The 144,179-nt window shown below is 32.6% G+C and overlaps 9 protein-coding genes and 1 long non-coding RNA gene across 31 annotated transcripts; 7 read left to right on the top strand and 3 right to left on the bottom strand.

Moving 5' to 3' along the window:
• The first annotated feature begins 30,785 nt into the window (after positions 1 to 30,785).
• LOC121219823 (uncharacterized) lies at positions 30,786 to 32,136 on the top strand. Its single transcript, XM_041098281.1, has one exon. The coding sequence runs from the start codon at positions 31,449 to 31,451 to the stop codon at positions 31,995 to 31,997; it is 549 nt and encodes a 182-aa protein (XP_040954215.1). The 5' UTR covers positions 30,786 to 31,448; the 3' UTR covers positions 31,998 to 32,136.
• An 833-nt stretch (positions 32,137 to 32,969) lies between these two features.
• LOC107900908 (flap endonuclease GEN-like 1) lies at positions 32,970 to 36,232 on the bottom strand. Its single transcript, XM_016826685.2, has 8 exons — positions 35,963 to 36,232; positions 35,707 to 35,883; positions 35,468 to 35,638; positions 35,176 to 35,357; positions 34,826 to 35,072; positions 34,496 to 34,631; positions 33,818 to 34,281; positions 32,970 to 33,401 (listed from the first exon to the last, which is right to left on the bottom strand). The coding sequence occupies exons 1-8, from the start codon at positions 36,155 to 36,157 to the stop codon at positions 33,138 to 33,140; spliced, it is 1,836 nt and encodes a 611-aa protein (XP_016682174.2). The 5' UTR covers positions 36,158 to 36,232; the 3' UTR covers positions 32,970 to 33,137.
• Positions 36,233 to 39,490: 3,258 nt separating this feature from the next.
• Positions 39,491 to 41,665, top strand: LOC107900909 (uncharacterized). Its single transcript, XM_016826686.2, has 2 exons — positions 39,491 to 40,275; positions 40,763 to 41,665. The coding sequence occupies exons 1-2, from the start codon at positions 39,616 to 39,618 to the stop codon at positions 41,231 to 41,233; spliced, it is 1,131 nt and encodes a 376-aa protein (XP_016682175.1). The 5' UTR covers positions 39,491 to 39,615; the 3' UTR covers positions 41,234 to 41,665.
• A 4,261-nt stretch (positions 41,666 to 45,926) lies between these two features.
• On the top strand, positions 45,927 to 49,529 carry LOC107900910 (uncharacterized). The gene is made up of 3 exons (XR_001685069.2): positions 45,927 to 46,177; positions 47,058 to 48,587; positions 49,135 to 49,529. It is a non-coding gene; the product is annotated as an uncharacterized lncRNA (long non-coding RNA).
• Positions 49,530 to 66,813: 17,284 nt separating this feature from the next.
• LOC107899914 (tobamovirus multiplication protein 3) lies at positions 66,814 to 71,375 on the top strand. 18 transcript variants are annotated; one of them, XR_005916789.1, is made up of 9 exons: positions 66,814 to 67,267; positions 67,400 to 67,480; positions 67,576 to 67,628; positions 67,911 to 67,982; positions 68,177 to 68,522; positions 68,668 to 68,740; positions 68,920 to 68,965; positions 70,932 to 70,994; positions 71,149 to 71,375. XR_005916789.1 is itself a non-coding variant. In XM_041098278.1 (9 exons), the coding sequence occupies exons 2-8, from the start codon at positions 67,421 to 67,423 to the stop codon at positions 70,936 to 70,938; spliced, it is 414 nt and encodes a 137-aa protein (XP_040954212.1). In that variant the 5' UTR covers positions 66,814 to 67,267; positions 67,400 to 67,420; the 3' UTR covers positions 70,939 to 70,994; positions 71,152 to 71,375. The 18 variants fall into 18 exon arrangements, 4 of the variants coding, with proteins under 4 accessions (XP_040954212.1, XP_040954210.1, XP_040954211.1 ...); XR_005916790.1 differs by having other exon boundaries at positions 66,814 to 67,480; positions 68,177 to 68,246; positions 68,411 to 68,522; XR_005916787.1 differs by adding an exon at positions 67,727 to 67,819 and having other exon boundaries at positions 66,814 to 67,480; positions 68,411 to 68,522.
• A 1,427-nt stretch (positions 71,376 to 72,802) lies between these two features.
• Positions 72,803 to 75,142, top strand: LOC107900911 (UDP-galactose/UDP-glucose transporter 2). Of its 3 annotated transcripts, none has more exons than XM_016826688.2 (7): positions 72,803 to 73,249; positions 73,342 to 73,370; positions 73,437 to 73,638; positions 73,733 to 73,975; positions 74,055 to 74,156; positions 74,581 to 74,688; positions 74,808 to 75,142. In XM_016826688.2, the coding sequence occupies exons 1-7, from the start codon at positions 73,124 to 73,126 to the stop codon at positions 75,030 to 75,032; spliced, it is 1,035 nt and encodes a 344-aa protein (XP_016682177.1). In that variant the 5' UTR covers positions 72,803 to 73,123; the 3' UTR covers positions 75,033 to 75,142. The 3 variants fall into 3 exon arrangements, with proteins under 3 accessions (XP_016682177.1, XP_016682178.1, XP_016682179.1); XM_016826689.2 differs by having other exon boundaries at positions 72,909 to 73,249; positions 73,506 to 73,638; XM_016826690.2 differs by having other exon boundaries at positions 72,911 to 73,249; positions 73,466 to 73,638.
• Positions 75,143 to 77,908: 2,766 nt separating this feature from the next.
• Positions 77,909 to 79,697, top strand: LOC107900261 (uncharacterized). Its single transcript, XM_016825935.2, has 3 exons — positions 77,909 to 78,151; positions 78,251 to 78,462; positions 79,007 to 79,697. The coding sequence occupies exons 1-3, from the start codon at positions 77,965 to 77,967 to the stop codon at positions 79,370 to 79,372; spliced, it is 765 nt and encodes a 254-aa protein (XP_016681424.2). The 5' UTR covers positions 77,909 to 77,964; the 3' UTR covers positions 79,373 to 79,697.
• Positions 79,698 to 96,084: 16,387 nt separating this feature from the next.
• Positions 96,085 to 99,792, top strand: LOC107900913 (ATPase GET3A). Its single transcript, XM_016826692.2, has 7 exons — positions 96,085 to 96,540; positions 96,845 to 96,969; positions 97,532 to 97,682; positions 97,957 to 98,067; positions 98,933 to 99,071; positions 99,179 to 99,294; positions 99,374 to 99,792. The coding sequence occupies exons 1-7, from the start codon at positions 96,280 to 96,282 to the stop codon at positions 99,533 to 99,535; spliced, it is 1,065 nt and encodes a 354-aa protein (XP_016682181.2). The 5' UTR covers positions 96,085 to 96,279; the 3' UTR covers positions 99,536 to 99,792.
• Positions 99,793 to 104,187: 4,395 nt separating this feature from the next.
• On the bottom strand, positions 104,188 to 113,114 carry LOC107900262 (subtilisin-like protease SBT4.14). Its single transcript, XM_041100041.1, has 9 exons — positions 113,025 to 113,114; positions 112,836 to 112,927; positions 112,661 to 112,758; positions 112,325 to 112,574; positions 111,716 to 112,229; positions 105,375 to 105,697; positions 105,188 to 105,296; positions 104,889 to 105,102; positions 104,188 to 104,804 (listed from the first exon to the last, which is right to left on the bottom strand). Exons 1-9 carry the CDS (start codon positions 113,112 to 113,114, stop codon positions 104,260 to 104,262), a joined length of 2,235 nt encoding a protein of 744 aa, XP_040955975.1. The 3' UTR covers positions 104,188 to 104,259.
• A 1,750-nt stretch (positions 113,115 to 114,864) lies between these two features.
• Positions 114,865 to 122,706, bottom strand: LOC107900914 (agamous-like MADS-box protein MADS3). 3 transcript variants are annotated; one of them, XM_016826693.2, is made up of 8 exons: positions 122,341 to 122,706; positions 121,287 to 121,368; positions 121,060 to 121,121; positions 116,368 to 116,467; positions 116,128 to 116,169; positions 115,602 to 115,643; positions 115,348 to 115,487; positions 114,865 to 115,162 (listed from the first exon to the last, which is right to left on the bottom strand). In XM_016826693.2, exons 1-8 carry the CDS (start codon positions 122,532 to 122,534, stop codon positions 115,072 to 115,074), a joined length of 753 nt encoding a protein of 250 aa, XP_016682182.1. In that variant the 5' UTR covers positions 122,535 to 122,706; the 3' UTR covers positions 114,865 to 115,071. The 3 variants fall into 3 exon arrangements, with proteins under 3 accessions (XP_016682182.1, XP_016682183.1, XP_016682184.1); XM_016826694.2 differs by having other exon boundaries at positions 122,353 to 122,703; XM_016826695.2 differs by lacking the exon at positions 122,341 to 122,706 and adding an exon at positions 121,746 to 121,979.
• Positions 122,707 to 144,179: the final 21,473 nt, after the last annotated feature.

Raw genomic sequence — 144,179 nt, 5'->3', positions numbered from 1 at the left:
TTTTATTATTTAATATTTACAAGTCAAATATGGTTTAAAAAAACTTTGAATTAGTAATTTATGTCTTATAATGAATTATTAGATTCGAGTGATAAAACCCTAATTCAAGTGGTTTTAGAAAATGAGGTATCGGGACCTCGTTTCTATAAACCGAGCCACAAATATTTTTATAAATATTTACAGAGTGTGATTAAGGTAGTATTAAAGTCTCGTTAAAATATTTTAACATTTTGATAGTTAATTAATTAAAAAGGACTAAACTGAAAAAGGTGAAAAACTTGCTAATTATAATAATAAAGTGACTAAATGCCTTGATTAATAAATAAAAAGGACCTAAATAGCAATTATTCCTAAATGAAAAGATGAGGCCGCATAACATGGAAGAAAGTAATAAAATAAAGCCATTAATGGCAAAATTATAATTAAATTGAAATTAAAATAAAATAAAAGTGAAATTAGAAAGTTTCTAAGCAATTCTTTATTCTTCTCCCAATTTTCAGTTAAAAAATAGACATGGGAGATCTCCTTGAGTTGGTTCTTAAATTTTGCTTCACGTGAGATCAATTCTTATCTGTTTCTTGTAATTTTTATATTTTTGAGATTGTTACAATTAGATCCAATTAAATCTTACTTTAGTTTTTGATTTTTTTAAAGATTGTGAATGCTTCCATTAATGAATCTATATTATTTTAGTTATTAAATGATGAATTTGAGATGTTGTTTGATATTTAAAAGTATTTTATTAAGTAATTTTGATGAATTTTTTGATTAGGTACTAATTTGTTGAAATAGTAAAAATACAAGGGTTTGTTGTGAAATAATTGAAAAATTGGGCTGTATTGAATGCCATGAATATTTTTCTAGCATTTTTTTTTGCATTAAAAATGGTTAATTTGCATGATTTGGGCTCGGGGACTAAATTGAATAAAAGTAAAATTTTAGGGGTAATTTTGTAAAAATGTCAAAAATGACCAAATTGCATGAAATGAATTGTTTTATTATTTAAGTTAATAAATTGAATGAAATTATTAATTTAGATCAAGATCGGGTGGAAAATCGAGGGAAATGGAAAATTACCAAAATGCCCCTAAATCTTGGTATTTATGCAATTTAGCCTAGAAAGTTCGTATGAACTATATTTTGTATAATTTTGATTAAAGTGAATATTATTTTGTGATGGAAATTATATATGTGTGTGTATGTTCTATTGTTGGAATTGAATTATTATTGGAAATATATTATCGAATTTAATACTCAGTTTGGATTGAATGCGAGATTTGAGTACTTTCGTAAATTGGTGTATGGTGGTATTGGAGGGAGACATCGAAATATTACCCAAGTAAATTGGGGTTCTGCATCTGTTACAAACTCTCGTGTTTTATTTTCTATTTGGAGTGATTTGGGTGGATCAACTCTCACGAGCTTCTATTGGTGTGTTCTGGTGGACTAGCTCTATGAGCTTCTGTTGATGATGTACTCTTATCCGTAAGTCGTTCTTCGTATGGAAAATCTCGATAAGGTAAATTGTTAAATGAATTTGAAAGATTTGTTAATTATTGAATATTGACCCGAACATAAATGAAAATGAGATATGTTTTGACTAAATGAGATACATGAGTTATGTACTCATGAATTGAGTATTGAATGGCTAATGCCAATGTATAAAAAATTGTGGTTTGATATGTGAATAGCTATTTATATAGCAATTGTGTGAATTGGGACATTGTTAATCAAATAAAAGATGTTAGCATGTGCAATTTGACTATTTGACACTTTGTTATTGAATTGAATTCAAGTTGATTGAATGGTTTGAAATTGATATATATATTGAATGTATTGATTATTTTAATTGAAATAAATATTATTTGTATTTGAAAAATGAATTGGAACCCTATTAACTGTATCGGGCTGAGTAGGATATAGATGGCATGCCATAGGATTGGAAGAGTTCAGGGATTTCTTCGACTTCGAGTCGATGAGACACCGGGTTTCAATTTATTACTTCGGATTTATTCGATGAGGCACTGGGTGCCAACTTACTTCAGTTTAATCGATGAGACACTGGGTGCCAATTTACTACTTCGAATTATCCGATGAGGCACTGGGTGTCAAACTGATGTGTTTGGTTAGATCCGTGTATCTGTCCGAGTCTGAGTCGTGTTAATAGGGGTAATCAAATAAAACGGTACTATGATTGATATTGGATTATATTGTATGAGAATTGAAAATGGGATAGTGATTTGAAACATGAAAATGAGTTATATACATAAATGTACTAACTTGTGTATTAATGATGGTGATTAGGCTTAGGTCAAGCTTGAGATTATAATTGATGTATATACTTATGTCTAGTATTATACAAATGAAACGGTAAGTTCATAATTGAAATGTGATATGATGAAAAAGGGATTGATGAGTTGATTAATGTACTTATATATATGAGAGATTACGTATGTTATGGTTGAACTTACCTATGCTATGAATAAATATATTAATTAGTTAATTGATGTTGTTATTTAAGTTTATGTTTAATAAATAGAATGGTAAAGAAGTAAAGGAAGTTATTCATAGTTTTATGAAAAGGTTAATGATGGTGTATAATGTTTATAAAATCCTATTAAATTAAAAGTGAATATATATATGATGTTGATAGACTTACTCATTTATGAGCTGGTGGTTATGTAGTTGATAAATCTTGAGGCATTGGTATAGCTTTATATTTAATATATAAAATTTATTATTGAATTGGAATATTATGTTTAAAGTTAGTACAAGCTTACTAAGAATTCATTGCTTACGTACTTGTTTATCCTTTATTTCACAGATTATCGGAAGCTCGATTGGGTTGGATGCTTGTCAAAGTTATATCACACTATCCATCGGTTCTATTGATACTTTTGAATGTTTTGATTTTAGTTATAATGGCATGTATAGGTTATTCTGGTTAAATGTTGGTCTATATGTGTTTTGTTGAGATTAGTCATATATTTGGTTTGTGTTTTGGTATTTTAGTATGTGCTTAATTTGCCTTATAATGTTGTTGTGTGGAATAATGAAAGACAAAATAGTAGTTGAAAATGCATATGAGGTATGTTTTATAACTTGGTGCGATTTGGTACTATGTTATAATAAGTGTATATGTATTTTATGCTATTGAATAAGTGGTACAACTGGTACCAAATGGTAAGTTTTAGTAAATGATTTACATGTTATGTATTAATGCGATTAGACATAAAAGTTAGTTGATTACTTGGTTACATGGTATATATGGTTAAACATAATTGTATTGGTCATTTAAGATGCCTAAGGGCATATTGATTTTATGTGAATATATTACATGTTTAGGGATTGATTTTAAATGCTATAATATGACTTGTTTATATATACAATATTGATTGTAGGTTGACATCAAATTGGGTGAGAAAAATAGCTTATAAAATAACGTATTTTTATCCACACGGTCAGAGACATGGGCGTGTGTCTCAGTCATGTGTGACACACGGTCAGGTGACACGGCCATGTGTCCCTTGTGGCTTGTAAAGGTTTGCAAGTTATTATGTTCACACAGCCTAGCACACGGGCGTGTGGTTTGGCCATGTGACCCCTGCAGCTTTGAAAGTTTTTAATGTATTCCGAAAAATTTTCTAAGTTTCAGAATTAGTCCCGACTTATTTCTAACACGTATTTTGGGCCTCGAGGGCTCAAATAAGGGACAGTATGTATGAGTTTGATTGGTTTCTGACATGAATTTATGTTATATGAAATGATAAAATTTCTTTCTGTTTGATCTGTATACTCCGGTAATGCTTCGTAACCCGATTTCGGCGAGGGATACGGGTTAGGGGTGTTACACACGTAAATTGACATAATCTCATGTTGAAATAGGAAGTTTAGTTGTAACACCCCTTACCCGTATTCAACACCGAAATAGGGTACGAGGCATTACCGGAGTTTACTAATTAACTTTCAGACATTTCATTTTTATCTAACATTCATATTTATAACCAATCAAAATCAAAACATTAATGAGCTAACGTTAACCAATTTAACTTATACACGCCATTATAACCAGAATCAATTCATCCAAAATTACAGATAGAACCAATAGATAATGTGATATATCTCCAACAAGCTTCCGATAATCATTTCACTGCATCTAATAATTGTACATATTACCAATAATAATTCAATTTCAATAATAAAACACATATCTATATAATATTCATCATCAAATAACATTCACTTTAATTAAAATTATACAGAATATAGTTCATACGAACTTACCAGGCTAAATTACAGAAATATCAAAATTCAGGGACATTTTCAAAATTTTCTATTTTTCTCGAATTTCCATCCAATCTTGATCTAAATTAATATTTCCTTCAATTTACTAATTTAAATAATAAAACAATTCATTTCATGCAATTTGATCACTTTTTGACATTTTTACAAATTTACCCTTAAATTTTCACATTTGTTCAATTTAGCCCCTGAAACATATATATTGGTCATTTTTAATAAAAACTCATGCTAGTTGAATAATCATATATTTTCGTCCTCCTCCTCTCCATTCCACATCCTTAATATATATAACATGCTTATATGTAACATTATCTATAATTTCACATTTATTTATATCCATTCAAAACTATCCACTTGAGTCATAGTCACCAAATTATTTATATCTTGAGCTACAGAACTCCAAATTGAGATCTGTTAATTTAATATGACAATAGAATCAATATCTTCTTACCATAAAATTTTCAGAATTTTTGGCTTAGCCAATAAGTACAGTTTATTCTTTAAAGTCATCCCTATTCTGCTGTCTGACAGTTCCGACCCTTCTTCACTAAAACTTAATTATCTCCTCATACAGAATTCAAATGATGTTACCATTTGTTTTCATTGAAAATATACTCATTAAGGATTTAAATATATAAATTTAAGCCTTTAATTATTTTTCTCCAATTTTTTATGATTTTCCAAAGTCAGAACAGGGGAACCCAAAATCATTCTGACCTTATCTCACATAACCTATTATATCTCATAATTTACAATTCCATTGCTTACACTGTTTCTTCTATGTGAAGCTACACTCAATAAGCTTTAATTTCATATTTTTTTCATCCTCTAATTTTGTTTCCACAATTTATGGTGATTTTTTAAATTTAACCTACTGCTGCTGCCCAAAACTGTTTTAGTGCAACATGTTAATTACTAAGTTTATAACTTCCTTATTCCCTTTCTCTATAATATTTCTCATCACTTTCACTTATTTCTCTTCACTAATATATCAAGAACATAAGACTTTATATAAGAAGACTCTACTATAACATCTTTTGCATGCTATTTCCAATAATATCAAACTCAAAAGTACATAAAAATCTTGATGTTCTTACCTTGTGCTATTGATTTCAATCTTTAACTTGATTTTCTCTCTCCTCTAGCTTCTATTTCTTGAATCTAACTTGATATTCTAGCTCCCCATAGTCTCCTTGTTATCTTTCTCTCTTGATGGATATGAAAATTCTTTTGATTTCTAAGTGAAAATGGTGAATTTTTGGTAAAAGGACCAAATTGTAAAGAAAGTAAAACTTTCTTTCCTCTCTTCTCTTCAACGTAAGATGCATGAAAAAGATGATGATTTCTCATCATCTTTCTTCCCTTTTATATTAATCATTTAATAATAAAATATTACTAAAAATCTTAATAAAATATTAATTAAATAACATTTATCTAATTAATTAATTAAAAATATCACAAACATCATCATTACCTTCTAGAATTCTCTCTTTCTAATTAACCATTTTGCCCTTTATTTTATTTTAAAATTCCATCATTGAGTCATCAATTAATTTGGTAAAATTACAATTTAGTCCCTCATAATTCCTTCATCTATTCAATTTGGTCCCAATTCATCCCTCTTCCTTTGTTTCTAGATTATTCCATCCTTAAAATATTTACACTATTGGTCCTTCAAATTTTTCATATTTACACTTTAACCCCTCAAATTTTGAGTATTTACTCTAGGGTAACAAAACTTTTTTTTCATTTTTGCAATTTAATCATTTCTTGAATAATATGTCATAATATACTTTCCAATATTGACAATTACTCTTTTTATCACTTTATTTCCTTATTTTACCATATCAGTATTTTCATGCAACCTTCCTATCATAATGCAACCCATGTCATAATTTTAAAATAAATTTTTCCTTGTCGGATTTGTAGTCCCTAAACCACTGTTCCATTTAGACCCAAAATCGGGCTGTTACATTAGTTCTCATAAGTCATGGTTTAGACATTAACTAGATGTGTTCAATCAATAATTTCTTTAAACCATTATGCGTATAAATAACAAACTTTTACAAAAGTTTTTCAAACTCAATCAATAAAAGACTGAGATATAAACTCATCAGAATTAGCAAAATGAATTGTCTTAATTGTATTATCTAAAATTCATTATTTAAATAAGCAATCTTACAAACGACAAGTTGCAAGTTAGTAACACATATTTGATTATTTTGTAGATGCATATACCAAAATCATATAATATCAAAACCATCCACATGGTGTATGAATGAACCCATATTCATTTTAGAATGTAAGACATTAAATCTCAACTTTAGCTATTGAGTTTCTAACAATCAATTTTCATTGAGAACAAGCAACAAATGAGAATTCTTTAAATTAAAGAATCTTCTGGTTCTTTAATGAATGTCCATATGAATTCTCAATTAATTTTTGCATCATATATGATCTAGGATGGCTGAACTGGTTACGCCAAGTAGTAAATGTATTTGTATCAGTAAACTTCCGGTTTACTTTAATATGTGTTTCAATTGTACTAAATTGTAACAAATTGATACGTTTACTATCATTCCTTTTACCATGTATCCACATATAAGTACTATTGGGACATTTGCTATTGGAAATGTCTAAATCAATGTGAAGTCTATAATGTCACTAAGTTAATAAATTTAATTTCTAAATAATTATATGCAATATTCGCTTCAAGGAATATGCCAAAATCTTCAAATGCAGGCATTTGGTCTAGTGGTATGATTCTCGCTTTGAGTGTGAGAGGTCCCGAGTTCGATTTAAAATACTTTTAAAACCTTTTTAACAAGAGTTTTGCATAATCAGTTAACTATCAAGAATAACTGTCTACGTCATGTATAGAAACAAGCATATATTAAATATATCAATAAAAGTCACATCTCAAACAAAAAAATATGACATAATGAAAAATTAGCAATATTTTTTTCATAATCATCATCATAAACATGCATGAAATTTAATTCAAAATCCAACCATTCATGCTCATAGAACTTTTCATTTACAATTGCTCATGTTATTTCTCTAAATAATTAACAAATATAAAACGTATGTGTTGACACCATTTTTATTTTGAAAAACGGGGTTGACTTGGATTTTGAAAAAAAATAAAAATGGGAGTCGCCACCGATCCTTTTTATTTAGGTGTGATCGAGTCACCTCAAAAAGTGGTTATTTTTAATAAGCAATTTGACTTTATTAAAACAACGATTTTGGTCCACGAAATTCAGAAAAATGGGTTCGGGAGTCGGTTACGTACGAGGTAGGATTAGCACCCTCGTAACGCCCAAAAATTGGTACCTAGTTAATTAATTAATGTCTTAATGTCGAAAATTGAAAACTTTGAAGAGATTTAAAATACGATCTTTTGTTTTTTTTTAAACTTATATAAAACAAGTTACTCGATAAGACCCTTTCATTTCAAAAAGAGAAAATGTCACAACCAATGAGTTAGGACATGATATTTCACTTCCTCAAAAACGAGCTTGTCCAAAAAAACTCGTTCAATAAAATTTAAAAGGATATTCAATTGTTTAAGTCAGATGAAGAAATCGCAGCCCAATACGTTAGGGGACAATTTCTCAAAATTCTAAACATTGAATATTACCTTTATTATTTTTAGAAAAAATCCTCATCTCGAGAAAAGAACGTGTCATATCCAATGCGTTAGGACACAACGTATTGAATTCTCGATAATGAGCTTTTTATTTATGTTTTGATTAAAGAGCATTCTCGATTATTCAGATTCAACGAAAGAGTTGGAACCCAATACGTTAGGGCTCAATCCTCTTGAAGATTCCAAATACCGAGTATTGCCTTTATTTTTCAAAATTTTCTCTTTATACGAATTTGGGTAACAATTATATAATAGAGTAACAATTGTGATAATGTAAATATAAATAGCATGATCAAGAACAAAAATAATAATAATAATAATGAAAAGATAAATAAAAAAACAAATCAATCATGTATACACAATATCAAGTAAATAAACAAATAAAACCGAAGCATTTAAAGAATATAATAATAATAATAATAATAATAATAATGGTCATGTGAATAAATAAATAAATAAACATCAAGTAAAGCAATAATAATAACAAAGAAAATAGATAAAAATTATAAAATATAAAAATATATATATGTACATATAAGAAAAATATATATGTGTGTGAATTATAAAAAAATAAAATATATATATATAAATATACATATTTTAATATGTAAAATATATATATAAGTATGTATATAAAATTATGAAACATAGAAAATATATAAAAGTAAAAAATTAAAAAATGTGTACGTATATGTATATATTATAAAACGTATGTATGTATACATGCATATATATAACAAAATTTGAAATTTAAAGGCATAAAAAAGTAAATAATAATGATACAAGATTAATGATGCCACATAATAGTGTTAATAATATTAAAATAATTAATTTAATAATAAAAAACTAAAATAACAAATAGAGGATTAAATAGCATCAATAATCAAAGACCAATGAATTTAAAATAAAAAAATATAAGGCAAAATAAAATGTGAACAAATTTGAAAATAATGAACTTGAAAATGAATAAAAAGGGAAAAAGAGATTTGAAATCAACAATATACAAATCAATAAATAAATTATACACAAATCAACAAAATAAGAATAAGCCACAGAAAATAAGAACGCAAAAGTGAGAGAAATTTGATTGAATACTCTTAATAATTATTATTACTCCCCACTCAAGTGTTTTACAATGAAGGGAGAGGCATCTATTTATAGTTGAGCCTCCTCAAATCCAACGGTACCGATTAATTACATCAACGACTAAGATTAAAGGATATTTACAAATTAAATCTCTAAGATTACAAAATCATATCTTCTAAGATTGCATATCATATCTTCTAAGATTGCATATCATATCAAAGATTGCATATCATATTTAAGATTGCATATCCTTGAAGATTATGTTTCCATATGTGTCAAACTTGCATATGGACCTTCAACCTTTTTAAGTAATAGGCCATTCCGATCGGGCCAAATGATATAATTTTGGACTGGACCTGGATTCTGTTTTATTATTTTAGGTTTTTTTTTTGTGAGCCCGGGATAAATTGGCCTATTACAGTATGAACTACTACTTTTAACAATTCTTTGAACTAAATCAAATCCGAATAACCATAAAATTCATTGGTTTATTAACACAAATTTGTATACTAGATATATTTTAATCAAATATATTATTTAATTATAAAACCTGCTATAGCGACATAAATAAATCAGTTAATATTCATTTTCATGAACAAATGAGATGCTTAAAACAATATGTAACCCATGTAATCAAAATTTAAAAAGAAGACAATCTCAAATATTTAAACTATATATTAAGTTGATTTAATATTTAAAGATGCACCTTTTTTTTTTGCGTTGAGTCTTGACGATTTTATCAAAAAGTAAGAAAATTAAACTCCAGTAGTATACTTTGAATCCAATCAAAATCTATTAATAACAAACTTTGAGAGTGAATCTTATTTTCTAGGTGTACAACAGGTACATAACCAATGACTTTTCATACATAAGTTTTCTCTCTTACAAATTCTCATCAATAATATTTTTCCACGTAATTTTAATTGAGAACTTATTATGAATACTGTAGAGTTATACCAACAGTTTTTTTTTTTTAAAAAAACTTGCAACTTTAGGTGCATCCAACCATTACGAGTTTAGATAGAATTACCATTCTATAGCTCATAAGTAGATCTTTCATAGTCAAATATTTTGCTTTTAACCCCTTAATGGGGATGACGACAAAAGATCACAAAGATAGTTGCAATTAATTCAATTTAATAACAAGAGTAACCAATAACTCAATCCTCCCTTTTTTCTCCCTTTCAAAATACATATTTATAGCAATAGTGATTCATATGAAATATATTTTTTTCTTCATTCATAATCTCAATATGATATCCATTATAATGAATATCTGTTAAAACTAATGCATTAACCCTTACAAATTTTGTGCGTTTTAGATGTTGATATATTAGCTCTTATAGAGTTTTCAACTAATTTTGTACTATCAAATATTGGAATAATATTAATTTGTTTCAATACCAAATAAGATAAATATTTTCTATCGGTAATGATAGAATTCATTACTACATTCTCATATCCTTCCTCAAAAAATATCAACAAAAACAAAATATTTGGGCATATACCACATATGTGGCCAATAATCTTTCATATCACATTGATAACATAAGTTATCTTTACCCTTTGAAGAGTTATCTTGAGAACTCTCATTGTTTTCTTATTTATTACTATGTTCCCACTTTTAGTGGTCCATAATTATATCTTTTATTTTCTTTATGTTTGCATTCACTTCAAGGGATGCAACAAATCTAGTAGGACAGACTTCTAAATACCTCCATTGATTTTTTATTTCATAATCACCATCACAAGCATACGTGAGTTTCAAATCAAAATTTATCTATTCATGTGTCATGATTAGTCTCCAATTATAATAAACATGATATAATAAATAAATCATAGTAAAATATACCTGAAGATCTTTAACATCATCGTCATCACCCTGACTATTATCACGAGCACTATTGCAAGTAGTAAAAAAACTTTGTTTTTGTAATAACATTTATAATCTAATAGTAAAAAGATCATTTAATAAACAAAATTAAAATTTTCGTGTACAATGCTTGAAAGTTATTTGATAAACATTGTACCAAATTTCAATTTCACATATATGTTATAAAATCTTATGAAGCTTCTAATCAAATATTTATAAATTCAATTTAAAAGATATAATAGAATCATTCAACATTTGCAAGTTAATAAGACTCAATAGATCCTATCAACTTTCCCTTTAATCAACTATGGTAGGTTAATAACACTTTCCACCATAATTTTAATCAAATTACAATAATATTTAACAACAAGAATTTAATAATCAAATCTTTAAACATCTAAATATTATGCATACTATAATTTAATAAAACAATCTTAGTTTAAAAGAAACATTAAAGTAATAATATTTTTTCCATAAAATAATTTTACTAAAAATCAATCAATAAAGGAGAAAAACATACATAAAGATTATATAAATTTCTTTGCATAAAAGGGCATAAAAATTTAAATATTTATGTGTACATGAGTGGTTAAAGGCTCTAATGATTACTCATAGTGCGCAGGCCTCAATTGAAATAGTAGCAGCTCTAAGAGGCAATCAACAACAATAAATTTTGAGATATTTTTGTGACTTATGGAGAAAAATAATTAAAAGAGAATCGTATTGATAACGTGTTATAAAATAAATAGACAGAGAGTAAAGAGAGAGCGTATTTTATTGATCAATCGGAATATTTACAAAGCTTTTCTAAAGTCTCTATTTATAAGCATAAGAAGTATAAATGAAGTAGAGATATATTACTAATGACTATTAGAATTTAAAGTATATCAAAACTTATCTTGATCTTGATGGACATCCACTTAATTAGATATTCATAACAATTATGTATTTAACATACTAAGAAAAAAATAATTCTATTAAATTTTATTAATATAGGTTTTTAATATGCTAAATTCATATTATCCATACAATAAATAACATGTATTTATAATTTGATTTGTTGGGAATCGGCCCGCATAAACAACGAGATAATAAATGTGGAAAGAATGAATACAAATATTTTACGTGGAAAATCCTCAAATAGAGAAAAATCACAGGCAAATGAGGCTACGACTTTTCACTAAATGAGTAAACAAACGGGAGTACAATATGGAAAAAAAACTAACTTAAATGTACTAAACGTACACTATCCAAAGCCTCGAATACAAAGCTCAAAATCTCAAAGAGTAAATCGGTAAATAAAACCCTAAATCTCATAAAACACTTATAAAAAGGAGTATAAAATACTCTCCATAATTACCATTAAACTCTCACCAAAACTCATATGTAACTACATCTTGTCGATTCTAAGGAAAAACCTTTTTTCTTATTGGCCTCACGAAACAAGGATACAATGCCCCTTTAAATAAACTAATATTAGAGTTATAATCATACTAAAATATCTTTAAAATAATCAAAATTTAACTTGAAGAAGAATACGAGACATACTCCACACTATTTATATGGAAATTAATTATTTGAAGATTAATCATTAGATAAATTTTAAATGTAGATTTAAGTTTATTTATTTATTTATTTCAACAAATCATTCATCCAAATAAGGAGTGGAGATGAGAATTTAAAATGAAACGAAAACCTTTGTGTGGGATAAAATAATAAGAAGAAGAAAATGGAATAACATAATGGAGAAGCGAGGGTATCTAGGTGGCGCATGGGGATATTAGCGTTGGCGTGGCCGGGACGTTAAGCTGTCCTTCTGCCGGCTAATATGATACTAATTTTTTTTTTATTCTTAATATTCATTTTCAAATTTGTGAATTAATATTTGATGAATCAATGAAGATCTTTCTAAACTCCAAATTTTGGTTTAATTCATTATTTCACACTTAAATTATAAATTCCTTTTTATTTTACTTCAAAAATTACAAATATAAATTCTATTACAATAGATGTAGACCCTAATTCAAATAATATAAGAGCCACACACAAGCTTGTTAAGAAATAGGCAAAGGGAACACTGTTTTAAATTGAAAGCATACCAACCAGATCTTGATCCGACTATCAGTCTACAAGGCTCCCATCTGCTAATTTTAATTTAAAATTAAAATATAATTTATTTTGAGCCTTTCTATTGGTCTAATGGTTTGGATATTTATTGCCCCAAATGCGACCTAGGTTCAAGTCGTGTTGTTGTTAGGGTATTACCCTCCTCTTGTAATTCACCATAAAATATATATAATTCATTTCTATGATTCATAAAAATTAAAATTTTTCAGATTTGTTGTTGAATATATATTAATAATAAATTTATTGCTATAACTAAAATTTTTTAAAATATAAATAATTAAAGGCATAATGATCTTTACAAAATAAAAATCATTTTAGTTGTTCATTTATTTTTTCACTTTTTTTAGTCTTTGAATTTACATTTTTTTTAATCAAATCATGGAAAAATTAATGTTTATTAACTTTTGCTGACATGACAAATATGTGGATTGCCATTTGGATGACATGTTAGCATTTACTTAATTTTTAAAAAATAATTTTTATAATTTTTTTGAATTTTTAATTTTTTTATAAATTAATTAAATATTTATATGTCATCCACGTGGCAATCCACATGTATGCCACGTCAGCAAACTTAAAAAATGTTAACTTTTCCCTCCATTTTGGAGTGATTTGACAAAAAACACAAATTTAAAGGTTAAAGAAGGCGACAAAATAAATGGAGAGTTAAAATGATTTTTTTGTAAAGTTAGAGGGTCAAATAAGTCAATATGCCATAATTAAATTTATTGCTAAATTGTTGGTTGAAGAAGAGGCTCTCGGTCTTTTGAGTATCCAAGTTCGAGTCCATTATACGCAATTGCGATGTATAGATCTTAAATCTCATTATATGCATATGTTATACATGACTTTTGTTCTATTCTTTCAAATTCTTCATCCAATATACTTTATATTAATTTGATTATATATTGTAACTGTTCAAACATATATTTATACTTGTATACATACTCTACTTGTAATAAACAAATGTTTAAACATCACATAATTTATCGATAGTGTATAAAATTATATACTATTAATGTATTAAACTTTAAAAACAAAACCCAACCCTAATATCCTCAAAATATGGAAATGACAATAGATTTTTGTTTAGACATATATATATATATATATATTCAAGTGACTAACAAAAGATAACTAGTATGAATTTAATATGCAAGCAATGGTGAAGGCAACCTAGGCAGCCACATTCAAATGTTTAATTTCTGTTGGCTTTGAACAAGAAGTATTGAGCTAAGAAAAAATCCACACCAAAAACAAGAGGCTGCATGCACGCTCCACAAATCTATAAAGGCTGTTTTCTTTCTAATAAAAGTTTATGAAACAATAATTATATAAAAATAACAACAATACAAGGTAAAAGAAAAATTATATTCCACTTTGATAAAATTAGGCATTTTTAATATGAAAAAAAATTAAGTATTTTTAATTTAGTTATTTATTAATCTAAAGATAAATTTCTTTAATTAGTTATAATATTTTAATTAAAAAAAGTTAATGGTCTTGGCTAAATTGTAAGGTTAAGGAATTAATAATTTTAAAATCATACAAAGGTTTTACGTTTATATTTATTATGGTTTATGTCTTGATGTTCTGATCATCAATCAAATTGTGATTTATAATGATTAATTCCGATTTTATGCATTCTTTGAAATTACAATTGAGATTATACTTGTAACTTAAAATAAACTTTTATATATTATGTTTAAGATATATTATAATATAATTTTGACTATAACCAATTAGATTTTTATTATTTTTAATTGAAAATTATTGAATATAAAAAATAAATAGAATAATGTAAATTTATTTGTTTCTTTAAAATTCATTTATTTTTTGTCTTTCAAAAAAGAAAACAATATGAGAATAAAAAGTGTTATTTATTTTATTTTATCAAACTTTAGGGTAGGAATATTTTCCCATAATAATATAATCATAGGGGTCCGAACTTCGAGCATTGGTTTGAGGGTTTAGATCTTTTAAACAACAATGATAATTAAGCCAATTTGATTAATTTTGGTTAATTTTATAGTATAAATTAAAAATTCGATTCCATCTCATAGTTACAATTTTTTAAATTTATAAACTTAAAATAAGATTGAATAAGATAATGATTTCTTTCCTAAAAACAAATTAAAGCTGAGAAAAGCTGGTAAGGTCAAACCCCCGAGGATGCATGCGACGCGAGAGGTATAAACAAAAGCTAACCTACATTTTCTTTTTCAAAATCTGTACTCATTAACTAAAGACTTCCATTATTTTATATCAAACTTGTAATGCTCTTTATTTGAGTCTAATTTCTAACACGGGTAAGAGATGTCATATTCAGTTACTTATAATATATATATATATATATATATTTTAATTTTTACACTTGTTTTGGGTTTTATTAAGATTTTTTTACGGTACTTAAAACCATTTTCGAGAGTCCTATTACGAAGCGGGGGCATTTCAAAGTCGTTCGAAGGCCCTTCGGAGCTTAAAAACAACATTTTCTCGGAGCAAAGTTTACCAGTACTGAAGTTTCGAAGACTTGGGTTTGTTAATGTAGATTTTTAGGTTTGAAGTTTACCAGTACCGATACCTAAACCCCAAGTATCGAGACTTGGATGCAGGGAAGCCAAAATCAAGCTTAAAAACACTACAAAACATACCTTAAACACACCTTAAACATTCTCAACCATTCTTAGTCCTTAAAATATCATTCAAAACACAATATATTCATCCATGTTCGGTCACCAACAAAAAAACTCAACATCTTCACTTAAGCACATATTGTCTTCATGTTATCTGCACTATCCATTTAACACTTTCATTATTATGTACATGCCGCACTAATGTTCATAATTTGAATTTTGTTCTTCATAATTCTTAATTTTTTTATGAGATGTGATTTTGGTAGGCTACACTTGAACACTTTCCAAATTAATTCTCTTTCTACATTAATCTAAGCGTTTGAAAACAAGGCATTAAGCTTTATGAAAGCTTTGTAAGTACTTGCATGAATTTTATACTCATCTAATTATTTAATATATATTAATTTCATTTAAATTACACTAGTTCATTTCATATATACTTGTTCGTTTATCTCTTGCTTCATTCACTTCACTAAAGATATATCAAGTGTTTAATTTATGGAACATGTTTTAGGGATAAAATCATTACTTACCACTTATTCACTTAATCTTTACTTCATGTATCCTTTTCTTCATATAGCCCTTAGTAAACATTGGAGAACCAAGAAAGATACACAAAATAACACGAGCACGTAAATGCTAAAGAACACGAACACAAGAGTGCTAATAGTCACAAGCATCGTAGTGCTAATCATGAGCGTGCTAGAGGGAATTCATATGGCATGTTAATTATATCACACTAGTTCTACCTTGTTTACTAGGGCCTTTACATTTCACCTATACACGTTTCTTTCTTGTCACATTTTCACATCTGTTCAAGTATGCACTTTCACACATCACATAAGAATATATCACATGTTTTCTCGTGAATAATTCACGTTATTTATTATATAATTCATTCATGAAATATTCTTTCACTAGCTTTATATATATCACACTTATTATCTTCACTTTCATGGTCACTTGTGATAACACACTTGTTTATACTTTTATATAAAGTATTATCTTTCATTTATCTGGTTTCTATTAGAAAAATTGGTTTAGAAATAGTGTTTTGGACACAACAAAAGTTTAAAATTTTTCTTAAAACTGAGCATTTTGGTATTTATAGAAATAAATCTTAAATTGAATAATTACCTATGCTTTGTTACGAGGCGGTCTAAGTCGTTTCCCGACTTTCTACCAAATGATCTTCTATACTATCCTCGACCCTTGAATTTCTTTGAGTGTAGGCTCAAACAAAATGAACCGAATTCATAGAATGAAAATTTTTATTAACTTTCAATGGGAAACATAATTTCCTCTTTATGGAAACCGAAAACTTTGAGCTTTCCAGAAAATAAGATTTATTATTGTAAACAAATTATCACTATTTTTTTTTACAAAGTAACGTAGCTCAATTATGTATCAGGTGTATTATTAGGTCATCCCATTGTTCTTATTTTTAGGAAAAAAAGCTACAAGAGTTTTACTTGAACAAGGGGTAAATAAATAATAATATTTTAATAAAAAAATATAGTATTCCTCTATATATGGAACACTAAGGGGAGGCGGCAACCCTTACTGGTATCAAGGTTTGTCGTCCCTCTCATAAGGGATGGGCTCTCGAGCCAGTCTCATGTATTGTATACAATTATATGCGTTATCTAAACTTTTAACCAAGACTTATAATTATCCAACCCAATAACTTTTTTTCTATTTTCCAAAATATTAGTTAATTAATTAAATTATTTTCTCATCACAGTTCTAATTTCGTTAAAGTCATGACAACTTTACCATATTAAAATATACAAGGAAATATATTTAATTGTCTCATTCAATAAAACTATAATGACTAATTAATTTAATTCTCATTTTGAACTTCAATTATTTAATTGAAATTAATTAAATAATATTTTGAAGAAATTAACTTAATTTTTAAGTCTTCTTTTGTACTTATCAAGAATATGCATTCACTGCGGACGGTGATAAATCGTCGTTCTCATTCATTCCAAAGTATGAATTCTACATGCAATTCATTTTGGGTTATGTCATGCTAGTAGATAAATAGATTGGGCATATATAATTAGAGTTATGAGGACTAAACTGAATAACAGGCAAAAGTGCACAAATATCAATTCAATGAGATAAGCGGTTGGTTGATATTCATGTTGCTAGCTAATTCTCAGATTAGACATCTAAATTACTTAAACTCCTAATTAGTCCAATTTTACCTTTCGGTCACCATTTTATCCAATTAGACGATTTAGTCCAATTTATCTCTCAAAGTCGCTAAACTAAATTGAGATAATCAAATTGGTCCACAATAGGTTCTCCTTTCGGTCTCACCTATCTAAATGTTCACCTAAAGGCGTCAATTTTAGATTTTGAAGTTTATTTGATTTAGTCCGATTTTACGATTTAGTCTTTCGCCTAAAAACTAACATGCAACATTCCAATCAGCCAACCACTATAAGGTTTAGTGCCTATTCATGATCAATATACAAGTATCAGCCAATTTTATGCTTAGATGATTCATAAAAGAAACATAAAAAAAGCCAAAGTTGAAAGATTTTTTGTGACTCTTGATGGAGTTTTTGTTGAAGATGATAACAACAAGAAAGGTGATGAAAACATAGCCAAAGATGTTATTTTTACACTTTCGAAAGTTCACAAAGATGAAATCTATTGGATACTTTAAAGAAAACTTAAAACAACAAGAGAAAGTTTTGTATCTAAGTGCAAGAAAACTAAAGCTACAATAACAATGAAGAAACTAATAGCTACTAACAAACTAAGATGAGAAAGGAAAACCTAGAAAACTAAAAATGGTGAAAGGAATAAAAGATAATACCAAAAATCTGATAAAAGAGGCTCTTCTTTTGTTTGGCACAAGGATTCCTTTAATACAACCAATTTTTCAAGCCTAACATTTGACACAAAATTTTCCTTGCAGTATTTTTCAACTCATCAGACTTCAGTGTCACAACACCAAAGCTTGGGTGTCGCGACACCTTGGACAATGGTACTAGGCTCATTCACTTCAACCATCAACTTGGAGTCGCGACCTCGAAAGCTTGTAATCGAGACATTAGGGCTCTGTGTTGCAATGCAACACATCTAATGTTACGACATTCGTGGTAGACTGCTCCAAGTTAGTTTTTCGTTAAAGTTTTACTTCCTTAAGATGATGAAAGGTTACTGTCGCAACACACATGCATCAATGTCGCAACACCTACAAGATTTGATACATATTGTATCTAACAATCTTTTTTATATACAATATTAAGAGTAGGGGATGGGATAGCACAGTTCAAAACCTAATAAAAAAACAAATAAAATATTAAAAAAAATTAAACCAAAAAAAAAACCTAGAAAGTGTTGATTTTAATTGAAATAAAAAAAAACTAAAAATCAATATTAAGATTTTGAATCAATAAATATCCAGCTGAGATCACCCACCACTAAAAATCAATATTAAGATTTTCAAGAATGATCCACCCACCACCTAATGTGTAGCTCTTTCCCGTAAAAGCTTGAAACTTGTCACTAAGTATTGCAAGCCGTAAAAGCTTCAAACTTGTCGGTTTTTTATTCTCACTCATAACCTCCGATACCTCCTAATTTCTTCCGATATTATGCATATAAATACTGAAAGAAAAGGTTTGAACTTGGGTTTCTGAGTTTTGTTCCTCCTTTTTTACTTTCTTTAAACCGGAATTAATTGAAGTAGGATTTACAAGCTCTTTGTAATCCAAAGCAAGAGCGAAATCAAAGTTACAATCTATATCAAGGATGCTAATAGAATCAATCGACTTAGTTTCCACTACGTCAATATAGAACCTTTTGTTCCCATAGCTAGTGATTATAGTATTACTCTTTATTTTCCATGTAAATGAAATCACATGCTTTTAATTGCATGTTTTCCATTATCCAATCCGTTAAGAACACTACACTGTCTTCATGGCCAATGAATTCGAGAACCCCACAATGAAAAATTTCCTTTTCCATAATTTATGAATCTTGTAAAGGTAAAATGATCTAATTTTCCATGATAAGTTCAACAGCCACGGCGGGCATCAAAATTCCAAGTGTCTATTTGAGATTGATGATCATCTCTGTTGTGAATAGGCCACTAAGTGCCAAGGTCAACATACAAGAGGATCAGGGAAATGGGCCAACAGTAAACACAAAACCCACTCGCAACCGCAAGACATCTCAAAAATTCACTGATTTTGTTATAGGAACCTTGTCAGCAGAGGAATAACGGCCTTAGAGTACAAAAAGACAATGGAATGATGAATTGAACATGTTATTCTATTGAAACCTGAAAAATTCTATTTCTCTCATCACCTTCTTATTTGAATATTGGCTTTTTGTTATTTTACATTTACCAATAATCTGCTACAAATGGAATGAACCATTCTTCTTAGCTTGTTTTTTCTCTCTAGGACTATATTTTATTATGGTTGCAGAAATCAGTACACTCCATTTGGTGCTTTCATTGACCATCCTCTTAGATGGCTGATGGTACTCGCCTGAAAGTCCTCGACGAGGCAGTTAAATCAGTTCAAGAATCTCAATCCACAATCCGCAAAGAACTTGACTCATTGACCTCTTCTTTTGCATCTTATCAACAAATGCTTCAAGAAATTTTGATTTATCTTCCTACCTTTCCACTGGCTTCTACCTCTAAATCTGTTTACTGTCTTTAGTCGACTCAGAGTTCAACTCCCTTGGGCACTCATATATCAACTCCGATTCAATTTGCCTGCTTCTCCGGAGAGAACCTCGATAGATGAGTCTTGCAAGCCGACCGCTATTTCTCTTTCTACTACATCCATGAACACGACCCACTAACTATTGCTTCTTTTTATTTGGATGACGCAGCTACTGAATGGTATGACTGGATGTACCGTAATAAGCAGCTAGCTGGCTAGTCTCATTTCACTTCAGCTATCATTAAAAGATTTTAACCCCGTGATTTGAAATCCCCGAAAGGCCAACTTGCCAAACTACAACAAACCACCACAGTCAGTGACTATCGTGCTCGCTTTGAAGCCATCACGAATCGAACCATGTTTTTGCTGCCTCTCTTGCTAGTGCATTGTTTTATTTCGGGACACCGACTGAATTTTAAAACTACTGTGCTCATCCACAAACCAACCGAGCTTGAGGATGCCATTGGGCTTGCCCAATTGCATGAACAACGTTTTGCTTTGGAAAAAGGCTTTATCAAACCCACATTGGGCCATGGTAGGCCTATTTTGGCTACTCCCAAAATAGTTCCATCGTCTGCTACTTCTGTTCCCAATACTTCTGTGCTAACTAATATCGCCACACTCTCTGGTAGTGCCTAGGTTCCCTTCCATCGTCTTTCTCCGATTGAAGTCACTCACCATTGATCTTAGGGTCTTTGCTATCACTGTGATGAAAAGTATTCTTGGGATCATAAATGCAAGTCTTAACCACAACTCTTTCTCTTCAATGATGAATGTGGTACTCAACCTTCTACCCCTGACGAACTACAAGAGATCGACGCCTCACATGATTCCTCCGTTGACCACCAGTAACTTCAGGAAGTTCTCACAACCTTTTCAATTTCTTATAATGCACTCGCCGGTAGTTGTTCCACCACCACTCTTCGTTTTACCGGATATGTCAATGGTAAATCGATACAAATACTTTTGGACGGGGGTAGCACCCTCAATTTCATCCAGACTCGAGTGGCCACTTTCTTGCACTTATCGATTGAAGTGACTCCTCAATTTTACGTATTCGTAAAAAATGGTGATAGATTGTAATGTACGGGTGTTTACTGACAGATTCCATGATCTAAGGCCAAGAAATTTATGCCAATTTTTATGTTTTACCCCTCAAGGGTTGAGATATGGTCATTGGCATTGAATGGCTGGCAACCCTCGATCCAGTTATGACAAACTATGCCACTGCTCAATATCAATTGACATACAACAACAAAACGATCTGTTAGCAAGGAGACAAGTCATCAACTATCCATTAGGTTTAATACAACTGCCTTTGATGCATGGTCTAAACACAAGCCATTGCTAACTATTTTCGACTAGAATTACTTTTCCCTACAATCGTTTCACCCTTTCCATATCTGAATGATCTTGAAACCATCTTGACAACCTTCTTAGATGTATTCACAAAACCTATGGGTCTTCCACCTATTCGTTCTCATGACCACGCTATTAATTTACTCCCACACACAGGCTCAGTCCAAATCCGCCCTTACAGATATCCTTATTTCCAGAAGAGAGAAATAGAAAAGTTAGTACAGGAGATGTTACAGAATGGTATCATTCGACCCAGTACAAGTCCATTTTCCTCTCTCATTTTGTTGGTGTGCAAAAAAGATGGTACCTAGCATTTTTGCGTTGACTATCGTGCATTAAACGCTTTCACCATTAAAAGTCAATTCCCTATTCCATCAGTAGATGAGCTATTTGATGAACTCCATAGGGCATTGTTGGAGCTAAGTGCAACAAATAGCAAGGTTCAACAAAAAGCTTGCCGAGCAAGAATCGAGACTTGCGGCAGAAACAAAGAAGAAAAATGAAATAAATTTTAAGCAAAGCTAAAATAGAGAGTATATGGATGAAATCTTGATTGAATTCATACATATTTTTTAAAATGGCATAAAGCCTATTTATACAAGCTTACAACTTGACAACTTAGTTGGAATACAACTAAGTTTCATCATTACATCCACTTAAAATAAATCACCACCTACTACACTAACAAACTTAGTTGGAATACAACTAAGTTACATCATTACATCCACTTAAAATAAATCACCACCTACTACACTAACAAACTTAGTTGGAATACAACTAAGTTACATCATTACATCCACTTAAAATAAATCACCACCTACTACACTAACAAACTTAGTTGGAATACAACTAAGTTACATCATTACATCCAAATAATAATAATAATAATAATAATAATAATAATAATAATAATAAAACATGTGATTGCTACATGCTAACCATTGCTTCAATACTCCTCCTTGGTTTGCATGGAGCAAACACCTAGCTTCCTTCTTAGACATTCGAACCTTGTGACATTAAGGGCTTTAGTCAAAATGTCTGCAAGTTGATCCTCAGAATTACAATGGATCAGCTTCACTTCCTGAGCTTGCTCCATTTCTCGAACAACATGCAACTTGATGCTGAAATGCTTTGTTCTTCCATGGAACACTGGATTTTAGCAATTGCAACTGAAGATTGGTTGTCACAGAAGATCTCAGTAGCTTCCTTTTGATGCACTTTCAAATCAGCTAAGATTTTCCTTAGCCAAATGGCTTGGTTGACAGCACTTGCAGCTGCCACATATTCTGCTTCAGCAGTAGATTGAGCCACCAGACTTTGCTTCTTCGAGCTCCAGCAAAACATGGCTGAACCAAGGTTGAAAGCATACCCTGAGGTGCTTTTCATGTCATCTATCGAGCCAGCCCAGTCACTATCAGTGTAGCCAACCAGCTTCAGATTTCCTTCCTTGCTGTACTTTAAACCATAGCTCAAAGTGCCTTTGACATATCTAAGCACTCTCTTAGCAGCTTGTAAATGCTTTTTATTACAACAATGCAAGAACCTTGAGAGCAATCCTACAGCATACATTATGTCTGGTCTAGTGGCAGTTAAATATAACAGACAACCAACTAGACTTCTATAGGTTGTTTCACAAACCTTCTCAAAATCACCTTGGCTCGATAGTTTTTCTCCAACAGCAACAGGTGTTTTAGTTGCTTTACTGTTTTGCATGGAGAACTTGGTCAGAATCTTTGTGGCAAAGTTTCTCTGACTTAGAAATATCCCATTTTGTGCTTGAGTCACCTCCATTCCAAGGAAATAAGACATTTCCCCTAGATCAGACATTTCAAATACTTCTTGCATCTTGGTCTTGAAATCGACCAGCACTGCTCGATCTCCTCCTGTCACCAGCAGGTCATCAACATATAGGGATACAATGAGCTGTGTTTGTGTCCCTTGCTTCTTGACATACAGTGTTGGCTCACTCTTGCTTCGATCGAATCCCAAATTAGTCAAGTAGCCATCGATTCTGCTGTACCAGGCCCTTGGAGCCTGTTTTAAGCCATATAGGGCCTTCTTCAGTTTGTAGACCATATGCTCTCTGCCAGCTATCTCAAACCCTTGTGGTTGTTCAACATAGATCTCTTCATCTAAGAAACCATTCAGAAAGGCTGATTTCACATCGAGTTGATGGATCTTCCACTCGAGCTGTGCTGCTAAGGCAATCAGTAATCTGATGGTGTCTAGCCTGGCCACTGGTGCAAAGGTCTCCAGGTAGTCCAGGCCATACCTCTGACTGAACCCCTTGACAACTAGCCTTGCTTTCAGTTTGTTCAAGGTACCATCAGCATTTTGCTTGGCTTTGTACACCCATTTCACCCCAATTATCTTCCTTTTGACTGGCCTTTCAACTAATTCCCAGGTCTGGTTCTTCTCAATCATGCTAATCTCCTCAGCCATTGCCTGCTTCCACTCTTGCTGAGCTTCAGCCTCTTCAAAATTGCTTGGTTCAGCTATGGCTACATGAGCTCTTTCATAAATCTCAGTCAATGGTCTTGTTCCTCTAACTGGTTCATCATCAATGTCCATTTCAGGAACATTTTGATCTGGCTCAGCTTGATCTGCTGTAAGTCCTTCTGAAACTTTCTCAGGTTCATGTTTTTCCCAGTTTCAACATGACTTTTCATCAAATACCACATCCCTACTGACTGACACTTTCTTTGTTGAAGGATCCAAGATCCTATAGCCCTTCTTAACAGTGCTGTAGCCCACCAAATACCAGGTCGAGCCCTTTCAGACAATTTGTCCCTTTTGACAGCAGGTACATGAGCATAACAGATGCATCCAAAGACCTTCAGATGAGCCAGTGATGGCTTGAATCCAAACCAGGCTTCGAATGGAGTCTTTTGATCCAAGGCCTTGGTTGGAAGCCTATTTTGAATGTAGTTTGCAGTGTTAACTGCCTCTGCCCATAGTGCTTTAGGCAGATTCTTCTGAATCATCAAGCACCTGGCCATATCCATCAAACTCCTATTCTTCCTTTCACTTACACCATTTTGCTGAGGTGTATATGTGTTGGTAAGTTGATGTTTGATGCCTGCTTTATCACAGAAGGCTTGGAACTGAGCTGAGGTGTACTCAGTCCCATTATCAGACCTTATGGACTTCAGCTTGCAACCTGTTTCAGTCTCAGCAGCAGTCTTGAACTTCCAAAACACTGAGGCCGCCTCTGATTTCTGTTTTAGGAAGTAAAGCCAGCAATATCTTGAAAAATCATCAATGAACAGTATGAAGTACCTGTTTCCACTTAATGACTCAGTCCTCATAGGGCCACACACATCAGTGTGCACCAGTTGGAGTTTTTCAGAGGCTCTCCAGGCTTGATTCGAGGGAAATGGGAGTCTGGCCTGCTTTCCTAGCTGACACACTTCACACACATCATCATGATCCACTGAGTTGATGAAGTTTTCAGCCAAGTCCTCTCTGACCATTCGAGCCATCGATCTGAAGTTGGCATGTCCCAGTCTTTGATGCCAAAGCTTGGATTCATCTGATGTAACTGTGTAGGCAATGTTTGACTCCCTGGTCCAGTCAACTACAAAGCTCTTATTAGCCATAGGAACTGCCATCAGCTTGGATCCACTTGGATCATTGATTTGGCATTGGTTGTCTTTGAACACAACAGAATAACCTTTCTCCAGCAACTGAGCTATGCTGAGCAGGTTTCTGTCAATTTCAGGCACCAAAAGCACATTTGAAATCACTTTGGCACCTGTGGGGTGCATATCAGCACATCACCCTTGCCTTCAGCTTGAATAAAATGTCCATTTCCTATCTTGACTTTAGTTCTGCAGCTTCTGTCTAAAGACTTGAAGATTGCAGCATCAGGTGTCATGTGGTTGGTGCATCCACTGTCTAGAAGCCAACCAGATGAGAACTTTTCTTGAGCAGCTGAGCATAATACAGCAAAGACTTGCTCCTCTTGGTCACTGTCCTCCTTAGCTACTCGAGCCTCAGCTTTCATCTGTTGAAACTGACTCTGCCTTGATTTGGCCTTGCTCTTGCAGACTCTCTCAACATGACCCTTCTTTTTACAATGCTGACATACAGCATCTGGATTGAACCAGCATTTTTCTTTTGGATGACCAGCCCTTCTGCAGTGCTTGCAAGTCTGACCCTCTTTTCTTGCAACATCAGTCCTTGGCTTGTCTCTCCAGGCCTTCTTGCCTTTGTAGGCAGTGTTTGTTCTTGCCTGAAAGGCACATTCTTGATGCTCCTCCAGTCTGCTTGCTCTTCTTTGCTCTTGAGCATATAAAGCATTGATCAACTCTGTCAGGGAGATGGTGTACAGGTCCCTTGAGTCCTCGAGAGATGAGATTTTTGCCTCATACCTCTCGGGCAGAGTTGCAATAACCTTCTCCACTATCCTAGCTTCCTTGAGCTGCTCTCCAAGGAGCCTAATGCTGTTAACCACAGCCATAATCCTGTCAGAGTACTGCTTGATAGTTTCTTCTTCCTTCATCTTCAAATTCTCGAAATCTCTCCTTAAGTTCAGCAACTGTTGCTGCCTTGTCCTCTCTGTCCCTTGAAACTCCTCTTGCAACTTGTCCCAGGCTTGTTTTGGTGATTCACAGGCCATAATCCTTGTGAAAATCACATCTGACACTGAGTTCTGGATGCAAGACATGGCTTTGTGCCTCTTGGTCCTCTCATCAGCATGCTGCCTGATTTGAGCTACTGTTGGATTGCCTCTAAGTGGCTCTGGTTCAACATCTGAGTTGACAACCTCCCACAGATCGAAAGCTTGTAGGTAGGTCTTCATTTTAACCACCCATATGTGGTAGCCTTCTCCATTGAAGACTTGAGGTGCAGCTGGTGAAAAGCTTGATGAAGCCATGAATTTGTATAACAGATCCCTTAAGAAATAGGCTCTTGATACCAATTGTTGGAGCTAAGTGCAACAAATAGCAAGGTTCAACAAAAAGCTTGCCGAGCAAGAATCGAGACTTGCGGCAGAAACAAAGAAGAAAAATGAAATAAATTTTAAGCAAAGCTAAAATAGAGAGTATATGGATGAAATCTTGATTGAATTCATACATATTTTTTTAAAATGGCATAAAGCCTATTTATACAAGCTTACAACTTGACAACTTAGTTGGAATACAACTAAGTTTCATCATTACATCCACTTAAAATAAATCACCACCTACTACACTAACAAACTTAGTTGGAATACAACTAAGTTACATCATTACATCCACTTAAAATAAATCACCACCTACTACACTAACAAACTTAGTTGGAATACAACTAAGTTACATCATTACATCCAAATAATAATAATAATAATAATAATAATAATAATAATAATAATAAAACATGTGATTGCTACATGCTAACCATTGCTTCAATAGGCTCGTTATTTCTCCAAATTAGATTTATTAGCAAGTTATCATCAAATACGAATCAAAACAGGTGATGAATACAAAACAACATTCTGTACTCACAACTGCCACTATAAATTTCTGGTAATGCCATTCGGTCTCACCAACGCACCGTCCACATTCCAGGAATTAATAAATGATTTTTTTAACCTTTTTTTGTGTTTTGTGTTAGTTTTTTTCGATGATATATTAGTCTACAGTTCTACTTGGACTGCTCATGTAAACCATATTGAACATGTCCTTCAATGCCTTCGGAACCATCACCTCGTGGCTAAGAAATCCAAATGTCTATTTGAGCAAGAATCTATCAGTTATTTAAGGCACATCATTTCTACCCAAAGAGTAGTTGTCGATCATGATAAAATTCAGGTCATCTCCAAGTGGCCACAACCAAACACTGTTAAAGAAGTTTGTAGCTTCTTGGGTCTCGTCGGATACTACCGTCGTTTCATTCGCCATTATGCTACCCTTGCTAGACCTCTCTCTAACTTACTCAAAAAATATAATTTTCATTGAAACTCTTAAGCAGAGACTGCCTTTCAGCAATTGTAGAAATTGCTTGCATTCGCACTAGTTTTATAGTTGCCAGACTTCACCAAACCATTTGTTCTTAAGACTAATGCATCTAGCGTGGGTATCAATGTTGTCTTATCTCAGGGCCATCACCCAATCGCTTACTTTAGTCAGAAGCTCAATTCTCAAATGCAATCTGCTTCTACTTATCAACGAGAGATGTTTGCGATTACACAGGCCGTTGTAAAATGGCGTTAATATTTATTAGGACGTGGAAAACATCCGGCTAGCCACTCAATCTCATCCTGAACTGTAGGAATTGTGTCACCGCCTCCAAACTGACTCACTTTCCCTCGCTAGCTACGAGTACAAAGATGGTCTTCTTCTCTACTGTAGTCGTTTGGTCGTTCCATCTGACTCACCATTACGACACCAATTACTATTAGAATTTTATTCACCATCAATCAGTAGCCATGCTAGCGTTACAAGAACATTCCATCGACTGTCTTCTAACTTTTATTGGTGCAGTATGCGTAAAGATGTTCGTCACTTTGTTTCTGAGTGTCAGATCTGCCAACAAATGAAGGATTCGTTTCTCCGTCCAGCCGGCTTATTACAACCATTACCAATTCCCAACTTGGTCTTTGAGGGTATTTCTATGGATTTTATCACTGGCCTGTCTCCGTTGAAAGGAAAATCTGTCATCATGGTTGTTGTTGATCGTCTCTCCAAGTACGACCATTTCACCGTTCTTCTTGGCAATTTTACTAGCGAAACTGTCACATTAGCATTTGTCTCGAATATCATTCGTCTTCCTGGCATACTTGCAACTATTGTCACAAACAAATATCCTCGTTTTATGCATACCTTCTGGTAAGAACTCCACCGACTGCAGGAAACTGAACTCGTTATTAGCACCCTTTACCATTCCCAAATCGATGGTCAAATAGAGGCCCTTAACAAATGCTTGGATATGTACCTCTGGTGTTTTACAACCGATGCTCATCACACTTGGGTCACTATGCTACCTTGGGCAGAATATTGGTACAACACTGCCTACCAAACCGTTGCGCAGATAACTCTTTTTGAGGCCCTTTATGGACAGACACCACCTACCATTACCTGTTATATCAAGGTATTGCAGGTTCCCCTTTAGTCGATGAGTATATGCGCGATTGCGACGCCACACTCAATCTACTCAAGTAAAATTTGCAACGCGCTCAGGCTAAGATGAAGGCTTACGCTGATAAACATTGTCGAGATCTTGTGCTTGCAGAAGGCGACTGGGTCTATGTCCATCTTCAACCTTTCCGTCAAAATTCAATTCGATTACAACACCATAAACTGGGACGATGTTTCTTTGGTCCATTTCAAGTCATCTAACGAATCAACACAGTGGCTTACAAACTGGACTTACCAGCCACAGCAAAAGTCCACCCAGTATTCTATGTTTCCCTCCTCTGCAAATGCATTGGCACTCCTGAACAGCAAATTACTCCACTCCATCTTGTCGATTCCACAACTACTTTGATTCTCCAACCAGCAGCCACCCTTGCTACACGAACGGTTCTATAATACAATACCTGATACAATGGGATGGTTTTCCTTTTGAGGCAGCTACTTGGGAGGACAAGGATCACATGCTTCGCAGTTTTCTCGACTGGAACCTTGAGGAAAAGTTTCATTCTGAACCAAAGGGTACTGGTGTGAATGGGTCGCCAAGTGCCAAGGTCAACATACAAGAGGATCAGAGAAATAGGCTAATAGCAAACGCGAGACCCACTCGTAACTGCAAGACACCTCAGAAATTCACTGATTTTGTTATAGGAGCCCTGTCAGCAGAGGAATAACGACCCTAGAGTATAAAAGGACAAGGGAATGATGGATTGAGGATGCTATTCTATTGTAAACCTGAAAAATTCTATTTATTGGCTTTTTGTTGTTTAACATTTACCAATAATCTGCTGCAAATGGAATGAACCATTCTTCTTAGCTTGTTTCTTCTCTCTAGGACTATATTTTATTGTGGTTGCAGGAATCAGTACACTCCAATCTCCTAACTATCATCGTTATTTTCTTTTAAAAAACGCTTTTAATTATCATCGTATTCGATTTCTTTTAAAAAATAATCTACATTGTTTTTTTTTTTAGTTTGTAAGAGTGACATTTTAAAATTTTAAAAAAACTCACTCGAAATCTATATGAAAAAAAGAGTGACGTTGCGCTAAACTTGAATTTAATAAAATAATTTTAATAGTATTAACAATTAAACTTGCATTTTTAACTCCGAAAATTAAAGGGACTAAATTTTTTGATATAAAAGTAGAGGCAATTCGAAATGTATGAATTATACAAGGACTTCGATCATATATTAACCAAAAGAAATATATACCTAGTTCTCTGTTTTAGGGTAAATTATACTCAAGGTCACTAAGCTATTAGTAAGTTTACGTTTTGATTACTAATTCATCGGACTGTTAAAATCGCTACTATATGATCTTCTATGTTTGCATCGCTTGCACCAATAAAAAATTCTTATTCCCTTTCTCTTTTAATAAAATAACTTTGAAAGTCACGAATATGCGAACCAAAATTCAAACAAACTTTATTCTTCAATCTTCGACATTGACCATCAAATTGACTTGGATTTAAGATATGTTTTTCTACCTGTCGATAGGCATTAATCCACTGCATCGACCATCAAATCGTTGGTTGGAACTTGCTAGTTTAACTTCTAAAAAATTTAAGAGTCCAATGACTTAAAAACACACTAAAAATACATAAAACGTTAAGTTATTTTTGAAAGTATAAAAATGTTAATTTTTGTGTGTACCGTGAATATGACAATTTAGTTGTGTCATCTTTTATAATGGAGATCAACAGCGGCAGAACAAGGTATCAAATTTTGTGGGTTAATTAATCTTTTCAAAAATTCAAGAGGATTTAAACAAAATTTTCAATCAATGAAAGTTTCCACGAAATCTAATTAAAATTTTCAAAACTTACTTTGGAAGTGCTTGAAAAAAACATTCAAAAAAATTAGAGGCCAAGTTACTTCAGACTCCTACTATTAGATGAAGAGGAAAGGGGAGCAGTTCTACTCACAAAAATAATAGTTCAATTTATTCTTCTAACTTAATTGAGCTGAAGCTCCAATTTTATTATATTCTTCCTCACATCCCATAGTTAGTGGAAGTATTCCACTCTCATTTTTGGTTGCTTAATTTTACACAATTTACTTCATATGGAATCAGAAAAAGAAAGCCCAACCTTTTCCTTACCCATTCTGATCCCAGGTATCATTATACATATGATTTAAATATATATATATAAAACATAAATTGCTTAACATATTCTTTAACATTTAGATTATACTATATATAGCCATATTATAAACTTGAAATATAAATATTCAAACTCTTGGAGCTAATGTTTTTATTAAAATCTTCTCAAATTGTAAAATGTTAATTATTGCTGAATACTTCAATCATTTTCAAATTAACCAACTAATGAAATTTAAATATCCCATTCGAATTTGGGCTTTATTGCATCCTATTAGGAAATGAATTAAAAAAAAACCATATTACTGAAAAACTCATGGGAAATACTCTCAATGACGCAAACTGCTTAGCGTTTGAGAAAAAAAAAAAGAAGACAAAAAGGCTGTGGTTTCCCTGTTTTGTACTATTATCTGCTATCCTCAAAATCCCCAAACGGCTGTTCTAAACAAAAAGAAGAACAGCTAGAAACACGGTTTCTAAAGAAAAAAGAAGCATGGAGAACAATATGAGCATGGCGGAGGCACAGCTGACGCCACCGGCAGCGGCGGCGGTACAATTAACAGACCTAGTCTATTCATTAGAGCAAGCAACCCAGATGGCAAAACAACTACCCGTCACGTCGGACCCAACCTACCTCTTCCAAATCCATTCATCTCTCCATCGAGCCCATCATTCTCTCTCCTCTTTCCTCTCCGCCGCCCATCCCCAGCATCTTCCGCCGCCGGTTGCGGCGGCGAACTCTCTCTCCTCTGCCACTGGAGCTGCCAACGAGAACGGCAGCGACCCGATGCAGGTGGGCGATGAGAATGAAGCGGAGGCGGAGGAGAATTCCAAGACGTCGATTGATAAGGTGGAGGAGAGGATGAGGGAATGTTTTTTTATCAAGAACAAGAGGGTAAAGAGGCAGCTCTCGCCGTCGTCCGCAGCGTTGGCGGAGGAGAGGAGGGTTTGTGATTACAGATTCGTGGGTGGTATCATGGGTTTTGATCCTACTGGGGAGAAGTTGCGGGCTTTGGATCTTGTCTACCAGTTTCATGGTTGAACCATACACAGACAGGGTTGAAACAGAACAGAGGGTATTTAATGCAAGCTTCCTTCTTCTTCTTCTTCTTATTATTATATTAAGGCAATTGGGTTGTATTGCCTTTAAATTTATTCATTTTCTTCCTCTTTTTAATTCATTTTTCCAATCTTTTCTTTTTACTGTGTGTTGATGGCAAGAAAATTGAAAAAGAGTACGAGGAAATTAGAAAACACCTTGAATAAGCTTTTCTTTTTCACCCGCAGCTTGTTCATGGCTGAGATCCTTTCACCAAATATAATATAAACCTGCAATGAGCAATGCATCTCAGTGATTGTCTTTCAAAAAAAAATATAAAAAACTAGGAAAGATTATGTCCAAGTTCTAACCCTCGAACAAGTATAATGGAAGGGGCTGCGTTTGATCTTCGCAAATCTTTTGTCACTGCATAATTACCATTATCTTAAAACCTATCACAAAATAACATATAAGTTTCCTTTCGAAATTTGTTCCCCTTTGTGAACAATAAAAATTACTTTTTGACTCATTTGACTGCCAGGTAATTGAGGTCATTACTACTGAGAATGTCCCCATATTACCTAAATTATGGTCTCAGAAATAACAGCAATACATAACAACAATGACAACGATAATGATGATAACATGCTGAAATTAAGTATAAAACCTTATTACCTAAAATGGAGGCAGTATTGAAGAGATGGCAAGCATAAAGTCTAAAAATGAGGGTTATATTTGTTCCACTGCAATATTTAGTGTTCTACCTTTACAATGTTGACGAATCAGCACATGGGTCTTAGAATGCTCTAAAGTTTTCCTTAATCAAATAAATACCAAAGGAAGTTGCATGCATATATGCATGGATGCAATTCAAACCCTTACCTTGGTTAGAATCCAACAGGATAAAGGGCGATGTCCTAATGAATTGTCCAAGAAACTAAAAGATAAAGTGGCTTTAAAATTGTAGAGATGAGATTAACCAAAACATTCTTCACTCTAAGCTATAGAATATTCCAACTCAAATATAAATCAAAGCGCTGCCTAAGCTGAGTTTTTGATGATTATAAGACCAGAAGGTAAACATGACTTTACATCTTAAGGTGGGATATCCTGTACATCAAAGGGCAAAAGTTTATCATTTTCTTAACCAAACAAAAGGCGTCGTCTTACAGCCTTGGACAATTTAGAACCTGAAACTTTCCTCTTCTGTTTTGATGACCCAACACCTGGACTACTCGACTGTTTGACTAAATCTTCCCCTAGTTTTGCCTGGGATGGTGTTTTGGTTGTACGGTAAAATTCGGTGATACTTAATTGAACACCTTGTGGCTTTGATGATTCTGACATCTCGAAGGACCCTTCAGATCTTGGTGTTGAAGTCTTTCTTCTCTTCATATCTTTTAGTTCCTGCCAGAATTTAGACCCACATATATTAGGCCACAGACGGCCTTGAAAATAGTTTTTATATCTCAGCTAAAAGTAACAGAATCCCACAATGCAAGAGCCGGCACTCGAACATTCTATAATAGCAAGCTTTGAATAATGCCTTAAAAGGTGATTATACCAACTTCCAACACAAGCATCAGAATCTAATTCCATTGTTCTAACAATGCCATTAATTCATTTATTTAATTGCGCTAGTTTGTTCCTCTTTGTTATGTATCACAAAGGGTCTCATGCCAGTATATAAACAACAAACAGAACCAATTAAACCAAATGATTTTGATCTGAAATCCCTTTGCACACTAAGATCTTTCCAGGATATTCAATATACAATTTTCAAATAATAATTTCAGGGTCTTTCAAGGGGGAACAAGCCATACCTTTTCCTGTCTAAATTTGAGAGCTTCTTCTGGAAAAGCTGAATGAACTAACTCTGGATTTTCATCAGTTAAAATCCAGCATCCATCAACATGAATCTGGGGCTCAATTGACTCATCCAACAGGCCAATGGGCTCATCACCAACTTCTATGAATTCTTCTTCAAGCATGTTGGACTGTTCAACAGGGACTGCACAACTAAGTTCGTTAGATATGGCTTTCTTCCACTTGACCTCGTAATATTGATGCCCATATCTTATCTTCACACGTTGAATAGAACGAAACTCATACTGCCCAACTAACAAAGTTTTATTTGGATTTCTCGCCAACTCTCTCAAATACAGAGTGGACAGCATTGGAAGCATCCGCTGCCGAATATAAGACGGCTTCCATGACTGATGATAAGCTAAGAAATCAACTAGCAAGTCAGTTTTTGGATCTCCCCATTCCAGCAAAGGGCCTTCTTCTGCAACAGGAGGATGTAAATATCTTAACATAACATTAACCCAAAAATATATCTGTTAAAACAGCGAATTAGACCTTGAAATAATATCAAATGAAAAGAATAACAAACTCATGCATACAAGAATAACTAGTCCTTGACACCCCAACTCAACAACTTGGAGGCTGGCAGAAGTCAAGGCCAAGCAAATAGATACAAGAGAGTTTGCAGGACAAACCAGTAAACTCTCCGTGATTGTTGCACATGTACATTTCAATGATCTCATCATTTGGGAATTTTGTTTCCTTGGAAATCAAGTTGCAAACATTAATCCACCAATTCTCATGTTTCTTCTTGTCCTTGTCTTTTCTAACCTGATATTCAGACACCATGAAATATCAGCAATGAAACTAGGAACACAGTCTGAATTAAGAACATCAGAAGTTCCAGCTTTTAAAGTCATATCAGGTGATACGAGATGATGAAAGAGCAAAATAACAGATCAATAGGCAGTGAGGTAGTAACAATAGTAACAAAAGAGAAAATCAAGACAAATAAGAACATGAACCTTATCACAGGATGAGCAGTTGCACTTAAACCCTTGAGACTTTTTCAAGCAACCATCATTGCTATCAGTGATACAATATTCACAACAAGACTTAAAATGAGCCTTTTTGCTGCCAGGGTGCCCGCAGAAAGAGCAATGAGACTGCTTTGCCTTTGGTGAGCTCTCATCTGAACAAGGTATAGCATCACCAGCACATCTAATTTCACCCTGAAATAGTGGTACATGCCCTTTGCCTATTTCATATAATCTGCAACAACATCATGTCTGGACAGTTATGGAATGATATCACTAAATACCCTCTAGAACTACAGGAAGCAAATAATTTGACAAGTTTACATGTAAAAGCATACTTATCAAATATCTCATCTTCACTAAACCCTCGTACCAAACGAAGTGCTTTATCAAGCCCGATCCCTTGCACACCATTTAGGTCATGGTCATTTCCAACCAAAAGAGAGACGGCTATCAAGTGTTTCCTCTTCAGTCCAAGACCAGCTTCAATATCCGACATATTGTAGCATTCAAACGGTTCCTGCATATCAAATAACATCCCCATGTTTGAAAAATTCTCGAAAAGGGAAGTAACTAACAAATTGGGCACATTAAAAGAATGACAAATTGTTGAAGTTGGAACAAACTAACTTTTGAATTAGGCCTAAGACTTTTAATAACACAAGTAGCCCCAAAGAGGAATGCATCACTGTCAGCAGTAATACAAGCATCAACATGACCATCTCTATTTAACTGAGCACACAATGCTTCAGCCTCACCATTAGCTTTCAACACTGGCATTCCCAATAGTTCAAGCAGCTCCTACAACAAAAAGCACCCACCCTCAATGAACATAAATTACTAACAAGGGAGGGAAAAAATGAACTCACCACACAGTCATTAACACATCTTTTAAATGCCGAGTTCCTCTCCTTGGAAACACCCTCTTCGGCCACATTCGAAGTTGAAGTATCAATGCCGGAGAAACGGAAAAACCGAACCATCCTTGCTTGAGATTTCAACGGCGACGGAGTTCCGTCCAAAACAAACACCGGAAAGACTCCAAACTGTTAACAATTTAAACCAAAAAACAAAAATCAACACTCTAAATATCTCGCTCGCGTAACTAACAAAAAGAATATGCACCTTAGAGAAAAGGTTAACGGTACGGAAGAAAGTAAGCCTGAGATGAGGGTTCAAAGCTTGATTTTTTAAGGCAGTCTCCTGCTGAACGATCCAAAAGGAGAGATCAATGGCGACCTTTTTGTCTCTCAAGAAATCGAATCCTTCGAATCGAGCGTAGGGTTTTAGAAGTTCCCAGAATTTGCCTCCCACCCCCATTCCAAACACCAAAAAGTTTCAATTTTAAGCAACCGATATATTCAAAAGAAAAATACAAGAAAATTAAAAGAAAGGGAAGCGAATAGAAATGGAATTCGGCAGTTAGCATTTGGAAGATCTTTGGCGGGGGGCCGTAAAACGAAGCCCAAATTAGATTGTGCCATAAGCAGGGCTTGGCCCAATATGTGGGCGTCGGGTCAGCATTGGATGCTGTATTGAAAAGGGGGGTCCACGTATCGGTGGAACTAAGATATGGCACGTGTAAGTGTGTAAATAACAGATATTTAGATGGCGACATGTCTGATATTATGAATCTGCAAACAATCTTGTTTCTTTTCTTTTTTTAATTTCACTTACATTGTAACTCACTATCATGTTTTGTCTTAATTTAACTTTTATACTAATCGGATAAAATTATGACATGAATTATTAAATCCAAAAAAAAACATGTAAATTTAAATATATTGCCATATAATACCAGCAAAATAAAGCTTACATTTCTAGGGTTTGTATTTGATTTATTGTTGATTTATAAATTTATATGTGAATAATGTTGATAGAAATCTCTAAAAATAGATACATAACCCAATTTAAATTTATATTGATGTATTCACAATATTTTAAATTTTAAATGGAAAAGTTAACATTTTTATCTTGGCTGATTATCACGTGGATGACACATCAATATTTAATTAATTTTTAAAATTTTAAACAAAATTTTTAAAATTAAAAACATTAAAACTATTTAAAAAGTATTAAAATTATAAAAAAATTAACTAAATGCTTACATGTCATCGACGTGGCAATTCACGTGTATGCCATGTCAACAAAATTAATAAACATTAATTTTTTTCATCCATTTTTAAAAAATACAAATTAAAATACTAAAAGAGACAAAAAAATTTAAATAAATGACTAAAATAATTTTTTTATAAAATTAAAGGGCCAAATAAATCATTATACTTTAATTTTTTTCATAATATTCTTAATATGATTTACCATAATGTATAATCTTTTTAAGCCTTTTTAAGCTTTTATGCATCAAATATAAACCTTTAACCTTCTAAGTGTATAAATTTATACACTAACAATCTATTAAATATAAATTCTACTATTGTAAATCCACTATGATAAAAAGTTAAAATGTGCCCAAAGTTATTCTATTCTTCGTACTTTAAAAATAGTTTCTTTTATTTTTCACATTTAAAAATGTAAATTTAATTATTAACGCCGTTAAAATTTTTCTATTAAATTGAAGTTCATTATATCATCATTTTATTTGTTACATGGCTATCAAGTCAATGTTTTTTTATTTTAAAAAATCACACCGGTGAATTTAACAAAATAAATTTAACATTATTAACAATTGGACTTAAATTATGAAATTTGAAAGGACAAAATGCAGTAGTAGTCACCCAACTATTAGTATGAAAAGTTACAAAAATGGTCACACAACTATTAATAAATTTCATTTTTGGTCACCCAACAACGAAAAGCTACAAAATGGTCACTCAATTATTCAATTTTATCTTTTTTGATCATCCAACTATATTGGATTTTTGAGTGTTTCTATTTTACTTTTGATGGTGGGTGATAAAAAAAGACAAAATTAAATAGTTGGGTGACAATTTTGTAACTTTTCATAGCTGGGTGATCAAAAAAGAAATTTACTAATAGTGGGGTGACCATTTTGCAACTTTTATAGTTGAATGGCCAAAAAAAAAATACTAATAATTAGGTGACTACTAATATAGTTTAGTCAATTAAAGAAAGTCCTAAATGTAAAATTAATATAAGTACTTTAAACACATTTTAACTGATAAAATTCTATTATGTTAAGTTCACTATAAATAAAAAAAGCTGGCATTACTTAAATCAAAATATGTAGAGAGAACACACTCATATAATTACGATTAAATAATGTAAGACTTACGCTTAATCTTTTTATTTTTAAGACATCCAAAGTCTTAATTTTAAAATTGAATTCAGTCAGCCACCTTTATTGGACGAAGAGGGTTTTGTCATTGCACTAGGAACACACGAACCGTCACTATTAATTAAGTAGACCATTCATATTGCTAAGACAATCATACTCTTCACCTACGTATCTTATAATTGTACAACACCCACCTATCTAGATCTTGAATGAACTAACCAAGGGATGTCATATGTCTCCATATGCATCTTCTTATAATAACCCATCTCATCCTGTAAGAAGACAGACACAACCAGTACTCCATTTTTTTTTCAAGTCTTTTGACACCATCAACTCCTTTAAGAACTCTCTGTGTACATAGATGAACCGGCCTTGCATCCTCCTCCTCTAAATTCCTTGTACGCAACAATGACTCAAGGAAATAGAATCAATAATATGAAGGATTTGGCACATGATAAGTAATGTAGGGGCCGGGGCAAGCGATCCTCTATGAGATCTCCATAGTGTTTCCATAGTGGAAGAGTATCAATTTCAAAGGCCCCACAGTGTTCCCATATCATTTAAATCAGCAACCATGAATTAGATAGGTCAACAACAGTGGAAGCTTGATACGGTTCACGAGACCATGGGATCGGGATCCCCCCCCCCCATTGCAATGCTTCTGCATGTGGTTTACACTGAAATAAAAGCTCAGCAAAGTGACTTCAACAATAGATAAACTATTATTAATTCTAACCTAGTTTATTATTAGTCTCATCAGTCAAACTTTGTTCTCTTCGAACGACACACCTTCAAATCCGAAATCGACTTTTATTTTAATCAAATCTCTCAATTTTCATATGAATGAAATCAAAGTAATAAAAAAACAATTAACTTACACATGGTAGAACCATCCTCCTCTGTCATTTCTCTCACTTTACCTTTTTTATATTTTAATATTTACTTTTGTTTTTTATGGGTTAATGCCACCAAACATCCCAAAATTCTAAATTGATTTCTCAACTTGAAAATATTTTAATTTAATCCTTAATATTATATTAATACAGTCTTTCTATCAGCTTAGTCATCAATTTAGGTGTTAAATTATGTATGTTTAAAACTCACAGATTAAATTGTAAATAATTTGTATATGATGTTTTAAATAATCAAATCTAAACTGCTAATGCAAGAAGTATACATATTTTAGATGTATTCCAAATTAGATTTAAGTTGGTATTTAATGCACCTTGAGGAATAATTTGATTGATATGATACTCATAATTTAAAGGTTCAATCAGAACCTTTTTAAATTCAGATACCAAATTAAAATCTAAACTATAAAGTGAGGACTTCCGATGCAATAAACCCTTATTATACATATATTCTTAATACAAAACCATGGCTTCTTCACCTGTATAAATAAGCTTCTTCCATGGAGTTCTCTCCCTTGCCTCACACCTAGAAGCTATCTCTCTCTTTCATATTGCTTCAAGTTTTTCTTTTCCTCTGTAATTTTACGTAGAATCTTTTCTTTTTTGCCGCAATGACTTTGGAACGAAGGCCTCGAATGCTAAAAGATTTCATCCACGATGATCCCAACTCGTGTTCCTCAAACGGGTTCAAATCGTTTCCGAGAAAATCCACCCAGAATTCCATAATTTTCCGAGAAAATCCAAACCAAAAACTTCAAAGAAGCCGATCAAAAGCCGCCTCAGCAGCAATCTCAGCCTTCCAAGCAATGATCAACGTCATTAAAAGCATCCATTTCGCTTCTTCATCTCCTTCCATCTTACTACCCAGAACCCTTTCACGTAAACCGTCGAAAAGGAAAATTGCACAAAACAAAGAGGCCGAAATCAAAATGACCGTGACGGTCAAAGATATCATACGCTGGAAATCGTTCCGTGATTTACTGGAGGAAAAATCTCAGCCATTGGATTTCGCTCCTTCTTCTGCTTCCCCTCACCACCATTGCACCACCACCACCACAACGACGGGATCTAATACCCCTTGTAGTTGTACTACTAGCAGCAATGGCTCGAGCTGGTGTGACAGTGATTTCACCTCGGAATATTTACCGTCCGATGAATACGGTGAAAACGAAGTCGACAATATGGTGGGTAAAAAATTCTCACCGTGCGTCGGCAAGGACACCATGGAGACGACAACAAGGACGGCAGCCAACACAGATATGGGACCCAAAGTAAGTGTAAAATTATTTTAGTGCGTAGCGTATCTTAAATAAAATCTTATGTGTCTGCTGATGAGGGTCCTTAGATGCTTGGCTTTACGTAATCCGACAGCGTTTTGTGTTGTCGTTTAGTTAAACTTTGGTTTGACTTTTGTTTCATTTGCTGTTTTGTTTAATACCTTAGATTTGTTTGTTTTTGAAGACAAAGGACCAGCGTTTTAAGTTACATAATACAAAATATAAGCCATAAGAGTCGAGATTAACACTAGGTTGGAACTTGGAAACTTCTCCCCTCATCTTCATTGTTTAATTGTGCTTTCAGTCACTGTACTTTTTCTGTTTTTGAAATTTAGTCCTCTACTTCCAATTAATAACACATTCTCATTGCATCTGCATTATCAATTAGGGAGAGGCAGAATTAAAACTAGGAGAACTAGGGGGAGAATGTGACCCATTTTAATCTGATACTAAATCAATGATCTTTTTATCCTATTAACAGCATGCAAGTGTAGAGGAAGAACCGCAACACAGTCCACTGTCGGTGCTTGATTTCGAATACGGTGGTGATGATGAAGGTGGTGAAGAAGCAAACGAAATCGAAGAAAAGGCATGGGAGCTGCTGAATGGTGTGAACGAAACAAGTCCACTAACAAGGTACAAAAACAACAACATTTGCATTGACAAACTGCTTTTGGATCTATTTAGAGAAGAAATGGAGACAAAGTGGGATCAAACAAGAAACATTGAAGAGCTTGAACGTGAAATGGTAAAGGTAGCAAAAGCATGGATTTGTGAAGAACAAAACGAGAAACGGGGAGTAGGCGATAAAAGAGAGGAATGTGTTGGAGATATGGAAAGGGAAGGAAAGTGGAGGGACAGGTTTCAGGAAGAGCAAGAAGAGTTGGCAATGGGAGTCGAGAGGTGGATGATGAATGTTTTGGTGGACGAGCTATTGGTTGATATTCTATAAACTGCGACGGAAAAAACCCCAAAATGGCGACATAAGGGGATGTGGAATGCCCCCGGAGAAACCAGGGAGGGATCGATGCTCTGGTGGTTTTGTTTTTGTTTGGTTGCCTTGGAGGAAAAGGAACTGGAAATGTGGTGTTGATGATTATAATATATATGTGGGCAAATTACGAAGAGGTAAACAAATTCTGGTCAAACACATTGTACCGGCAAAAGATGGTAAGATCTTTGAGGTTCCCATAAGAAAAAAAAAAAAAAAAAAAAAAAAAGGCAAATCTCGTGCCCTTTGTATTTGGGTCCTAAATCAGAATGTATGCTGAAATTTTGTAGAAATAAAAGAAAATAAAAAAGTGTAATATTATTTTCAGTGAATATATATTTGTATTTATAAAAGAATAAGGGAATTTGCAATGAAAATTAAAATCACTCTCAATGTTATGGGTTTTTGGGTTTGAGTTCTTTTAATTTTTTTTTATTAACACCATCAATTTTACGATTTTTACAGAAATTATCTTAATTTTAACGGGAAACATGAGTTGACCGTCAGTCAAACGACAGGTCAACGAAATAGCCTATGTGGCATGTCACATAAACACGATGTTATAGATGACATCATCTATAAAAAATTATTTAACAAAATTCTTTTTTTTTTGTTTTCATCTTCTTTCATCTTCTCTCTTTCTCTCTTCCCCACTAACTACTATATTACAAAAAAAAAACACACACACACACAGTGACCGACCACCATTTTCATCAAAGCTTACACCTGCATTTCACTCTCTCAATTACCATTTCAATTACAATAAAAATCAAAGCAAACCTATTTCTAAACAAAGCATTTAATCCATAAAAAATACTTAAAATCAAAGAAAAATACAAGTTCATCCCTAAATGAAAATGCTAAAAAAGAAAAAAAAAACCCAAAACAAACATCAAAAACACATGCAGCTGAAGGGATACTGGGTGGAAAAAAATTAAAAAAAACCTAGAAACCCGTTTAATGCTTGCCGATGATGATGATGATGATGACAATGATCCATTTGGATTCTTTTATAGGGAAGATGAAAACAACTGCCCGAACCCGGTTTTGAAGACCGTCGTGTTCATGGCCGATTTTGAATATGAAAACCAGTTGGGGCTTGGCTTATCGAAATCTAGTGATAGCCGTGGGAGATCGTCGTGTTCATGGCTTAAAGATGATGAAAAAAAAGCGATAAATGCGATGAAGACATGGAAACTGATTCGAAATCTGAGCTTTTCAACAATGGGAGATTCAATGAAGAATCTAAGAAAGATTTGGAGCTTCTATGAAGGAATTGCTTGAGAGACTTTGGGTTATTATTTGATAATAATGAGGCTTTGTTGCTTTGAGATTTGGGTTTTGATGGTTGATTATTGGTGCTTAGTGAACATTTTTTTAGACCCAGTAGTTTCTTCCACCTGCTTGAACACCTTGGAGCTTTAGGTGAAAACAAGTAATGATTCAACTCGGAAACCTCCATTGATGAACCTGTTTCCTCCACTTGCATGTGTTTCTCATGTTTGTTTCTGGTTTTTTTTCTGTAACAACAGCTAGAGGTGAGGAGAGAAAGAGAGAAGAAAGAAGATGGAAACAAAATGAAAAAAAAAAAATTGTTAAACAATTTTTTATAGATGACGTCATCTATGACATTGTGCTTATATAGCATGCCACATAGGCTATTTCGCTAACCTGTCATTTGATTGACGGTCAACTCATGTTTCTCATTAAAATTAGGATGATTTCTGAAAAAATCGTAACGTTAAAGGTATCAATTTTAAAAAAAAAAGGTTAAGGGCTCAAACAAAAAAACTCATAAACGTTGAGGGTATTTTTGACAATTATGCCAATTAAAATCCAAGGATAAGAGCATAAATGCTTTAAACCATCATGCGAGTTATGTTTTCTGTTATATGATATCTATCATGTCTTAAAGTTATAGTTTTTTTTTATGTATGTTTTACTGTTCATGTTTGGAGTTCAAAGTTGTTCCACTCAACGACATTGTTTTTAATGTTCGAATCTACGTCTCCCCTTAAAAATGTAATGTATCTTGCGCTCAACATTTGTTGGCTAAGGTTATATAATTTCCTTACACTACACCAAAACAGGCTTTTAGCGGCATTTTTAGCGGCGTTTGGATAAAAAACGCCACTAAATATTGATCATTAACGACGCTTTATGGAAAACGCCGCTGAAAATAAGCATTAGTTGCGTTTTCCAAAAAGCGCCGCAAACAACCTAAGCCCAACGACGCCGTTTTCTTAGCTTTTGGGGATTTAGCGGCATTTTTAATAAAGCGCCGCTAATGGTCAGGGCTTTAGCGGCGTTTTTGAGGAAGCGCCGCAAAAAAACATAAGCCTAACGATGCCGTTTTGTGGGCTTTTGGGGATTTAGCGGCGTTTTTAAGAAAGCGCCGCTAATGGTCAGGGATTTAGCGGCGTTTTTGAGAAAGCGCCGCAAAAAAACATAAGCCCAACGATGCCGTTTTTTGGGCTGTTGGGGATTTAGCAGCGTTTTTAAGAAAGCGCCGCTAATGGTCAGGGATTTAGCGGCGTTTTTGAAAAAGCGCCGCAAAAAAACATAAGCCCAACGACGTCGTTTTGTGGGCTTTTGGTGATTTAGCGGCGTTTTTAAGAAAGCGCCGCTAATGGTCAGGGCTTTAGCGGCGTTTTTGAAAAAGCGCCGCAAAAAAACATAAGCCCAACGACGCCGTTTTGTGGGCTTTTGGGGATTTAGTGACGTTTTTAAGAAAGCGCTGCAAAAAACATAAGCCCAACGACGCTGTTTTGTGGGCTTTCGGGGATTTAGCGGCGTTTTTAAGAAAGCGCAGTAAAAAACATAAGCCAAATGACGCCGTTTTGTGAGTTTTCGGGGATTTAGCGGCCAAAAAAATAATGACACATAGAAATAATTTGAAATAAAACACATGGAAAAATTAAAATACTATTATTTAAAATAATTGTAAAAGAGATAATAATAAATTTGTTTAGGGTTTTTGGTTTAGGGTATATGATTTATCTAAGATTTAAGGCCGGTTTAGGGAGTATGGATTAGGGATTATGGATTAGGGATTATGGATTAGGGGTTGGAATTTAAAGGTTAGGGGTTTAGGGGTTAGACGTGCTAGAGGTTAAAAGTTAGGGATTTAGGGGTCGAGTTAGGGTTTTGGGTTTAGATTAATTATTTTTTTAATTTATATTTTAAATATATTCTTATATAATTGTAAAAGATATAATAATAAATTTGTTTAGGGTTTTTAGTTTAAGGTATATGATTAATTTAGTATTTAAGGCTGGTTTAGGAGTTCATATTTTAAGGTTTAGGGAGTATGGATATATAGGTAATTATTTAATTTAGATAATTCTAACTTAATAATTAATTACAACTATTTTATCATTTGTTTTCTTATTAAAATGTACAATATATATTTATTTTGAGAGTACTTGTTTTTTTTATTTTATAAAAAACCAATTTATAAAAAACAAAATAAAAAAATTTTAGCAGAGCAAAACGGCGTCATTTTGTTCAAAATGAAATAATATTTTGTGGCGTTTTTATGGAAAACGCCGCAAAAAATAAATCAATTTTAAAGAAATAAAAAAAATCTGGCATAGAAAAACGGTGTCATTTTGTTCAAAATGAAATAGCGGCGTTTTTGATAAAAACGCCGCAAAAAATAAATCAATTTAGTAAAAAATAAAAAAAATTTGCATAGCAAAACGGCGTCATTTTGTTCAAAATGAAATCGCGGCGTTTTTATAAAAAAACGCCGCAAAAATAAATCAAATTATAAAAAACAAAATAAAAAATTTTTAGAATAGCAAAACGGCGTAGTTTTGTTCAAAATGAAATTTTTTTGCGGCGTTTTTATGAGAAACGCCGCTAAAGGTAAGCAATAGCGGCGTTTTTGTAAAAAACGCAACAAAATAATTTTACTTTTAAAAAATAGCCCCCTTTTAGCATAGCATAGCAAAACGGCGTAGTTTTATTCAAAATAAAATTTTTTGAAAAACGCCGCTAAAGGTAAGCAATAGCGGCGTTTTTGTAAAAAACGCCACAAAATAATTTTACTTTTAAAAAATAGCCCCCTTTTAGCATAGCATAGCAAAACGGCGTAGTTTTATTCAAAATGAAATTTTTTTGCGGCGTTTTTATGAAAAACGCCGCTAAAGGTAAGCAATAGTGACGTTTTTGTAAAAAACGCCACAAAATAATTTTGCTTTTAAAAAATAGCCCCCTTTTAGCATAGCATAGCAAAACAGCGTAGTTTTATTCAAAATAAAATTTTTTTGCGGCGTTAAAGGTAAGCCATAGCGACGTTTTTGTAAAAAACGCCACAAAATAATTTTACTTTTAAAAAATAGCCCCCTTTTAGCATAGCATAGCAAAACGGCGTAGTTTTATTCAAAATAAAATTTTTTTGCGGCGTTTGCGTAAAAACGCCGCTAAAGGTAAGCAATAGCGGCGTTTTTGTAAAAAACGCCACAAAATAATTTTACTTTTAAAAAATAGCCCCCTTTTAGCATAGCATAGCAAAACGGTATAGTTTTGTTCAAAATAAAAACTTTTGCGGCGTTTTTATAAAAAACGCCGCTAAAGGTAAGCAATAGCGACGTTTTTAAAGAACACGCCACAAAAATAATTTCACTTTAAAAAAATACCGCCATTTTATAAAATCCCGCTTCCGAAATTCCCTTTCCCCCCTAAAATCCCTAATTTCCCACATCCAAGAAAAAAACCCAAAAGCTTATTCTACTGATCTGTGTTTCTTCCCAACTAAAGCCAAGCCAGTTCTTGTTTGTTCTTCTTCTTAAAACTCTCAAATGGATAAAAGTGGTCCAAAATCAAAGAACCCAGAACCAGGAAACCAAGGAAACGATGAGAAAAAGAGCAAAAAGGGATTGCGACTATTAGCTCGAGCAGGTTCTTTTTCTTGTTCCTTACTAATGCAACATATTCTATTTTTAATATCTCACAAAAGTAACATTACAGACACTATTTTACAGTTGTCTAGTGTCTGAAAATATGGATATTTGCAGGGATTGAACTATGTTGGTTCAATGTGCTTTTCAGATTACGCATTTGTTCCTGTTGCTTCTAACGTTTTGCTGTTTAAATGCATGGCTTGTGCCTTTCCTTTCAATTTCCAAAAACCAAAAATTGAACTCCACTCCGACAACACACACAAACGCCTCTTACATTTCTGCTTATTTTTAGGGTTAATTTTTTTCTTTTATTAACCTAAATTTCATTTCTCCATCCCAAAAATCCTTGGATCAGGTAACTTGAAGAGATAAGCATATTCAGTTTTTTCCTTTAAATGTTTTTGCGGGTTAAAAATCAAATTTTTTTACCATCCATTTGTTCATCTAAAACTTTTTTGATCCTGGGTTTTGTCTAATATTAATAAAAAATCTTTATATTTGCTTCAAATTAAAAATCTCTTCTGCATGAAGAAAAGCAGCAAAATTATGATTGTTATTTTTCCGGGAATCTTGTTGTTCATTCTTGTTTGAAGATTAGATTAGATTGAAAATATTAATCTAAAATTCTGATTCTTTCCTTGTTTGGTTGGTTTGATAATGTGGTGCTTAGAATTAATAATAATGATGTTTTTGGAATGAAGTTGTAGCTAATGTTAATAGTTACAAGCCTTTGTGGGGGTAAAATATTCATCAGCCTTGAGGTAATCAATATTCAAGTTACATACATATGATTAGAAATATTCATAAGCTTATATAATTCATCAGCATACAATATTGGCATCTGCTCACTCATTGTTTTGGGTTTGTTGTTGTTGCAGGGAAGTGAGAAGCTCCTTCAGCTAGTCTCAAATTACTCTATGGTTTCAAACTTGAAAAGATAAGCATAGAGAAATGTCGATCACCCACACTAATTTCCTGTCCTGAACAGTTCTATGGTGATGATAAATAATTTGTTTGTGGGATGAACTTGCCTAATGTCTTATAGGTTTAAATTATTATATAGTAAATTAGTATATAGAATCATCGCATGCTTTTTCAAGTAAAGGTAGATGCAAAGGCACTACTTTAAATTGAATAATGCATTTGATTTAGATGTTTATTGTTATTATTTTCTTGATTTTTATTATCGCTCACATTCCATGTGTCTTAGAAAAAGTAGATTGTCCTTAATAGAAAGCTCATCTGTGAAGTTGGTTTGCGTAACCTCCCTTACTTTTACATAATTAAGTAAACTCTATTTTGTCACCCTATCTTTTCCAGCTGTAGTTACAGTCAGAAGTCGCAGCGTATCCAGTTTAATAGTCCTACCGTAAAGGTTTCAATATCTTAATTATCTCTTTCTTTTATCATTTGGCATCTACGTTTTGAATTAAAAAAAAAGCAGTTAAATTTATTTCATATCTGTCATTCTAATTGCATATCTCTTATTTTTTAATTTATCAATGTCATTCTAATTTGTTTATCATTAGTATTATGTAAAAAAGCTTATCTTTCATATTCCTTTCATCTGCCAAAGGTTTATGTTTGTTTAAATTTTTAGCTTAGTTTATACTTTATGCTTTAACTATTAAATACAATTACAGTAAGTAAATTAGGGCCAGTGATATTTTTTTATATATTGTTCTAAAGTATTTATATTTCTTTAAATTTGCATTGTCTATTTTTGTTTTCACCCTTTTTTTCTCTTGATATTTTACATACAAAAATAAAACTAAAAGAGTAGTGTTAGTCGATCCTCTAAAAGAGTTCCATGTCTAACATGCAAAGGAATGGGTCATACAGCTGAATATTGCCTAGTCTATCAGGCATCTGGTGCTGATGAGTCTGCTCCTAGAACTTCTAGAGAATAGGTAAATAAAGGCAATAAGTTGAAAGCTACAATTGAGGTAGCTATGCGTTTGAAGCCTGGAATATGTGAAAGAAAATTGAGGGGTTAATAATGTGATTTTTTTTAATGGCAGAATGATGGTTAGGTTTAGCTTAGTTTATTTTAGTACGAAGGTTAGGTTTAGCTTCTAGATGCTTAGTTTATTTTAGTATCAGTAGCTTAGTTTAGCTTAGTTTATTTATTGTGATTTGAGCTTCTGGCATTTTATATTATTGATTCTGAATAGGTCTGGTGCCAGCTCCTGCTGTAGTGGTGTTATTATTTTGAACAATCTATACTCTATAAATAGGATGCTGTTATTTGCCGTTGTGCATAATTGCAAAGTATGTTCAGATTCCATGGACGTTTTACAATGATACTATGAATGAGTTTTACAATTTTTCTACTTATTTTTTGTGCAGGGTAGTGATGCCTTGTCAATGGCTGAAGGACAAAATGAAATGCAAAAGCTTTTCAAGGAGTAAGCCACTTTTTTCATTAGAACAAGCCTGTATGTCTGTTGAGAGTACTTGTCATAATAAATTGTTTGCACGCCCTTTGGTTCCATGATTGAATCATAAAAATCAGTTAATTGGCTTTTTATGCTATTATCTCTTTAACTTTCTGAATGGCCCTTCCACTTTGATATTTCGTTGATGTAAAAGATGCTGGGAGCTCCACATTGATTTAAATGTGTTTTTAATTTATTTATTTATAGTGCTATTATCCCTTTCAGTAACAGCCAAACTCCAGTTTTCTGTCTTAGTCTGAAGTTATGGTAAGTTCTTAATGTTAGCATCTCCCTTAAAATCTGTCTTGGAGGATACTAAATGGATTTATTCTATATATTGAGGTTAGAAGCACATGTATATTAGACTTGAATTGTTTTAGATAATAATTCATTTGGTAGTATTCTCTAGTTTTTTGGATGATCAGAAATGTGCTTGATATAGTCGTTCACTTAAATGTCTTTCTAACTGTTTCTTTTTTAACCTGACAATTTCATTGTTTGTCTTAAATAATTACAGATATGGCGTGAATACATTTACTCTACTGAAAGGGATTTTTATTCAGGGTCCCATCTTTGTGTCTGAGTCACAAAAAAGACTACCTATAGAAGATAAAAGTGGTGCTGGTATCAGAATTCATGATAACAATGAAGGAGAGGAATCCGCGGCAAGGGGAAGTGTCACTGGGAGATTTAATATGGCTCAAACTCCTTGGGGAAACATGGTGGCCTGCAGTGGTATGCCTATTGCTGTGGTTGTTTGATCTAGCAACTAGTTCTCTTTTTCGGCCTTTTAAAGATTAATTAGCATTTGGAGCAGACTTATGTAGTTCTGTGGATTTTATTTGTCGATATTGTTTCAGGTTGTATTATTAATTGTGTTATTAATTTATTATTTTAAATTCTAAAACTAAATTCATTAATTTTTATATATAGTTTTAAAGTTTAAAATTTTCATAGAAAATTTAATTTAAATAATATTTTTTATTTATCCTAAAAAGTATATTTAAAGTTCAAATATAAAAATAAATATTATTTGATTAAAATGTTTTTTTAAAGGTTATGTTTTTAGTGGCGTTTTTGCTAGAAGCGCCGCTAAAGGTTTGTTTTTTAAGTCATGATCTTTAGTGGCATTTGTGACAAAAGTGTCGCTAAAGCTCATGGTTTTTAGCGGCGTTTGTGACAGACGCGTCGCTAAAGGTCATGGTCTTTAGCGGCGTTTTTCGCATAAACGCCACTAATGTTAGTGGCGTCTTCTGTAGCGGCACTTTTTGCGGCGCTTTCAATACTTTTAGTGGCGTTTAAAAATGCCGCTAAATGCCTAAAAAAACGCCGCTAAAAGCCTGTTTTGGTGTAGTGTTAAACTAACGAGAGGTGTTTTCCATTTTCATTTATGATAAAATGTCATTAAGAGGATATTAAATGGATTTATATTTGATATTTTTGATATCTAGATACATAGGCTCAAACTCTTAATTAATACGCATAAGCTCAAAATTTAAAAAGTATAAAGATAATAAGTTAATTATTAAAAATTCACTAAGGGTTATTGGCTCATAACATAATGGGAATAAGATTGAAAAGCCTTATAAGAGACTTCCCCTGCAAATTTTAAGAGTTCACATAAGGCATATTCCTCGTACCTTCAAAAAGCTTTTGTTGAAAAATATGGAGTGCTTACAAAAGTGCTCACTCCTTGATCAACTGTGATAGACTGGATTGTTTTTATATTTGAGTTATTGATAATTTATTGAACTAGATTTTTGGGTTGTGCTGATGTTGTAAATTGTATCTAGTCCACCAATGAAGATCATATCACTTGAGGAAACATATATGGAGGATAAAATCGGATCATGCTTATCTAATCCTTTGGATCAAGAAAGTTGGATTGGATCATTGAAGTATTAGTTACAACAGTCTTTGTTTACCTTATTTGTTATTATTATATTATATTCAACTTGTTTAGTTGTTGTTTAATAAGGATTGTGATAGATCTTCCTTATGTTAGCAAATCTCGAAATATTCTATATTATTAAGAAACTCGTATAAGTTATTGTATAGAGAGATTGAACACTTAATTTGTTCAAGTGAGAAATTTTATTTTATGAGTGCAATGTGATTGTAAAACATGTTATATTGTGGTTTTACATGCTAAGTTCACAGGGGTGAATTTAGTGGTGAGAGTATCAGTCTTCAAAGTATAAAAGTGAAGAAATTTTCACAAGTGTGTGATAGATTTAGGATCACTTGTTGTAAGTGTTGAAATTAGTGAATATTTCTTTTTGAGTTAAGCTTTGCAGATGTAAAGAAACTAAAGTGCATAAAAAATCATGGAGTCTCTTATTTTATTCTTGTTATCATAGTGCCTGAAGAAGTGCCCACTCTCTTAGCCACTTCTTCCAAATACATAGCTTATTTTTCAGCTACTATTCGAGCCAACAACTTTCATAAGTTTTCTCAAACTCAAACCGTTAAATGAAATAAGACAACAATCTAACAACCTTAAAAATGTGGAAGAATGTTTCTGTTAGGATCTAGTGCCCTTAGTGTAGTGTTTTTGTCAATGTACTTATAATTTTTCAAACATATTGGTTTAATAAATATTCATTATTGTCATTAATATATTCTGTATATTGTCCTTAACAATTTTTTCACGTGAAGAAAAATGAAAACAAATATTAACTCACTGATTACCTAATGTTTAACTAATATTAAGTGGCATTACGTGTCGAATCGTAATGCGAAAAGATAACTTATATTAATAGATAATCTAAATATGTCTTTAGTCTAATCGAAATTGAGCAAATCGATTAAAAGACTAATATGTCATCCAATAAGTCCAATTAAGGAGATACATTGTCTTGGGTATCGAAGCAAATAACTCCTAAAAGATAGAGACATAGATGTGACTAACTAAATTGACAATACATCGGACAATACCCAAGTATAATAGACCATCGATTCGTTTATAGATTTATTTACTTGTGACGTTCATAGTGTGGCACATCTTAATCCAGAATGGATGATAGAAAATTTATGTATCTAGAATGGATGATAGAAAATTTATGTATGACTTGTATACTTTGATGTAAATAAAAGCTTGAGTTCAAATAGATAAAGAACCAAAAATTGGCACGTTGGGTATATGACTTCTGCAGTATGTAGCATCATACTAGGAGATATAGTGGAATTCAGAGCCCAGTAAAGGGTAAATGATATCCTCTCATCGACATTATATGATAGATGAAAAGTATCGTGGTCACAAGTCATTTGTCTTTGTGATAAATTATTTAATTATTATTTGATAGTCATTGACTTTTCATAAAAGAAGATGTAATGGTTACTAGGAGATAAAATAAAATATATTGGGAGAACGAATTTATCCCAAAGAGATTAAGAATATCCTATGAGGGTAACACACTTATGACAAGGTCATTGGACAAGCACACAATCAGTAACTTTCGTAATGGTATATGATATGGGAGAGCTTAGTCACGATACTTTACTGGAATGACTTCATGTCTAAATATTGTTGTAATTAATAAGCGAAAAGCCGAAACTTAATTATAAATTATTTGAGCCCTAATTATATATGTCCAATCGGTCCCTCCACTAGCTCGAGATAACCATAAACGAATTGCATGTAGAACCAAAAAATATGGAATGAATAAAAATGATAAAGTAAGAGAAATAGATCGCATGTATCATTATCTGCAATGAATGCGCTTTCTCGCTAAGTACAAAAATGATTTAGGAATTAATTTAATGTTTTCAAATTATTATTTAATTAAATTTGAAGTTTGAAATGAGAATTAAATTAATAAGTCATTATGAATTTGTTGAATAAGACAATTAAATATATTTTCTTATAGATTCTAATACGGTAAAGTTGTAATGATTTTAACGAAATTAAAAGTTGGTTGAAAAAATAATTTAATTGAAAAATAAATTTAAATAAAATTAATTAAATTAAATAAACAATATTTTGAGTAATATAAAATAACTACTCGGTTGGATATGTTAGCTCAAATAATCAAACCAAAATTGCTAAGATGGGTGAATTGGCTTTTAAAATTTATGTGGATGCTAGAGAGAAAGGATAGAGAAATAAACACAAGAATTTAGAGTAGTTCGGCCCAATTGCCTACTCCACTACCTTAGCTTTTCACTACTAAGGATTTTCCTAAATTCACTAATTTGACAACCTTTGAGGATAAGGTTTAACCTTACAAACTCCTTTAAGGTTTCTACCCAAACCTTAAGATACAAACCCTCTCAAAAAGACACAAATAAACAAACAAAGAAATAATCCTTACAAGATCAATGTGTTTGCAAATTAAGTTCAATTACAACGAAAACACTTGAGCAAATAGAATAGAAATAAAGCTCACAAGTGTATGAAAGAAAAGTACTGAAATATTTGGCACAAAGGTTGTTTTGATTGATTTTTAAGCTTGAATATTCTCTTTTGTTGTTGTAGGATCTTTAGAAGTTGATATTTATACCCTCTAATTCAATTTCAACTGTTGTGATTGTTGAGAAAATAAATAGAGCTATTAAGGATGAAAATATCAGATAATTAAATTCACCTACAACAAAAAGTACTGATACTTTTTTTACGAGTACCGATACTAGTAGCATTTAATGCTTGATTCAGTAATCGTCAAAATTAGTTTCCAATGATACCTAGAATGATTTATTGATACCTGAAAAAAGGTACCGTTATATTTTTAATGGGTATCGATGTTTTTTTTGTCATTGTTCGAAAGATCATAAAAACAATATGGAAAAATGGTATCAATATAAAGAAAGGTATCGATAAAATTCAATAGGTATCGATATATTTCTAAAAGTATCGATACTTATTGTTTTTTTTATTCAAGCCAGAGAACAGTTTTGGCATCGATAAAAAACCAAGATATCGATAAAAATTATGGTTATATCGATACATTTAGGGAAATATCGATAATTTTTGTAGGGAGCATTTTTCCAATTGATTTAAGATTGTTTCAATCAAGTTTAAGAGTTTAAAATTGTTTTTGAACTTTGTCCAAAATATTTTTAAGTGTTCAAAACATTTTCTAAGATGTTTGTAAGTCTTGAAATAATTTTTATGTTTTGAACTTTATTAATTCTTTGTTCTAAAAACAAATTTTCATTTAAAAACATTTTTGTTTGTTATATCAAAATAATTTATCAAATAAAGCTAATTTAACAAGATAAATTATAAGTGTTTTATTAAAGTCCAAGAAACACATATAATTGGACCCAATACAAGAAAAGTCCAACTTGACCTTGTACCATGTAAGGGGCATCAAACCCTATTGTTTTACTAGGGTGTTGTCGTCTCATGTACTACAATTATACTGGAGTTGTAACACCCTTAACACGTATCCGTCGTCAGAACAGGGTTACGGAGCATTACCAAAAATTTCACTTCAAACGTATAATTTTTAAGCATTTCAAATCATATCAATAATCATATTAAAATCAATCCAAATCATACATATTGTCCTTTATATAAGCCCTCGAGGCTCTAAAAACATATTAGAAACAAGTCGGGACTAAATTGAAAAATCATTGAATTGTTCAGAAAATAGTGAAATTTTTCAAAACTGCAAGGGTCACACGACAGTGTCCCAGCCCATGTCCATGCCCGTGTAACTCACTGACTTGGGTCACAGGGCCAAGCTACACGCCCGTGTGCCTAAAACGTGTAATTTAAATTTCTACGATTTTTTGGCAAATTTTCAAAGTCAGATTTCTGCTGCTGTCTCAAAACTATTTTAATGTAAAATGTTGATAACTAAATTTATAACACTTTCCTTTCCTTTCTCTTCAATATTTTCTATCACTTTCTCTTATTTCCCTTTACTAACATAACAAGAATATAGAACCTTACATAAGGAAACTCTACATTAACATTAATTTCCTACTTTTTCAATAATATCAAACTCAAAAATATATTAAAATCTTAATGTTCTTACCTTGTGCTATTGACTTCAATCTTTAACTTGATTTTCTCTCTCCTCCAGCTTCTATTTCTTGAATCTAACTTGATATTCTAGCTCCCCATTGTCTCCTTAATATTTTTCTCTCTTGGAAGCTATGGAAAATCTTTTGATTTCTAGGTGAAAATGGTGGCTTTTTGGTAAAAATGACCAAATTGTAAAGAAAAGAAAACTTTCTTTCTTTCTTCTTCTTCTCACATTGGTGCATGGGGAAGATGATGAATTCTCTTAATCTTTCCTCCCTTTTATATTAATCATTTAATAATAAAATAATACTAAAAATCTTAATAAAATATTAATTAAATAACATTTATCTAATTAATTAATTAAAGATATCACCAACATCATCATTACCTTCTAGAATTCTCTCTCTCTAATTGACAATTTTGCCCTTTATAATCTTTTGAAATTTCATCCTTGAGTCATCACTTAATTTGATAAAATTGCAATTTAGTCCCTCAAAATTATTCACCTTTTCAATTTGGTCCTAATTTATCCATTTTCCTTAGTTTATAGATTATTCCACCCTTAAAATATTTACACTATTGATCCTTTAACTTTTTCATATTTACACTTTAACCCCTCAAATTTTGGGTATTTACTCTTGGGTAACAAAGTTTTTCTCACTTTTCCGATTTAATCCTTTCTTAAATTAATATGTCATAATATACTTCCCAATGTTGACATAACTCAAAATTACCCTTTTTTATCACTTTATTTCCTTATTTTACTATATCAAGAATACCTACTCTCTTATTGTAATAATTTTCGGGATCACATATCAACTTAGACCTTTTAAATAAATTGAGTGCTCAAACGCCGAAATTTTCGAACGAAATTTTCACGAAATTATTCCGTGAAATTGTAGACCATATAAATAAAATTTTACTCGTCGGATTTGTGGTTCCGAAACCACTGTTCCGACTAGACCCAAAAATTGGGCTGTTACAGTGCCAGGCTGTGTGCTAGGCCGTGTACTAGCCTGACTTGCAACCCTTTGAAAGCTACAGGGGACACACAGCCGTGTCACCTGGACGTGTGTCACACATGGCTGAGACACACACCCGTGTCTCTGCCCGTGTGGACGAAAAATAGGTCATTTCTAATCCATCTTTCTCACCCATTCAAACATGTACCTACTGTAATAGCCCGATTTTAGGCTTAATCGGAACAGTGGTTTCGGGACCACAAATCCGACGAAAAAAAATGTAATGGCTTGAATTTTCAGAGGTGTTGGAACGGTGATTCGAGATCACTAAATTCGACAAATGGGTAGAAAATATTATTAATTTAGTAAGTATAAGTTAAATATGAAGTTAGGAAAATTTTTGAAATAGTGAATAGTGCACTAGAAATAAATATTAAAATAATTAGAATCGAAATGAGGTATCAAGACCTCGGGGATTTTAAACTGAGCCATAAATATTTTTATAAATATTTATGGAGTGTTAAAAATTTAGTATTAAAGTTTCGTTAAGAAATTTTGAAGTTCCGATAATTAATTGAACAAAAAGGACTAAATTGTAACAAATGCAAAATTTTGGGAAATGATTAATAGCTTAAATGATAAAAGGAAGAGGGCTTAAAAAGCAAATAGACCCAAGGTCTATTTGGGCTGGACGGCAGAGGCATGAAATCAGCAAGAAAGTAAGGAGAATTAAGGGCAAAATTGGAAAATTGGAAAATTTGCTTAATAAAGTTAGGACCCAAGTGGAATTATTTAGATTTTCTCTTCATTTTTCTGAATTCTCATCAGCTAAAACACCATGGAAGGGCTTCTTCAAGCTGGTTCTTCATATTTTTATTACAAGTAAGTTCAATTCTTGACTATTTCTTGAAATTTTTGTATTTTTATGACTTTTACAACTAGGCCCACTTGTTAAATTCATTAGTTTTTGATTTTATGAAAGAAGTTGAAAGTTGATATGAATATGTGTTGGAAGTATATGATGATTTAGCATGAAATTAGAGCTTTAAATTGTTCATATGCTGATTTTATTGAAAGAATTGAATAGAAAGTGAATGTTTGGGACCTAATAGTAAAAGAGTTTGAAGATAGAGTTATATGTGGAAATTCTGAATTTCAATAGTTGTGTAACAACTTATAATGTCTAGTAAAGTACTAATTGAGAAATTAGATTAATTGAGGGGTTAATTGAGAAAGGACTGAATTGTATAAACTGTGAAATTTGGGGCAAAATGGAAATCAACATTTTGCACTAAAGCAGTTTTGGACAGCAGCAGTAGTGTAACTTTGAAAAATCACCAAAAATTGTAGAGATTGAATTAGAGGATGAATAAAATATGAAATTAAAGCTTATTGAGTCTAGTTTCTTATAAAAGAAATTATGTGAGCAATGGAATTGTAAATCATGAGATATAATAGATTTTGTGAGACAAGGTCAGAATGAATTCGGGTTCCCCTGTTCTGACTTTGGAAAATCATTAAAAATTGTACAGAAATTATTATGAGTTATAGTTTATATGGTTAGAATCCTTAATGAGTCTATTTTTAGAAGAAACAAGCTAAAACATCATCCGAATTCTGTACAATGAGATAATTAATTTTTAGTGAAGAGTGGTCGGAACTGTCAGACAGCAAAACAGGGGAAACTTTAAAGAATAAACTGTACTATTTGGATAAACAAAAAATTATGAAAATTTTATGGTATGAAGATATGTGAGTCTAGTTTCAGAGAAAATTAACGGATCTTAATTTGGAGCTTCGTAGCTCCGGATAAAAATAATTTAGTGACTCTGACTCGGATAAACAGCTTTGAATATACGTGTTAGTGAATATTGAAATTATGGTTAATGTTGTTTAAGTGTGTTATACACATTAAGGATGTGGAATGGAGAGGAGGAGGAGGAAAATTGGGAAATATATGAATGATTCGTGTATAAATGGTCATATGTTTGATTATAACTCATAAACGATGAAATATGAATGATGCTTATTTTTGTGCATTATTGGTCATGGTTTCAGCTCATGTGTGAAAATAAAGTTTCATAGTATGTGTGTATGGTATATTCAGTATATGATTTGGCATGAAATAATACCATGAATGGTTTATGAATTAACACATGTTGGTAAGCCTGATATATGAATAAATGATCAAATTGAGCAGAACGCCGGATTTGAGTACTTCTGATCAAGTGATAAAGTGATAAGTGGTAGCTTTAGCTACACTTATCTGATCAAGTGACAAGTGGAAAGTGATAAGTAATAGCTTCGGCTATACTTATCTGATCAAGTGATAAAGTGATAAGTGATAGCTTCGGCTATACTTATCTGATCAAGTGACAAGTGGAAAGTGATAAGTAATAGCTTCGGCTATACTTATCTGATCAAGTGATAAAGTGATAAGTGATAGCTTCGGCTATACTTATCTGATCAAGTGACAAGTGAAAAGTGATAAGTGATAGCTTCGGCTATACTTATCTGATCAAGAGACAAAGTGATAAGTGGCTGCACTTATCTGATCAAGAAACAAAGTGATAAGTGGCTACACTTATCTGATCAAGAAACAAAGTGATAGGTGGCTACACTTATCTGATCAGGGACAAGTGATAAGTGATCATACGTAAGACCATAGTTATACTATGGCAAAGTGAAAGTGAAGTACTCAATTTTCCGTGACCGTTCTCTAATTTGATTAAGGATGGTAAGTGACAAATGGGCCCAAAAGAATTAAAGTAAATGGATAAGTGGTAGTGTATTTATATCAGGACGATGTTGTTATTCAAACTAAAGTGATATTTTCATTGCTAAATTGAGAATTTCATAAATGTGTTATTGAATGGTATAATCAATAAACATTGAGTTAAATGGTAAATACGTATTAGTTTTGAATTTGATGTCATTGAATTGTACGTGAATTAAATGGAAATTTCTAGTGATATGATTTAAATTATGAGCATGAGAAATTGCGAATTGAATGAAATGGAAATGAAGCATTAAATTGCATGAGTATGTATCGGGTCTCGCAGGCCCTAATTATTATGATTATAATATTTTGAGGATATATTGTGAAAAGTTATAGAAACATGTTAATTATTTTTGAAAGTTTTAATTTTGATGAAATTTTATAACTCGGTTAAATACGTTTACAAGTGTATGTGTTTTGGTAATGCCTCGTACCCTATTCCGGTGTTGGATACGGGTAAGGGGTGTTACACCTACAATCACTTTTGCACAATTGAACAAGCTATCAAAATGCATCAAAACTATACATAATAAAGCAAATCAAATAGGATACATTTGCATACAACCAATATGCCCAAAGGACACCTCAATCTCAACAATCAAACATGCACACTTATAAACACAATTTGGCCAAATGTCCAACTAACCTTTAGCTAAGTTTATACCAAAACATACCATTTAATTTACCTATCAATTTCATACCAAAAGGTACCAAATGTACCATTCAACAACTAGCACTTATAGCCATTCATGATATTTATAACAAAAGTAGCAAAACATCATATTTAAACATATCACAAGACCATTTAAACATGCATTTTGAGTTACCATTTCATCTTCAAACATTCAACCATAATAAGTCAAAACATCAACCACTTAAAGGTCAATTATATACATGCCAAAACTAAATCTATATCATCACTCATAATGCCATAAACACAAGCCAAGACCAATGGCTACTTTATTAACCAAAATACCTATATATGCCATTATAACCAAACTTAGAAACATCCAAAAGTACCGATATAGCCGATAGATAGTGTGATATGACTTCGACAAGCTTCCAACCTGAATGTGCTTCCGATTCACTATAAAACACAGAACACAGAGTAAGCATAATTGCATAATAAGTTTGTATAATGTAAAACACAACTTACCATTTAATCACATAATAGGTAAGTTAACATGGCATATTCCAACCACAATTTGGCCAAAGCCTAAGCATGTACACCAAACATGTTAGCCATTTACACATATAACAAAGGCATCATAATCATGGATGAACATGACATTTAATCATGTATCATATACATATATCATCCATCTCAACTCTCAATATACCAAGTATTACCAGTTCAATGAAATTCACATGTGTGCATGTAGTTCATATCGAACTCATACCGTCCTCTTTCCAAATCATGCTTGTTGAACCATTTAGAATACCATTGGATACTCGGGATAGCTCACACATAGTGTGCTAACTCATATAACTGTAATCTGTCAAATCATGTACATGTATGCTCACACGAGCTGTGAAAATCAGCTTACTCACACAAGTTGTGGGTCGAAACGTAGCTACACAATGTTGCTCACACGAGCTGTGGAGTATCTGAAACATATGCCAGACCTCAGTCATCGGTAGAACTGTAACACCCCTAACCCATATCCGTCGCTGAAATAGGGTTACAAAGCATTACCCGAATATACATATCAAATACAGACATTTCATCTTATTTAACATTCATATCAGAAACCAATCATAATGTCCCTTATATGAGCCCTCGAGGCCCAAAATAAATATTAGAAACAAGTCGAGACTAAACGGGTACTCAGGAAATTTTTCACAAAATATCAAAATTTTTCCATGGTGCAGAGGACACACGCCCGTGTGTCTCATACGGTCAAGAGACATGCCTGTGTTTCAGACCGTGTGGACATTCAAAATAGGGACATACGGTCGTGTCCCAGCTCGTGTCCAAACTTAGGGAGCTCTCTGACTTGGCTTACTTATACCAAATATACTATCTCAACTCATTCATCCACTTTAAACATATATCAAGCATGATAAGACCTCACATATATATACATTAAAATGTGATCAACACAAGTCATTCCAATGGCTAATCACAACTAAACACATACATGCCATCATTGGCCAAATTTAGCCTATACATGCCATTATAACCCAAAATTTAGTTTGAAACATATACCGAAATGAGTTAATGGATAGTGTGAGATATCTTCGCCAAGCTTTCAACCCAACAAGCTTCCAAATACTATAAAACAGAGAAAATAAAAACAGAGGAAATAAAACAGAGTAAGCATTTAATACTTAGTAAGTTCGTATAACGGTAAATTAACTTACCATTCGTCTACATTTAAGGTAAGCATACAAAATACATCCAAAACAATTTGGCTAATAGCCTAAACACATATAACCTCATCAAACATGTTAGTCATGTATTTCACATGAATACCAAGAAACATGTATAAGCTCATCAAATACCAAATTTTCATATTCATAACTTTCCATTTCTTGTGTTCATATATCAATTCCATGTATTTCATTTATATATGGGTAATGATTCAATTTGATCTCATATTTTCTTATGTCAGGATTTTTCTCGTTGAATCATTGAATATATCGATGAATACACAAGTAGTATACACAAGGTGTACAAAATTGTAATCCGTCAATTTATATACATGAATGCTCATGCAAACATGAAAACGGGAAACTCTTTCGAGCCATATAACGGGAAGCTCATGTGAGCCATGTAACGAGAAGCTTATAAGAGCCATAATCGAAAAGTTCAAGTGAGCCAATATCGGGAAGCTTTAGAGAGCCACTTATTTGGGAAGCTCATGAAAGAGAATTTATTTGAGAAGCTCCGAAGAGCCATATATCGGGACGCTCATAAGAGTTGCGGTGTGTCTACAATGCATGCAAGATCACAACCAATCGGGACGCTTCAAAGAGCTATTAACAGAAAGCTCGCAAGAACAATATAACGAAAAGCTCGTGAGAGCCAAATATCGAGATGCTCATGAAAGCTAATAACGAGATACTCTTTCGAGCTGTGGTGTGCCCGCAACACATGCAGGACCACAACCAATTCGAGAACCATGTATCTATCGAATTACATTTATTCAAACGAAACTTAATACTTGTCGATCATCGTCAGATATGTGATTAATTTCATACATGGTATTACAGAATTCACATACAAAACATTCAATTCAAATATATAAATATACAATTTAGTTACACGAACTTACCTCGACAAGTGTTCGTGTACACAAAAGCTACTAATCCGACACTTTCTCTTTTCCTCAATCTAACACCGTATCAGGTTTATCTAGATCTATACAAATGAATTTAGCTCAATTTAATAAAATTCACATTTAATTCAGTCTAGTAGACATTTTTGGAAAAATTACTATTTTGCCCCTATACTTTTAATTAATTACTATTTTGTCCCTAGGCTCGGAAAATGAAATTCATACAATTTAATCCTTATTCCAAGCCTAGGCGATTTTCATATATCACAATAGCAGCCCATGTATTTAATAAAATTTAGAATTTTTCCATGAATTTTCCATCTTTACAATTTAGTCCCTAAATCACAATTTCATCAAATTTCACTTTACAAAAGTTGTTTATCTATCAACAACCTTTCATTTTTCTACATAAAACTTCATAATTCAACTATATTCATCCATAGCAAAACACTAATACTTTGATAGTTTTGCAAATTAATCCCGGAGATAGCTAGATTAAGCTATTACGATCTCGGAAACATAAAAATTATTAAAAACGGGACAAGAATTCATACCTAATTATGTCAAAATAGCTTGCTTGAACTCAATACCCATAACTAGGGTTTCCATGTCTTTAATTTAGGAAAGATGGTGAAAAATGATGATATTAGATTTTTTTCTTTTATTTAATATTACTTTAATACCTAATTTCCAAAATTAACCTTAACAATTTGCCAAATTCCATTGATGACTAATCATCCTTATCTACTAGCTCTTCTAAATGGACTATTTGCCATATAAGGACCTCAAATTTTGAATTTCATAGCTATTTGATCCCTTTAGCTGTTAGAATTCAACTTTTGCACTTTGTGCAATTTGGTCCTTTTCATCAAATTAAAAATGTAATCAGTAAAATTTCTTATCAAAATTTTCATACGATATTTCTATCATACTGTAGACCATGAAACAATATTAAAATAAATTTTTCTTTTTGGACTCGGATTTGTGATCCTGAAACCACTGTTCTAATTTTAGTGAAAATGGGTTGTTACAAGGACGTTCAAGACCAACACCCGAATCATGTAAACCCTAATGACATGTCATTTGTATCCTACAAATTCTTAAGGTTCAAACGGGGCTCGGTAATCGTTGAAACATTGTTGGGTATGTGATCGATATGTATATGGAAATTTCCAACACATGTATAATTCAATTGAAAACATATAAATTCAATATAACCACACGAACTTACCTCGACGAGTAAACGTAGATATGGAGACGACTAATCTGAAACTTTATCTTTGCCCCGATCTAAAGCTGTACAAGGTTTGTCTTGATCTAAATGGATAAATTTAGCTTAATTAAATATGTATTTTATTTAATTTAACCCAAATTTATATTTTATAAAAATTACAATTTTACCCCTATACTTTTGATTTTTTTTCAATTTAGTCCCTAGGTCATAAAAATGGAAATTCATGTAATTCAACCACAACCCATCATAGCCAAATATCAAACAGATCCTTATCAAGTCCTATATTTCATTATTTCACAATTTCACCATGTAAAATTTTCTATTTTTCAATTTAATCCATATTTGACAATTTCACCAAAAATCAATTAACAAAAGTTGTTTATCTAACAACAACTAATCATTTTATTTCACAATTCATCAAAACTCATACAAATTCATAAATGGAAAAACCCAAGTAGTTTAAAAGTTTCACAAATTAGTCCCTGGGCTAACTAGATTAAGCTACAACGATCCCGAAAACATAGAAATTAATAAGAATGGGGGACAAAAATACATACCATGCAACCAAAGACACCATGGCCGAACCTAGGAAGCTTTCATGGTTTCTTTTTCTTTGAAATTTTGGTTGAAGAAAGGTAAAAGATGATAGCTTGATTTTTGTTTTATTTAATTTGTCATATATTTACCATATTACATATATAACATGTAAAAACATTACAAATTTCAATAATACCAAGCCATCATATTCCACTATCAACATTTATGGTCTAATTACTATATAAGGACTCAAACTTTAAGGTTCTATAGCTATTTAATACCTTTAGCTACTAGAACTCAACTTTTGCACTTTATGCAATTTAGTTCTTTTTATCAAATTAAACATCCAAACGGTAAAATTTCTTAACAAAATTTTTATACAATACTACAATCATGCTGTAGACAATAAAATAATAAGAAAATAAATATTTCAACGTTGGATTTGTGGTATCGAAACCACTATTCTGATTTCACTAAAAACGGGCTCTTACAAGAGTAGACTTGACCATGGGCCCGATGCAAAATTTTAGACTCATTTTCTAGGCTTGACCCAAAAAATGGGCCTAAAATTCTACCCGACTTGGGTTAAAAATGCTAAACCCGAGCTTGACCTGCCCGTATTAATTTTTTTAGATTATTTTTTATATAAAAAAATTTAAAATATAATACAACAAATACACTAAAAACATTAAAATAAATGTTTCCCAACAAATGATACTTAAATACTACTAAGATAGTTGCAACTTAGCAATCAAATGTCTCTAAAATAGTAGCAAAATTAACAATAAAATAAGAGTTATATAATATCCAAACAATAACAACAAAAATAGTAGTAATATAATAGCGAAATGGTAGCAAAACATCAGCGAAACAACGACAAAACAACTGATTTAACTAGGTCAGGTCGAACCCAGGCCAAAAATCCTACCCGAGGTCTGATCCATTTAGAAAATGAGTCTTATTTTCTACCTAAACCCATTTTTTGGGCCTATATTTTTGCCCAAACTCTCTCATTTTTCGGGCGGGCCTTCAAGCCTAGGCGAGTAGCTCAACCCATGATCAGATGTATACTAGAGTATGTATTTCCTATTAAAATAATATTATTTAATTAGACATTATTCAAACATAACTTCTGTACTTTTTCTTTATAAATAGGAACTACCAGTTAAACAATTTACACACATCATATAGCATCGTTATTTTGTAAAAAAAGTAATAGAAATTTATTTAACAATAATAAATTCTATTTTCTGGAAAAAGAAATGTGTAGTTACTGAAAGTTAATTAAAAGTTTTCATTATGTGATTTGGTTTGTGTTGCTCGAGCCTACACTCAAGGTAATTAAGTCAAGATTGATTTAATCACTTCATACAAAATACAAGTACTATTTTGACAAATAGATTTATTACTATAAATAATACAATGACTCGACTTTAGAAAATTAAATAATTAAATTTAGGCTTGTTGTTTCATAACTTTTTGATACAATAAATTTTCAAACTCATACCCAAACATAGGCACTGATGGGCGTCAAAACCACCAAATATAAATTCCTATGACAAAAAAATAGTAATAGCAGTATAGAGCAGTAGGGTTGAATGCATAGGGACTGACTATCTAATTTCGCCTTTTTTTGTGACCAAAATCGCTGTCGCGGTCATAGTTGTGCCCACGACCTGTGCGTAGCAAAGCTGAAAAATAAAAATGGGGGGTTTAAATTGATAAAGATAATAAAATAAAGAAATACGAAGTGTAATAAAATAAAATAAAAACAAATTTGAAATTGCAAAAAAATAAGTTTAAGTAAATAAAGTAAATTGGTAAATAAAATATTTTTAAGCTTAGCCTTAACCTTGGTGTATTCCAATCTTGAATCGATCCTTGAAATAGATTTTCCCTTCCAAGTGATAAGCTGGTTATAGCAATCGAGGATCCCTTAAATCGTCAACCCTTCCTCTCGTAGCCTATCCCGGTATCACATGCAAATCGACCCTTGTCGAATTTCCAACCACATGGCACGTGCCCGTAATTTAAGACTTCGACAGCCTTGCGATCTAAAAAGCCTAACTCGAATTAACGACCTCAACCGTGTGGGTCGTTTAAATCCGATCACTATCTCTCTTGACAGAATCCAACTAGCTTTTTCCAATTGAACACGCCAATTTGTTCGCAGGATTTTGAATACAGCACCGCCAACTCAACTTCCCAATTGTACGCCAAACGATTCCAACCCAACGCGCACTTTTTGAATTGAAATCGAATCAACTTTGAGGGATGAATTTGTACTATCCCATATACCGGAGAGATAGGGAATATCGAATTGCAAAGTATTTAGTGATGGTTCATATCTCACAATACTTTATTGAAGCGATAACTGAGCTAAGGCTAAAAAGGGTTTAGTTAATCATGAAAAGTATTATGCTTGAAAATAAATGGTTTAAATGAAATAGTGGAAAGCGGGAAGAGGAAGAGCTTGGTAGGTAATTAATCAAAAATTTGAAAGTAAAAGAAAAAGAGTTGAAATGGCATAATAGAGCATGACGTAGGAATAGAAAAAAAATAAAGAATTTATTAAGTGCCAAATGTAAATTGTGTATTCAATTGGCTGTAGCCACTAGGTATTTATATACACTTTTAATGTTAAAATTCAGCTAGACATTACCTAAATATTGTCACTAAATAATTCTAAATATTATCACTGAATAATTCTACATATTATCACTAAATAATTCAAAGTTTAAAAATCAAATTTAAACTAGAGATTAAATTTAAACTAATTACGAAGTTTTAACAATATAAAAAATCCTCACTACACCAAAACTGGCTTTTAGTGGCATTTTTAGTGGCGTTTGGATAAAAAACGCCGCTAAAAATTAAGCATTACCGGCACTTTTAAGAAAACGCCACTAAAGATCGAGTATTAGCGGCGCTTTTTGGAAAACGCCGCTAAAAATGAGCATTAGCAGCGTTTTCCAAAAAGCGCCGCAAAAAAACCTAAGCCCAACCACGTCATTTTTTGAGTTTTCGGGGCTTTAGCGGCGTTTTTTAAGAAGCGCCGCTAATGCTCGGGCCTTTAGCGGTGTTTTTAAAGAAGCGCCACTAATGCTCGGGCCTTTAGCGGCGTTTTTAAAGAAGCGCCGCTAATTCTCGGGCCTTTAACGGCGTTTTTAAAGAAGCGCCGCTAATGCTCGGGCCTTTAGCGGCGTTTTTAAAGAAGCACCGCTAATTCTCGGGCCTTTAACGGTGTTTTTAAAGAAGCACCGCTAATGCTCGGGCCTTTAGCGGCGTTTTTGAAGAAGTGCCGCTAATGCTCGGGTCTTTAGCGGCGTTTTTAAAGAAGCGCCACAAAAAATATTTTATTATTTATTATTTTTTCCCCTTCTTTTGCCAAAATCAATTCCCCCACTCTTCCCCCCCCCCCCCCCCCCAATTCCTTTCTCCCCTACCCCGATTCCCTTTATTTTTCCCCCCAATTTCCCCAAATCAGCAGCCCTTTTATTTTTCCCAAACCATTTCTCCCCCTACCCCGATTCCCTTTATTTATCCCCCCAATTTCCCCAAATCGGCAGCCCTCTGCATCTCCTCATCTTCTTCCTCACATTTCATTCGTCCCAAAAAAACATTTCTATTCCTCTTTTATACAAACAAAAAACAATGGCTACACCGTTGCTTCATCTTCTTCCTTTACCATGCTTCATTTAGCTTCATTGTTCTCCATTTTCGTATTAGCTTCATCTTCTTTCGTTGCTTCATTGTTCTCCATTTTGACACTTTTAGCTCAGTCGAAATGTTTCTAATATGTGTTTGAAGTTGCTGTGTATTCCAGGGGCTTTGGGATGTAGAAAGCGACAATGATGGCCAACAAGAAGGCTGCGTTTTGCGGGTTATATCCCAGTTTTAGTCATTCTATATAAAATGCGATAAGAAATTTTTATTTAAGAAATCAAGTGGAATTAAGATTCTATTTTAGTATATTTATGGTCTTAACGTTGTTGTCGTTAATTGATATTTTTAGGTTCAATTGATTTGGATACAAATGAGAGTTCCCGAGTATGGTTGGACCACGCAGAAGGTCTTCCATTTTCTAAATTTTCTGGTGAATGGGGGTTTGCATTTATAAAATTTTAATGGAAGCTTTTTATTTTTAGTATTTTGGTTTCTGTATTTAACGCGATTTCTTTTTTAACACAGTTCGCGCCTTAGTTTTTGTTTTCAGACGGAGTGTGCAGAATTTACATCCAGAGGTTTGGGACACCATTGCTCATTGCGTTTATATTTTGAAAATATATACTCATACTTAAGTTGTTCATAATTTGTTGCTTGATTTTCGCATCTTTTTTAGATTGTTCAACATATCTTGCTTGACATGCCGAGTCTAGCTTTCTCCACGACATATGCACTTTTGATTTTGTTTTGGGCTGAGATTTACTACCAAGTTAGGTTATTTGAGCTTCATGAGTTGCCTCCCTGCCTCCTGCTTTCTAATTTTATGAGACTTTATCTTAAACTTTGTCTATCGTAAACAGGCACGTGCTGTATCAACTGATAGATTGAGGCCTAGTTTCTTTACAACTAATGCTGTAGTTTATACTATTCAGGTGATATTTATGTTCTATTATTTTGGTAAAGTGCCCATAGAAAGGAGAATTTGAAATTGTTTTTCTCTTTGTTTGAGAGCTAGTAATGTTTGGTCCAGAACAATAATGTTATATAGTTTCACATAACTTAGTTTGTTGATTTGTCACATATTCTATACATGTTAAGTGGGGAATGATGTATATAGCATTTGCAGGTTTTTGAAGGTTAGAAGAATATGATATTTATTTTGCCATTAGTTGGATGAGGGATAAACCATAAAATAGGTTAGTAAGTTGGAATACGCTATTTCTTTTGCTAGAACAATGCAAGGATGTTTCTAGCACTTGCAAATTTTAGTAGTAAATATGAACCCACAAAATATATCTAAGTTGTTCGGACTCTTCATTTTTCATGAAGTACCCATGACCGACATTTATGTCCGGAACAGGGATATGAAGATATGACCTCCGAGGATCCTTCAAATACATAGGAAAACTAACCACACCTATGTCAGATACATACTCATATCTGACACTCATACCTGAGTCCAAGTAACATAGGTATATATTTTTTCTTATCTAGCAAGTTTAATGATTCTGTCACCTTTGTAAGTGTTGTTGCATAATTGATTTCCATTGAAACATTGCTTCAGACAAGATGTTAATAAAGTTTCTCTAACATGAGGCTGTGGGTACTTGATTTCAGATAGCAATGTGGCTGATATTGTGGTGGAAATATATTCCACTTTTAGTCATTCTATCTAAAATGTTCTTTGCAGGTAAGTCTTTTTGGTGTTCTTAATAGATTTTTAGCAGTTAACTGTTGAGTGACTTTGGTGCTCTGTTGATGTACCATGATTCAGGATAATCACTTAGTTTAGATGCTTTATAAATGTTAATCCTGTTGTAATTTGTTTCAATAATGAGTGGATATTTGATCCTCACTGTATATGTGCAGGTTTGTCACTGTTTGCGGCACTTGGCTTTTTACTGTATGGTGGAAGGTAATTGCATTGACATTTATTGTATTGTTTCTAATTGTTTTAATGGCATTGGAGCTAGCTTAGTGTGATAATTTGTTTTATGTTTAGGGAGCACACATTTTAAAACCTGTATATCATTTTTCTTTTTATATGTTGACATAAGCTTTGATATCTGGTTTGTGAATTAAATGAGTGGATTTTTCCATGTTATAACAAAACCAGGAAGGATAACGGTGCGTTAAGCATTTAAATATAATAAAAAAATATATCATGTTGATTTGAAAAAAGCAATATATCACTATATTGTACTACAAAACACTCACATCTGCATACAATGAATGTAAAATATACTAATGATGCAGCTCAATTAAAACTTCTTAATATGGATATACTTTGATCACATGTGTGCACCTAGTTACTGACACTTAGGCTTTGCTAAACATTTGTACTCATTGTTGATAATCCTGTATGTATCAACATTAGAACAAATATTTAATCGGTGTGGAAAGGTTTGCCTTTGCTGAATGATGATGAATCTCTTGTTTATATAGTGTGCTCTTTTATCATTTATGTTAATGTGGCTTCGTGTGCTTTCCTCTGTATATCCCCAAAGTTTTCTCAATCTCAGTGATTTATTAGAGTTAGGTGGTGAGGCTTTATTTATGATATGAGATTCTTAAGAGAACCAAGAAAATAAAATAAGTGAAAACACTGATAAAGATTCCATGGGTTCCTTGCACCTATGGTTGATTGCATCACACAATTATGATAGAATACTGCAGAAGTTCTCATATAATAATTTCATATCTCAATTGAAAGAGTAAATTGATTAATATAGACTCCAAACATCCTTACTCCTAGAAGAAGCAGAAGTTTTACTTTAATTTGGACTTTAACGACTGCGTAGACTCCATATAGGAAACTAACTAAACTAACTAAACTTTAACAGAAGTTTACCTTCTCATCTTTTGTTGTATGCACTAATAATCATAAATTGATTAAACATATTTTAGAAGAGAATCATTTATATTGCTAGATCTTTAACTTGGATGTTATTTATGCTTGTTATTGAATATTACAAAAAGGGGAAATCATTAGTACCTGTTGATTGTTGGATGGTGTAAATGGATGGAGAGACCAAAACTTGAAACAATGGATGGAGAGACCAAAACTTACAACTTTTCGGCATTTTGTTTGAATGATTGTGCTTGATTTTTTCATTAATTGCTCGCATGCTTGACCAACTTCTTGAGTAATTTAATGTAAGAAATGTCACTGGCTTGTGTCGCAAAAATAGAGAAATTAATAAAAATCATTCGTAGTACATCCAGCACTTTTTGTCAAATAACTTTTGTTCTTCAACTCTTATAGTGCTGGATCTCCATGTTTAATTTTGATGATTCTCTTTATTATTTAAAAAGAAAACATACTCTGATCTGGTAGGCTAATAAGTTTATTCCTCCATAGCATAGTTCCATTTCCTTTTTGTAGTCATAATAGTGGGTCTTTACCTATCGTAAGTTGCATTTGTCACCATCAATATTTTTGTATGGATTTTAGCTCAAAATTATTTTTCCAGATCACTGTGAAAGAGAAGCATGATCTTCATGTTTTGAGTTATTTTTAGCTATTATATTCTTGTTGATATTTCTATAATGAGGGTGTTAAGTGCCAACAAGTAACAGCTGGTTATTTAAGATTACTTTTTTATGCTTTACAGCTTGTGAAACAAGCTAATCTACCTCATAATGGATTTTGTTCAAGCATCTTTGAGCTATTCCGAGTGCATTGCAGTATTTTCAGTTATTTTTGTAAATATATTAAAAATAGGAATTTGTCGGTTGTGAAACATGGATTAGATAGTATGGTGTCAAACACCTTATAAGTTTCATCTATATTTTTGATGTTCTTTTTCGTTATTGTATTCATGATGATAGCCTATTGTTGAAGTACTAGCTTTATGTTTCAAATTATTCTTCATGTTCAGCTTGTGAAAGAAGCCATTCTGCCTCGTATTCATGGCTTAGCTCTGAAAACAACAGTTGTTGCGGTATGTATGCATATTTTTGCTAATTAACTTTAATTATATTATGTTTTCATAACTTTATACTAACACCTAACACTCATACCTAAGTCCGAGTAACATGGTTCTTTTTTTTTTCAAGTTCTAAATTGTTTAACAATAGGTTCTTTGTTTTCTTAAGCAGGGATGATGAAGATGATTATGTTGCCAAGATGAAGGCAGCTGAGGAAGCCTTGGAAGCAAAACAAAAAGTAACAAATAGCTTGTCTGCTACCTGTTCTTTTTTTTTTTTTATCATGTTTTATAATTTTGTGACAATTTGTTCTTGGTACTCTGAAGATATTTATGCAAAATTACCCTATGATTCTATTTTATTTATACTGTATGGCTGCACCATGTATTTCTTAACTAGTTTGATAAATTTTATGTGTGGTGTTTAATTTTTCGTTATTGTCTGTGTAACTTGCAGCAAAAACCTACATTTGAGCTATCTTTCCATTGTTTATTTTAGTTTTGATTCTAAATTCTTATTTTTACTTTAATATTTACGATAACTTGAGTTCTAACTTTTGAATTTTAATTGTGTTATTAATTTATTATTTTAAATTCTAAAATTAAATTCATTAATTTTTATATTTAGTTTTAAAATTAAAATTTTCATAGAAAATTTAATTTAAATAATATTTTTTATCCTTGAAAAGTATATTTAAAGTTCAAATTTAAAAAATGAAACATAATATAATATTTATCATAAAAATAAATATTATTTGATTAAAATATTTTTTTTAAAAGATTATGTTTTTAGCGGCGTTTTTGTTAGAAGCGCCGCTAAATGTTCTTTCGCGGCGTTTTTAATAAAAGCGCCGCTAAAGGTCTTGGTCTTTAGCGGCGTTTGTGGGAAAAGCGCCGCTAAAGGTCACGGTCTTTAGCGGCGTTTTTTCCGGCGCTTCTCAAAGCGCCGCTAAAGGCCTAAAAAAGTGCCGCCAAAAGCCTGTTTTGGTGTAGTGCCTTCAATCTTTGTCTAGCCACTTTTTGAATCTTCAATCTTTCAATCAAGCCCTCCTCTTTGGTTTTTGTTCCAATTTAACCCCCTTTTTGTAAGAGTTTAAATTCAACACATCAATTTTATTGCTGATAAGAAAAATCCAAATTTAATAACATTTTATTCTATAATTAACCAAAAATAAATATATTAAAAATACGAATTTATCTTACTATCAGACACATTTAAAGTATGACATAATATGGCATGCAGAAAAATTTCATCATCTTAAAAGTTTGATGAACATCCTTCACCAATTGGTGAAATACTGAACACCCTTGATTTTTTATGATCTTAATCTAACGCTAGTATGCTTATTCATCCATTAAGAGTGTATATAATATAAGGCTCATTGTTTTTCTTGAAGGGGAAAGGGGCTTATTGTTAGATTTTTATATTGTTCCAAAAATGAAAATAAATAATAAAAAAATAAGATGAAAAATAAATATGCCAATAACTTCTTTAATAATAAGTACCTAATTATGCCGTATTAAATCATTATGACATACCAAAACCTAATCCTACTCTAATAATAATAAAAACCCTAATCTAATTTTTTTAAGATAAACTTAAACTATTATTACATTCACATAAATGTTAAACTTTAATTTATATAAAATAATCCATTAAATACAATGTGTTATGTCGATTATCATTATGATGAAATTCTGCAATAATTAATTATGATGATAATTATTTATATGTATTGTTTATATTTAACTAAAAAACAATAAGAAAAATCTGTTATAATCCAAAATATGTCCATAAATAGTAACTCCTCATTTTCCCAATTATTTAATCATGGAGAAGCCCATATGCAAAATTAGAAATTTCACTTCTTTTTTTTTTTAAGTTTCTTTTATATTTCCTTATTTTCTCTCTGCTTTTTTTTTTTGGGGGGGGGGGAGGGGAGACAGAGCAAACGTGAAACATGCAGTTACTACTTGTACTTAAACATAATCAAACCGCCACCCAAGTCAACATGCAAGGGAAAGGAAAATTGCAAAGTGAGCTGATTTATGATAACTTTATTATACATGGTTGATCCATCTAGGATTTTCGTATCTCTCATTGGAGTGGATTGAACCAAAAAAAAAAAAAAGCAGAGGCAGCAATGAAAAACGAAGAACAAACTCGTTTTTTGTTTGGGATTTCGCTTTCTGATATACCTAAATGGAAGCAGTTTCTCATTTGCTCTTCTGGGTTCTTCTTTGGTTACCTTGTCAATGGCATTTGCGAGGTTTTTCTTTTTCTTTTCTTTTTCCATTTTCTCGGCAACCAAACAAAGTTTAAATGCATCATTTTAAGAATTTTATATTTGCTGCTTTTCAGGAATATGTATACAATAGACTCCAGTTCAGGTAACTGCTGTAGTTTTTATTTTGGTAATTATTTTCAATTTTTTTATATTAATTTTTTGTGTTCAGCTATGGCTGGTACTTCACATTTGTACAAGGGTTCGTCTACCTTTTTCTGATTTACCTTCAAGGTTTCAGTCCAAAGAAAATGGTGAACCCATGGAAGACTTATGTGAAACTCTCTGCTGTTCTCATGGGCTCTCACGGCCTCACAAAAGGGTCTTTAGCTTTCCTCAATTACCCAGCACAGCTCATGTTCAAATCCACCAAAGTAAACCCCCAAAGTTGAAAATTTTCACTCTTCACAACAGTGTTCTTGTTTTTGCTTTTATTTTTTTGAAAGCTTCATTAATGGATATCTTTAGGTTCTTCCAGTGATGGTAATGGGTGCCTTCATACCTGGTTTGAGACGAAAATACCCACCACACGAATATGTTTCTGCAATACTTTTAGTACTGGGTTTGGTCCTTTTCTCCTTAGCTGATGCACAAACTTCACCAAGCTTCAGTGTAATTGGTGTAATAATGGTGATTGGTGCTCTTGTAATGGATTCTTTTCTGGGTAATTTGCAAGAAGCTATCTTCAACATGAACCCTGAAACAACACAGGTGATTTTTTGCTGATGATGGTTTAAACATGTGAAAAAAGTAGGGCGTTTAATGCTATACTTTTTTATGGTGACGTTAGATGGAAATGCTGTTTTGCTCCACCGTCGTTGGTTTGCCATTATTGATCCCACCCATGGTTTTAACAGAAGAAGTATTCGAAGCATGGAATTCGTGTTCTGAGGTAAGTTTTAACTCTTCACTTTTACTAAGCTTAACAATTCGGTTCCAGACTTTTGACATTGCTTTAGTTGATTCAATCGTTGTGAACCCAACCAAAACCAAAATAACCAAAATTGAATTGGTTATGGGTTTTTATCTGATTATGGATGAATGTCACATTGGTTTCATCAACTTAGTAATTAGTCTGATTTTTATAATTTTAAATTCAAGGTTAGTTTAGTAACTGAGGTTTAAAAAAACTTACTTTCGGAAACTATTGTGAAACAGAAGTTTTTGAAAAATTTGATGTTGCTTGCATTCAAGAGACTAAGGATAAAATAGTAACTTCAAAGTGGAAAAAATTCAAAAAAGTAAAAGAAATTAGAAACAGAAATTGATGTTTACAATGAAGTCTGAGTTGCATCATATTATTGTTCCTTGAGCAGCATTTGTATGTGTACGGCGTCTTAGTGTTTGAAGCCATGGCTACGTTCATCGGACAAGTTTCAGTCCTCTCCCTCATTGCCATTTTTGGAGCAGCCACTACAGCAATGGTGTGAATTTCTCTTTTTCATCCATTAATGGGAACTCAGTCACTTTTAATTTTTGAACTATATAATAAAACACAGAAGCAGCAGATGCAAATGAAGTGATATTGAATGCATTGGCACAGGTAACAACTGCGAGGAAGGCAGTGACATTACTGCTGTCTTACATGATATTCACAAAGCCATTGACCCAACAGCATGGGACTGGGCTTATACTTATAGCTATGGGGATCACCTTGAAACTCTTGCCGGTTGATGTCAAGCCGGTTTCCAAAAGAGTCTCGTCTGCAAGTGGAAGCTCTTCAAATGGTGGGCATGAAATTGAAGAAGAGGAAAACCCCATGGTCTAAAACTTGATTATTAATATTTACTACCATTGCTCTTTATGTTTCTTTTGAAATGTTACGTTAAACCATGACTTACATTTTAACCAAAATTAAACTATCAAATAATGTTTCAATGAGATTTTTTCAGTTTATTATTTATTTATTTAAAAAATTAAAAATACTTCTAAAAATAATTTTTATTTAATTTTCAGTTTAAAAAATTACTTATAACTTGAGTGGTTTACATTTACATTTATTTTATCTTCCACTCTCATTTGATATTTACATAATTTTTACCAAATATATTTATTAAATACTTATTTTACCCTATCAAATTTTTGTTATTATAACATCTTTTACTCAACACTAACTTTATTTAAAATAAATAACTTAAATTATTCTTTGAAAAATTTACTTTAAAATAAAAACTACCTCCTCTTTTAAAAATTATAAACAAATATTATTACAATAATATTTTTAAAATTTAAAATAATAATTTAAACTCAAAATGATATCCCAAATTTTATTTTTTACTATTTTAATCAAAACATCATTATTATTTTAAGTATTTTTTACATATATTTTTTTCCAAGTCATTAGTGGCACATAATTTAGTAACAGTTTAAAATTTTAAATAAAACGAATTTTTAAATTTAATTTGTAATTTGAAACTATCTTATGCAATTAAACTTTTTTTTTTCACTTTATTGGAATGGATGAAAGAAAGGTTTCCGCAAATTATTTTACCAAATAGCAGGGAAGGGTAAAAATATTAAGGAAGTAGTATATGTAAAGGGTGGATTGTATTTCGGCTCTTCTTTTGATAAAATGGATAAATTAATTCATATACATTTCGAAACATACAATCTAACCCATTTGCTAAATTTTTCTGTTAAATAACCACGTGTTAAATGTTGAAAATTATTTTTTTAGGTAAACTGTAAAAATGGTCACCCAATTATGTCTTACGTTATAGTTGGTCACCCAACTACTAGTTTTTCGATTTAGTCATTAAACTTTTTGAAATTAAATATTTTAGTTACTCTGAGCTGACGTGGGCTTTTTTATTGGTCTAATAACAAAATTAGCCCTCTAATGCTTACATATTCTATTAATTTGATCTCAAATATAAAAAATTTAACAAATTTAGCCCTCAATATTTACAGAATTTGTCATTTTAGTTCTAATTCTAAAAAAATTAATAAATTTGGCCGTCAACATTTACAAAATCTATCAATTTAGTCCTAACTCTAACAATTTTTGAAATATTTTAAAAAAAAATCATTTTTAGCCCATCATAACCCATCGATTAACTTAAGTGAGATTTTAAAATAAGAAAAAAAAACAACCCTCTTTAAAGTCACTTGCAACAAATTTCTTTTTACTATAATTTAGGTTTCACACTAAACCAAATCAATTGATTTGGAACCTATCTAAAATAATTGATTGCATTACTACCCGAACAAATAATATTTTTAATGACTTTATTTTCTTTTGGATCTTAATTTTTGTGTGTGTTTTATCCCAACTTTTTAGAGTTCTTTTGCAAGTGACTTGAAGGAGAGTATTTTTTTTCTTATTTTATTATCTCACATGGGTTAGTTATAAGGATGACAAAAAAAATCTGAATCCAACAGGTTCCAAGTCGATCCGACCCAATAGGGTCGGTTTTTTTATTAAAGTTGGGGGTTGAGGCTGGTTAATTTTTAAAAATAGTTGGGTCAGGTTTAGAATGAAACCGCCCACCCTGCCTCGAGATATTTACGAAATTACACTCTATACATATTTTATATTAATTAATTTAAAAATCTCTAAAATTTATCACTACTAGTCTCATTCTACCGCCTCTATGCTAGTCCGCTTTCACCCCTGTAAGGTTATTTCCCTCATTTTCTATCGTCTTCATTTAATAATTTATTAAAGGAATATTCCTTGCTTCTTGTTTCTTTTTTGTTGTAATCACATGTGTGTAAATGTACATTAACACACAACTCCAAAGATAAATCATTAAACAAATCTAATTACAAATGATTTCAAAATCTTTTCATTTAAAAAAAATTAATTAATCACAATTTTACAAGAAGTTTAAAAATAATAAAATTAAACTCAGGTTGGGTCGGATCGGAGTTGGGTATATTATTAAATTTTAGGTTTGGGTTCAGAACGGGTTAAATTTTTTGAAGTTGGGGTCAAGTTGGTGTCGGAGCATGAAAGTAGAGCATCAGGTTGGATTGGAGTGGGCAAAAAACCGCCTCGCCCTACCCCATTGCCATCACTAGTTAGCCGATGGGTTATAAAGGGCTAAAAATGATTTTTTAAAAAATATTTTTAAAATTTTTAGAGTTAGGACTAAATTGACAGAATTTGTAAATATTGAGGAATAAATTTATTGATTTTTTTAGAATTAGAACTAAAATGATAAATTTTGTAAACATTGAGGGCTAAATTTGTTGAATTATTTTATATTTAGTATCAAATTGATAGAATATGTAAATATTAGAGGGCTAATTTTGTTACAAGACCAATAAAAAAAGCACACATCAGCTGAAAGTGAATAAGGTACTTAATTCCAAAAAAGTTAGTGACTAAATTGAAAAAATTAATAGTTGGGTGATCAAAATAGAAAAAAAATAATTTAGTCATAGAAAGTTAATTTTCACCATGTTTGATGTTAGAAAATATTAACCGAGAGTAGAAGAAAGAATTTAATCATTTTCTAATTGAGAAGCCAAATGCAATTCCTCCGGGTACTTTTATCGAAGGAAAGATAAATAGTTGTAAAATGAAGTCATCATTTTAACCACATGTCCGTCGTCTTTACATGCATGAATACACGTATACCAGCACTTGCTCATCAATTGTTTACCCTTCCCATAATAAAAGTCAAACCATCTTGTTTTTACATTAATGGGGCGGGTGAAAGGAGGTAAAATTAGTTCCAACAGTAAAAAAGAAAATGAGGGAAGACACCAACAGCAGTACTCCACTGCTTGAAGAATCAGAGGTTAAAGATAGAAAAGAAGTAAGTGGAATGGAGCAGTGGAGAGGAGAGATTGTTAAGAGCATCATATATGCAGGCCTTGAAGCCATTTTCACTTGCTTCTCTCTCATTGCCTCCATATCTGCTACCAATCTCTCATCAGGTTAGCACCATAAAGATATATATTATCATGCATGGCCTCTTTAACGAGAGCTATCTTTGCTTTTGTCCTTTTTCTAAAACTGTAAAAAATTATTTGCAGTGGAGGTGTTGGCGCTGGGCATTGCGAACCTGGTTGCAGATGGGATATCGTCGAGCCTCGGGGATTTTTTGTCTTCCAGCGCCAAGGAAGACTTAGCTATCGAGGAAATGGCGGTGACTCAATGGGAGTTAAATAACCATAGAAAGGACCAACAAGAGCAGCTCCTTCAACAGTACCAAACCCTTGGCATGGACCTTAACGACGCTAACACGGTATACCACTATAAACCCATTCATTTAATTTAACCACTTCTTTGTCTTTTGGTTCTCCCCCTTACTTTTTGCGCATTTTAAGTTCAGTTTGTCTTTTTTTAATTCAAAATTCCTTTTTTTTATATATATATCTTGGGGATGGGAAGTTATTATGCTCCACAACATAATAATCTTGCAACTAGGCTGGTTAACCAGTCATTTTTATTATTTTGATCTAATAATATAATTATAATCTTACACATGCAAATGCTTAAATAAGCATATAAAATTGTTGAATGGGGTTGTAAAATTCTCAATTATGTATTTAGTTGTTAATGTTCTTACATGGTTTTCATTTTAAATATTGACTAAATTTTTATATTTTGAGAATTTAACATAAATCTTTTGAGGTTTTATTTATTTGTTAAATGAAAAATATAGCGAGATTAAAATTTTGAAATTAGAAGCCGAAGGATTAAATTTTAGATATGCAAAGGTTCCCTGAATATGGCGCTTCATGCAAAAATACAAGAAAAATGTTAACCTAGTGTTAAATTTATGCAAGGTGGTGAATATATTCGCCAAGTACAATGACATTCTGAGAGACCAAAAAATGACAGCCCAGAAAGGGATGATGCCACCTGACCAAGGAGGACAGAAGCCGTGGAAGAACGGCGTCGTATCTTTTCTGGCTTTCGCGGGTTTTGGCGCTGCACCGCTCTTATCTTTCGTCGTCCTCAAGCCATTCACGGACAATGAGTTGGTCATGTTTATTGGAGCATGCTTCATGTCTGCCATTGCACTTACCTTTCTGGGTATAGCCAAGGCCAAGATTTGTGGGAAAAGGAACTACGTAGGGTCGGTGGGTTTTGTGCTTTTAAACGGCGCCGTCGCTGCTTCAGCTGCTTATTTCCTTGGATGGATGCTTTGATGAATTTAGAAGAGAAGTCAGAAACAATATGGAACAGAGCTAAGAGACATGGAGAAGATGGAAGCTAATATAAGTTAAGATTTATATATATATGAATTTTGTATAACCCACATCTTGAATGTGGAAATTTGTAGAAACATATATATACGGATATATCAGTATGGCATTGAGAGTGCGTGAGTATGAACAGCCACCTGATTAGTCAATGAAAGGAAGAATGGAAAAAGGTAATAGGAAAGCTAAGGAGAAATGAATCTGAAATTAGATGAAACTGATATCTTTAGAACTTTACGAATGAATTGCATAATCTTCATTTTCTGCTGAATTTTTCTGCTGAATTACACACTTATATTAATACATTGTATCTTAACTGTTGGTAACAGAAATGCTAACAACCAAAACAAACAAACTGCTTTCCTTAACTCGAGGACACCGATCTTCCTTAACTCGAGGACACGAAGAAGATTTCGAAAACGAGCAAGCAAACAAGGATGCAGACAACAGCTTGCTGAGAACATCAGCAACCAGATTACAAGTCGGAACCTCCCCGACAAGAAGGGAATTAGCAGCCACTTTCTCACGGACAAAGAATAGATCAAATTCAAATTCAACATGCCACTTTCTCACGGACAAAGAATACAGCGACAGCACTAGAGTTATCACACCAAATAGTAGGTATCAACGGTTACAACAAGATTATCCACGCGACATTGGATGTTGCGGCAGGCAACCCTCGGTACTTAGCCTCAGTAGTGGAATGAGACACAACTTGTTGTTTCCTCGAGCACCATGAAATAGGATTGTCACCAAAATACAATAATCGGTGGTGGATCGTCGATCATTAAAATCCAATCTCCTGTTAGCATTACCATAGCCGACCAACGATAGTCGAGTAGAAGGGCAAAACATCAACCCATGATCAATAGTACCACATAGATAACGTAAAAATCGTTTTAAAGCAATCATATGAGTGTCTATCGAGGCATGTATGAATTGAAAAATGCAGTTAACAGCATAATCAATATCAGGTCGTGTTAGAACAACATATTATAAAGCACCAGCAAGACTCCTATATTCAGTAGGATCAACAAGTAGACGTCCATCATGTTTAGATAAAGTGGGAGAACTAACCATAGGGGTATGTACAGCTTTGGCATTAGTCAAAGAGCACCGGTAAGAAGGCTAAGGACATACTTACGCTGACACCGAATGAATTTTAAGAGAAAATGGACCAAAATCTGAAAATTGGGAAAACAAAATTGAAAGAGGAAAAATGTGAACAAAGATAATGGGAAAGAACGTAAAAACCAAAATTTGAGATTATTTTCCTTTTTTTTTCAAAAATTCCACATTAAAGCAATTAAAATCTAATTAAAATAAATAAATTTAAATTAATACAAAAAGAAACAAAATTAAAACAAAATTCTCTTTACTCATTCAGGATTCAAACACAGGACCAAGGCAAACTAACAACACACTCTACCACCAAACCAGTAGGCTCGTTTTGACATTAGAACGCTAAAATAAACTTAACTGTCCAACCTAACTATTGACCCTAACTGCCAACCTTAAAACTTTTAACCCCAAAATTTAGGGTGTTACACCCCGTGTTTAGTGTTCCGATAGACTATCTTGTGTTTAGTGTCCTAGAAGATTATCACTGTAATGACCCAAATTCAAGGTTATCGGAATAGTGGTTTGGTAACCACAAATCCGATTTAAAGAGAAATTTATTTTAATATTTTTGCATGAATATTGGTATGATAGGAAAATCGTATGAAAATATCGATAGAAAAATTTTACCGATTTAGTGGTTAGTTAGAAAAAGAAAGTATTGAAGAAATTGGGTAAAAATAAGATATCGAGACCTCGATCTCGTAAAATTGAGTTAAAAATATTTTTATAAATATTTATGAAGTGTTATTAATATGGTATTAAAATTTCGTTAGAAAATTTTAATGTTTGGGTAGTCAATTAAGTGAAAAGGACTAAATTGAAAAAGGTGTAAAAGTTACTAGAAGGATCAAATAGCTCAATTGTTAAATGAAGAGGGACATAAATTGAAAATAAGCCCAAAAGAAGATATTTTGGGTGGCATACGCTGAGAAAAATCAGGAGAGTTGAAGAATTAAGGGTAAAATTGGAATATTGCAAATTTTACTTTAAAAATTAGGACTAAAGTGGAATATTTAGAATTCTCTTTATTTTTCTGCATTCTCATCAGCCAAAAAACGTCCTAAGGGTTTCTTCAAGCTGGTTTTTCATAATTTTTGCACCAAATCCGAAAAATTCAAATACGAAGCAAGATCGAGGAAAAGAAAAAGTGTCGAGGTAAGTTCGTGTAACTTGAATTATATTCTTAAATGCCTGAAATGTTTGTTATTGATGTGAATATGATTTAGATGTTTATTGTATGATAATTGATGAATTATTGATATTCTTGATGAAAAGAGAAAATAAATCCCGGTTGAATGAAAGGAAAATCCGATGGATCTCTGAAAAGGAATTGATGGTAAAAAGGATCTAGCCCGGACGGGTGATCCTATCTTGATATAGCCCTCCCGAAGAATATGTGGAAAATGGATTTAGCCCGGACGGGTAATCCGAATTAGGGTCTGAATTTAGCCTGGACTGGTAATTCAGATCCAAGCTCATTAGAGTAATTGTCGTTGCAGGGGATTTAGCCTGGACTGGTAATCCCGACAATACTCTATGAGTTTGTATTACAGGGGATTTAGCCTGGACTGGTAATCCCGCTGTAAGGATGAGGTTCGCGGGAGTGTGCTTTTTGAAATGAAAATGTGCGCACATGAATATGAATTGAAGGACCCAGATTTGTACACTAAAGTGTACCTCTGAAAATCCATCGAAATTCCGAGAAATTCAACGAGATAAATATGGAAAAATAACAAGGAAATGGAAATCATGGAATTGATGAGCTCATCAATCATGGTATAAATTATTGATACATGGAAATTATTGGACTAATTTGAATGTTGAGTTTGTGCATGATAGGGGAATAATGTATTGAATGGATGTATGAATGTTTATTGTATTGTATTGAAAATATTAGGTAAGTATAATTCTTGTTACATGAGCTTACTAAGCACAAAGTGCTTACCCTGTTTCCTTTTCCCCTATTTTGTAGTGTTAAGAGCTCAGAGGTCGGATTTGGCCGGAGACGCATCACACTATCAACCTCAAGATCTCGGTATATAAAGAAACTTTATTTTGGAAATCAATGGCATGTATAAGCTAGTAAAGTAGATGTTAATGTGAAATGAATGTATAGTTAGCCATTGGTATGGCTAACAAATTTTAGTTTTGGTATGTGATGAGATTATCTTATGAATACGATAAATCTATCTTGAAAATATATTGAAATGGATTGGTTGTGTCGGATTGGTCTCGGTTTAAAATTTGCAGGGAAGATTAGAGATTTATAAAGGGGTTATATTGAATTTAAAGTAAAAAAAATATTTATTCGATAAAATCTGGTAATGCCTCATACTCTATTTCGGCGACGAATACGGGTAGGGGGTATTACAATCACGTGTTTAATGTACTAGCAGACTATCTCGTATTTAGTGTCCCGTCGGACCAACTATGATGACGTAACATCTTTCAGCTATGGTCTTACACAGTTTAACCCGTGTTTACCGTCCTAGCGACTACTAGGATGCCATAGGGTCTTTCAACTATGGTCTTAGTTTTGTTTTCTATGATGCCATAGCGTCTCTCAACCATGGTCTTACTCATTTATATCATGATGCCATAACATCTTTCAGCTATGGTTTTACTCGTATTTAATATGATACCATAGCATCTTTCAACATATAGCCCCGATTGGTCCCATGGCCTAGCCATGATCTTTCTTGTTTACTCTTCCCATTGCACTCCTTTCATTCCTCCATTTCATTGTTCTTAACATTGATGCTTGAATAACACAGTGTCCCCTCCGCAAGGCTTAGAGCTTCTTCATTATGGGTGCACACAACAGCATCGTATGACGATATCTAACAAAATCATCCCATTTCCCTTCCTAACTTTGCCTAAACCCGGTAATGATTCCTTTACATACATTAAATGCATTTCATGGATGCAATACCATTGAATCATAGCTAATTCATGCATATTGAACTAGAATGGCAGAAACCCATAAACTCATAAAACCTTACAACATACTTAGCCTTTTAGGGTTGAGTGCAGAAACTCACCTCGCTTCCTTATTCTCAACAGCTTCGTTTTGCCTAAATGCTAGGGTCTCATTTATCTTGACAACTTAACATAACAACCACCTATCAGTTATTCTAAGGGTATTCAAACTTCGAAAACCCAAAATTCATTATTGTAGGAAGCATTTATGTAACACCCCTTACCCGTGTCCGACACCGGGACAGGATACAAGGCATTACTGGTCTTAAACACAAGCAACCATACAAAACTAAGCCATAAAATTTCATTCAATTTAAAACTATTTATACACATGCATACCGTCCCTTATAAGGGCCTACGAGGCCCTAAACATACGTTAGAAGTGGTTCGAAACTAAATGAAAACTTTGGAACACTAAAAAAATTTTCATGTTTTGGAGGGTCACACACCGATGTGGCTCGGGACACACCCGTGTAACTCTCTGCTTATGACGTCATCAACAATTGAGGTCCCACAACTCATCATGTATCATGAAAACACAGCTCAAATCACAAGACTTTGACATATAATTAATATATATATGCTTACAACCAATTAGCCAATATAAGCCAAGTTACGTGGCTACAGATAAATCAAACCTTTAACCATTACAAGTCAAAACATTTGGCCAAAACATAATAACTCATACACAAAATGATTAACTCCCTATAAATGCCATAAATTTAAAATGCTTGAATATGTTGATACCGATCAACAGCTTGATAGTGTGATAGAATCTCAGACGATCTCCAACCCGGGCTAGTATCTGTGACAATATAGGAAAAAGAAAGAAAGGGGGTAAGCTATATAGCTTAGTAAGTTGGTATTTAAATTATAAGTAATCTGTTAACATGCTTTTACCAATCCTCACAATATGTTCTCAAGATAATACAATCATAATTGCACATAGTTCCACCATTTACTCATGTTCACATCAAGCTGTCTACTCGAGTTATAGTCACTAAATTATTTATATCTTGCGCTACGGAACTCCAAATTAAGATCTGCTTAATTTTCCCGAAACTAGGATCACATATCTTTTTACCATAAAATTTTCAGAATTTTTAGTTTAGCCAATAAGTACAGTTAATTCTTCAAAGTCGTCTCTATTCTGCTGTCTGACAGTTCCGACCTTTCTTCTCTAAAAATTAATTATCTCTTAGCACGGAATTCGGGTGATGTTCTCATTTGTTTCTCTTAAAAATATACTTATTAATAATTTTAATCATATAAATTCTAACCCATAGTTCTTTTTATACATTTTTTAATGATTTTCCAAAGTTAGAATAGGGGATTCCAAAATCATTCTGACATTATCTCACAAAAATTCAAATATCTCATAATATGAGATTCTTTTGCTTATACCGTTTCTTCTATGTGAAACTAAACTGAATAAGCTTTAATTTCATGTCTTATTCAACCTCTAATGTGATTTCCACAATTTTTGGTGAGTTTTTTAAAGTTATACAACTGCTGCTGTCCAAAACTGTTTTATTACAAATTTTACTCTTTCATGATTTCTTTATATTAACATTTATTTCGACAGACATAACACCAAAGCATATCCATAACTAGCCATTCCAATAGCTAATTATTATCATATATTCACATGCCATTCATTGGTCAATTTCACCTATACATCAACAACAAAGACTTAAACATATCATGTCTCAATTTAATTTGGCCTAAAAGCCTCACACATTCATCAATCGAATTTACCACATATTTATACCTCTTAAGTATAGACCTATAATTACAACGTCATCACAAGATCATTCTCATAAGTATGACTTACTCATTTACATTCTTGCCAATAAATCCAATATACACCGAGTTCATTACTCATGAATTTTTTGTACATACCTGTATCCTTTCAACATGATCATACATTGTCTTTTCTTTGACATAATCTTTGGATTACCCGTTGAACCACTTGGAACACTAAGGGTACTTGGGAAAACTCATACATAATGTATCGTACGAATGCCATGTCCCATACATAGTCTTACATGGAAATCTCATATCGATGCCAATAGCCCAGCTATGGTCTTACACGAAATCTCAAATCGATGCCAATAGCCCAGACATGGTCTTACACGAAATCACACCTCAGAAGTCCTAATATCATGACATCAATATCCAATACATTTACTAAGGTTCATTCGGAGCTTTCGACTTCGTAATTAAATCAATTCATGCACGAAACCAGCCATCCAATGCTCAAATTAATTCGACAATATATATCCATATACGCATCAAATTTGGCAATGTATATCTACATACAAATCAATTCGGCAATTTATATCCATATACAAATCAAATTCGGCAATTTATAACCATATACAAATCAAATTCAGCAATGTATATCTATAAACAATTCAAATTCGGCAATGTATATCTATATACAAATCAAATTCGACAATGTATAAAACATATACATTTAAATTCAAAAACATTTATTTACTTATGAACTTACCTCGTATGGAAACGAACGGATCGAGTCAACTTGTGACAGCCCTAATGTGACCCTAGTCGAAAAGTGGTTTCGGGACCACAAGACCGAGTCGTAAAAAAATAATTAATTGCTATATTCTGTGCTTATTATGTGTGAACATGAGTATGTGGAAGTTTCATTCCCTAATTTTACCAATTGCATGAGAAAATTGTTAATAGGGATCGATTTGAGACATGGAGAAAATATGATAGTCCAATTTAAAATGGTCTATTAGTGCATGTACCAAAAAGAGTGGACTTGCATGTCAAATAGACCATTTTTGAATGTGAATGGCCGGCCAACACAAGCATGCATTATGGTGTTCCCTTGTCTCCATTTTTTTATATTTGGTGGGAATTATGTATAATAAATTTATATTAGTAAGTGGTGATAAAAACAAAGTTCCTTCATCTTTTCTATCATCTTGCCGAAACCATAAGGAAAAAAAAAAGAAAAAAAAATGGAAGCTAGGACATTCGGCCAAGTGAGTTTATAGATTAAGGTATGATATCATGTGGTTCTTTTGGCATTTTTTTTGTGAAGTTGAGTTGTTTTGATGCTCATAACATGACCCATGTGTTGATTTTTGAGTTGTGTTGCAAGAAACCTTTGGTTATGTTCTTATATGCCAAAGTGATGATGTTTTGTAGTATGTGATTTGAAATGGTTATAGATGAATATGAACTAAGAAACATGTATTATTGAGTAAGTAGAAGATAGAAAGGGGTTTAAATGGGAGGTTCAATTGATTTGTTTTGTCCTTGTATGAAAAGTGGTTCTTGGTTATGGCCGAATGAGTCATCCTAGATTAGTTGAAAAGAATGTTCATGTTATGAGGTAATTTGAATAATTGACCGAAACATGAAAGGAATAATGAAAGTTGTATTAAGTTTAATGTGCATACTTTAGTCTAAGTATTGAGGAGTATTCGACTAAGATAGTTGAATGTGGGTGTTGCCGATTTTTAAATGTAGATTATGGGAGTGGCTATAATGGGCATTAAGATGTGGAACTTAGGAAATGTAGTTATATGTGGACTTACATGATGTTACAAATAGATGTGAAAATATGCTAGATTAGGGAAACTTGATTAAGTGTTCATGAGATGAAGTTAGGTGTTTAAATGATGTTATAGTTGACATTGTACATGTATACATGCATTTCGACCATGGTTTTTGTTTGAATTTGAGATTTTGCAATGTGATTTTCCTAAATTGTCTATGAATTTTTGGTTTTTGATTTCATGGTAATGGTATATTGAATCCATGAAAATTTAGTAAGGTTGCATTCGGCAACTTGCTTGAAATTAAAAATTGATGTCTAAGCTTAGGTGATTTCGATGATGATATATGTGTATATACATAAGTATATTTAGTTGATTCGGCTTTGGTTGTTGCATGAGGTTATTAGCCGAATATACTAACATACATATACATGTGAAATTGGATTGTAAATATTTAGCAAGGTGGTTAAACTAGTTAAATTATTGATTTAGCTCAAGGAGCTAAAGGAGGTGAATCGAGCAAAGGCAAAGAAAAGGTTATCGAGTAGCCGAGTTGGAACCGTCTTACCCAACACGAGGTAAGTCATTAAGCATGTAGTTGGTATTATTTCAAATGGTCATAATGTGTATGTATTGATGCTGAATGGAATGAATAAATATACACATATATTTATATATATATATATGCATGTACGTATATGATGATGAAATTGTTGAATGAAAGAAAAGAGGTAAGATGTACTGAGTTGTTGATCTCGGCACTAAACGTGCGGGATAACCATTTATGACCATGAGATTGGCGCTAAGTGCGCGGGATTAAATTGTACAGCACTAAGTGTGCGATTCGACTATGTTGCACTAAGTGTGCGAAATGAATATGATGCACTAAGTGTGCGAATTGACCATGCGGCACTAAGTGTGCGAGTCTGACTATGTAGCACTAAGTGTGCGATTTGATTACGTGGCACTAAGTGTGCGAGTTGATTATATAGCACTGAGTGTGCGGGCTCAATATACATTCGTGAATCATTATGGACACTATGTGTGCGACACTATTGAGTCGATCGCGGACAGCGGATCGGGTAAGTGTCTTGAGTACATGGCTAATATGTGCTATGCTTATACTTGGTGTTGAGCTCGGTAAGTTGAACCTATGTGACAACTATACTTGAAGTCACGGACATAAAAATTTATCGTAGGATGGGTGAAAGGCCGTTTTGTTGTTTGATTGTAACGAAAATAAATTGATTTATGAAAATGCTTCAATGTCCTATTGATGAGTGTATGGATTGTGAATGCATGAATTGATATGAAATTGAATCGATAGGTTGGAGGAACTATGGTATGGTTCGGTATGGATGGAGTAAATTGTCTCATTCCATTTTGTTCCCTCTTGTGATAATGTTATTGATATATAGTAGTGCATTGCTTATGACTTACTGAGTTATAAACTCACCCGGTGTTTCCTTGTCACCCATTATAGGTTGCTTGGACTCATCTATTTTTGCGGGGTCGGGCCGTCATCGAAGTCATCACACCGGATAGCAAGTTTTGGTACTTTCTTCTTAGTGTGCTTAGAAGATCATTTTGGCATGTATAAGCTAGTACGTTGTGTTTGAATTATGGCATGTAAACTTTAAGCCATGCGAAAATGGCACGAATGTTCGATTGAGTTGGATCAAGGGTAGGCATGAAATGGACCTAGTTACTTTCGTAACAGATGCTGGCAGCAGCAGTGTCATGAGATTGAAAAATCACTAAAAATAGTAGGAGTGGAATTAATTGATGAATAAATTATGTAATCGAAGCTCGATGAGTCTGCTTTCATGAGGAAGTAACGAAAAGATCATATGGGCAGTATATTAAGAGATAATCAGATTTTTGTGGGACAGGGCCAGAACGGTTTCTGGATTCCCTGCTCCGACTTTGGAAATTCATTATAAATTAACCAGAGATAATTGGGGGTCGTACCATATATGTACAGATTCCTCTCTGAGTCTAGTTTTCATAGAAACAAACGACATCAGTATTGAAGCCCCGTGCAGGGAGATATCCAAGTCGTAATGGGCAAAGGTCAGTGTAGTCGACCCCTGCAACTTGGGGGACTTTGACTAATAAACTGTACTAATTGGCCCAACCAAAAATTCTAGAAAAAAATACATAGATGGGCACATGAGTCTAGTTTCTGGGAAAAATTACGAAACTGATTTTCGAGTTACGAAACTCAAGATATGATTTTTAAAACGACTAGTACACAGATTGGGCAGTGTCTGGAAAAATAAATTTTGTAAGGGGTTAAAGCCAGTTAACACCTCGTGTTCGACTCCGGTGTCGGTTTCGGGTTCGGGGTGTTACACAACTACTCGTCAACTTTCGATTTCCCCTGATCTAAATTCTATTTCTTTCTTTCTTGATCTATATGAATTCAAATTCAACTCACTTAATCACCTATTCATTCAATTTCATCCAAAAATACCTATTTGGATATTTTTTCACTTTATCCCTTAAGGTTTCACATTTATTCAATTTAGTCCCTATTTCACAAATACACAAAATTCACACAATTAAATATAACCCAAGCTTAGCCAAATTACTATAGTGCCCCTAGCAGTCGAAAAATTTCTTTATTTCACATTTTAACCACTCAATTTGCATATTTCACAATTTAATCCCTATTTGACATTTTTGTCAAAAATCACTTTACAAAACATATTAATCTATCAAAAATTATTCATTTTCCATCACCAACATTCAAAAAAATCAAGCTATCATCAATGGAAACTCACAAATTCATCAACCAATTCAAAAATTAGGGCATGGGCTAGCTAGAACATGAAGCAACGATCTCAAAAATATAGAAATAATTAAAAAAGAGACAAAATATCTTACCAATCAAGCAAAATAAGCATGGCTAAACCCTAGCTATGGTTTCTCCAGGTTAGAATCAGTTGAAGTGTTTTTGTGAAGAAGATGGACATATAATTCTTATGTTATTTTATCATTATTAATTATTTTACCTTTATAACCTTATAAAATATTACTAATTTCAAAAATGCCAAGCCAACACATTCCAATATCACCATTTAAGGTCTAATTACCATATAAGGACTTAAAATTTAATTTTGTATAGCTATTAGACACTTTTACCTTATAGAACACAACTTTTACGCTTTACGCGATTTAGTCATTTTTACTGAATTAAGCATTCAAACAGTAAAATTTCTTTACGTAACTTTCACACATTTAATCACATGTTTTAAATACCAAAAATAATATTAAAATAATTTTCCTCATCGGATTTTTTTGTCCCGAAACCATTGTTCCAACTAGACTCAAAATTGGGTTGTTACAATTTAAGAGTTCTTACTGTAACTCTTCAATCCATAAGTAAAAAGAGGTAAGAAAACTTGCCAATTACTAAATTTATCCACTTCTAGACTTCAACTTACACAACAATCGTCGCATGCTGAGCTTTCTTCAATTGAATTCTCTTTCTATCAGGGTAACTGGAGAAGATGATGCCACCGGAAGAAGAATGTATAAAATGGATTTTAAGAATCCTATCTTCATATGCGCCTACTTATTTATATACTCCTTTGGCATGATTTCCACCGATTTCCACCACCGTACATTTTTAATCATTTTGTCTCCTACTATGGGACCAACTAGTTCCATCCTAACCGAACCAAAATTGGGATCTAACTGTTCATATTTTAGCCATTAAATTTTCTAATCTCCCACCGGAGCTCGGTAATTTCCTAGCCCGTTCAATTAAATCTTAGTTTTCAAAATCCCGAGTCAATTTGGGTAATAAGATGTTACAATTTTCAAGTACCTGAACCTCTTTTGGGGTTATTATTATCAGTTATATCTTTGGCCTCTTCTTGGGCACTTACCTCCACAATATGACCATCTTGAATATTTACTCCTTTCCTTTTACGAGATTTTTATCTTTGGAACCGACTGGTCTTTCATGCTTTAGGCATGTATTATTTTTTTTACACTAACAATTTGCCTTATTGGGACATCAATTTGTATTTGAGCATTTTTAGTTGGTATGTGAGATTTTGTAATTCTCTTTAGGCCAGTAAATGAATCTGACAGTTTATTTATAAAATAAATTATCTACTAAACTTTTGGTTCACATTGAGTTTTATGAGGATCTTAGATAATGATAATTTATTCCAAGTATTTTATTCATACAACTTTTTATTCTCTCTCCCTAATGTTGGAAAACTATCTCATAATAATTGACAACTTATGTCATAACTAAATCTCCAATTAATATCTCAAAGATATTTATTAACAGAAGGAGATTTATATTAATGTACATTCCCAACCTCCCATGAGGACTCACTTTTCTTTGTGCGTTGTGGTGGAACAATTGGAACATATACCGCACATTCGAAAATTCTAAGATGGGAAATATTTAGCTATTGACCAAAAGTCAATTGTAATGGGGAGTATTTATTATAACTTGTTGGCCTAATGCGCAAAGTGTTGCTACATGCAAAATAGCATATCCCCAAGCAGTAACATGGAGTTTTGTTCTCATAAGTAATGACCTAGCTATTAGAGGTGTTCGATAAATTGTTTTGTGTGTGAACATAAGACACAAGATTTTCAATTTTTTTTATCCCATTTGACATACAATAATAATTGAAAACTTGGGATGTAAACTCACCAACATTAGCAAAATGAATTGTCTTAATTGCATGATTTGAAATTAATTATTTAAGCAAACAATCTCGCAAACAATATGTTGCAAGTTGATATCACATATGTGATTATTTTGTAGATGCATCTACCAAAATTATATAATACTAAAACCATCCACATGGTGGATGAATGGACCCATATTCATTTCAGAAATGCAAAACATTAAATCTCAACTTTAGCTAGTGAGTTTCTAATAATCAATTTTCATTGAGAACAAACAACACATGAGAATTTTTTTAAATTAATGAATCTTCTAGTTCTTTAATGAAAATCTATATGAATTTTTGATTAATTTTTGCATCATATATGATTTGGGATGGCTTAATCAGTCATGTCAAATAGTAAAAGTATGTGGTACTTCTACAAACTTCTGGTTTGTAGTAACATGTGTCTCAATTTTACTAATATATGTATAATATAAACTTTATGAAAAAGCAGGTAGTCTTTCCAAAACATATTTCTTTTCACATTCAATATATATATATAGATATTCAATATTTTTTTTCTCATTTATAGTCTCGATATGATATCCATTTTAGCGAATATCTATAAAGCTAAATTTATTTGAGACTTAGATGAAAACAATGCATCATCTATAATATATTTTACCTTTGAAATAATATTATCATAGCTCATCTGGAGCCTTTTATTACTTTGGTATTTACCTAAAAGATAGAATATGTTGTAGCAAAATCTACGTGACATATGTCTTTATTTTTGGGTTTAAGAAAAGAACACAAAAAAAATTCATATTTTTCTTTAAAAGACAATATTTTTTAAGAAATATTGCAAATGGTCATAGGAAAATACATAAAATTATTTCTTATGAGAGAAAATTAAAAACATACAAATGAGTTATATCATTAAGGCCTTTAGAATCAACATCCTTGTATGCATGGTTAGCTTTAGCATCATAATAAATTTTTTTTTTCGAAAATTATCCTCCATTTCATCATTTTGAGATAAATAAATTTGACTTAATATTGTTTCCTTTCTTATTTTTTTTATGGATTCTTTGATAAAATTTTACTAGGTGCTTAAATGTACGACAAGTACGTGATCAATGTATTTTCATACCACATCGGTAGCATGAATTTTCAATAACCTTCAAATATTTTGAGCACAATTTTTTTATTTTTCATTATTATTCTTTTTCTAGTGGTTAGAAGTACCACTATTATAACCACCATGATAATAGTTATTAGTACATCTCTAACCACATCCTCAATTACAACGACAAATAAAAGGAGTAAACAATTTTAAAGATATTATTCCCATTGCTGCAAATAGAACAAAGATGGAGGTATAGAAACCCATAAAGAAATTGTCAGGTGCAAATGCTTGAAAGAAAAATGCTTTGTGAGGTTTGATAATCTTTATACAAGTGAGCATGTACTAACCTTGCTAGCCCGTAAAATTTAGTGATTATAACTAGATTAAATGCATTAAAAAATATATTATATTTTATCAATGCATAATGATAAATAATTAACCAGATTTACTGGATCAAGTTGAAATGATCGTGGTAACTTCCAATATAAATGAACAAATTAAAGAAAAAAAACTACGAACAGTAATAACAGTAAAAGAGGTAATAGTCAACCATCAAGAATTTCAAGAGCTGCTTATAGAAAATGTCAAATCAAGCACATTTTAAATAAAATTGGGAACTTAATGCACATGTCAACATGAAATCTCAAACTACCACATGGCCCATATATAATAAACCAAGCAACAATGTAACATAAATAAATAAAATAATATCAAATTTTATGCAAATTATCTAGGTCAAGAAGACAAGATATAAATTAACACAAATTGAAATAATTGAAATTTCTTTCAATAACCTTTAAAAAAATTAGTATAGAAGTATGATGAACAAATTAAAACAATGATGAAAATACGCATTCTGTATATAGTTCAATGGGAGTTTTATGGGCAAGTTATATGTGATCGAAATAACGTGAACTTCATTATGAACTTATAAATGTTCATGTTGATAACATATTATAAAACTAAAAGAAATATAAAATGAACAAGTGAGAAGAATAGAAGATGAAAGGATGATTCAAAAACCATAAGTTACAAAGCATTATGGATCAACATTAAAGTACCCTATAAATGATTTAAGGGTTACAAGATAATGAATTTAGAGATTATGGACATTTATTTTTTAGGGGTTATAATAGGATGAAATTAAGGGTTATGGACATCCATTATATCAAATGACTTATAACAATTTTTATATACTTCCTAAAGTAAGTTATGAATTGCTTAAACTTCAACTAGTTAAGTTTTACTAATATTACTTTAATAAAAAATTGTGAATATTATGCGCTCGTGTATATTCAAACCCTCACAATAATAATAATGTCAATGAGTTTGTAGTTAGTCAGAAATTTAAAAACTAATATTTTTAACATAATTTAAAATTTAATTCATAGACCATGTATAAGAGGTAAACATTGTGGGTCTTTTTTGGTAAATAAAACCGCACTAGGCAATTACAATAACAAGCATAGAATCAACAATCCATAATATCTTTTTGAACTAAACCCCTCACAGTTTGAGGAGGTTCGAAAAACACCTGAATACTTGTGAACCCTATAGTAGTATGCTTAGCCATAAAGCTTGCAACTTCATTGTGAAGTCTAGAAATATGATGGATACATACTTTCCAATTCCTTTATATCAACTTGTGAATGGTCTGTAGTTCCATAATATGACTATTAATAGATTTATCAGCTAAAATTAATTCCATTAACAGAGCATTATCAGACTCAAGCTCAACCTGTCGATAATCTTTGTCCCAAGCTAGTCGAAGTCCTTCTAACATAGACCTTGCTTCAATCCTGAATACTTCATCTTTGCCTAATGTCATCGAATAACCACAAAATTAATTACCATTAGCATCTCTTATGACTATTCCAATCGCAGCCGAATAAGAGCTAAGCGAGACTACACCATTTGTATTAAGTTTAACCCATCCACTTTCCGGAGCTGCCCATTTCAAGTTTTTTAGGATTAAAGAAAAACAATTGTAAATTATTTTGTTCAAATAGTGACATATTGTAATTAAATTACGGTGCAGAAAGATTGTATTAAATATTAATTTAAATCAACTTAAAAATATTAATTTTTAAATTAATAGAAGAAATAAAATAAAATTGATTTTTTTCACTAAAGGGAATTAACCAAGTTTTATCTTCGCTTAATATCTTTTTTGATTCATGTACTATAGTTAAATTATTACTTTGGTAGTTGTACTGATTTTTATTAGTTTGGCCCTTATACTTTATTTTTTTTGTATTAATTTAGCTTTTATATTTTCATTTTGTTATCTCATTACAAATCTCAATTTTTCGTTAAAAAAATTCAAACCAACTAATGATACGTTGCCACATGTAAAAAAAATAAAAATTTCACTTAAAATTTTTAAAAATATAACAAATCTAAAAAGATCATAAATAAATAAATCTCAAAATTCAAAAATTTATAATAAAAAAAACTAAAAAAAATATCATAATCTACTTTTTGAAAATTATAAGTATGCACAACTTCAGGGCAAAATACCAAAAAAGCCCTATTTTTTTAAAATTTACCGAAATGGGCCCGATATTTTATTATTTACCGGAATGGGCTATTTTCCCCGAAATTACATCCACGTCAGTGCGAAATGATAAAAATTTGATTTAATTCTTTTAAAATTATAAATATATAAGCTATTAAAATGATGAAATTGTATTTTTACTATTATAAAAATTACAATTTAATTTCGGCCTCCTCTAAAAAAAAATTTCTAACTTCGCCCTTGATTTAGTTGCGACTGATATTATTATAGCAATAAAGAAGATTTGTATTTAAACATGTTTAAGTAGATTTGGTTAGGCATTTTATAGAAAAAGAATTTTTTGTATAAAACATTTTAAAAATAATATATATCATTAATAGAGATTTATAATGAATTTCAATAAATAAAATGTCTAATTATACTTTCATTTCCTGTACTCTTTGGATTTTTTAAATTTATTATCTCTACTTTTGAATTTACTCCTTTTACTTATTTGATTTGATTGTTAATTATTTTTTAAAATTTAATTATATATTATCAATTGAAATTTAATTTTTAAATTGAAACTTTGAATATTAAAATATTACACATTTGTGTAAGTTATTAACAATGTTACCGGTTGAATTTCAATTATTAAAGTAAAGAGACTAAATTTTAAAGGTCCTAAGAGTATAGGGACTATAGGTTAAATTAACCTAAATAAAATAAATCTCTATTCAATTAGATTTTTCATCCGCCGCTTGGACACAAATCGAGTCCTACGACGAACTTTAGACGAGTTGGATTTGTGCTTTGTTTTGAAAACACGAAACCAAGAAAAGAAAAGCCTCCGACAAATATAAACTTCGATTTCCTTCCTAGATTTTCTGGGTGCTTCAAATTCTTTTCCGAGAAAAGAAGGAGAAGCGAAGTGTGTTAGAAAAAAAATGGCAGAGAATCATGAATTACCAGAGGCAACTATCCAGAACATACTGGACCAAGATAGCTTGAAATGGGTTTTCGTTGGTGGCAAAGGAGGTGTTGGTAAAACCACTTGTAGCTCGATTCTTTCCATCCTTCTGGCTCGGGTCCGATCCTCTGTCTTGATTATATCCACCGATCCTGCTCATAATCTCAGCGATGCTTTCCAACAACGATTCACTAAGATTCCCACTTTGGTCAATGGCTTCAACAATTTATATGCCATGGTACCCTTCTTATTTAGTTTTGCTTTCTGGCTATTCGTGGATTTGCTTTCCCTTTTTCTTTTTCTTTTTGTAAATTCGGGGTTTTGAGATTTGTCCTGTTTTGAGTTTGATTGCAAATACCTAGTCCAAAAATTCTCCAATTTTAACTTCTTTCACTTGAAACGAAGTATGATTTTTCATTGTAACCTGGTAATCGATTCACCCTGCTTAATGCTTGGCTTCTGTGTTGGTAAAACTTCATAATTTGATTTTTCCGATTTTTGTCACTATTTTGTCCCTTGTTTACTATTAATGATCATAATAGGAAGTGGATCCTACTGTGGAAAACGAAGATGTGAATGGACCTGAAGGAATGGATAGTTTATTTTCTGACTTGGCAAATGCAATTCCAGGAATTGATGAGGCAATGAGCTTTGCTGAGATGCTTAAGTAAGACATCTTCTCCTTCTGTTTGATGCTTTGATTGTGAGATAAATCATTGAGATGCATTAGCTGTTTATTGCTTCTTTTGGGGTTTTTTTTATATTGATATTTTTTTCAAACAAGGTAATGGTTGCTATGGATGTTTTATTATAAGGCTTTCAACTTTCTCTCTCAGTGTGTTCTTAATTAGCCAGTCTCAAAAAGGGCATTCACTACGACATTTCTTGTTTAGGAAATATTACTGATCAGCAGTGCTGATTGAACGCATTCTCTAGGTTTTAGCTTTGAAAGTTATAATTCTTTTATTCAAATGTGACCTAAATAAAATAGAGTGGTCAAATCGAGGACTTTGCTTGTTTTGTACTGTTTATATCCTCATTTCCACCGGTTGATGATAGTAGGATTTATTTGAAAATTACCCCTTCTTTCCCCAAATATTTTAGATTAATTATGATGGTTTCTTTCTTTTTAAACTTTTTTTTTTGCATGCACTTTGTTGCCTTCTGCCGGTGTTTTTTTCATCCGCCTTTTGATCTTTTGTTGTCTGAATGTAATCCTTTTCCTGCAGATTGGTACAAACAATGGATTATTCTTGCATTGTATTCGACACTGCACCAACTGGACATACTCTTCGGCTTTTACAGTTTCCTTCTACATTAGAGAAGGGGCTCGCAAAAATGATGTCATTAAAAAGCAAATTTGGTGGCTTATTGAGTCAGGTATAATAAAATTTTATATTATCCTTTAGCAGCATTTCTAGGAAAAAAAAAACTACTAATCTTTCTTGAATACCTTATTTCTAGTGATCAGTTCGTTCAATACTTTCTCCTGAGTTCGTCTTCTATATCATTGTAAAGTTTGTATGGCATTGGGATATCACATTCACTCTTTTTGTAGCTCACTTGTCAACGCACAACTGTTACCGATCGCTACTATTTCCTGTTTGGCTTTCTTTAGGTTGTAGCTCATAAAGTCTGAAACTCATTATGGCAGATGACCCGTCTTTTTGGGATGGATGATGAATTCGGGGAGGATGCAATTTTGGGGAGGCTTGAAGGCATGAAAGATGTGATCGAACAAGTTAATAAGCAGTTTAAAGACCCGGTAAATTCCCATTATCTAATACTTTCCTATTAAATTTTCTGTTCTATTTTTTGATCGGCCGGTATATGATGAAATATAACTGGAAAATTGACAACAATCTGCCTGCAAGCCACCAGAGGCAGTGCTTGCATTAAGCTCTCGGACTTTCTATCTTAGCATATTAAGAACTTTCTAGAGGGATGAATCAATATCACACACAAACTTTAGTTTAATGTTCAATTTTATACTTGAAATTCTGATTCGATTCAATTTTCACAAATTACTAACATTGTTTTGACAGAACTCCATTTTACGTATACATCATGCATACACAAACAATTATATTTATCCAACATTAAAATAAATGGATGTATTTAATTTCAAAACGTGTACAATTGAAACCAAAATCAAAGTTTCATGTAGATAATTGCACTATATGAAAGTTCATGTATAGCATTACATATTGGATCGAAGTTCATGTATAAATTTGAGATTTATCCCCTTTATAAACAACATAGTTGGTTGCCGTGCTTTCTGACTAATGAAGTAGAGTAATCTAGCATATACTAAATTTGGCCATCATGATATACTCGGAGAGGAGGAAAGCCGTGGCTATACGTGGAGATATATGCTCGATACAGTTCTCTTACTTGGTTCTCACTTTTCATCGTGAAGTTACCGAAATACCTCTTAAACATACAAATATTAGAACTTGTGAAGTGTGTTGGGAAGCAAATTCTTTTTTCTCTTAACTTTCATTTTCCATTTCTGGTTTCTTGAAGTTTGCAACTTCGAAGGACCTCTACTTTCTGGGTTTTATTCTATCTCAATCGAAGTTTCTCGAGGTGCTCATGCTTTTGGTATAATACACTTTCCTTATTGGCAGGACATGACAACCTTCATCTGCGTTTGCATTCCGGAGTTCCTCTCTCTATACGAAACAGAGAGACTGGTGCAGGAACTCGCCAAGTTTGAGATAGATACACACAATATCATCATCAACCAAGTAATTTTCGATGATGAAGGTACGCTTTTACTTGCGTACTATATCTCTCATTTTCCCTTTCTCCGCCATTACAGTTATTGCTTAAATAAAAAGCTTACCATCAATTGGCCTGTGTTTTAATTGAAGATGTCGAGTCCAAGTTATTAAAAGCGAGAATGAAGATGCAGCAAAAGTACATTGACCAGTTTTACATGTTATACGATGACTTTAACATCACGAAGCTGCCACTGCTCCCACAAGAGGTGAGTTCCAGTATACTGTGTGACCATTTTAGTTTGTAAATATACAATCAAATTGTCAATTTGTATGGGTTTATAACAGGTTACTGGGGTTGAAGCTCTGAAATCATTTTCACGTCATTTTCTTTCACCATATCAACCCTTGTGTAAAAGAGGAACGGTTGAAGATCTTGAGCGAAGAATATCAATGTTAAAGGTACAGATATCAGAAGCTGAAGCAGAACTTGAGAAACTCCGAAAATGAGATGGAAAGGTCTGAATGGTGTTCTATATGACTTCGTATGGTCTTTTCAGTTTGCCGATTCGCTCGGCATCGCATGATATCATGTGACATTGTCGATTGAAACAGAATTTAGCATTCTATTTGTGTTGCTGAATAATGTTTACATAAGCATAATTTAATTTTAGAGAAAAGAAATTCTTTAAACATTGCATTTTCACCATTGACATGTATTAGATGTTGCCATTATATTAGTGTTATGAAAGGATTTTCTTAAACTATATTTTTTCTTTCGACTAGCTAGCTTTACTATGGTTTTCAGCATGGACTATTTGGGTTTTCCTAATAAAAAAAAAACCCCCTCATAATTTTGATATTTAGAGGATAATTTTTTAAAATAAGTTTTTCATCCATTCCAATTATATAAAATATTATTTAATTACCTAAACTATTACCATTTAGTAATGTATTATATAATTATACAATTAATTCAATTACATAAAACATTATTCTTTTATACAAATTATTACATTTTTTTAGTTTTTTAATTACGTAAATTATTATAATATTTTTTAATTATACAAAATATTATATAAGTATAGGAAGCACTTAATTTTACGAATTATTATAAATCTTCTAATCTTTTACATAAAATTAATTATACAGCATTAAAAATGAGAAGGGGTTTAATCAATATTTTAAAGGGTTAATTACATTAGATGCCATTAAACTCTGATTAATTTTAAATTTTTATCACCGAATATTTTAAACTTATAAAGATGCCACTAATATTATCGCATTATTATAAAAATGCCACTTAATCATTTACTGTCATTATTTGATAACATGGCAAATGTGCCACATGTTTAAAATTTTTTTTAATATTAAAATGTTTATTTTCTTGTTACCAAAAAAATGTTTATTTTCTTTTTTATTTCTTTATTTATTTTCTTTTTTTCTTATTCTTTTCCTCTCTTCCCCCTCTCTTCTTCTTCATTTCATCTTATTTCCCTTCCCAACAAACCCTAGCAGCCACTGATTGATTCCCCGGGTATTGAACCCGTTGGTGGATCTCCCAGGGTTGTTCCTTAATTCAAATAAGCCCAATCCCAGCCCTAACCCTTAATCCCATGATTACAACTGCTTTACTCTGGAATTTAGCCTTTACAAACACATTCAAAGCTAAGTCATGACAAAAAATAGTAAATGAAATAGAAATTAAAGAGTCAAACTTAAAATATGTGTATATATTACTTGGGAAATGCATTCACGAAATCCTATATAGAAGTGCTCATGGGCTGGGTTGATCAGGTTCAGGTTGGGGTTAAGTATAATTTTAAAATACTTTATGCTTGCCCTAAACTTAGCTCGGTCTGAAATATGAGCTTAAAATTTTGTTCAAGTCCACCCATATTTATAAAAGACAAACTCAAATTGATTTTAGTACACCCATATTATTTTTAAATTTTTATATTCTTTTAATTTAATATTTAACAACTTTATATTTTTTATTTATTAAAATTTTATTATTTTAATGAGTTTATTTCAATTTATTTGTTTTGGGGAAAACATTTTCATCATTTTCGGACGTTTGGTTGAGGAAAATAAGTTAAATCAAGCAAAACATTAAGAAAGAAAATTATATGGGGTAATAATTAAGAAAGAAAAGTGTTAAATTATGATTGGTTGAATATTTTATTATTTTATAAGATATTTTATTATTTAATTAATAAATTAAATAAGATATTTGTATGGAAAAATGAAAAAAAATATTCATACTTCCAATGCCACTTATATATACATGAAAGGGAATTTTTATTTCTTTACAATTTGGTCCCTTACCATGAAATTCCACTTTTTCTTCCAAATTTCTTGAAAATTTCTTTTGCCACCCAAAAGGAAAGTGAAGTAGAGATACTAGAGAGTTAGAATATTATCTTGAAAGAAAGAAATTGAAAGTGGAAGTGGAAAAAGTTGTGGAAAAAGTGAAGAGATTAAAGAGACAAGGTAAGTACTTCAAGAATTTTACTTTATTTAATTTTAATCAAGTATTACTTATGCTAAATAGTTAAATTGATTTGATATATTGAAATAAAAGTAAAAGGACTAAATTGTAAAGTGTAAAAAAGTTTATGATTTAAATAAAGTATTAAGATAAAGAACTTAAATGATGTGTTAAGTGTTAGTGAATTAATTACAAAGTGATATTAAAGTGAAATTATAGTAAATAATGAATTTTCATGATGTTAAGGACTAAATTGTAACCCTTGAGAAACTTAAAATTAAAAATAATTGAAGTGAAATGCATAAAAATCAGATATCTGAAGTAAGAAATTATTATGAATTATTTGATTAAAGTGTTATGTAATTGTGAAATTGAATGAAAAGTGAAGTTAGAAAGACAATTATAATAATTACTAGGTTTTTGTAATGTTAAGGACTAGATTGCAAAATAATTAGAAGTAACTACAAGTATTAAAAATATAAGAAAGTGATTTCTAGTATAGGTATTCATTATGTTTTAATGTGTTCATTGAGTGAGAATAAAGAAGAAGTAATGGAAATGTTGTGAACTATGAAAAGAAAGTGATATGAATTATAGTATGTAAAGTGAAAATGTAATTAAGTAAAAAGTATAATGTTATGTACAACCAAATGATCTTAAGTTTGATAAATGAAAAAAGTGTTAAATGTTGATATGATCATACGAGTGATAATAAGTAGAATTTTGATTAAAACAGTTTTACACAACACCAATAGTTCAACTTTGAAAATTCACCAAAAATTGTAGAGATCTAGTTAAAGGTTTAATTAAATATGGAATTAAATATTATTGAGTATAGTTTAACATAAAAGAAATGGTGTAAGTAAAGGGATAGTAGATTATGAGATATATGAATTTTTGTGAGACAATGTCAGAATGATTTTGGGTTCCCTATTTTGACTTTGAAAAATTATTTCAAATTGTACAAAAATATTTAGGAGATGAAATTTATATGCTTAAAATATTGACGATCCTAATTTTAAAGGAAACAAATAGAAACAATATATGAGTATCGTATTGAAAGATAATACATTTTTAGTGAAGAAGGGTCAAAGCTGCTTAACAGTAGAACTAGGGAAAACTAAAACAATTTACTGTATTAATTGGCATAATAAGAAATTTTGAAATTTTCATGATAAAAAAGGCCATTAAATCTAGATTCAAAAACAACAAGCATATCTTAATTTGGAACATTGTAGACCAAATTATAAATAATTTAGTGATTGCTACTCAAGTGGACAATTTTACTAAAATGATGTAAATAGTAAAATTGAAATTAATGTTGCATATAGCATACAATATTAAAAACCATAAATTCTCGTATAAATACATGTGCATAAAGGATGAGGAATGGAGAGAAGAAGGCGAAAAAATAATAGAAGAGTTATAATGTTAAGAAATTGTTGCAAATGATGAATTTGCTAATATATAAGAGAAGTTTAAATGTATTGTTGAGGTACTAAGTGAGTGATTGTTATAAAATGAATTAAGAAAGTCTTATGATAAATTGATTGTTATATGTTAGCAACATGTTATGATATGTAGAAAGAGTAAATTATTTTTATAAGAGTAAGTCCTCTAAAGTAAAACTTCGATAATTATGTTAATTTTATAAACCTTGTTATCTTTGATTGAATAACATGTTATATTATGTGGACTTGATGTAAAATGAATTGGATTGGTTAAATTTTAATTTCTAAATAGGATTTTAGTGAAAAATCTTAAAAATTAAAAAAAATTTTGGAGACAGGGAGCATGTCGCGATGATGGAAAATCACGTCGAGACGATCATTCAATTCAGTGAAGTCAGTGAGTGACACCGCGACGTGGAACCCCCGACATTGCGACGTCACCTCAAAATTTGACAAATTTTGCATTTTAGTCCTTGTTCGACCTTAGATTGTGTAGAAAGCTATTATAAACCATAAAAGTCTCGGAAATGAATATGAAACATATAGGAAACATATATTGACCCAAATTTGATTATGTAGACACTTAAAATAAATTGAATTAGACTGTAGTTGCTCCGGTAACAAATGTAGCATCCTGGTATTTGGATCAAACAATTGGATCAGGTATAAGGGTATTACATGAACGGTTATTTTGTAACTTTTCATAATTAGACGACCAAAAAAAGAAAAAGAAAAACCTTGGTACTCTTAAAAAATTCATAAAATTATTAAAAAAATATATTAAAATTTTTATAAATAGGTTGAACTGATTCAATTGTTAATTTTTTGTCTTGGTTTTGGTTTTCACTGAACCACAAATAATTTGGTCAATATCCGATTTTATGCCACCGGTAGAACCACCAATCTGTCAGTCGGGTCCGGGTTAATAGCATAACATGTTCGCACTCCCTCCTTGCTTATATCTATTTTAGTTCGAATCTGTTTTAATGTTGATACAAGAACCTTTCAAGTTTGAGTTTTATCTTGTGTAAATATGGGTAGATTGGATTTTATTTTAGTTTAAATCTCATGTGAAATTTATCCAGATTTATTTTAATTTAGATCTGAGATTGTTTTGGTCATAGTTATGTTGCAATTCGTATACAAGAAGGTGAAAAAGATGAAGATGGAAGGTTAGCATTAAGACTCAAGTATACAAGCAAAAGTGTGCAAACAAATTATATATAAACTGCCTTTCCTTTTATTAATTCTGCACTTGCTCCATCATTTCTTTCATATATGATTTACTATTATTAGTCTGGGAGACTGTAAACAACAATAGGACTTCTCACGGTGTGATGAGTGGTTTTCCATACAAGTGAAGCCGATAGCACCCTGAATTTAGTGCTCAGCTCGGGTTTCGCTACCACCACCACCTTAAAACTCCGCTTCTGCAACAAACGAGTGAACAGGAGACTTGTTGGCCTAACCGTGATTTGCAGTCCTTTAGGAGCCTTAATGGTAGCATTGTACACAGATGGAGGACCTACATTGGTGACTCGTCTCTTGAAAACACCTACGGTCGGCTGTTGGCTGTTTTTCATGTTAAGCTGCATCGACGGGTAGTTAAGAGCGTCATAGCCGAATCCAGGAAGCAATGAGGAGCAGTTTACAGATTTTGTGCCGATTAAATGTGCTATAGATGATCCACTGTAGCCTTCATGGCATAGGAATTGTACATAAGACATCTCATCAATGTCATAGACTAGGCCTGGGTTTATGGCTCTTGCAGGGTTCAATTGACCGGCACCGTAGGAAAACTCGGCATCCTTGTTCACCCTCTTGCTCATCGGTTTTGCTACAAAGAGTATTCATATATTGCAAATAAGAGTATAAGGGATGATAGATATATTGCAAATAAGAATGATATTAATGTCATTACCGGTGGTCATGATTGCAGATTTGATGGCGGCTGGTGTCCAAGTTGGATGAAACGATTTTACATAGGCTGCAACACCTGCAACATGAGGGCAGGCCATCGAAGTGCCAGACATGAGAGTGAATTTTGAACGTTGGGTGTCGCCTTTGAGCCCTGTTAGCGACTTTACAAGAGTGTAAGCTGCCAATATGTCGACGCCAGGGGCTGCAATATCAGGCTACACCAGGGTACACACAGAGACCATTAGTTTTGATATTAAGCACTCGATGATCAATGGAAACGGTAGAATTCAAAGCTTATACCTTGAGAATACGGTGCGAGCCGGGATTTGGACCCCGAGACGAAAACGAAGCAACAGATGGAGCAGGAATCTTGACTTCCTCAGACTTGTATACCACTGCTGTAGGTGATCTGCCAATTTTCATTTGATAGCTTCAGCATTTATCATTATCAAAAAATCATGGAACAAAATTAATATAATCATATAACCTTGTGGAATGTATATAATTTTGTATAGTTTCACCAACAGTTGAGTTCACCATGGTCGCTGGTGCCATAAAAATTTGTGCTGTGTCAAGGTATTGTTCACTTTCAACAATGGTGCCTATGCCTCCAATTCCTTTAACAACAGAATCAACACCCCATTGACTTAGTGTGCAATAAACAAGCCTTCCTTTCACCTTGCTGGGATCCAATGTGTTATCGAAACAGAACCTTGCGTTTCCCTTGCTTTCGGAGTTCATCGCAACATCGGCCCCACTGACAACGGGGTAAAGACCTTCCTTTGACTCGAATGTGTTGATTCCAATTCCCTGCTTATGTATATGCACTTCAAGGAAGTGTTCAGAAAACAATTTAAGAACATATCTTTAAATGATATATCGAACTTATGTTGGAATATTTTCAAATATTTATAGTATCCCAATAACTATAAATGAATGGGTGTAATTAATCAAAAGATAAAACTTTTGGTCATTGGTCAAAAGTTATATCATTTGATTTTTTTAAAAAAGAATTATAACTATTCAAAAAATATTATTTGAATAGTTACAAAATTAAATGAATAATTATTATTATTTATTTATTCATAAAGACACCTATTGAAAGATGTCTCTATGAAGAGACATGAAAATTCCTATAAATAGGAATGGGATTTCATTTGGAAATCATATCAACAAATTCTAATATTATTTCTTCTCTTCCTTCATTTTCTAATATTATTAGATTATTCTATAAAGTATTGCTGCAGAAATCCTTTGTAGAAATTGAGTTTTTGTTATACATTACTCAGTGCATAGTGGACTATTCTCGTCAGTGCAAAACGCAAATAGTCATTGGCTTCATTGTATCATCGAGGTTAATTTGCTTGGAACTCGTTTGCACACTGAAGATAAGTGGGGGGGAATATAACCTTAAAGATAGTGGCTTGATACACGCCTTGGAGCCTGTCCTATTTCTTCTTTTTCTTTTCGAGTTCCGATCGTGTGTTCGAGTTTTTTCCTTACCGGAGTTTTGTACTAACAATTTTAAGGTTATATTTCATGATGACTACCACAACACATGAAAGTGGAACACTAAGGGAGTTGGCTTCCAACTTTGTTAAACTTGATCGTTTTGATGGTGGTAATTTTCGACGATGACAGAAAAAGATGCACTTTTTGTTATCAACTTTGAAGATTGCTTATGTTTTGGATACTCCAAGACCTGAAGAGAATGAAAATGAATCTGTTGCTGCAACCCGAGAAAGACAAAAATGGGACAATGCTGATTACATGTGCATGGGCCACATATTGAATGGTTTATCTGATGGTTTGTTCAACACCTACCAAAACGACGTCACCGCTAAAGAATTATGGGACAAATTGGAGGCAAGATACATGACCGAAGATGTTACAAGTAAGAAATTTCTTGTCAGTCGTTTCAATAATTATCAAATGGTTGATAGTCGTTCTGTTATGGAACAATTTCGTGATATTGAAAAGATGCTGAATCAATTAAGCAATATGATATGAAAATGGATGAAATGATTGTGGTATCCTTCATAATAGACAAACTTCCTCCATCTTGGAAAGACTTTAAAAGAAGTCTAAAACATAAGAAAGAGGAAATATCTCTTGAGGCTTTGGCAAATCATCTTCGTATTGAAGAAGAGTATCGAAAACAAGATCAGAACCTAAATTCTGAAAATACCAAAGTACATGTTACGGAGGAAGTACAGACTACTAAACCATTCAAGAGAAAGTTCAATCAGACTGATAGAGCACCTAAGTTCAAAAAGAAACAAAAGAGCTCATGCTATCATTGTGGAAAGCCGGGACATTTCAAGAATGAATGTCGATTTTTAAAGAAGAAATCATCTTCTAAGGCTGATAATAACGAAAAGTTCGTTGCAATGATATGAAGTACAGACTACTAAACCATTCAAGAGAAAGTTCAATCAGACTGATAGAGCACCTAAGTTCAAAAAGAAACAAAAGGGCTCATGCTATCATTGTGGAAAGCCGGGACATTTCAAGAATGAATGTCGATTTTTAAAGAAGAAATCATCTTCTAAGGCTGATAATAACGAAAAGTTCGTTGCAATGATATCTGAAATTAATATGGCACAAGATGATAATACATGGTGGATTGATACCGGAGCAACCAAACATGTGTGCAAAGACAAAAGCATGTTCACAAAGTTCACACAATGTGAAAATGACAATGTCTTGTACATGAGAAATTCATCCACCGCAACAATTAAAGGCAAAGGGTCTGTTGAACTACAATTCACTTCTGGAAAGGTTTTAACCTTAAATGATGTATATTATGTACCAGAAGTTAGGAAAAATTTAGTGTCTGGAAGTCTGTTGAATAAGTTTGGTTTCAAACTTGTTTTTGAGGCAGATAAGTTTATTTTGTCTAAGGGAGGAATTTTTGTGGGAAAAGGGTATATGTATGAAAGCATGTTCAAACTTAATATTATTAATAAGAATAAAAATACTATTTCTGCTTATATGGTTGAATCATTTTGTTTGTGGCATTATAAATTAGGTCATTTGAATTATAGAAAATTGAATGACATGTATAAATTAGATTTAATTCCTGTTTTTAATAATAATATTGAAAAATGCAATACTTGTATGTTGACTAAAATTACAAGAAATCCTTTCCCTAAGGTTAAAAGGAAAACAAAATTGCTTGATTTGATACATAGTGATTTATGTGACTTGCATAATACTCCTACATTAGGTGGAAAGAAATATTTTGTTACTTTTATTGATGATTGTTCTAGATATTGTTATGTATATTTATTGCATTCAAAAGATGAAGCGCTTGATAAATTTAAAGTTTATAAATCTGAAGTTGAACTTCAGTGTGAATCATTTATCAAGTGCTTAAGATCGGATAGAGGTGGAGAACACTATAATCCAAGTTATTTTGAACTCACTGGAATTGTCCATTAAGTTTCAGCCCCTTACACACCACAACAAAATGGTGTAGCTGAAAGGAAAAATAGAGTCTTGATTGAAATGGTAAATTCAATGTTATCATATTCAGGTCTTGGACAGGGTTTTTAGGGAGAAGCTGTTCTAACAGCTTGTCATATATTGAATAGAGTTCCTAATAAGGAAACTAAAATAACCCCCTATGAACAATGGAAGAAAAGGAAACCAAACCTTAATTATTTAAAGGTTTGGGGTTGTAGAGCTATTGTAAAAGTTCCAAAACCTAAACGTAAAAAGTTAGGTGAAAGAGGAATTGAATGCATATTTATAGGTTATGCACATAATAGCAAGGCATATAGATTCATAGTAATTGAACCAAATGATTCAATTTCAATTAATACGGTTATTGAATCAAGAGATGCTATTTTTGATGAAAATAGATTTAATTCTATATCAAGACAATTACAACCACAACAATTGATTCATTCTTCAAATGAGAATGAGATTCCATTGAAACAAATTGATAATAATGATGAATCTTGTCAAGAATTAAGAAGAAGTAAGAGGATTAAAAAGGTCAAAGATTTTGGACCAGATTTCATTATGTTTCTTGTAGAAGGAAAAGGTGAAAGTATATGCAATAAGATACCTTATTGTTATAATACCGAATCTGATCCTATTACATTTGAAGAAGCAGTGAAATCTCAAGACTCTGCTTTTTGGAAAGAAGCAATAAATGATGAAATGGATTCAATAATGGGAAATCAAACTTGGATCTTAGTTGATCTTCCACCAGGTTCCAAACCAATAGGTTGTAAATGGATCTTCAAAAAGAAAATGAAGGTTGATGGAACCATTGATAAATTTAAAGCAAGGTTGGTAGCAAAAGGTTTTACACAAAGACAAGGTATTGATTACTTTGATACCTATGCTCCAGTAGCAAGAATTGCTACAATTAGACTATTAATATCACTTACCTCTATATATAATTTGGTTGTTCACCAAATGGATGTTAAAACTGCATTTTTAAATGGTGAATTGGAAGAGGAAGTGTACATGGAGCAACCGGAAGGATTTGTTGTTCCAGGACAAGAGCATAAGGTATGTAAGCTTGTTAAATCTTTATATGGGCTTAAACAAGCACCAAAACAATGGCACCAAAAGTTTGACAAGGTTGTTTTAGCTAATGGCTATAAAATAAATGAATCCGATAAGTGCATATATAGTAAATTTGATAATGGAAAGGGTGTTATAATTTGCTTATATGTAGATGACATGCTCATTTTTGGCACGGATTTGGAACAAATAGAAAACACAAAGAAATTCTTGTCAAACAACTTTGCTATGAAGGATATGGGTGTAGCAGATGTTATTCTTGGGATTAAAATAACCCGAGATGAAAGCACTATAGCTTTATCACAATCACATTACATTGAAAATGTGCTTAAAAAGTTTGATCTTTTCAACTGTATACCAGCATCTACACCCATGGATCCTCAATTAAAATTAGTATCTAATGCTGGTAGGAAAATTGATCAATTGAAATATGCAAGTCTAATTGGTTGTCTTATGTACATAATGACTTGTACAAGACCTGATATTGCATATGCTTTTGGAAAATTGAGTAGATACACAAGTAATCCAAGTAGTTTGCATTGGCAAGCTTTAAATAGAGTACTTAGGTACTTAAAGAAAACTATTAACTATGGATTGTGTTATAATGGATATCCTCCAGTTTTAGAAGGGTATTCGGATGCTAGTTGGATTACAAGTTTGGAAGATCATGCATCTACTAGTGGGTGGATCTTCATTCTTGGTGGAGGAGTCATTTCTTGGGGTTCCAAGAAATAAACATGTATTACTGATTCCACCATGGCAGCAGAATTTATTGCATTAGCCGCTACATCTAAAGAAGCAGAATGGTTAAGAAATTTGCTTTATGATGTACCTTTATGGCTTAAGCCAATTTCACCTATTTCTATCCGTTGTGATAGTGAGGCTACTCTAGCAAAGGCATATAGCCAAGTATATAATGGAAAGTCTAGACACATTGGATTAAGACATAGTTATGTCCGACAATTAATCTCTGATGGAGTGATCACTATTAATTATGTGAGGTCAAGTGAAAATTTGGCAGATCCTTTGACAAAAAGTCTTGCTAGAGATGCAGTAAAAAGGACCTCAAAAGGGATGGAACTCAAGCCTATTAATTAGAGTCACCCATGATGGAAACTCGACTCAACACTTGGTATAACGTCAAGTCTTGAGTTCAATGAGACAAAGTACATCATTAGTATGTGACTGTTAGCACTATAAATAAATCCATCCTAAGATTAAAGTGCTAGGTACCCGTAATGATAAGGGAAGGATGAGTAATGTACTCTTAATGGACCCATAACATAAATATGTTAGAGTGTTATAATTACGGGAACACTTTTGATGGGATCTACTTATGTGAGTGGAAGTGTGGCCGCTTCTAGGAGCTTAAGGGCTTGGCTCTGACAGCACTCATGAAAAGAGGACATAGACACATGGCTATAATAGTGTCCCTAGATACTATGCATTGACTGATGTTGAAATCATTGTGTGAGATGTGTTCAGTTAATCAAATGGAATAGTTGGTTCAAAGCTTAGTCTACCATACAATTTTGATTAACTTTAACATGTTTTCACTAAGTGAAGGTTCAATCGTAAGACACCTTTATTTATGCAAATTGATTTCCAAGAATATCAAAATCTAAATATTTTGAAAATGGGGGGAGATTGTTGGAATATTTTCAAATATTTATAGTATCCCAATAACTATAAATGAATGGGTGTAATTAATCAAAAGATAAAACTTTTGGTCATTGGTCAAAAGTTATATCATTTGATTTTTTAAAAAAGAATTATAACTATTCAAAAAATATTATTTGAATAGTTACAAAATTAAATGAATAATTATTATTATTTATTTATTCATAAAGACACCTATTGAAAGATGTCTCTATGAAGAGACATGAAAATTCCTATAAATAGGAATGGGATTTCATTTGGAAATCATATCAACAAATTCTAATATTATTTCTTCTCTTCCTTCATTTTCTAATATTATTAGATTATTCTATAAAGTATTGCTGCAGAAATCCTTTGTAGAAATTGAGTTTTTGTTATACATTACTCAGTGCATAGTGGACTATTCTCGTCAGTGCAAAACGCAAATAGTCATTGGCTTCATTGTATCATCGAGGTTAATTTGCTTGGAACTCATTTGCACACTGAAGATAAGTGGGGGGGAATATAACCTTAAAGATAGTGGCTTGATACACGCCTTGGAGCCTGTCCTATTTCTTCTTTTTCTTTTCGAGTTCCGATCGTGTGTTCGAGTTTTTTCCTTACCGGAGTTTTGTACTAACAACTTACCCGAAAACTTTTTCCATTACCCAACTTGACTGTGCTCATGAACTGTCGGTCGATGCCACTCGCTGCTACAGTAAGAAGCCATGGGGAATAGTTAGAAACCGAACTCAAACTTGGACCGTCATTCCCAGCAGAAGTCACGGTAACGATTCCCTTCTTCAGGGCATGAAATGCACCAACTGATATAGAATCGGTAACGAAATCTTGAGTTCCCCCGCCGATCGATATCGATATAATGTCCACTCCATCGCTGGTAGCATCGTCCAATGCAGCAAGAATATCCATATCAGCACACCCTGAACTGGCCCAGCACACTTTGTACATTGCTATCCTAGCTGATGGCACAGCACCACGAGCTGTCCCCTTGGCTAGCCCGTAAAGATTTGCATCTCGAACCAGGTTGCCTGCTAGTGTCGATGAAGTGTGCGTGCCATAGCCATCCATGTCTATTGGTGATAAAATGTCGGCAGGGTCGGGGTTACCATCAAGCTTGTAGTATTTAGCTCCTATAATCTTGCTTTAGAATGAACAGCCAACATTAAACCCATAAGTTAAAACATTACCAATAAATTATCAAACCAGTTAAGTTCAAGAGGACTCATTGCATTTTACTTGTTGCAGCCTGAGAAATTCATGAAACGACCGCACGTTCCCTTCCATTTTGAGGGCGGTGGACCAAATCCTTCATCCTTAAAGCTCTCGGACTGCGGAGTAATTCCTGTATCAAGTAGACCCACAATTATGTTCCTCTCAAACTTCAAATTTCTTTTAGCTGTTAGAGGAAGTCCAATGAAGTCCCACGATTTCGTCGTGTGTAGCTTCCGATATCGGTTTGGAAACACCGATGCCACTTCATCCAAACCTAAACATTTCAATAAATCAGGTTAATCCAATCATATGTTAAAGAAATGGAAATTAAATGAACAAAATAAGAAAGAATTTGAGTACCCTTCAACATTTCAGCCTCATTTTCAGATAGCTTGGCAGCAAAGGCATTGAAGCTCTTGGTGTAGCTATAAACAATGGACTCTTTGGCACCATGTTCACTGTTCAAAAGCTCCATTAAAAAACCAGGAAACTCAAACTATGTGAGTCAAATGCATCAAAATACAATGCAACTTACCTTCCTTTGACAGAGGAAAGAAGGCCTATGTGTTTTTGAACTGCAGATTGCTTGCTCAATGGACTATCTCCCAAGTAAACAATGTAAAAATTCTGTTCACATTTAATAATAACTAATAATTACTCCCATAAAACTATATAACATAAAATTAATAATTATTTAGATAAACGAAAAAAGGGGGAAATGCACCTTTGTTTCTTCTCCGTGTGCAACAATATTCAAAACAATCAGAATGAAAAGAAAACCCAGTTTCCTCATGCTAAATGCTAACATGTTCATGTTTTTTTTAGCTTTCATTAAAGCTGTAGCAACATGCTTTTATATTGAGAACAAAGTTTTAAGGCCATTAATAATAAAATTGCTAATGGATCAACAAAACTTATACTTCACTTCTTGAGCTCAGCAATTGGTTTTTTTTTAAATGGCTATGGAATGGGAGGAGACTTAAAAGAAAGATAAACAAAAATTTGTGTTGAAATATGTGGGGCTTGTCAACGTCACATTTAGTTTGAGATTTGCTTGTTTTGTTGCAAGAGGGGCTCCAATGTCTTCCTACATGTTCCATGTTTTGCAATGCTTCAAGTGGGAATTATAGCTCTATAATTTATTATCTCTAAGATTTAAACATGAATTCTTTCACTAAAAGTGTAATGTATTTTATCGAGAAAAATGAATTGTTTTTTAATTTAAATCGTGTATCAATTTCAGGTTTAAGTTGAGAAGTTGCTTGAAAACAAAGGACAAAATCACAATCAAAGAACCCTTTTGCCTTGGTCCAATTCAAGCAATTAAAGCTTCTAAAATTAAGAGGACAGAAACTTTAAGCTTGCTAAATGGATTGTTTAACTCGAAATCACTTTGCTTAGCTTATGTTACAATGTTTCTTAACCTCTCCATTTAAATATTTGTACATATCAATCAATGATATTATTATTTTGTTGCTATTCAGCTGACCAACACAAATGTTAATCTTGATCAGTTAAGTTTACTCTCTATTTATCAAGTTATCAGAATAAAATAACGCACTAACAGTACTTCAATAATAGAGGGAATTCATTATTCATCAAATCTTCTTATTGAGTTTGTGAGATTAATATTAATGTTTGTACTAACCATGCATAATTTCATACATTATGTAATATTTTAATTAATTATTATATTTGTTTTTAAAAGGTTTTCAATGAAGCCAATCTTGCATACCCATTGTTTTTTATTTAATTCCTTCAAAATGTTGGTTTGAATTGCGATGAGTGAATTTATTATACATCGCATGAATTAGGACTACCTCAATAGGCATCATTGTTGTTGCAACAAGCAATGATGTTTAAGTTAAATCAGATTGATTGGACCGAGAACGATTGGGGTATTAGTCTAGCAATAAATATTAGATCAGTTGACTCAAGAACCAGTATGGACCGATTGAATTGAGCTAAAAAAATAAATGAACATAAAATTTTAATATTTTTTATAATTTTATAATAATTTATTTAATCAAATTAATCAAAAAAATGAACCAATAATCTAATCAATTCAACTTAAAGAAGATGTAGATTTAAGCACGTTCTTTTTTCTATTTAAAGATTAAGTAAAGATTATGGAGGTTAGAAATTTAAATTAAATTATTAATTTTTAAAAGGGATGAAAACCAAATCTGATTATTTCATTGGAGAGGGCTCAAGGCCTACCCTTTCTATTCGTCCCTTCTATTGAGAGATGTCTAAACATGGTGAAGCCTAGCCCTTGAACTTTTCTTTGATTGTAACAATATACAATTTATCTTCAACAATAATATATTTTAAGCCATCTTTAAATCCAATTCCAAAGGAGGATTTATGGCTAGAATTATATACAGTTGTTACTATTACTATTATTATAAAGCCAAAGGAAGATTAAACTTTCTGTACAACAAGCCCTAGATATAAAGCCACCCAACTTACTGATGTGGTAGCAAAAAGATGATTTAAAAAAAAAAACCAAAACAAAAAATAACTTAGAAATAGAGATCTACAAGACCAAATTGAAAAACATATAGGGCTACAATTAGGCTACAGAATAATATTGAAGGCTAAAATATAACAGTAACAAGGTAAATATATCTAATGTCCCAGTTAGAGAAGGAATGCTCCCTTAAGATCCAAGCATTTCTTTATTTTGTACACTTTGAGCAGCGTCTATATGTATATGTTGGCAACATTACACAATATATATATATATGTGATTTTGAGCTGTAGAGGGCTCAAATGACCCAACCATGGATGAAATTGGTCTCACCAGCCATGCTTCTGGGGACTGAGGATCCTTCAGCTTCAACATAATGGTGGTGGTACCTAATACAAACACCACCAACATTCACGTTTTAATAATCAATTAAAGGGACCTATGAAAGCAATTTAAGACTCAAACAAACACTAAATTTATACCTTAAACTTTGCTAAGGAGATTGTAGCTTGATACTATACCAAAAAAGAACAAAAAAAAGTGCACGAGAAATATATACGTGTAATGATTGTACCCTATCTGTAAAACAGGTTCATGGTCACATTCCATAGGGTTGGGGTGAGAAGGAAGCAGCGGAAAGTGGCTATTTTCAGCTGTTGTGCAACAACTCCATAAGCCTTGGCTTGTTTTCTGGTTTTGTCCTTCCCCATCAAGCTGAAATTAAGGCCAAATATACACAAATATTTTTATATTTATGGTTTATTGTAGTTATTTTCAACAGAATATTAAAAGCATATTGTTCATGGTGTAGTAATCATGGTTATTAACCTTGATTTTCAACTGTTTGTTAAGCTCTCCAAGCTGACGCTCCTGCCAGAAATTCCACATACATATAAATGGTGTAATAACCAAAAGAAATAGTTGTTTAACTTGTGTTTAACAATAATACATTTACTGTGACATACATGAACACAAATATCAAAGATTGGTATTAAAAGAAATAAAGAATTCAAACATCATATCTTCTTTAATTGGCAAAAGTTTAGAATGTTAAATTAATGATACTTAGATAATAAATTCTCAAGAAATTCATCTTAAATTAAAAAATTTGGTGTATTATTCGAGAAAGGCATCAAAACTATTAATTTCTTTTTATTTTACTCGTAAAGTGTATATCATCCTATAAAAATGTTTCACAGGTCACAATCTTATTCACTAATACTATATTTTTGGTAAAATAAGAAAAGTAATAGTTTTTATCACTCTTTAAAAAATTAATTACAGAATTAGTATATAGTTTAAAGACCAGTTTTGCATTTAACCCTTCAAAATGATCAATCATACTTAAAAGTACCTTTTTCCGGAGATCTTCCATTTGTTCCATCATAATCTGAGTCTGCAGTTACGGAAAACAAACAGAAGCATACATCAGATGCATTCGTGTATATATATATCATTTAAGAGCTGGTTAAGGAAAACCAAAGAACAAGATTTTAAAAGACTGTAAAAACTGATATTTGTCAGACATGGATTCAAAGAAATAAAAGACAAAGAAGTTGTTTAACAAAAGAGACATGGAGGTAACATCATATACCTTCCTTTGTCTAGCCAGTACAAGAGTTCCTTCAAGCTGCTTCTCAAGGTTTTGCAGCTCTTTCAGATTCAATGGTCCAAGATCATCTCCAAGCAAATGCCTGATATTAAGTGCACCTAATTATGAAGTCAAATCCACATTTAAAATCGGCTAAGGGCCAGTTTAGCACTTCTCAAAAATATTTTTAGGACAAAAAGTATTTTTGAAATAAAAACATAGTTAAACAAAATACTTTTTAACTTTTTAAAACAGTTTTTGTAACATTAAAATAAAAAAAATTTAATTTTTACTCAAAAATACTTTTTAACTTAAAAATATTTTTAAGAAATAATACTAAACTGACACTAAGTATTTAAGTATATAGATAAGGTGGCAAAGAAATTAGCTTGCAAGGTGGAGAACAAGCTGTCAAGAAGCAAGGTGACAACTTTATATTTGTTTCAAGTTGACTAAGCATTAAAGTGGCATGAGTTTAAGCATTATCCATAATAAATGGGTAAGTTTGACAGCAAATTAAGTGAGCTAAGTCGGTTTAAATAAGCCTATAAATATGTAAATATAGTGTGTATGAAAAATATAAGTGGAATGAGTAAAGAGTGAAAGAAACTAGCAGCAGAAATATAATTTGTATATTTTTCTTTTATATATTTGTAAGTAATAAAAACAGTTTGATTTTGAGTATCCATTAGGTTTCCAACAAGTGATATCAAAGTTAGGTTTGTATTGAAGTTATAATGGCAAACATGATTCAACCACAAATCTCGAAATTAACAAAAAAAAATTATGATAATTGGAGCATCCAAGTGCAGACTCGATTCTAAAGATTATTGGGATGTAATCGAAGAAGGATATGTCAAGCTCGAAGATGCAGCTGCCGAAGCGACTTTGACAAACAAAGAGAAGAGAGCATTGAAAGAAGTTTGTAAAAAATATAAGAGAGCGTTGTTCTTTATTTTTCAAGGTGTTATGAATCAACATTTGAAAAAATTTTAGATGCAAAGGCATCAAAGGAAGCATGGGGAATGCAAAAATTCCTTCAAGGAGCCAAAAAGGCCAAAAAGGTACGTTTACAAATGCTCAGAGTCGAATTTGAGATGTTATAAATGAAAGTTTCAGAAAGTATTAATGATTATATCACCTAAGTGAAACCGGTGGTAAATGAAATGAAAAGGAATGGAGAAACTCTTGATGATGTAAGAGTAATGGAAAAAATTTTGTGGTCATTAACAGGCAAATTTGATTATGTGATTGTTGCCATCGAAGAATCAAAAGATCTGTCACAAATATCTATTGACGAACTTGTGGCTTCCCTCCAAACCCATGAGCATAAAATGAAGCAAAATGATGATACTGAAAATTTGAAGCAAGTCTTGCAAATCAAGCTGTCCTTTAATGAAGTGGAGCTAGCAATAGTTTTAGACAAGATACAAGCAACCGTAGAGGATATAAAGGCAAAAATAGAGGTGAATGAGACAATCAATCATATGGTGGAGACCAAACAAGTGAAGAGTATCAAACGCTAAGTCTTGGACGAGGAGTTTGAGGCAGAGGTAAAGGTAAAGACAAATTTCAACAAGGAAATAAATCTCAAATACAATGTTATAATTGCAAAAAATATGATTATTTTATTTATGAATGTAGATCAACTCCTAAGGTAGAGGAGAGAAATCATGTAGCAGCAACTAAAGAAGAAGAAAATATGAAATCTAGTGTATTCCTCACTTAAAAGAAAATGAAAAATCAAATAAAAATATTTGGTATTTTGATAATTGTGCCAGCAATCACATGTGTGGCCAAAAAGATTTATTTTCATAGTTGGATAAGTAGCATTTGATCATGAATCACACACCAAGGTAAAAGGTAAAGGCAAAGTTACAATTATACAAAAGAACGAAGAGAAGAAGTATATATCAGATGTTTATTACATACCAACTTTGAAAAGTAACATTATCAGCCTTGGACAACTTCTAGAAAAAGGATAAGAAGTACATACGAAGGATCACACGCTTGCCCTAAAACATAAGAGTGGTGAATTAATTCTTCAAGTTTATATGACACATAATTGTCTATTCACTATTGATATTGAATTTGGAGAAGTGAAATGTCTGAAGAATGCAATCAAAGATGGTTGTGGCATTTAAGGTTCGGACATTTTGGATTTTTTGGCTTGAAGCTATTGTCAAAAGAAAAGATGGTAAATGGATTGCCAAAAATTAATCCTCCTGATCAATTGTGTGAAGCTTGCATTCAAGGAAAACAACACAGACAAAATTTTAAAGTTGGAAATTCTTGACGAGCTAGGAGACTATTGGAGATTGTGCATTCCGACATAACAAGTCCTTTTGATATACCATAACTTGGCGGAAACAAGTACTATCTTACTTTTATTAATGATTTTAGTAGAAAAAGTTGGATATATCTTCTTGAAACAAAATTAGAAGCACTTGATAAGTTTATCGAGTTCAAAGCTCTGATAGAAAAACAAAGTAGACATTATATTAAGATACTCATATCTGATAGAGGAGGTAAGTATACTTCAAAGCTATTTGAAAGCTTCTACAAGGAGCACAGAATCATTCACTAGTTGATAATTGCGTACATGCCACAACAAAATGGAGTTGCTGAAAGAAAAAATCGCACTATTCTTGATATGACAAGAAGTATGGTTAAATGTAAGCATTTACCAAGAATCTTCTGGGCTAAAGCTGTTCAATGTGCTATTTATTTGTTGAACCGATGTCCAACAAAAGGTGTGAAATATAATACACCAAATGAAGCCTACAACAATGAAAAGCCAGGAGTTGGACATCTCAAGATTTTTGGATGTATCACATATGCTAATGTTCCTGACCAGACAAGAAAAAGCTTGATGACAAATGAGTGAAATGTATTTTCATTGGTTATGAAAAAAGAAGCAAAGCATATAAGTTATACAACCTTCTCACCAAGAAAGTTATTATTTTAAAAGATGTTGAATTCGATGAAGCTGATTATTTGAGGTGGAGAGAAGAAGAAAAGAAAATTGAAGGATTATTTTTTAGTGATGACAAAGACGATGACTTCATCAATCAAGATGAACAAGGTGATGATCAAAACCCTCCACCAAGTCCTCCTACAACATTGTCATCATCAATCAACAATAGTACCAACAACTCAGAGGAAGCACCTGCAAGAATGTGTAGTTGAATACTTTATGTGAACTAAAGCAAACCCCGAGAGCATGGAGCACAATAAGACATTTATTTTGTTCAAACAACCACCTAGATATAGCAAGCAAGGATCAGAAGACAGTTTATCATTTGGAGAAAACTTTATGTGAACTAAAGCAACCCTTGAGAGCATGTAACACAAGAATAGCTGAATACTTTCAAAAGAACAAGTTCATGAAAAGTCTACACGAGCACGCCTTATATATGAAAAAATGGAGTTGGTGACATCATAATCGTGTGCTTTTACGTGGATGATATGATTTTCACGGGAAACAATTCAAGTATGTTCAATAACTTGAAAGCTATGACTAAAGAATTTGAAATGACAAATATTGGTGAAATGTCATCCTTTCTTGGAGTCGAAGTGAAACAAATGAAATAATATTTATGAAGTATGCAGAACAAATTTTAAGTAAATTCAGAATGAAAGATTGTAAGCCGGTAGCCACACCAGTAGAACCAAGCATGAAATTAAGTGTTGATTCATCTAGAGAGCTGATAAATCCAACGTTGTTTGAAAGTATCGTTGTACTTGACTATCACACAACCAAATATCATGAACGTAGTGAGATTAGTTAGTAGATACATGGAGAAGCCAAAACAAGATAGTGATTATGGTGGTGACTTGGATGATTGCAAAAGCACATCCGAATATTTATTCCATATTGGCTCCGCAATATTTTTATGGTCATCGAAAAAGCAACAAATAGTAGTCCTCTCAACATGTGAAGTAAAATACATGGCTATTACATGTGCACATGTCAAGCAATTTGGTTGAAGAATATTTTAGGCGAATGATCTATTATATAAGAAGATTCAATTACAATTTAAGTTGACAACAAGTCCACGATCTCTCTTACAAAGAATTCGATGTTTCATAGTCAAAACAAGTATATCAATACAAAATATCATTTTATTTGAGAACAAATGAAGAATAAAATTGTGGAATTAATTTACTACATAACGAAAGTTTAATTGACAAACATTTTTTCGAAACTATTAAAAGCGGACGTATTCCATGAACTCAAAGAAAAATTTGAAATGAAAGCTCGGTTTGAGGAGTGTTGAAGTCAAATCGACTTTTAAGTCAGACTAAGTATGTAGGTAAGGAAATTAGCTTGCCATGAATAGCAAGCTGTCAAGAAATTAACCTGCAACTTGACAAAACAAGCCAAGTGGCAACTTTATATTTGTTTCGAGTTGACATGAGTTTAAGCATTATCCATAAATTAAGTGGGCTCAGTGGGTTTAACTAAGGCTATAAATATGTAAGTATAGTGTGTGTGAAACATTTAAGTGGCGTGAGTAAAGAGTGAAAGAAATTAGCCGCAGCTAGTGATTAAAAATATATATTTGTAAGTTTCTCTTTTATATATTTGTGAACAATAAAATTAGTTTGATTTTAATTATCCAGCAATTAATAATATAATGTCGTTGTTAAATAGTAAAACTGATTTTTTAACTCAGAAACGACATGCAAGACCTTTGAGTGCGTTCAAGTGCTTCATATTTTGCCTTCAACTTGATTATCTCTTGGTACCAACTCTGCATTGATAAGCAAAGCCAAAGCATCTAAGAAATTACATGAAAAAAGGCTGATATAGTCAAACACAAAACCTGCATAGTTACAAGCCTAACAAGACAAACGAACATTTATATAATTTGTAATGTTGCAGAAGCAAACTAGAAGAAGGTTTGTTTGTAATTAACCTGTGTTTCATGTTCAGGGATGTTGTGTTGAGGTTGAGGAGTAAAGCAGCATTGTTGGTATCGCTCAAGGGTCTTGGTCATACTGAAAAAAACAAAAATAAAAGTGGATTATTAACCTATATAAAACACGTACAGTAATTCGTTAATGCTGCAGCTCTAAAGGTTTTCTTATTTTTTGAGCATAATCCACAATACCAGTAAAACTTGGATTGAGGTGGAAATTTTACTGTAAACCTTTTAAATGGTCTCCAAGAACCATTGACAAAACCAAAAGCAAAATGAAAGTTTTATGAAAAATGGGTGTGCTTGATTTTATGTCAGCCTTTTACAAACCTCCGTATAGAACATTAATATCATTGCTGTAAGAAAAGAAAACAAGAATCATTGAAAAAAAAAGGAGACCATAGGATTAAAAGACAAAAAAAAGAAAAGAAAAAAAAGAGGATCTTTCATTGGTACCCTCTTCTTTTTCCATGGAGATGAGAAAGGGGAAACCCTAGATTTTGCACTGTGGTTGAGAAGACAAAACACCAGTTTACTGACGGGGTTCTGAAACAGCCATCGAAATCCATGAATTGGGGGCCTTTCTTGTTTCAGCTTTGAGGTGAAAAGTACACGAGTTCTGTGGCACTGATCAGTGAAAGCAAAAAACATTCACAAGTCCAAAGAGTTAAAAAGACCCAGTTTATGATCCAAAAAGGAAGGGTCTTTTCCTTTCGGGGGTTTTTTTTTTTGCAAATGAGATGAAACGTGTCGATCTTTCATTGATTAAAAGAAATTCAGTTTCCCCAAAAACATGAATCCACAAAAGCAAAGGGAAAAATCATGGCCTGTCCACCCACAAAGAACCATAAAAATGAAAGAGAGTTGCAGGTCTGATGTTTGTGAACAAGCATTCCTTTTGCAGACACTTCAGAGGTTTTTTTCATGGAGCTTATACGAAAAACCAGGGAAAACAAGTAGGGAAAGTTTATGTAAATGACCCAGAAAACTTGACCAAAAAACCATGAAAATTAATGAGAAAGGAACGTGTGAAATAGATATATATATAAACCTATATATGTACCCTGAGCTGCCAAACTCGTAGAGCTTGCCACGATTAGAGAAGATGATAAGGGCAACCTCAGCATCACAAAGCACTGAAAGCTCATACGCTTTCTTCAGCAACCCATTTCTTCTCTTGGAGAAGGTCACCTGTCTGTTGATCTTGTTTTCTATCCTCTTCAGCTCCACTCTTCCTCTCCCCATTTCTCTCTTCTTCTTCTTTTTTTTTTTCAACTCTCTTGTGTTTGAACAATCTAAACACTTAATATACTATATTTGTCGATTATCAAATAGGGTTCTTTGGAGAGATGAAAGTTTAAATGTATATTAAGCAGAAGGGAAGGCTTCAGTGGATGGTTTTTACAACAAAAATGGAAACTACATAGTGTTTCTTCCATTTTGGGTTTATATATTTATTATGTTTTCGGATTTAATTTTTAGCAATTATTCTCTTTCTCTCTCTGTGCACGCCTAGGTTTTGACCTTAGTTATTGGTTGGTACGAAATGTGTGAGTTAATTAATTTCTTTAGAAGAAAGTGTAGGTTTATTTTTTCGTTCGCTTCTATCAATATAGAATATACAATATTCTCTGTCTTTTATATTCCTCCTTTCATGATTTTTGAGTAAAATAAATTCAATTTTTACAATTATTTTTAAAAATAAAAATTAAGAAGATAAAATATTCAATTAAAATTGATTTGAAACACTAAAAAACATAAAACTTATTTTTCTTTTCAAATAAAATTTATTAAATCTTTTTTCTCATCATTTGATACATTGACATTTGTGTTTTTTTACTCTTAAAACTTATTGATGTTCACCTTAAGCCCTTTGTTAACTCTTTGACCCATAAAGTTGATTGAATGATTTCTTTGATTCTTTAATATTGTTTCCTCTTAAATAAGTTTACTAGCAATTTATCATATCCCACTTGGTTAATTGTGAAATCAATATAAAATGCATTTAAAAAGAATAATCAACCGTCATCCCAAACTCTTTAGCATTGCTACAATATTAGTTATCTCGATAATATGCTCTTGTGTCACGGGGCTAGACCTTTCGTCTCGCAAACCGTGCAGCCTTAGGCGATCCGTTTGCTCCAAACTCGCCTAAGTCAGCCTTTACGCTCAAAAGTGAGGATTCCTTAGAACTCTTCCAAGGCACCAATTTGTATAGCGGAAGCGATTGTGCCAAAAGAAGCTACAAGAGAACAACAGAAAGACAAAGAAAGAATGCGCACAAAGTGTTTGAGTAAATGCTCAAGAATTCTATTACTCTTAAGAATTCAAGTTACAATGGATGATTACAAATGAGGGAGATGCTATCTATTTATAGTTGAGCTCCCCCTAAACCGACGGTCAAGATACATTTACATCGACGGACGAGATTCATTGTATCCCTTGTTTTTAGGGATTTACAAGATTTACCATATCAAATCTAATCTAATCTTTACAAGATACGATTCTCTCTATCTTCTAAGATTAGTTACCAAAGTTAGCCTAAGTTGCCATGTCTTCATCATCGGGCCAACCAGGCTTCAATCTGACAGGCTTCTTCAATAATTTCTTGAATCGGGCCAGTTCTCGTGGGCTAAATGTTCCCCATCTTATCAATGGACCTTCATGGGGTGCATCTTGTGCCATGGTCACGGGCTTTGCACTTTGGCCCGTGACATTCTCCCCTACCCAATCTCGCAACGCCCTCGTTGCGTTTTCTGGATGACACTAACTTGATTCACTTTGAAACTTTCTCGTTGCCTCGGCTTCTTCCCGACTCGTCTTGCGATCGGGTTGTCCCTTCCTTCGGAACTTATGCCTCGACTTCTGTCGCCTCTTATCTTGAACCGTTCCACTCGTTGGTACATTCTGTTGGCAAGAAGTCTCCATTTTAACTTGCCCTAAATTTGACTTGTTTCTGTTGGAATCCCCTCGATTCTCACACCTCGGCTTTGTCCCGCCCACAGTTCCTTAGCCTCCTTGCTTATGAACTTTGAAAGGGCCCCTACGACTTTGCTAAGCCAACAAGTCAGAATTCAAAACACTATCAGAGTGTTTACAATGTACCTTACTCGTAGCATTTACTCGTCTCGACTGTCTTTGCATCGCTCATTTTCCCTTGAAGCTCGATGCACCACCTACCTTTCCCAAAGGTGACGGCTCCACAGTCGGTCCCGCAGGCTTCATATCGGTCCCTTGTGCCACTAACACTTCCGAAGGGGCTTTCGTAGTATTCCGTTTCGACGAATCAATGTTTCTCCCATACGAAACATCTTCGACTAGTTGGATTGACGATAACACCTTAGTCCCAACCTTCACATCCCGATGCACCGGCACAACACTTTTTGTTGACAGACCGGTGACCATATGGAGTTGATCGGCCCATGGTTGCAGAGTTGCTTGAATCCTGACAAGGAAGTTTAAGCCAAGCACAAAATCGTAATCATCTAATCGGATTACCTCGAATTCTTCCTTGCTCTTCCATCGGCCGATTTGTAGTTCCACATCACGAACTACTCCTACAGTTGGGGCTTTCTCAGAAGTTGCTACCTTGATCTTCTTATTCGATTTCCTAATCGACAGACCAAGCTTCTTCGCAGCCTTTTCCGACATGAACAAGTCCGATGCTCCCGTATCAATAAGAGCACTCCGCTTCTGACCTACAATGTTGATGTCCACAAACATCAACCCATTTTCATTCCTCTTCCCAGGAATGAGCACCATCGAATTGACTTTCGATGTCTTTCCCTCGGTAGGCTTCGCCTCCTCCTTTGGCTCATCCTTCTTTGCCGAAATTATCACTTTATTCGGACATTTTCGCGCCATGTGTGGTCCTTGACAAAAGAAGCATTTCATCTTCTTCCTCTTGTCCCTTGGGTTGTCTAATCCCCGCTTCGCATCTCGTGGTTTCCCATTGCCACTTTTGCTACCAGTACTGTTGCCATCATCGCTATGTCCCTCTTCATCTTTTTTCATGGTTTCTCTCACCATTGGGCTTAGATGCCTCAAGCTTGTCTCCCGCCGGATCAAGCTCAACAAAGGACTCTGCTTCGGCCATGGCTACAGTAAGTTCGGTGATTCATTGCCTTCGTAACTCATGCTTTGCCCACGGTTTTAACCCATCCTCGAACCAACAGAAAGCTTCTTTCTCACTCAAGTCGGAGATTTGAAGTATCAACTCGCTAAATGCCCGCACATACTCCCGAATAGTTCCTTGTTGCGTGAGACGACGCAACTTTGCTTGAGCCTCCTTCTCGGCAAACTGAGGGTAAAACTACTTCTTCAACTCTCTTTGGAACTCCTCCCAAGTCCTAATTACGTTCCCACCACGTTTCTCATCCGTGGACCTACGACGCCACCACAAGAGAGCTATATCAGTAAAATAGATTGAAGTAGTGTTTACCTTAATGGCATCATCCTCGATGTCCATCGCCCGGAAGTATTGCTCCATTTCCCACAAGAAGTTGTCCACATCCCTTGCAGATCGTGCACCCTTAAACTTCTCCGGTTTGGGAACATCCATTGCATGTTGCTTAAGCCTTGAAGACAACATCCCATTACTCAAAGCGGCTTTGTAAATCGCGAGCTCCCCCTTGAGCTCCTCCATTTCTTTCTGCATGGCTAGCACCATATCCTCGAGAGCTTCATCCCTCTCTGCCAGCTTTCCTGCAGTGGACTCTACTAAATTATTCATCTTTTCTGCATTGGCACCGAGAGAATCCAACACAAAATCTCTGAGTTGCTCCTCCATGGAGTCAAACCCATCCGTGCGTCCCTCGACCAATTCAAGCGTCTTTTTCACGTTCCCTACGGATTCCTCGAGATTGACCACTCGATTTTCCAAAGCTGTCAGCATTTCTCTCGAGCGACTGGCTTTTCTAGCCCTCCCACGGGTTTCTATTGGCTCACTCTGACCAACGACTTCTTTTGACATCCCAATGGTGCCTTCGAACCAACTCAAATATCACTTGGTTCAAAACTTAGCTCGGATACCACTTGGTTCAAAACCTGCTCGGATATCACTTGGCTCAAAACTTGGCTCTGATACCACTTGTCACAGGGCTAGACCTTTCGCCTCGCAAACTCTTTAGCATTGCTACAATATTAGTTATCTCGATAATATGCTCTTGTGTCACGGGGCTAGACCTTTCGTCTCGTAAATCGTGCGGCCTTAGGCGATCCGTTTGCTCCAAACTCGCCTAAGTCAGCCTTTACGCCCAAAAGTGAGGATTCCTTAGAACTCCTCCAAGGCACCAATTTGTATAGTGGAAGCGATTGTGCCAAAAGAAGCTACAAGAGAACAACAGAAAGACAAAGAAAGAATGCACACAAAGTGTTTGAGAAATGCTCAAGAATTCTATTACTCTTAAGAATTCAAGTTACAATGGATAATTACAAATGAGGGGGAGGCTCTCTATTTATAGTTGAGCTCCCCCTAAACCGACGGTCAAGATACATTTACATCGACGGACGAGATTTATTGTATCCCTTGCTTTGTGGGATTTACAAGATTTACCATATCAAATCTAATCTAATCTTTACAAGATATGATTCTCTCTATCTTCTAAGATTAGTTACCAAAGTTAGCCTAAGTTGCCATGTTTTCATCATCGGGCCAACCAGGCTTCAATCTGATAAGCTTCTCCAATAATTCCTTGAATCAGGCCAGTTCTCGTGGGCTAAATGTTCCCCATCTTATCAATGGACCTCCATGGGGCGCATCTTGTGCCATGGTCACGGGCTTTGCACTTTGGCCCGTGACACTTGCACTTTCTTAGATCCATCAAACTTCATGTCGTGCATTGTGTCATTAAAGTGCTAGCAAGTGACTTGTCCACACACTAGAAATATTTTTTTGACAAACATAAGATATTCTTATGTATTTTCAATTTGTAAAATTGTGATTTTAATATTGTTGGTATTAGTTGTTCACAAAAATATAAGGTTTAATCTATTTAATTGTTACATTATGGTACAACTTATCTTCCTCGTTGCTTAAGTTAGTAATAGCAACAATATAAGGTTTGATCTCTTTCAATTTGTGTAATTGTGGTTTTAATGTTGTTGGTATTAGTTATTTGCAAAAATAAAAGGTTCAATCTAGTTAACCGTTACATTATGGTACAACTTCTCTTCCTCACTGTTTAAGCTAGTAATAACAACAATTTAGTAATAATTAATGTCAAGACAAAATCCAAAGCATCTAAATGAAACTTAACTTGTTCACTCCATAAATTTAATCCATTAAATAAAACAACAAATGAGGTTAGCAAATGAAAAGAAATAGTTTCAAAATAATGTACAAAATAATACATAAATGCTCAAACTATTATTCGAAAAACATATAATCAAGTAAATCTTAGTTCTCCTTTAAATAGATATTACAATACTATCATAAATAAATGTTACTAACTTTAATGGAAAAATAAATAATTTTCATCAAATATATATCCAACAAAAATATTAAATTGTCTTTATAATTTTCGCGAACAAAAAATTCACATTTGAAAAAATTTTGAACTTCTAATGACTAATGAGCAGAGAAAAATCAATTTATTCATTTTAAGCATTTCATTAATTACATGAATATTGACAAATTTTCAAGTTAACAAATTAGTTTACAAATATGAAAACTTTCAAATTGACCATTTTGGTGGTCGACAAATTATATATCACATAGATATTAAGGTAGTGTTTGGAAAGTCACATTAGATTTGAGTGTAATTGTTTGTAATTACATAAATGTGGCATGTTTTTGTAACAATTGTAATTTGTGGGTCCTATTGAATATAGTGTAATTGGACCACACCAATTACGCTCTCTAATTCTTACTGAAAATTAAAAATTGGAATAATTATGTAGGCAACTGCAAGAAATTTTCAATTACCATGATTTAAGTTTATGAAACTATTTTTTATACAAGTTTATAAAAGTTATTTATATACAATAATAGTGACATAATTTAATTTTAGGATATGTATTAAAAAAATATAATTCTATATTTATTATTGGATAAAAAATGCTTTGATATTTGACACATCAAGTCCAAATATTTAACACAATTTTTTTTTACCTAATAGCAAATTAAGTTTACGAAGCCTATATTATTCATGCATTGACACGATTTGGGTACCTTAGCATAAGGTTGTAAAAGCTATTCAACGTTTTGTAAAAACTTTTCTATAAATTCTATATTATTATTTTTTAGATTAGAAAAAAGGTCATAAAGTTGGTTTATTATTGAATACCATAATATAAATCAATCGCAAATTAACTTTATTATAATCAAAAGATTACATAGTTAATTTGTGCCTCAGATTTTAAAGTACTAAGAGATGTTTGAGAGAGATCCCAAATTAAGTTAAGAATTGCAAGTGGTAATCCATTAATACTATCATCATCACCTTGTTGTTATTTATTTTATTTTCCTTATAAATTATTCAAATTGTTACATGTTATTTGTAAGAAAATATTATGTAGTATATGATGGATATGCAAATAAAAATAAAGTTTTTTTAAACCATTCCATTGGGTACAATACTATTTGAAAGAATGGAGCTAGGCATAGCACCAAAAATAGCTTGCAAATAGAGGTAATCATGGGCCGAGCCCAGAAAAAATTTTAAGCCCGTTTTTTAGGCTCGGGCCGGATCAGGCCTGGCTCGAAATATGGACCTAAAAATTTGTCCAAGCCCGGCCCGAGAAAAAATTCCTAGGCCCGGCCTGGCCCTTCTTTTTTTTTAGTAAACACCAAAATTGTATAAAAAACATGCAAAATATAATCAACCAACCAAAATATCCATACATTAACCAATCAACATATTTAATTTTATAACAAAATATAAATTGTAAGCTAAATTAAATTTTCAACAATTAGAAAGGAAGGTATCCTAAAAAGCAACCGAAGAAACATCGTCCTCATCGTCCTTCTTGTAACCAATTTCTAACATGAAATAAGAATAAATAACTATATAATAAAATTGATAAAAAATAATATAAAATTACAACAATAAAACGGGAATAATAATTACCTGTTGAAAATCCCTTAGCTCGCATCCAATCATCCGAGCAAACAACGGCTTGAATCGTTTTTGGCTTAAGTGAACTCTTCAAAGGTGTGATAACTTTCTTACCCATGCTAAAAGCCGATTCAGAAGCTACAGTCGATATTGGAATTGCCAAAATATCATGAGCCAATAATGAAAGCTCACTGTATTGAACTGAACTTTTGCTCCAATAATCTAAAACATCTATTTGACTATTCAACTCAAGCTCTGGTTCTTCCAAATAAATGTCCAACTGTGACTGTTCACTCCTAGTGCTAGATTCATTTAAATACCGTTTATAATCATCACTCTCATCAAAATATCCCCCAAAATTAGCACTATTAACATTGTGTTCATCCAAACCAGAATCAACAAGATTTTTATCCGAAACATTAGAACTCCCAGCCAAAGAGGAAGACGTGGATTTGGATTTCTTAACATACTCGTCAAATAAGAGTCTAAGATTGCTAAGAATGGTCCCAACAAAATCTGAAGCATGAATACCATAGATTGTAGTAAAGCAATACTACACATAATTTAACTTGTAACGAGGATCTAAAATTGCAGCACATGACAATATCAACGAATACTCAGCCCAATACTTATTAAATTTCTCTTGCATTTGCTTAACCATTGGAGTTAAAAACGAATAAGGACCTTTAACTGTATCAAGCAAGACCTTGTGAACCTTCCAAACCCCTCTAAAATAAAGATTAGCCATTTGATAATTAGAATCAGAAAAAACACAAGTCACATCATAAAAGACTTTCAAAAAATTGCAAAGAATAGCAACATTTCTCCACTCCTCGTTAGAAAGTGCAAACATTTAATAATGTTTTTCCTGTTGGCCCCAATAATCTAGCACATCTTTATAGTAAAGAGAAGATTGAAACATCAAATAAGTAGAATTCCATCTCACACACACATCTTGACGTAACTTTTTGGTCACATTCAAATGAAAAGTTTTGTCGGCCACATCATAAAATCTTTTCCTACGAATTCCCGACTTTTTATGTACTTAATTCCATTTTGAATCTTACCAACAACATCATCAACAAGTTCCAAACCAGCTTTAACTATAAGATTCAATATATGTGCACAACATCTAACTTGAAAAAAGCACTATCACACAAAATAGCTCGGCTTGCACGAAAACAATTTTTAAGATAAGAAACCATAACATCATTATAAGAAGCATTATCCAAAGTGATGTTAAAAATTTTCTTATCTATACCCCATTGAGATAAACATAAAACAAGTTCATCCGCTATGTTCAAACCATCATACGGAGGAAATAAAGCTCTAAACCTTATGATTCTCTTTTGTAGCTTCCAATCTTTGTCAACCCAATGAGCAGTAATGCAAATATATTCATCATCAGTATGCTCCGAGTTCCAATTATCAGAAGTTAGACAAATTAAACCAGGTGCTTTAGCCAACTCTTCTTTAACACGATCTCTCTCTTTTGCATAATACATTAGGACATCCCTAGCCGTTGTATGTCTACTTATATTATTAAAATTAGGACTAGCAATTCTCATCATGTATCTAAATCTCGGTTCTTCAACTGTCCTAAATGAATGCTTGCCATACGCAAGAAAGTAAAAATAGCTTGATGACACTCATCAGCATCAAACTTGTAGTTTTTTATAGATGGAACACCTCTTGGTGATGGTTGAGTGGCTATGGTGTATTGCGTGATGTCCTTATTAACTTTTTTCAAATAGCTATTTAGATGACGTCTTAAATGAGAGGTTCCACTAGAAGATTTAGCAGAGAAGATAGTCTTACAGTGATTACATTGTGCCTTCAATTCATTTTTGTTCTCACATTTAAGTTTTGTCATTTCATCCCACACCTTTGAAGTGGTAGACTTTGGACATTTGAGAGCACTTTCATACTCATTAAACCCATCGTCCACAGGTATATGAGTGTTCGAACTAGCCATAGTCATAAAAACTCAAGTCCTGAAATCCAAAAATAATCTTATGACACTACATAATATAAAAATAGTCATAATTCGAATATACCAATATATTTATAAAAATATATAAATGGCTTTAATAATATAATATAAAAAATATATATTTATTAAAAAATTTTGGTACAGAATCACGCTTCATAAACTACTATTCATAACAAAGTTATTGTTTAAAACAACATTAGTATGGAAATTAAAAGCAAACCTTGCCCATCTTGATATTTCCTTGTTGATTTGCAATCTCGACCTCGACTCTTCCTCCTTATAGGAAACATTTCTAACCCTCCTGATATCCTCTAAAGGTCTGTGTCTCCAATCGAACTTATCCTATTTTTACTAATCATTCTCACCAACCAACCGCTCTTCTTAGCATGAATGAGAGCTTCACTTATTTAGAAGTTTGATTTTTTTTGATATGTTTTGATAATTTGTATTATTTTTATCATGCATGTAGTTGATGGAAAAAAATAAAAAGAAAAAAAGAAGAGACAAATATGATGAGAAATCTAATATATAATTGCTCACTTTTAGGTCTACTTAGGTTCTCACTTACCTGTTTTGCTTTGATTTCTATATTATCTTTCCTTATTTTAAACCAAAATCCAAATACTCAACATAAAGTCTTGTCAAGTAACCATCAAAACCCTATATTATATAAAAACATTTTTAAAAATAATAAAAAAATCAATGTTGACACTTGACAATAAGGTGTTACTTAAAACAAAAATTTTAATTATTTGAATATTTAATTTCAAACTCTATTATTGCAATTGTGATGTGTGAATTTTAATTTTATCATGTGTTTATGTTATGAATTTTTTTATTTTTATTGATTATATTTTGTACTAATTTAAATTTATTTTATTATTTACCGTTGTAAATATATTATATTTGAAATATTAAAAAAAAAAAGAAGAAGAAAGAAAGCCAATCTTCAACGTGTATGACTATTGCTAAAATTCAAATATTAAATTGAGTCAGAACTTGAGTATAAATAATATATTAATTCTCGATAAAATAATTTTATTTTAGAAGAATATCTAAAATTCAATCGCGTTAAATATTAAATTTGAGAAATAATATAAAAATATATTATGGACATTTTTTAATAAAAGGTGGTACATAAAATGATTATTTTAATTCGATATTTAAAGTTTAACAACTCCTTTTTAGGGCTAATTTCATCTAGAATTCAATTAAATGAAAAGTACATGCTTTATAAAAAATAAATCAATCAATTTTAATCAGAAAACAAATGTTTCTATGATCATTCATCTGCTAAGAACACATAGATAGACTTCTTTACCTTGAATGAAATTCAAACTGCATTATAATTAAATTAAATTAAATTAAATTAAATTCTAAAAAGAAACTGTAAATGAAAGCTTACAGGAAAGGAAGCTAAGGTAAGTCAAATCGATTTCAATGTCGCTTGTTTCTGCAATAAAACAAAGTAAAAACAAAAAAGATGAGATTAAATGAAGAAACTAAGCTTGTGATCTCAGTAAACATTATAATAAATTCATTCAACTCGAATCCCAAGAAATTTCAAAATCCCATGCAATTTCATTTCCAGATATAAACATATAAACAAATGGTTTGCCGCTTAATTATTCAAAAACCCATTAAGTATGTAACGATTGTAAGTAAAAATATTTGGTCTAACGCCTTTAACCGTCACATGAGAGAAGAGATCAAGAGCCTCATTTAGTGATCCCTTCTTACGAAGACAGTCAATGACAGTGTTATATGCTACAATATTGGGTTCAAAACCTCTTTCTTCCATCATTCTTAGAAACCTAACAGCTCGATCAGTATTCCCAGACCCGGTTTTACACAACCCATTAAGTATTGTACTTTAAACAATTAAATTAAGTTGATAACCTTTTTCAACCATTTCATCAAACAATTTCATAGCCTGAGAAATCTTACTTTGCCTACAAAGCCCATTAATCAAAGTGGACAAAGTTACAACACTAGGCTCAACCCCTAACTTCAGCATTTTCCCCAAAACAGAAAACCCAAAATTAATATGACCTAATTGACAAAAGCAATTAATCAATATGCTCAAAGAATAAACATTATGGGTAACTCCTAATAATTCCATCTGGCTACACATAAAAACAAAAGTGGCATAATGTTTCATTCTAACAATGGCTCCTAATAATAGAGTGAATTCCAACTCTTCTTATCAACCATAGCTCTTCGAGCCTTCTCTAGTAAGATATCAGAAAAGGAAGAAAACTTATAATACCAGTCCTGCATAAAGACTCTTTCCATCGCTCGAACGAAGGTTAAAGACAAAATATAAATTCGATTTTAGACTAGGGGAACTATGCTACATCCCCGAAGTGATATCCTAAGAATTAGCTATAAATCCCTACTTCTATTAAAAGTTCATCAAAAAAAGGGCATGTCTGTAACGTCTCCAGTTTTCTCCGGACGAGGGCCCGAACCTCTGATAAGTTTATATAAATAAGTTTGAAATAGAGCTTCATTTACCTTAAATACGACTGCTCTAACCTCTGATGAAGGACCGGAGGTGGATCGGTGGAGGTGAACCTTGATTTTGGAATTGGGAAAAAAAGGGAGGAGGCCGCACGTCTGAGTTAGGGATTTTGGATACCTGGAAGTGAAACAAAGTTAAAAACAATTAAACAAAGTTACAAAAAGTAGTAAATTTTAAAAAGAAGAAAAATATTAAATTAATATATAAATCGAGTCGGGCCGGGCCAGGCTCGGGCAAAAAATTGGCCTTATTTTTTGCCCAAACCCATATTTCGGGCCTATATTTTTACCCAAATCCTCCCATTTTTTGGTGGGCCGTCGGGACGGGCCGAGTAGCCCGGCCCATGATCACCTCTACTTGCAAACTCTTTAACTGAGACATTCAAAAGTTTGAAATGTGGTTGAGATAACATTTGTTGTTCTAAAAAAAAATCATATTAATAAAGCCACCTTAGTATAGTCTAAAAAGACAATGTTGGATTGTGCTAGCATGTTGCATATATGTCATAAATTCATTCATAGGTTAAATCGAGATGATCCATACTTTGGAGAGTATATGAAAGAAATTGATCAAATACTAACAGATGTTACAAAAGAAATAGTCCAACAAATATGGTATTCTAGAGCAATTTGATTAAATTGTATATGATTATTTTTATTTTTATTAGTAATCATATTGTTGGCTACTTTCTTAAACTAGCATATTACACATGATGATTCGATTTGATTTTTGTTACTTGTTTAGAAATTTTTTAATTGATATTTTTTATAGTAATTAATATTTTAAAATATTAAATTATATAGTTGTGTAATTACAATTTGTACAACCAAACACGACATAGAGAATTACGTTGTAATTACTATCAGCCAAACACATTTAGGTAGTGTTTGGAAAGTCACCTAGTAATTGAATTTGAGTGTAATTGCTTATAATACACAATGATGTCATATTTGGATAATCATTATAATTGATGGGTCCTACGGAATTGGGTGTAATTGGAGCACCCCAAATACACTTTCCAATTCTTACTGGAAGATAAGGTGAGAATTAGAGTAACTACATAGGTAATTACACCTAAATCCAATTACCCTATAGCTTTCCAAACACTCATATATGATTTAACTTTAAAAAATTATTTTTTATACAACTTATAACAATTATGTTATAAGTATGAACATGTATGAATGTTTGAGATGATTATAGTTAAATTTTTTTAAAATTATATTATAAATCCTATAAAATATATTATAAAAATATTTTGTGTATTTTATAAAGTTAAAATAGAAAAATATATTATTTAAATACTAAAAAATTAAAAATTTATGGTAAAAAAATATTATAAAAAATAATTTACGTTTTATAATATACTTTTTTTTTTAAAATTTGTATGGTCAAAAGTATGAACATAACTTAGTTACATGTTCATGTTATGTATTATAAAAATAATAATATACTTATTTATAAAAAAATTTTATTTTTCCATAACTTATTTATAAAAAATAACTTTCTGAAGTTACGACAATAAATTATATTATTTATCGAAAGTGTTATAAAAATTATTGGACACTTTATAAAAACCTTTTTTTTATAAAGATTATATATCATAAATTTTACAGTATTTTAACCTAATTTAAGTATTACATAAAAGATTATAACTTAGTATAAGTCTTTCTCTAAATTAAGTTTATATAAGTTCTTATGATCAAAGCTACAAACTATTTGCACCATGAACCTAATGTGATAGATGTTAATTATGCAAATACAAAAGGTTCTCTTGCACCATATGGGGTATGATGCCATTTGAGAGAATAAAGCCTAGCACAAGCACTAGAGAAGGCTCATAAACTCTTTAATTTGGTACATTCATAACTTCTTAATGTGAATAGGAAGACATTTATTGTTCTAAAAAATATTTCTCATACTAACATCACCTCATAAAACTTCGTTTTGAGTTGCTTCCGCTTTATTTTCGGTGCCTTAAGAGAATTTATATCGAGAATTCTCACTTTGCGAGAATTAGGTTCACTTAGGTGGATTTGAACCCAAGCACGGATTGCGAGACTAAACTTCTAGCCCTATGACAGTTGGTATCCAAGCTAAGGTTTTGAAGGTGCCATTCGAGATGACAAAAGGAGTAGAAGATCAAATTGAGCTTATGGAGACCCGTGAGAGGTCTAGGAAAGCTAGCCAATCGAGGGACATGCTGTCGACTTTGGAAGTTCGAGTGGTCAATCTCGAGGAGTCCATGAGGGACACGAGGGAGACACTTAAAGAAGTCGAGGGATGCACCGATGAGTTGGACTCAATGAAGGTGCAACTCAAAGACTTTGTGTTGGAGTCTCTCGGTTCCACTTTGGACAAGTTGATGGTAATGGATGATACTCTCGAGGTCATGGTGATGACCTTGAAGGAAGAGATTATGGAGCTCAAGGGGGAGCTCACGATTTACAAGGCTACTCTAGGTAGTGGGATGTTAACTTCAAGATCGAAGCAACGTAAAATGGATGTCCCAAAATCAAAAGAGTTCAAGGGGATAAGGTCTGTGAGGGACGTGGACAACTTTCTTTGGAGATTGGAATAATACTTCCATGTGATGGGCATTGAGGATGATGTCGCTAAGTTAAACATTGCTTCAATCTATTTTATTGATGTTTCTTTTTTGAGGTGGTGTCGTAGGTCTGCGGGTGAGGAATATGGTGGGATCACAATTAGGATTTGGGAGGAGTACCAAAAAGAGTTGAAGAAGCAATTTTACCCACAATATATTGAGGAGGTGGCTCAGGTAAAGTTACACCAACTTACACAACAAGGTACTATTCGGGGGTTTGTTAAAGACTTTAGTGAGTTGATGCTCCAAATATCTGACTTAAGCGATAAAGAAACATCTTATTGGTTTAAGGATGTGTAGAGTCCGTTGTTGAGTTTGGTTCGAGGAAAGACAAATTCGAGTCTTTCAAGCCCAAGGAGATGGGCAATGATGGGGGAGACCATGAGGAAGAATGAGACAAAAATAACAATGGTGGAAATGGTAAGAATGGCGGTAGTAAGAGACCAAAAAATGGGAAGTGGAAACTTAACAAACCAAAAGGGCTAGTAAAATGTTTCCTTTGTGATGGTTTGCATATAGTGAGAGACTGTTAAAAGAAAATTGCATTTTTTGACATCGACAGGGATGATGAGCCAAATAAAGCACCAATAAGGCTTAATTTGATCGTGAGTTGTGTTGAAGCTAAAAAGGTCAAAGAGAGTGGTAAGAAAAAAGTGAAGTGCTTCTTATGTAGTTGTATACATAGGATGCAAGATTGTCCAAAATAATATAAGCTATCCGCGATCAGTAAAGGAGAGAAGGCAGAGCCTGATGAGATTAAGTCTTTAAATCTTGGGTTAATGATACTCAATTTTGCAAAAGTGAAGAGGGGCCGCAAACAGAAAGGGTTGATGTATCTAGACTGTTGGATCTAGTGCCCTAAGTGTAGTATGTTCATTTGTAAACTGGAATTTTTTCTAACAGATTGGTTGATAAAATAATTCATGAATTACATTAGTATTCTTTGTATAGTTTCTTCATGTGGTTTTTGCATGCAAAGAAAAATATATGTCTAATGTTTAAACTAATGGTAAGTGGTATTACGTGGTCGGATCGGAATACAGAAAGACAACTTATATTAATAGACAAACCTAAACATATCCTTAGTCTAATTGAAGAGCAAACCGATTAAAAGACTAATATGCTGTCTATCAAGTCCAATTGAGGAGATGCTTTGTCTTGAGCATTAGATCGAATGACTCCTAGAAGATAGAGACATAGATGTGACTGATTAGATTGACAATATATCGGACTGAACCCAAGAAGAATATATTTTGAATCTGTTTATGGATTTATTCACTTGTGACATTCATAGTATGACATACCTTAATCCTTAGTAGATGACAGACTATGTATGCGTGACTCGTATACTTTGATGTAAGTAAAAGCCTGAGTTCAAATAGATAAGGAACTAAAAGCTGGTGCGCTGGGTATACGAATTCTACAATATGTAGCATCATTCACAACAGTGGAATTCATATCCGTGACATGAGTAAATGAAATCCTCTCATTGATATTACATGATAGATGAAAACTAAACGTGGCCACGAGTTGTTCGTCTTTGTGATGAATGACTTAATTACTATTTGATAGTAATTGACTTTTCATGAAGGAAGATGTAATGGTTACCATGAGATAAAATAGGATAATGTTGAGAAGAGGATTTATCCCAAAGAAATTAATTATACCCTATGAGGGTAACACATGACAAGGTCATTGGATGAGCACTAATCGAGTTATTTTTGTAATGGTATGTCATTTGGGAGAGCTAAGTCACGATACTATAGTGGAATGACTTCGTGACTAAATGAATTGCATGTTGAATCAAATGAACATAAATTGATAGAAATGGTAAAGCTAGAGAAATGGGAAACATTAAATAATGAATGTGGTTTTCTCACTAAATATGAAAATGACCTGAGAATTAATTTATAGTTTTTTGAATTATTATTTAATTAAATTAAATAGTTAAAGTTTGAAAATGGAATAAATTTAATTTGTCATTGTGAGTCCGTTAAATGTAGAAATATTAAATATATTTTCTCATAGATTCTTTTACAATAAAATTGTCATGATTTTAATGGAGTCAATTAATTAATTTAAATTAGTTTATGATGTTTATTTTGGAAAATAGAAAAACAGGTATTGGGTTGGATTGAATTATATAATGCTAGGTTAAAAGTCTAAGAAACACTTATAATTGAACCCAATACGAGAGAGGCCCAAAAACCCTTCATGTTAATAAATGGGACGATAAACCCTAATATATTTAACTAGGGTTGCCACTCCTCTCTCTCCTAGTTCAACTAGGAAGTTATTTTTCTATTAAATAAACTTCTAATAATTCAACAAGGGTTTCACTTCTTCTCCCTAGAAATATATGGCACCGGTAGGGCTAAAGACACAATAAGTTTTACATAACTTTGAGATATTATTACTCTGCCCAAAAATAGTGAGAATTTATTTCTAAGTATAAATTCTATTTTTTGAATAACAATTTTACCGATTTCTATTAGAAAGAATTTTTTTTCTTTCCCACTGAAAGTAAAGTACATAATTTCTGGTTCTGTATTTGATTGGGGTTCATTTGAGCCCACACTTGAAGCAATTCATGGTACGAGAATAGCGGAGAAGGCCGTTCAGTTGAAATTTAGGAATGACAAGTATCCGTTTAGTAAAAAACACAAGTGCGATTTCGAGTAAAGTTTATTACTATAAAATCACAAACTAGCTTGGTTGTCAAAATTTTAATTTTTCGCTGTACAAGAAATTATTTTCGAACAAAAAATTTTCCAACATGGACATCAACATCGCAAGTCGAGGAAAGAGTGATCTTTTTGATACGGGGGCATCAGACTTGTTCATATCGGAGAAAGTCATGGGTAAAAATTGTCTTTCGATTAACAAATCAACCAAGAAGATCAAGATTGTAAATTCCGAAGAGGTCTTAACTATGGGGGTAGCACAATGAGTGGGGCTATAGATCGGTCAGTGGAAAGTCAAAGAAGACTCTAGGGTAATTCACTTGGATGATTACGACTATGTTCTTGACTTGAATTTCCTTGACAAGATTAATGCTTTGTTGGTTCCTTTTAAAGATTATATGTGTATCTTAAATACTCGACAACAATGTGTTATGTTGGTAAGTCAGGACATGAGGGGAGGAACCAAGGTACTGTTGGCAATCCAACTAGCCAGATATGTTCATTTTGGGAAGAACATTGACTTAGCAGGTCAGAGTGCTACGAACACCCCCTTGGAGAGGCTAGAGGTGGGATTGTGCATCAGAATTTGGGGGTAAAATAGTGTTGCAAATTGGGAAATTGGAGTGAGTAAATACAGCTAGCGAGGGACATTTCAAACACTTGTCTAGTATTTTTCATTTTGACTTACTGTTGGCTTAGAGAAGACGTAGTGACCTTTTAGAGTTCTGAAGTAGGTAAGTCGAGGGGCTTAGAAACCAGAGTTGGTGGGAATACTAGAGGTTAACCCAGTGTTTAATGTGGGCTTGCCTAAGCCTATTTGTACGGATCAAGGGGATCTCAATCGAGGCAAGTCACAATATGGGAAAGTAAGAGCGGTAAGATCTTGAGAGTGAGATGTACTCAAAAGAAGAGAAATAATTCGAGTTAGGAGATTACGAAAGTTGAGGCAAGTGTTCCGAGGGGTGGGGCTACTTGACAAAAAGGCTAGTCAGGAATCGATTGTGGCATCGAGAAAGTTCCGAGGCGAGTAAAACCAGTTTCATTTTGAGGATGCAACGAGAGTGTTGTAAGAATGTGTGGGGGAAAATGTCATGGACCATAGATCAAAGCCCGTGACTATTGCATTAAGAGCGTCCCATGGAGGTCAATCGATTAAATGAGGCTCATTCAACCCACTTAAACTGGCTCCATTTATAGAACATGTGGAGAAGCTTGTCTATTTAAAGCCTTGGTGGCCTAGTGAAACACTTATGGTAATTTAGGGCTACCATGGTAAATAAGGAAACTAATATTAGAAGATATGTAATGTCATAAGATTTGATTTTGTAATCTTATACGATTGAGTCAATCCCTTAAGAATCTCAATTGTATATAGGCTCTAATCTTAACCGATTATGTAACTCAATCTACATCGTATGTTTTTGGGGAGCTCAACTATAAATAGAGGTCTTTCCCCTCATTTGTAATCATCCTATTCTTTGTATTATTTTTGGAGTAATAGGATGCTTTGCTTTCTTGTGGCATTTTCTATTATTTCATTGCTATTTCGTTTTGAGTTACTTCTTTTTTATTTTTGGTGCCTTAAGAGAATTTCTATCTAGAATTCTCACTTTGCGAGAGTTAGGCTGGCTTAGGTGGATTTGAACCCAAGAAATAGCCTAAGGCCGTATGAATTGCGAGGCTAAAGTTCTAGTCCCGTGAGACTAGCTTGCTCACACTCACTTCATAAAATAGAACGAGATCGTCAGTAAAAAAGAGGTGAGATAAGTTAGGACTATTCCTAGCCAAAATAAATGGCTTCCATCTTCCTTATACTATTGCCAAATTAATGTTATGACTAAGTCTTTCCAATCCAAGTAAAAATAAGTAGGGTAATAAAGGATCTCCCTGATAGACTTAATGTGTAACACCCCGATACTTGACCTGACTGCCGGATCCGAGTTATAAGGTGCCACACTCAATGCCAGAGCAACTACAATCAAATACATTCAATTAATACTATTAAATGATCATTTTCAACCCAATCGTGCATACAATACAATACAATACAATACAATACAATACAATACAATACAATACAATACAATACAATACAATACAATACAATACAATACAATACAATACAATACAATACAATACAATATAATACAGTACAGTACAGTACAGTACAGTACAATACAATACAATACAATACAATACAATACAATACAATACAATACAATACAAATCAATACAATACAATACAATACAATACAATACAATACAATACAATACAATACAATACAATACAATACAATACAGTACAGTACAGTACAGTACAGTACAGTACAGTACAGTACAGTACAGTACAGTACAGTACAGTACAATACAATACAATATACAATAATTTCTGGGTTTTATACAAGCTTACAAAAGCTCTAAAACTAACCGAAGGTCGAAATAGGATCGAATTATAAGAATTTCAAAATATTGGGTTGATATCGTGATGCAACATACTGAGTAGGTCTCATCGCAGAGACCAAAGCCCAGTGTCAGGTCGTGGCATAACAACGTGATCTCGTCGCGACGTGACATACTATTTTCAAATGGTCAACTTTAGATACCAATTTACAAACACTTAAAACTTTTTAAATTCAATTGCAATTATAATTTCAACCAAATATATATACTAAATGAGTCTTTTATGTTTAAAAGTACCATTTATTCACATAAACAATCAACCCTTTTCAACAATTTCATTCAAGTCCTTCGTTAGGTTAATTGGAATTTATATACATATGCATATGAAAACATTCCAAATAGACTATTAATATATCACAAAACATACCTAACACAAAGGTTATACATTCATAATTTTATTTATATAACATATGGCCAAACTGAAATACTAATTCTGACTTAACCTAGGTACATGTTGTATAACCAACAGAAGAAACTATACAAACATAGTTGAGTTTGGGATCTTTTTCTAGATGCTTAAGTTGCTCGAAACCTCAATATGAACCTAACCTAAGCACAGAAAAATAAATCGTACGCTGAGCGGTAAAACTTAGTGGTATTTTTATGAGTTTGACCACCTCTTGATGGACCAACGTCTAAAGTAGAAATCCTACACAAAATTTATGAAACGGTGGTATTCGCAAGTATATTGGTCAGGTTGTAATATAGTTACAATGGAGTAGATGAGTACTCCGAGGATCATACCTAAGGGAGGCAAGCACTAAATTAATCCTAACCTAAGCATAAGTAGATCTAATTATTACTTTAAATGGATTATATTACGATGAAATAAAATGAAAGGTTTTCAGGATCTATACTAATAATAAAAGAAAGAAAATAAATAAATAAATCATGGGAAATCAAATAAGTGAATATATTAAATTTGGACGTGGGTGATTAGCTCACTTCAGTAATCAGAACAAGCTGTCGCTTTAGATTTTCTTGTTCAATCAACTAGTCGATATCCAAGTAGGATTTTCTGATCTTCCACTAGAATAAAAAGTCGATAAGAACTACTTATCTTTCAACCTTACAGTCTAGATCGATTTAGGGTTAAGGTGTTCAAGGATAGGTCATACCAAATTTGGGTTAATTCCCACTTTAATGACTTCCTAGGGTTGTTAGGCCTAGGGTTTAGGTTTTTCCTTTCCTGAATATTTGATCTGCTAAGAAAACCCTACAAAACAGTTAATTAATCATATCTCTACTCGCTAATCACGCATAAGAGGATTAGTTCCTCATGGATCTCATAAACAATATAAACTTGATAGAAAGAATAGACATGAAGAATAATTCAAGAGTATGAAGTTTAGCATAAGCCTGATTTGTATTAGAATTGAGTGTAGAATCCTCACAAAGTTTGATTATGCTCACAAATATGATTTCTCCCACAAAAGCAAATAACAAGAACTTGAAATAAACCTAAAACTTAAGAAAAGAGAAAAACTAAGGACTAAATCTAAGAAGAAAATTATACAATACGAAAGCTGCGTATTTATAGATTTAGAGTGGCCGTCGTCCTTAGCCCTAGGTCAGCTTCCATCCTCGTGCTTAATGTTTGATTGAGTGAACCAAAACACCTTTAGCTCGTAATGATTTCCCGTACAGGGGTGATGTCACGACACACCAGGTCCTATGTCGCGACATTAAGGATAATATGCTCGTCTTTAGGGTATCTTCAGGGTGACATCCTCAAGCTGTGCCACGACACTGAAGGCAGTCTTAGAATTTTTCTATTCTGCTCCTTATGTTGCGACATCCAACTTTTCGTGTTGCAACATAGTGACCAGTATCGGGTTAACACTCCTTCTAATAGTCTTATTCATGCTCACAAAGTATATTAACTCACCCTTAGGCCTCATTTGGCCTCTAAAGCCAATAAAATACTCAAATTACACAGTTTATTGAATTTAACTAAACTTACAAAAATGTAATTAAAACTTAACTAAAATGCTTGTGTTCAAGCTCCTAAAGTGCGAAAACTAGTTTAATCTGCTACATCAAATTATGGAATATCAAACTCCCCCACACTTAAGTCATTACTTGTCCTTAAGACAAACAACTCAGAAAAAAAAGGTGACCCTTGAGCAAGTATGGCAAAATTGTTAGTTTTGGAACACATGAATAATCATTTGATATTTATACATAATCTTGGTATGATATATAGCTAACTTACCAGTTTTGTTATCAAACACCTAAGTTTAGTATATTACAAAGCATATAAGTATTTAGAGTCTCAAATGTAGGAATTCATCAATAAATTATACAAGTAATTTGATTATCCTAGCAGAATATAAACAATCATAAATGCAATTATTTAGTATGATTTCAAATTGTGAATAAGTCTACCTAGATCACATAGGGCTTTTTGGTTTTAACATTCTGAGGCTTAGAATAAGTATAAAAATTCAATAATAGTAAGCATCAAAATAGTTTCAAGCACGAAAATAGTTTGGCACATCATATTGTTTCCTATTTTCCCCCTTAGTGACCCTTTCTTGCTCACTACATTATTTCTCTTTCTC

Source organism: Gossypium hirsutum, chromosome D08 (assembly GCF_007990345.1).
Source record: "Gossypium hirsutum isolate 1008001.06 chromosome D08, Gossypium_hirsutum_v2.1, whole genome shotgun sequence".
Taxonomy (NCBI): domain Eukaryota; kingdom Viridiplantae; phylum Streptophyta; class Magnoliopsida; order Malvales; family Malvaceae; genus Gossypium; species Gossypium hirsutum.
The sequence above is the reverse complement of the archived record's forward strand: the minus strand, read 5'-3'. Positions and strand labels throughout refer to the sequence as shown.

What these genes read in the sequence shown, in the direction of transcription:
- LOC121219823 (XM_041098281.1), top strand. Translation starts at nt 31,449, where the DNA reads ATGGAGAACAATATGAGCATGGCGGAGGCACAGCTGACGCCACCGGCA.
- LOC107900908 (XM_016826685.2), bottom strand. Translation starts at nt 36,157, where the DNA reads ATGGGGGTGGGAGGCAAATTCTGGGAACTTCTAAAACCCTACGCTCGA. An exon ending in GTCTTAGGCCTAATTCAAAA is followed by an intron (nt 35,358 to 35,467) that starts GTTAGTTTGTTC and finishes TTTGATATGCAG; the next exon opens with GAACCGTTTGAATGCTACAA. An exon ending in TCAAATTTAGACAGGAAAAG is followed by an intron (nt 33,402 to 33,817) that starts GTATGGCTTGTT and finishes AAATTCTGGCAG; the next exon opens with GAACTAAAAGATATGAAGAG.
- LOC107900909 (XM_016826686.2), top strand. Translation starts at nt 39,616, where the DNA reads ATGACTTTGGAACGAAGGCCTCGAATGCTAAAAGATTTCATCCACGAT. An exon ending in ACACAGATATGGGACCCAAA is followed by an intron (nt 40,276 to 40,762) that starts GTAAGTGTAAAA and finishes TCCTATTAACAG; the next exon opens with CATGCAAGTGTAGAGGAAGA.
- LOC107899914 (XM_041098278.1), top strand. Translation starts at nt 67,421, where the DNA reads ATGAGAGTTCCCGAGTATGGTTGGACCACGCAGAAGGTCTTCCATTTT. An exon ending in TGCAGAATTTACATCCAGAG is followed by an intron (nt 67,629 to 67,726) that starts GTTTGGGACACC and finishes CATCTTTTTTAG; the next exon opens with ATTGTTCAACATATCTTGCT. An exon ending in GGGCTGAGATTTACTACCAA is followed by an intron (nt 67,820 to 67,910) that starts GTTAGGTTATTT and finishes TATCGTAAACAG; the next exon opens with GCACGTGCTGTATCAACTGA.
- LOC107900911 (XM_016826688.2), top strand. Translation starts at nt 73,124, where the DNA reads ATGAAAAACGAAGAACAAACTCGTTTTTTGTTTGGGATTTCGCTTTCT. An exon ending in TTGTCAATGGCATTTGCGAG is followed by an intron (nt 73,250 to 73,341) that starts GTTTTTCTTTTT and finishes GCTGCTTTTCAG; the next exon opens with GAATATGTATACAATAGACT. An exon ending in CATGGAATTCGTGTTCTGAG is followed by an intron (nt 74,157 to 74,580) that starts GTAAGTTTTAAC and finishes TTCCTTGAGCAG; the next exon opens with CATTTGTATGTGTACGGCGT.
- LOC107900261 (XM_016825935.2), top strand. Translation starts at nt 77,965, where the DNA reads ATGAGGGAAGACACCAACAGCAGTACTCCACTGCTTGAAGAATCAGAG. An exon ending in TGCTACCAATCTCTCATCAG is followed by an intron (nt 78,152 to 78,250) that starts GTTAGCACCATA and finishes AATTATTTGCAG; the next exon opens with TGGAGGTGTTGGCGCTGGGC. An exon ending in ACCTTAACGACGCTAACACG is followed by an intron (nt 78,463 to 79,006) that starts GTATACCACTAT and finishes AATTTATGCAAG; the next exon opens with GTGGTGAATATATTCGCCAA.
- LOC107900913 (XM_016826692.2), top strand. Translation starts at nt 96,280, where the DNA reads ATGGCAGAGAATCATGAATTACCAGAGGCAACTATCCAGAACATACTG. An exon ending in ATAAGCAGTTTAAAGACCCG is followed by an intron (nt 98,068 to 98,932) that starts GTAAATTCCCAT and finishes CCTTATTGGCAG; the next exon opens with GACATGACAACCTTCATCTG. An exon ending in TGCCACTGCTCCCACAAGAG is followed by an intron (nt 99,295 to 99,373) that starts GTGAGTTCCAGT and finishes GGTTTATAACAG; the next exon opens with GTTACTGGGGTTGAAGCTCT.
- LOC107900262 (XM_041100041.1), bottom strand. Translation starts at nt 113,114, where the DNA reads ATGAACATGTTAGCATTTAGCATGAGGAAACTGGGTTTTCTTTTCATT. An exon ending in AATTTCTCAGGCTGCAACAA is followed by an intron (nt 112,230 to 112,324) that starts GTAAAATGCAAT and finishes TTCATTCTAAAG; the next exon opens with CAAGATTATAGGAGCTAAAT. An exon ending in AATTATATACATTCCACAAG is followed by an intron (nt 105,297 to 105,374) that starts GTTATATGATTA and finishes GAAAATTGGCAG; the next exon opens with ATCACCTACAGCAGTGGTAT.
- LOC107900914 (XM_016826693.2), bottom strand. Translation starts at nt 122,534, where the DNA reads ATGGGGAGAGGAAGAGTGGAGCTGAAGAGGATAGAAAACAAGATCAAC. An exon ending in AGCTCAGGGTACATATATAG is followed by an intron (nt 121,369 to 122,340) that starts GTTTATATATAT and finishes TGTTTTTTTCAG; the next exon opens with TATGACCAAGACCCTTGAGC. An exon ending in GCACTTGAACGCACTCAAAG is followed by an intron (nt 116,468 to 121,059) that starts GTCTTGCATGTC and finishes ACTTAATATCAG; the next exon opens with GCATTTGCTTGGAGATGATC.